The following is a 122,728-nucleotide window of genomic DNA, read 5'->3' as shown; positions in this document are numbered from 1 at the left end:
TGGGCTCACGATAATAAGTTCCATATTTTCCATATTCATTTTATTAATTAATTTTTCTTTGCCACAAGATATTAGAAATACAGTTCATTAAAAAAATTATATCTATATATATATATCAATAGGAGTTCAACACCAGTGGAAACTACATACGCAACTATAATAAACGTTGTTACATCGATTTATACCTCCCACCCTCAATCAAAGCCTAGCATTGAAATGTTTGTCAATGAATACCGTGTTTGTATTGTTCGTAGCCTATGGAGGCGGATCTGATGTTGGGACAGCCGAGTTGATGTAAACGACCAAGTTCTTCGCTGCCTCAAATTTGCCGAGACCGCAAGATTAAGAACTGCGTGACGAGGTGTGTTCTTGCCCCAGGGAAGAGATTTCCCAACCCGCAACCAGATTCAAGTGCCGGGGCGCTGAATATAACATGGAGTCAGAAGATGAAGCGAATGAATATGTCAATAGAAAAACTGCCTAATTTCGTCATGTTCTCAATCCGACGAAACCAAACAATTCGAACAGATAATCACGGGAAGAACTCAACAGTCGTTTTTGGTCTTTTCGGTCCGCGAGCACGCGCTGCATTTACCTCTTGCGCGCGCCTGTTAATGTGACGTCACGGCCACTCCCAATTCCCATATAAGGTATCTGACACGCTAAAGTGGAATTTGTTCGGGGACGAATTTGAATTGACGAGAGGAGACGGCGTCTTAAGGATCGATCGTCTTGTGTTCGCCGTGGGTGAAAGAAAGAAAGAAGACGAGTACGCCGCGCGCTTATTTGAGTCAATCGCGTCGTGCCGCGTTCGCTTGACTTTCTCCAGGAAAAGAGGAAGCAGTTCCGCCCTCACGAGCCGCGGTGAGGCCGAGTTTGAGAGCGGAGGGAAAGCAAGCGAGCAAAGCGACGACGCAACAGGCTCCGAAGCTTGAAACTTCACAGAAACGGCGCTTCGGTCTTTTGTCCCATCGGACAAACATTCCGGGGATTTCCCCTTCCCTTCTCAGGTGGTGGTGTATTTCGACTCTCGTCAAAAAATACATCGACGAGTTTCACGTTACCAAGTGCACTTCGAAGTTCTGGTTGGTCTGTCGTACTAGGATTTTATTTGGACTTTGATCTTGCTTTTTATACATTGCTGCCAGCCGGTTGGCAGAAATTTTGTTTTTAATTCTTGGTTCGGACAAGTTTAAAAAAACGGCGATGAGTGGCGACGAGGAAAGATTCAAACTAGTTGTGGTGGGAGGTGGAGGAGTGGGGAAGAGCGCCCTAACCATCCAGTTCATTCAGGTAAGGTTCTTTTCCAACAACCCCCTTTTACTAACGTAGCACGCGTGGCCCTGGAGCTAAGTTTATACGCGCTGCTGTCTAATTAAGGCGTCGTGTGGATGTGGGTTGGTGTTTATGGCGGATGGGGGTGGGGAATCATTTGGTCGTTGGGGGTGCTCCCTTTGCTCCCCGCACAAGAACATTTTCTCTAAAATTGCTTTTTCCGTCCATGTTGTTGATGGCTCGATGCATTATATTACTCCCCATTGTTACACAGTAAGTACCGCGGGGGTGGGTGGGGGGGGGGGGGGGGAGGGCATTGTTTATGTCGCTGATGTCAAAGAGTTGTGATGTAGTTAAGGTAAGTTAGATACATTTTTCATTTTCATATGGGTGAGTGACCGACCGCCTTGGTGCAATTTGTCCAGAGTTAGTCGTTGGATTTCGTGTGGGTGTACGGTTTTGCTTGAATGCGCATCGGCAGCTAACAAGGATCGTGTCCGTCTCCCAGTCCTACTTTGTGTCGGACTACGACCCGACCATTGAAGACTCCTACACGAAGATCTGCACCGTGGATGGAAAGGAGACCCGCCTGGACAGTAAGATGAACTCAACTCTCAACTCAGCCGTATTTCGGGAGCACTAAAGTGCTGTCCATGGAGCCAAAAGAATTCATATGACAAGCGATAAAACAATAAATGAAAAACAAAGACGGTAGAAAGCGCAAAAACAATCCAATGAAAAAATCGAGTCTCACATGGAGTCAAAGGCCAGAGAATCAAATTAAGTTTTAAAGACGGGCAAGCGTAATAGGCGGCATCCCCTCGGAGCCTCCGCCTGGTATATCCCGCTGCCTTGAATAGTGTCCGGTCCCGTGCGGACGCCCACGCGCAGCGGGCGGGAGCTCGGAGAGGTTTCAAGATTTGAAAACGGCTCAAAGGATCTTCGAAAGAACTCGAAAATGAGCCCGTGAAGGGAGGACAAATGTGGAGTTAGGTGCTCCCTCTCGGAGACGCTCGATGGAGGATTGGCTGACTCCAAAGTCGAGTGCGTGACAGTCATCCGGCAGAGATGTGACAAAGGCGTGAATGAGTGTTCCAAAGCGCTCGCCAGAGAAAGGAGAGGCGCGACTTTAGCCGGAAGAAGCTGCAGTTGACAACGGCACCAATTTGCCCGTCCCATTTCAAATCACCGTTGGGTTTAAAAGACCCAAGTTGGAGACTGTTCAGGAGATCAGGAACCAGGGGGCCCAAATCTGCACAATCGGATGAACAAGGCCACCGGGAACCAAAAACCATCATTACCGTTTTCTTTTCTTGGAAATTCAAGCCACACCGGCCACCATTTGTCATATTAGTCACAGTTCTGAAGGATGTCTGGTGTGCGTGTGGAGGTGGGGGTGGGGGCGGGTTTGTTTAAAAAGCAGAGGGTGTGTTGCAATGCGACGCGAGATGACAAATGCGCCGCGTTTGCTTTGTGGATGTTCCCTTGTTAGGACTTGCACATGGCGGGTGAGTTACTGCGCCCTGGTGAAACTTGTAAGCGTACAGAAACGAGCGCACGCGCGCCGCGGATCAAACTGGATCCAATTCAGAGCCGAAGGGGCGGGGCCGTCATACGACGCGCAAATGCGCCGACCGCCCCGCGGCTGTCGGCCCGACTTCCGACACGCCGCTTTCCTCTCGTGTGCCGCACTGACATCGAAGAACTTGGATTCCAGCCCAAATGTTGACGTCTGGCGCCGTGATAAAACACCACGCGGCCCTTCATCTTTATTAACCCCTTTCATGTTTTCCTAAGTCTTGGATACGGCCGGTCAGGAGGAGTTTGGGGCGATGAGGGAGCAGTACATGCGCTCGGGAGAGGGCTTCTTGCTGGTCTTTGCACTCAACGACAGGGGGAGGTAAGTCTTCATTTGGGCATTTCACGTCGCCAAACGTGCCGTTTGACATCTTTTCAGCATCGGCGACGTCGCGCCGTGTCTTGTGCGCACGCATGCCTCGATGAAAAATCAAAAAAATCGCCCCAATAAAAAATCGCAACAATAATATTAATAATGGAAAACAACTGTAAATAGCACCGCGATTTATCCATTTTGTATTTATATTGCACTTAATTGAACGGTGTTTGGTTGTTTTTTCTTCTTCTTGCTGCCGGAGGCTGTCAATTTCCCCAGTGTGGGACAAATAAAGGATATCTTATCTTATCTTATGAGCGGCAGCCATAACGGCCCCTAGCGTGAACCAAACAGAAAAATAAAGCAAATGCAAGAGTGACTTAGTTGCTGGGAGACCTGATGCCGAGGCGCGAGATGCACTTTTGCGGCGCGTCCGGTGCAGAAACTCTCGGGAATTCTTGGAAACCGCCATGACTGTTTGAGTGCTCGTTGCAAAAATACACATTCTCCTTTCCGTCAAATGCCATCGATTTTCCTTTCCGTGTTCTCATAACGGATGTGAAAATCTGCTTGTTTTGTTTCTTATGTTAAATCCGCCTATGTCCCAATCTCAGCTACCACGAGGTGCAGAAGTTTCACACCCAGATCCTCCGAGTGAAGGACCGGGATGACTTCCCCATGCTGCTCGTCGGAAACAAAGCGGATCTGGAGCAGCAACGAGTGGTGAGTCGGGGCATCTTTTCCGGCGCTCTCGGAGATGCCGGGACGTGCGCGGCCATCGCCGGTCGGAGGTTGAGCCCATTGAAAAAACGTCCTTCCCGAATGGTCGACGACGCCGAAAGTCCGCCCGCGCACCTCCGGGCTGTGGGGGGGGTGGCGCGGGCGGAACGTTAGCCTCGGCTGGTTGTTGTCACCTCCCAGAAACCACAGCAAACGCTTCGAGTGGTTGAAAAATGACACTCAAAAATGGTTGACGTTTATTTTGGCGACGAGACCATTTAGTATCGGCGCTTCCACCCGCGGGTGGGTGCCCGCTAAAGGATGGACCCAGCAAGGTGATGTTTTCTTGCCCTTTGGAATGATGGTAGTTGGCAGCATTAGGGATCAAAACCAAAACAAAACAAGGGGGACGTGTTTTCCACCCAAATGGGCAAAAGCAAATCTTTGCGTTGATCCGAGTATGAAGGTGCAAGCGAGCCATGGCGGCAGCAAGGTGGCGCGCGGCACAACTCCTCCTCTCCGCGGACGTGAACTTGCCCTCTCAACTTTTGCGTCGTCTCCCGTTTTGGCTCAGATCTCCAGGGAGGACGCTCAGGCCTTTGCCAGAGAACACAGGATCCACTACATGGAGGCTTCGGCGAAGAACCGCTACAATGTGGACGAAGCCTTCTTGGAGCTCGTGCGGATCGTCCGGTACCTGGTTTCCTTTGAGCCGCCGGCTCGACGCTCGGTACTTTTCGTTGACGCGAGCTCAACGGACTGACTGACGCGCGTTCATTCTTCCCTCACAGAAGGTTTCAGGAAATGGAGTGTCCTCCCCCTCCGGCTCATCACGCCGGGAAACAGAAGAGCGGCGGCTGCCCCTGCGTCCTCCTCTAAGCGACGTTGCCATGGACACCAAAGCCTCTCCAGCTTGTCCCCCCCCCCCCAAAAAAAAGAAGTGTGAGCGTTGGTGCGAGACAGTGAGCGAGAGACAAGATTAAGGTGCATCATATTCCCATTGAATGGTTTCATTTGCACTTGTACCCCCCCCCCCCCCAGCCTCCCTAAAAAGCAACTTGTAAATCAATGTACAATGAACCCTCATTTATCCCCGGGGGCGGGGGGGGGGGGGTCTGCCGAGGGTTCACTGTCGTGTATTTTCGGATTGTAACAGCAGCAGAAATGCCATCAATTGTGTTTAGCGACAGGGAGGTAATCATGACGGGCCCGGACAGAGTTACGGCCCAGAAATCGAGCCGCGGGCGAAAAATATGTTGTTGCTGTTGTGGCAACGAGGTACTGATGTCAGCAAAGACATCGCCGCAATAGGTACGCCAACTCCCGCCTTCATGACGAGTTTGGATGCGGTAAACAAAGTCGGTCCGCAAGACGGGGAATCAAAATGTCGAGTGAGGGGGGCGCACCCGATCACAAGACGTTCCTTGTGCGGCCGTGTTCCCAGCCGTCCTGCAGGGGGCGGCAGCAAAACATTGGCAGAGAAAAGCGAGCAAATTTGACAGCCGCAGTAGCATGGGCTCATATATAGATCTATATATACATATAGATCTATGCTCGAGATATAGACCTATATATATAGATCTATATATATAGGTATATATCTCAAGCCATTTTGTTTTCCTTTTGTGGTGCCAATAATTTCAGTCGACGTGACTGGCTCGAATATGTAAACGGAGCTAGTGACCATTTCAAAATTAATTCTTGACAGTATTTGAAAGAAAAAAAAACAGTAGTGGGATGGAGGAGGGTTGATGCAGGAGTGCACTGAACCACCAAGTGGCAGAACTATAGAACTCATTTTCTGCATGAATGCATTTGAACATTTGAGTGACGGCAAACCAAATATTAGATTGTAGTTTTTCTGGGTTTATTTAGGTGAAGCGTGATGCAACTTGTATTTTGCACGTGTACGTTTTGACACGATTCAAACCTTCACTGAATTCCATCAATAATCGTAAATGGCTTACATGAACATCTTGACCAAAGGAGTAGATGCGTAACGCTTTTAATCTTGTGAACGGTGTTCTCATGTCTCGCGGCGCGACGGCACCTTTGTGCAGCACACTCGCGCTCTTGCTATGAAGCGTAAACCTCGCTAATACTGACCTCGCAATCCCTGTCCACATTACTGCGCTGCTGACTGATGATCTATGTCAGGGGTGTCCAATGTTTTGAGGGCCGCCAACAGAAAAATGGAAGGATGAAAAAAAGAGCATGGCCAGTGAGAGGCATTTAAAAAAAAAAAGGGATATTCGACTTTACATTTCATGTTTAAAGCTTTGGGCAGTGTAGAACCATGTAATATTTTTAAATGAATTATTTGCATATATATATATATATATATATAGGACAAACAAACTGCAATGGAAATGTTTTCTTTGGACCTAAAAAAAAAATTCACTCTTTTGTACGTCATTAAAATACTCCGTAAATCATTGTGTTGTGTCACTTGCATCACGGCAGGTATGCATCCGGTCTTTTCCAATTTAAAATACGCTGGCAGACGCTTGTTCATGATGGCAACATCCACGACTGGCAAGCAAAATTGTACTGTTGTTTGATAAAGATTTTATTCTTTTTAAGGAATATGGATGACACCGCGGCCGCCGATGGTGTCGTGCAGGGTTAGGGAACTCCCGTTCCTCGAGAGGCGTATCCGGCCTCCCTCCCCTAACACGCCTGATTCAAATGATCGGCTCATCGGCAAGCTCTGTCGAGGCCCGAAACGATCATCAACAATTGAATCGGGTGTGTTGGAGTATCTCCCGATGTCGTCGGTGCCAGAGTGTGGCCCGACAAAGAATGGGGGCCCATCTTAACTCATTCAATACCAGCTAATTCTGAACCCAGTCTGAAAAGACGTTTAAAAACGTCTTTGGGAGTGAATGAGTTAAGCGCCAGTCAAGTCAATTCGGCGCTATAGAAATAAAGCGCAATTGGATTTTGGCATTCCGATGCATCCGTCTTTCCAGGTCGCAGTCGTGGAATTTCATTGACGGTTGAGCGGGGCGTGGCTTCAGCAAAGTCAATGGACACCCCCACGCCTTTTGAATTGTCACGCCTCGCTTTCTATCTTTGTTTATTTTGGTGCGTCAAGAGACGTTCATTATTATTTCTGACGCTGTTACTCGATGCAGAACGTGAAGAAACGATTTCCCTGGTGGTCCCTTACTTTGTGTGAGGAGCGCGGCAGTGAGACAGACGGGTTGGGAGAGGTCCCACCCTCCGGCCGGTATGTTGTCCAACAGGTTTTGGGACGGGAGCTGTCTTCGGGAAGCCGACGCTTTGCGCGCGACACTTAACGCTTCTCGAGGTTTCCGAACGAAAACTCCCGAAAGACGTCCATCCGGCCCGCGCTGGGAAATCCCATGTTTTTCTGAAGAGTGGAGGAACACGCTACGGGGACGTCTTTGGAGGAGCTTACCCGCAGCCCGGTAAGCAGTCGAGCCCGACCGGGTGCTTGTATCGCGTCGGACATGTTGGATTGAGTTTGACGGAGACGTTTCCTCGTCAGGGCCCATGTCATTTGTTGGCCTCCGCGGCAGCTGCGATGATGTGGATTCCCGCGCTGGTCTTTCTGCAGCTGGCTTACTGCTCTGTCGCCTACCGACGCACATCGGGTAAACCGCACCTCTTCTCACTTACTAGTCGCATCGGCGTATTCAAAAGGAGTGCGAGAGAAGGCTTGTTTTCGATCAAGCGGGACGAGAATAATGCGGCCGTGTCCAAACGTTCTCGTTGGAGGGCCGCCTACGGAAAAATGGAGGGGCCGCTTTCCAATCGGTCAACTTTTTGAAGCTAAAGTCGGTCGAGAAAACAATTCGACGTCGTTTGTATCGTCCAGATCGGGAGTGTCCAAACTCCGGCCCGGGGGGGCATTTGCGGCCCGCTATCCATTTTTCAGCGGCCTGACTAAACTGATCCTAAACGGTTTAAGAATAACGGGTTGAATCCTCAAAAAACACTGTCGTGAATTCAATTTTCCAGACGAAATGTGTTTCTTCCCATTTTGTACTCTGTTCCTGAATTATGAAGACATCGCAGATAATGATCCTCAAGTAACTGTTTGAAAATGGTCACCTTACTCTAGGTTTTTTTTTTTTGGGGTGGGGGGGTTCTGAATGTGGAGAGGGCGCCACAGTGACCGGCTGGTTACCCCAATGGCCTCCCAACGCAGAGGTGCAGGGTTCGATTCCGGCTCCGGCCTTGCTGTGTGGAGTTTGCGTGTTCTTGTGCCTGCGGGTTTGCATTTGGGCTCCAATGTAAAGTCTCAAGAAAATACATTCCATTTTTGAATTGTCAAGTCACTGTCGTTTGCAAATAGTATTCAATTGATTGTTTGTGTGTGTGTGTGTGTGTGGGGGGGGGGGGGGGGTGACCAATGACATTGAATGCACGCTCTTTCTGGGTTCCGCAGGGAAACGTTGCCGTTCCGTTATGGCTCCCCTTTGTTGTGTCTTGCAGGGAGTTCCCCATTAGTGGATGAGCAGTCAGCCAATGCCTTCCTGTCTCGCGCGCTGCTTTATAACAGCTGGGACCTGGAACTGGTGGTGCCGGACAACCTTGAGAGGGAATGTCGGGAGGAGATCTGCACTTATGAAGAGGCCAGGGAAGTCTTTGAGGATGACATTCAGACGGTAACGCCACCTATTGTTTGCCGCGGGGCAGCGCTCCCCGACATTGTTCGCTTGGCGTGCGGGTCACCCGTCGGTCTTGATTGGCGACGATTCCCTTTTCTTTTCTTTCCATGTTCAGGAAGTATTTTGGAACGACTACGTCGAGAGCCACGGTAATACTTTCAATGACTCGCGCAAGCATTTTAGTTCTTCCCATTCACATTTCTGTGGAGATTTGCATTTTCATTTTCCTCGGCCGTCCGCCTCAAATCTAATCGCATACGCTGAAGAGTCCCGGGGCGGCGGCGCTCACGTTACTGTGGTGTCTTTGAAGCCTACGCGCCCAGAGTGGACGTGTCGGGCCTGGTGGCGGGGATCCTGGCGATCCTGGTGTGCGCCGTGATCGCCACCGTCCTGGGCCTCTACTTCTACAAGGCCAAGAACAAGGCGGGAAGGAGACCCGTGCAGTAAGTTCACAGCCAACGCACACACGCTCGCTCGCGTTGCTTCAGAAGCCGAATGGTGGAGAACTCCTTTTGAGCCGAGCGCAGGAGCACCGACACTTAACTCATCCGCCGCTGTTCACGAGGTGAAGCGAAACTAATTTGCCCGGCAACAAGCAAGGAAACGATACAATAAGGGCGCTCGGCAAACGTTCGTTGCGAACGGAGGGAGCGGCACCGCTAAAGGCTTCTTCTTGTCGGTACCTTGACAAGTGTCCGGTCCCGTGCGGACCCGAGGCAGCGGGGGAAGGTGGGCTCGTTTTTGCCGTTTCCCGCTCTTTTCCTCTCAATGTTTGTGTGCCACTTGTTGCTAGGCAGAATTCCTCCCGCCTCCATGTAAAATGATCATATATCACTCACTTGTACTGTGCTGTCGCCATAGCAACTTGGGAGAGAGAGGCTTCTTCTGCCCCGCGCGGCAGGGGAAAAAAAAAATACTTATAAAACAGGGATGGATGATGAGAACAAAAAAAGATGCGCGTGATGAAACTTGCTCCCAAAACGAAACCATAAGGAGGAGGAGGACGGGAAAAAGAGCCGCTGAATTTTCCACATCCGTTTCATGCACTGAATAATCGTGACTATTTACTTAGCACGTTTCAAAACAAGTTCCAAAGTCCTTCCGTGAACGAGTTGTCGCCGCATCGATGAAGATGTGGATTCAAGTCGTTTTGTTTTACCCGCGCACATGCTTCACTTGAAGCATTCTCCCAAGAATCTCTGCCTCTTGTCTCCTTTGAGAATGGCGCAAGATGGGCGTCCGGCCCCTGAGATAGTGCCCCTGGCAAGCGCCCCGGGTCTACCGAGTTACAGCGAGGCTCTCAACCGCAGCGGCATGCACGATGCCCCGCCGCCACCTTACTCGGGGTAAGTGGACGCTTCCTCCGCAACCGCTGCTGCGGGGCCAATGCGCGATTCACATCAAGTCCACACAATCCACGTGGTCCAAAGTCCCGCGGCCTTTTATCAAATTCACACGGCGACATTTGCAAATAAAGACACCGCGGCCACGATGTTGGGCGAGGTACAAATATGTACTCCGCTCTTGCAAAAATGAGGACCCGGACGCACCCGCGGCCATTCTTTGCCGACGCCATCGGTGAATCGTACACGAAACAAAACTCTGAAGGAGGATAACGCGAACAATAATCATCATCCTCATCGTAATAAAAATCTATCGCGACAGCTCAGATGGCAAACTGCAATTGCCGACTGCCGAGCGCCGACGGCTTCCGGTGCGCCACCGTTGCTGGAATAGATAAGGTCTTGTCCATCCTCCACATTTGGTCCGGCACCATTGATTGAAGGCCCAATCCCGGGGAGACGATGGTTGCTCTGGAGGAAAAAAAAGAAAGATTCAACAAAACGGTGACTCAGAAATTAAAGAGATGGTCCCCGTTCAATTGTCTTTTCACAAAATTGCCCATATTTCACCAAGTCTCCCAGGACGCGTATACTGTGCATAACTCTCAAGAAAATAAGGACGCCCGCAAATAGCATTTCTTTTCACGTTTCTGTTTACATATTAGAATATTGACAGACGGTACACACGCGGTCATTCTTCCAATGCAATTATTGTGCGCGAAAGGAACGATTTGACTGCGTATATTAGTTAGCAACCAATGTTGTAAACAAGAAATTATATTTATGATGATTATTTCCCAGAAAATAGCAATGATTCCTGTTATCATATACGCATGTACGTGTATCGATAGATGGACAGAGGTCAGATTTTCCGGTTGTTTGACCACAGGGGGGCGCCATCCGAGCCTGCAGACCCGCGAGACAACGAGTGAGCTCCGAGCTCCGAGCCAGCCAGCCGACCGGAGCTGCTTCCAAGTGGTCGATGCTGGCGCTTGACGACGCTTGGAGTCAAGTTGAAATATTGCATGTTGTAGAACGTATTTATGGACCGGGTGGAGAGCCTAACTCAAGAACGGACACTTTTGACAATATGACGTACATTGTACAGATGCGAGGCTCTTAATTCGGTGCAGGTGAGAGTGAGGCTGACCCCCTCCCTTCCCCCCTCCCACCAATGACTGCCCTGTTCTATGTCCAGTTTGTGTGTGATATGGTTGAGTCACAATAAATCCATGAAGTTGCTCAAAAGATGTACATTGCAGCCAACTTGTCCGGCTAGTACAGACAAGTACACGCGCGTGCGCGCGTCGGCAGGAGCACGTCAAGGCGCCATTCTTTTACACGTTCCAGCATGTGTTTGTCGTTAAAACGGCAGACGAGTGACCATAAAAAAGCGCAGCTCGTTCACCGCTGCCAATTTCTTCCCCAAAGCCCCCCCCCCCGCCCCCCAATACTCAGAGAGCGCTGCCGCGCGTGACAAATTGTCTGCGTGAGAGAGAGAAGGGGGGGGGGGGGACTGAAGAGAAGAATCGTCTTAAAAATGGCGCCCTGTGAAGAAAAGGGGCCGAAATAGCTTCGGTACGGAGTGGGCTTGCGTATCGGAGCTGCTGAGGAACGCGGAGCTGTGCGCGGGAGACAATAGACAGTGAAATATATGGGGAGGAGGTGCTCCTGGCTGATGTGACCCCCCCCCCCCCCTCCTGCACTCGCTCCTTCTCCTCCTCCCTCCATTCCTCCCAGTCTACAGGCTCGTCAAGCCGAGAAATAAACAGAAGCGAGGAAGAAGAGCGGACATTCCTCCTCGCTCTACCCCTCCAGTCCCCCCCACCCCCACCCCACCCGCAGTATCTGCTGCCCATCTTCATCCAGGCAGCCTCCTCTCTTTTTTTTTTCTTTTTCATGGAGAGGAATTATCCCGCAGCTGGTTTTGGAGATCTCGGCTCTGGGACGGGATGGAGTTACGACCGATCGGCCAAAGCAAGGTAAGCGAGGGGGTTGGGGCCGGGGGGGGGGGGGCGATCTTGTTCCGCGGTCCTCTGCATTCAACCAGGCGGGCTCGATGCACGGTACTGGTCTGCTCAGGTACAGTCCGTCGTATTGTCATTAACATGGGAGGGGGGTTGGGGGGTTATAGAGGAAGGGTGGGGGGCGTCTCTAAAATGTAAGGAATGCGATGGAAGCTTATAAGTGACAGTACGCTGAAGGGAGGGGGCGATGTCAAAGGGGGGGGGGCTTCACGTCTCGATTGAAGTATGACAGATGACATGCGGCCGGCTGCACGCGCGCGGCTGCATTGTTGTCCGTCACCGCTGCAGCTTTGTCCGCCTGAAGACAACACAAACGCGCGACGGGAGAGCAGACACTTGCGGCTCGACGCGGCCACGCTTGGCCGGCGCTCTCGAGAGTCTGGACCGGGCAACTATTTGCGCGGACGGGAACGGAGAGCGGGGTTTCGATCGATTCCGTGACCGGTATCGCGTCGGGATTGTCGAGGCCAGAAAGAGCGCCGGTGTTCCGGGATGAAATCGGACGTTTCCCTTGTTAGTAAACAGTGCTTTACAATCATGTCACGTGACTGGCGAACGTGCCGCCGCCGTCGCCGGATTGAACGTCAGCTCACGAGATGCCAATTGCCTTCCGCAAATCGCGCCGGCCGCCCGGCGAGTTGTCGTCGAGGTCATTTACGTGGCCGCATGCGCGCGTGACAACGGCTGGACGAGCGCCGCGCGCCGTACGCCGACAGCCTTCGCGGGTCCGAGCCCCGGTCGCCATCGGGCTAATTATCGGGCGCGGAAGCTAACGCCGTCGTGTGTTCTGCTTGCGGCGGTCGACGCCGAACTACGGTCGCACCCGCCCCAACTTTTTCCTCCCGACGATAAATGATTCATCGAGTCGATTTTCCTCCCCCGCGCCGATGCCGCCGTCCCGTGTGGCGAAATGAAGCGCGGCCGGGAGCCTGGCTCAAGTCGGCTAGCCGCCCGCTAGCTTCGCCGCTGCACGTTAGCCGTCGCCTTGACAACCACGTCGATCCTCCGTCGGATTCCTTGGCAGGATTTCCGTGCTGCGTTTACATCTTTATACGTGGCGGCGACGCGGGATGAACGGACAGTAAGAGTGCTAAATGCAATCAAACGGTTTCTGCATTCAGTGGAAAAAAAAAAGAAAGGAAAGTCAGTCGTTTGATTCGAAAGAGATCAGCGCGCCAGAGGGAAGACGTTCCAAAAAGATGCATGGACGGCTTTCCAGGATGGAAGTCTGTCAAATTGTGCGGAGGGCTGTTTGTTCTTTCCGTTGCCCTGTGGCTGACTGGCAACAGGTCGAAGGTGGGCGCCCCACGTGGCGGAAAGCTCGCATCTCCAAAACAGAAACGGCATCTTTGTTGAGCCGCGAAGATGGCATCGTCAAAGAGAGAAGGCCATTTTCAACAGCTGCTGAACAACAGGAACTATTTGGGGTGGAAAAAGATTCAGTTGACCACGATGAGGTTTTGGCCCGATGCCAGCTCGACATAATTGACTCATGACACTTTAGTTTTGTGTCATGGCTGTAATCTGCTTTTTTGGGTTTTGAAACAACTGAGTGAACGTCCTCCAAGACGATTAATCATTCCATAATTGTGACCAGTAGCGAAGCCCGAAAAACGACCCCCACCTTGAAAACATTGTATTGAATTCGAAGCTCTCCGCCACTGTGAGTCTTTCAGCAATGTCATCTGCTGTGTTGACGCTGACGCCTTGTAAATACAGATGCTCTCTCGTTGGCTGTAACATTCCTCTCTCCATTCACATCGCTGTGCATGCGATCCCAGTTATTGTTCCGTTGTTGCGGTTCCTCCTTCTCGTGGGTGAAGTCCTTTCATACCGTCGGGATTGTGTGGTTGTTGGCTCTTACGTCTGCCATTGTTTTACAAATAAGCTCCAATATGAATAGTGTACAGCTATTCCCTGTCAACCTCAGCACAAGACTTACAGCGTCAGCGCATGATGACTCTTGTCTTCATTTACGCTCAAGGTCATCAGCATCGCACCGCATGCCCTTTTGTCACAAGACACCCGAGATAGAGTGCCGTGAAAAACTATTTGCCCCCTTCCTGATTTATCAGATTTTAAATTTTTAATAATTTTTTTTTATATAAGTCATATCGGGGAGTTCAGGAATGCATTTCAAATGTTCCTATAACTACAACTACAGCAGTGATTGCCAACCTGGGTGCTGGCTTGAGATGAGTGTGCTGCGAGAGAACCTATCAAATTTGACTTAACTTAAGTTACAAGTTGTTTCATTGTTTTATCAACTTGTTGTTGTCGGGATGCATTGGCTGAAAAAATGTCATCCAGTACACGGTGATCACCGTGTCAGCTCCGGTCGCGCGCATTGTTGTTCCCCCCACCCCTGAAACTGCTCCAAATCAAAGCCTGTGTACTCCATGTATTTGATAGAATGACTCGCTGATGTTCATATGTGTGTTCAGCCTCATGTATGGGAGCGCCAGGTCGTCCCACCACGACTCGGAGCTGCTCCACCGGCAGGCCTACGGAAGCCCTCACCCGCTTCAGGGTTATGCAACCAACCACCACCCAGGAGGCTCCAGGCAGGGTGGGGCCTGGGGTGGACGCACATTAGGTAAGAACAAAGGTAGCGTTAAACAAAAAAAGTGTTTTGTCCTTATGGCTTTTGGCAGTGTGACTACTTTTCAGCAAATTCATTGCTCTGAATTTGTGTATAAAAAAAGAATGAATCATAGTATTAAAGACACGCTTAGCGTCATAGGTCACTTGTTCCTCAGCAAAAAGTAACATTGATATACAGTACTTAAGCAGTTTATTCGACCCGCTGTCTTAAATTAACAGCGGTGGTCATAATAGAATTGTTTGCGTATCCGTAGCGATAAATACAGTCCAGAAATGATCATGCTAAAATACAAAAACACGCCAAAATTAGCGTCTTTTTCAATAACCTTTGATTTTTTTTTTTGGCAATGATTTCGAATCTCCCTTCATTTTTTTTTCTCTTCAGAACATCAGGTGTGAATAATAATAATAATAGTAAAATGTAATGTAGCAACCTATATTTCGAAATTAAGGATAAGATTCAGCAACAGGTGGATTTTTTTCAGAAACGTCATTTACAGTGGCTATAAATTACAAAGTACAACACGGTAAAATCCATATTGCACAAGGCGGTCAAATTTAAAAACAAAAACAAAAAACGGAGGTGGTAGGAAAAAGGTAAAGACCTTTTTAAAAAAAAAATTACATCAGCAGTAATAATATGTTCAGTTACATATCTGTGGTTGGAATTTGCTGTTGACCACGGTGTCACGATTGTTTCAGTTGAGATAAAGTCAAGCCCGTGATTGTTGTCCAGCGTAATTGTTGTCTCGCGTGAAGTTTCAAAGTGACCGTTTTCCAGACAAGTGTGTAAAGCGTCACGCACGCGCTCCGTTGGCAGGCCTGTCGGGGCTGTTTGACGCCGGCCTCCACCACTCGGGCCCCTCGGGTCCCGATCCATCCGTCATGAATCTGATTTCAGCTTTGGATTCCCGCGGTCCGCAGCCCCCGCCCTCTGCTTCTTCCCTCCTCACGCAGTTTCGCACTCCCTCTTGGCAGACCGGTAAGTGTCAGTACGTTAGGGGAATGCCGGCGCAATGGCAAAACAAGAGCGATAGTCCAACGCGGCAGGCATGGCGTAAGCAATCATTTGATCGAGAGAAAGACTTTGATCTCGGCAAACGGACACCAGGTCTCGAGTTTGACTTGACCCGACGCGCTGAATCTGAACCGCGGCCGTGTGAAGCGAGGCTACCCATTGAATGTCGATCTTGTGTCCCGTAGCGATGCACAGCCCGGCCCCGACGGAGCTCTTTATTTCGGGAGCTCTTCCGGGTTCCGCTTCCTTCTCCTCCTCCTCGGCCCTTTCTGCATACCAGCACCCCGGCTCTTTCTCCGGACGCTCTTTCGCTCCTTCGTTATCCCTGCAGGACACGGCCGCCTTTAGCCCAAATTCCAACGGTTTGTTGTCCCCCCACGATCCCTTGATGCACATTAAGACCCCCTCCCAGTCCAGCTTGGGATTTGATCGCCTGCTGTCTTCTCAGAGCGGCGCCTACCGGAGTTCCCAGGAGCTCGCGGCACCTCCTCCGAGCCACGTCCCGCCCGGCTCCTCGGGTTGCCACCTGGCCCCTCCCCAGTTTAACCTGCTCTCCTCCCAGCTCCACAACCAGTCCTCTCAGCTCTATAACGCCTCCATGTTTTCCTCCACCCCAGCCCTGATAGCCGCGGCCCCCGCGCAGGAGAGGACGATTCCGCGGCAGGATAGCGTGATCAAGCATTACCAGCGTTCATCGCCAGCTCATTGCGCAACACTCCCACCGCAGCAATATCTCAGTTGCGCCGGGTCGGTGGGCTACCAGCAATTGCCGAGCCAACACCATCACGCCGGCGTCTCCTATAGTCCCTCGGGGGAGCAGAGTCCCCCCCCAGATCCCAAACGCTCACCGCAGGCCGAGTCGCGTCCGTATCGCCCTAACGTTAAAACGCCCTACGCTGCTTCTTCCTCCAGCTCGGCCTCCTCCTCCTCCTCCTCCTCAGCCGAGACGAAAGAAGCCGAGAGCTCCACGACCGGCTACTCATCAAATTCGGTCTCGTCCTCGTCGCGCGCCTCACACACACCCCCGCCGCCGCCGGCGTCGTCCGACGGCTCTTCATCACCTTCAAACCCCAAGGGCGGCGCCGCGAGCTCATCCGTTCCCTCGCGTCAGCAGCCCCCACCTCAACCGGCACCGGCGGTGTCATCGGCCCAGTCAGCTCCCAAAGCGTGCCTCTCTACGTACGGTTCTCCACCCGGGGCCAAATCGAGCACAAGCCTATCGGGCCAGACCCCTCCCCAGCAACAAGCCCGCTCGTACTCTCCCGACCAGCTCGCGTCGACTCCCGTCACTCGGTCTTGCTTCAGTTCCCCTCAAACATGTGACATGAGCTCTGGAGCGGGGGGGAACGGAGGCAAGGCTTTCGCTGATTTAGGCGCCGGCGGACGCTCATTCTCAGCCGAAATTGTCTTTGGGGACTCGAGCTTCGGTTCGGCTCCTCGCGGAAGAGCGGAGAGTCCTTCCCTAGGGTACGGGACTGCTGCAGGATCGACAGGAAGCGGGGCATCAGCGATTTCCGCCCTCGAAAGCGAACTTGGATCTGTCGCTTCAGGAAGTGGGGTTGCCGGTGGAGGCAGCGCTTCGTACCACTTGAATGAGTCGAGTCCATCGCCCGCCGTCACTTCGACCGTCCCTCATCCCGGGTTGCACTCTCCTGCTTCCGCTCGACCTGCACAATCGCCCGGAGGTTCGGGGGCCGGCAAATACCTGCCCTCCATGCTCTCACCCACGTTCGCGGCATCGTCGCATAACCCGAGCGAAACGCAACAGCCCTACCGCCCAGCCGCACCCAAAACCAAAACACAGGCCAACATGCTCGGGGTGGAGCGCTCCCAAATGGAGGAAGCAGATGATTTCCTCATCCAGCAATTACTCCGTACACAAAGTTCAACTTCTCATTCTGCCAGGCAGCCTCCGTCTTCTCTGCGGATGCCACAACAGCTCGCGCTGGCGGGAGATACAGAAGCCAAGGGAGTGACTTACGACATGCGCGAGATACCAGACGAGCGTCACCACCTTCACAGTGTGATTCGTGCAAATAGCGCCACTGGCGCCGCGGACCCTGACGCGTCGATGAGTAAAGTCACGGGTGGGTTGAAGAGTCAGTTGGAAATATCACGGAAGGAGCAGCAACAGCCCGAGTCTGAGTTGACAAGATCGAAATCCACTTCGGAAGGGGTGGGAGGAGTCGCCGACCCTCTCTCCCATCCGAACCTCTCCCGCCAGCCGGAACGGGACTCCCTGGTTTCTGTGGGACATTACGGAAGAGGGGACCCCTACGCCCAGCACCCGCATTCTCAACATTCCCACCACATCTCGCACCCGTCACCCCATTCTCAAAAGCAACCGCAATGTCGGCAACCCCAGCTCTCTCAGCACACGCAGCCCTCCTCCCTTCATTCTCACTCGCAACATCCTCACATGGAGCTCAAAAAGACTTTGGATCGGACCGACGACCCCTACTTGTGCAATGCAACAGACGTGCATCACTCTGGACAAAACCAGATGATGAATTCGCAACCGGACTGCCCTCAGCAAACTCAGATGCTGCATTCTCTCATGCCTCGGGCTAAGATGGACCCCCAGCGAGCGCCACAGCACCATCCCTTGAGCCAGCAAGGTATCATGGGACCATCTGGAGGAGCGGGGCTCACTGGGGCGGATTCCCACGCGCACGGTCGCTCCTCGCAGCTCCAACTCCAGCTGCAGAATCAGAATTTGGATCCACGCTATCACCTCGGAGCGCAGAGAGATCAAAGCCGAGTAAGCCAGAACTCGGCGTCCCCGCTGGATATGTTGGACCAGCGTCTTTCACAGCCAAGTAGCAGGGAGAGTGGAGGACCCTTATCTCTGGATCGACACGGCATCAGGACCGGTGCCAATATCACGGATGGCGATGGCGTCGCTGGGGAAAGCCACGGACAACAGCTCGGTCTGTCAGCCCACCACCTTGGTCGACAAACGGGCCCCGAGCTTCATGGCTTTCTCCCTGAACCGGACTTGGCTTTACCCGCCGCCTCTCGCTTGCACCACGTCAACCAGTCTCAGAGCCACGCCCACCACCGTCACCATCAACCTTCCCACTCCCATTTAGCTCATCCGCAGTCACATCAGATGGTGGGAAATATGGGAACCGGCCAACAACTGCAACAGTCCCAAGCCAGAGAGGCCGACCGCCAGCCGTCCCACTCTCAGTTGGACCGTCTTAAGCCCCACCACCACTTTGACACTGTGAGCCCCGGTGCAAAAACAAGGCTGAATCCAAATCAGCAACAGGAGCAGTTTACATCCTTGACGTCCATCTGCTTTTCAGACTCCCTCTTAAATGACGACGACCGGACTTTCTTTCCAGGAGTGGAGGACATGTTTTGCTCGGCAAATTATAAGCCTGGTTGCGCCGGGGATTCTGGGAGTGGACAGGCTTCGCAAGAGAGCATTCCCCAAGGCCGCGGGCAAGACGGCATGGAGGTCTTAAAAACAGGAGATGCCGGACAAGGTTACGGTCTGGTTGCTCACCACGGAGATCAAGGCTACGGACAATATTGTCACTCTCTCTCGGGATTAGGGAATACATCTCTGAATGCAGATCTCGACTCGATGAAGACCCAAGATCTGCCCTCAACCGTCAACACCGATCAACTCGGCCTCATACAGTCCCAGGCCCCCGCGATGGGATTGAATCCCACCGCCGAAGACTCGCTCAACAAAATGACAGGGTCTGCGGGAGTCGTCGGAGGCCCGAGCAATACTGCGATGGCCGCGGCTCTTTTTTGTTCGTCCCGACCCAAAAAACTGCTCAAGACCAGCTCGTTTCATTTGCTTAAACAGCGACGTGAGCCCCAACCTCTGGCAAAGAAAAATTACGCGCAAGAATACGAATTTGAGGACGACGAAGACAAAGCCGACGCTCCGGCCGATATCCGTCTAAACAGCCGGCGCCTTCCCGACCTCCTCCCCGATTTGGTTTCTAGCTGTCGAAAGTCCAGTGGGGCGTCGCCAGTCGGCGGGCTCGGTCCGCTGATGGGCGACGTGGACTTCTGCCACCCGTCCGGCTATTCGTCCCTGGGACAGTCGCAACCACTCCTCGCCCAGGATGGCCCAAAGAAAAGGGGGAGGAAACCAACCAAACCAAAACGCGAAGGCCCTCCTCGCCCCAGAGGTAGACCTCGAATACGCCCTCTCCCGGAGCCTTCCTACTGTCGGGGCCTGATGGGATCGGCCACTGGGGAAAGTCGAAGGGGGCGCGGGAGGGGGCGAGGCCGGGGTAGGAGGGAGGAAGGGCTCATGGAAATGCACCAAGATATGAGCAAAGCGCACGACCCCCCCTATCAGCAGCACCCGCAGCCCCACTTCAGCCAAGAGCGGCATCTCCAACGCGATCCGCATGAGCATCACGGGCAGCGGCTAGATCACCACCAAATGTCACAACAGCAACAAGGACATCTCTTGCATCATCCTGCGACCCCCTCCCACCACCAAATGCATCACCAGCAACAGCGACACGCTTACCAACAACATGTGCAGCCACCGGCTCAACAGCTGCAACAAGATCCGGGCAGCCCCATCAAGGTACGATGAAATGGAAATACTACACTTTTTATGTGTGTGTGTGTGTGTGTGTGTGTGTGTGTATATACCTGTATATATATAAAATTCAGCCCTGAGATCAAAAATGGTCAAAGGCAGTTCTGTGCAACCACTCACGTGAGTTTGCCCATCTACTACGACTACTACTATTATGATTAATAATAACAATAATAAAATGGATGAATGGATGGATATATCCTGCTCAGGAATGATGACATTGATGTGTTAAAGAAGTGATCGCCATTCGACGGCTTCTCTTGGTGTCGATCCATCTTTCAGGTCACGCGCACGCCGGTTTCTGCCGTGCCCCCATCAGAATCGTTGCCGAGGAGCGATTCGCTGTCCGGCACGGATCCAGCCCCGTCTGACGGATCAATGGGGTCGGCGCCATCCCTCGGCCCCAGCCCCGCCGGGCCCGGTTCCAACATGGACATCGGCAGAAAGGAGCTAAACCAGACACAGGACAAAATGCATCATGACGTTTGTGGAGAGGTATCGACTTCAAATGGAATGTATTCTACCGCATGCGTACGGTGCAATATCGAGTCATCTCCGTAGCGCAGCGGTGTCCAAGCGAAAAAGCTTTTGCTCGGCAATCTCCGGCGGGCGACGTCATTTACAGACTGCCGAGTCGCCCGCCGGCCGTCGTACCGCACCGTCGATTGTCCCGTGAACTGCCCTTTGCCAGCGTCATCCGGTTATTGGGCCAAATGCCTCGCCGCCGCGCACGGTTCACATTCGGGCCAACGGTTGTTTGAGTGGCCAAAAGAAAAGACCGGCAACGGACCAGGAAATTGCCGCCATACCCTTTTGGTTCTCTCACAGCCGATGACCTTCGTGACGGATTTGCAAAAAAGGTAGGGGTGCTAATCAATGAATAGCGGGCTGTTGTTAATGAAAACGTTGGATTCAAAGTATCATCATCATTCTAACGATAATACGTGGACCGAGTAGGTCATCCCGTCGCGCGCAATTTACAGCGCGGCACAGCGTCGAATTGCAAACAACAGCGCCAGGCTAATGACCGCAGCCGAACTAGCTTAGCCTTCTTCCCCTCCCGATGGGTCCCGTCTCCGCTCCTCGCCCGGCCGTTTGGGCGGAACATTTCCCGTATCCTGAGCAAATGGCCGCCGGGCCGTCCTCTGGACACGCCCGCTGTCGCGCATACACTGTGAAAGAGTCCCCTCATTGCTTGTACTGACGAACTTGATATCCGTTCCCACCACCCCCTCGGCCTTGCCCTTGCTTTGAAAAAAGGAAGTGCAAACGCATTTGGAGTCCGTTCAGCAGCAAATGTTTGAAAGCGTGACACGAATGACGACAATGCCAGATTTGAATGGACTGGCTGAGTGCAACGTGTGACCAAAGCCGAGACTTTCTCATCTCCTCTGTCAAATTATTCGCAACGGCTTGAGGGCGAACCGAGCGGCTTTCTCACAGGGGAGTGGCAAAATGGCGAACGGATGGGCTGCGGTTGAACGGAGAAAAAAAAAAAGAAAATCCGTGGCCGAGCCGTGATTTATTAATATATTGATTGATTGATCTATTTATTTCTTTTAAAGACACGGAAGACTTGAGAATCAAAAACACTTGATAGTTATGAGAAACAAAAAGCCTACAGGCCTACGACAAAGAGATGGATCCGTTCAAACTGCGTGGCCCCCTTTGACTTTGTCTTTTGACTTGTGTTGCAATTTCATTTAGTTTGCAGGAAGTTATCGACACGGTTCTTTTATGCTCGAGACTCAAACGTCATTTGGGAAATACATTTCCGGCGTGATTATGACGCCACGGGGACTCCGTGACCGAGACAAGGATGAAGGCCTTTTCTCGTTTGAACGTTAAATGTGCGACGGATATTCGTCGGAGTTGTGTTTCCAACTCCTTCACAGTTCGGTGGCTGTCTTTTCAGAGATGTTCTCGTTCGGCCACTCGGTAACCATGGTTATTTTTGCGTACGCGCTGCCGGGAGGGTTGGAGAATCTGTAGTTCTGCAATTTTAGGAGCATACGGCGCAGCCTTAATTGCCTTTTAATGAACCCGGTAGCAACCTTCTCGCCATTTGAAGTCGGTTTGATATGAGGTGACCGTCACGTGTAGCCTTGTCATTTTCAATGTTGAGGAAGTGTATGAAGAATGTCAATTTGCTGTATAATACGGAGACATGTTTTGAGTTCATGCGCATATTTTCCAAAGGATGCCACCAAAACCTTTTTTTGTTGTTGTTGTTCTCAACGCTTTTTATTTTTCTGATTACAACACAGATGATGTGGAAGAAAGAAATGGAAGATCCACTAAGCCCCGAAGCCTGGGGCGCTATGCAGAAAATCTCCACTTCTGTGAGTTGCATTGCATGAAAACAAGCCCAGCCGATCCTGACGCGTAGGGCTTGTCGAACGGCACGCGCGGGGCGTTTTCCGCCGGGGAAATGACTTGAGATCGGAGAAGGGAGAAAAGGAACGGATCGCGCTTTCCATCGTAGCATTTGGGGGGGAAAAGGAAGCTTTGAGCTGACTGACAGCCAGTTGTCTCTGACTGACAAAAGAGAGGAGAGAGATCACTGTTACCAGGGCAGCCGTTGCCTTGGTTACTGTATTTTCTTCAAGTGCGGGATCCTTGCTGCCACCTGCTGTCCGTTAAGACTTCCTACCGATAAGGCAACGACTCGAAGGCTCGGCCTCAATTTGACGTCTTAAATCTATTTTCTTCCCCAACGGCGTGGACAATGATGAGGAGCAATGTGTTGGGGGCAGCATTCTGTTTTGTCTGCTGATGTGCTTTGTTTTTTTTTTTTTTCCCCTCTTCCTCCCCAGGTTGACGAGAAAGCCTTTGATTTCAAAGCCGGTTTCATGTCCTCTTTTTTGGACTTCCTGAAGACGGGCAAAAAACAGCCAGGGCTCGAAGCGGTCGAGGACCCGTGTGACCCCCGCCCCGCTCTGAGAGGTGGCATCAGACCCATCACCCCCACGGCGCCGCTCTCGCCGCCTCAGCCCGCGGGGACATTCGGCGAGGAGAGGGCGGGCCCGGGGGCGGACCTGGCTCTCGGTAGCTGCCCGAGTCCTTGCAAACCTCTGGACGATGAGCTGAAAGGGAACCTGGAGGCCCTGCCCTCCTTCTCCTCCGATGAGGAAGACTCGGTCAGTAAAAACCAGGACTTGCAGAAGAGCATCTCGTCCGCCATCTCGGCCCTCTACGACACTCTGGCCTGCGCCGCGGTCAAAGCGCCGTCGGCTCTCTCTCCCCCGACCCCGCCGGAGCCGACGCTCAGCCCCTCGCCTCCCGCCGCGCCCCCCCTCGTCCCCTCGAGCGCCACGGCTCAAGGCGAAGCGGGGATGCTCGCCTACGGTCGGCTTCACCTTCCCGATGAGAACTTTGTCTCCTCGCTGTCCGACGGAGAAGGGGAAGGGGAGAGCCGAAGTCGGCCGACGGGAGAACGCCGGGAGGAGGGGGGAGGGGGGGGGAGGGGGAGGAGGCGAAACGGCCACCGAGCAGGAAATGAAGAGCGATGAGCGGCAAGAGCGAGAGCTGACCGAAGCGGACGGACCGTGCCGAGGACAGCCGTCGTCGGAGGCTTCTCGAGTTGAAGGTAATCCAAAAGGCTGCCGATCCGTTTGGAGGCTAACGGCCTCTCTGTTCCTCACAAACCACCCGCTCATCTGCGTTTGGGTTGAGCGCCGTTCAAGAAGCTTGGAAATTGAGCTCCCGCCTTGCCGATTAAGATCACGTGCCAAGTGGCCACGCGGCCGTGCTGTTGCACGACGGGACGCGGAAATTGGCTTCACGGGATTCGCTTGTTATTTACAGGGGGGGGGGGGGGGGGGGACGCACATCCTCCGGCAGAACAATGGCGAGCCCCAAGAAAAGACCTTTCTTGCAATGCATTTGAATGATGAGCGCCGCCGATGCGCGGCTTGTCGCCATTTGGGGGCCGCCTCTCCCTGATCCCCCCGCCCCTGTGTTGCAGATTCCCCAGCAGGCGCCGCGCCGGCCCCGGCCCCGCCGTCGGCGTCGCCCTCCGTTTCGCCGACGCCACCCAGCTCCTCTTCGCCGTCGCCGCTCGCCGCCACGCGCGCGTCCGTCTCGGCCAGCCCGATCCGGCGGGACCAAGAGGCGGACCCCCCTTCGCCTGCCCGCAAACGGCAGCGGGTGCCCGAGCGAGCGGCGGGCACCTCCCCGCCCCCCTCCGCCTCCCCTCCCGCCATCCCCTCGCCCCCTCTCTCCAACCTGGCCCAGAGCCACTCGGTGGCCCCTCCTTCCACCACGCCCCCGCCGTCGTGCTCCGACCAGGACCAGGAGCCCGAGGCCGGGCGGGCCTCCCCCTCCTGTTCCCCGTCCCCTTCTTGCTCGCCGCCGCCCTCGCCCCCGACCCCGGAGGAGGCCCCGGCGGCGCAGAGGCTCACCGCCCTGCACCTGGCCAAGAAGCAGGCCGACGCCGCCATCGCGGGGCAGAGCGAGGAGGACGACAGCGAGAGCGGAGGCGAGGGCATCTTCCGCGAACGGGACGAGTTTGTGATCCGGACCGAGGACGTCGGGACACTCAAGGTGAGTTGCGGCGCTCTTGGCCCCCAGCCCATACCTGGAAAATAAAATGAGCGGCGCCCGTTGTTTGTCGGCGCCGTCAGATGGCTTTGCAGACGGGTCGGGAGCCGCCGCCCATCTGGAGAGTGCAGAAAGCCCTGCTCCAGAAATTCAGCCCCGAGATCAAAGACGGCCAACGGCAGTTCTGTGCCACCAGCAATGTGAGTTTGCCCATCGACTACCTCCACTATTTCTTCTTCTTCGTCTTCTTCTTGCGGCACGGCGATCAACTGGTTAGCGCGTCGGCCTCGCGGCGCAGAGGTGCGGGCTTCGGTTCCGGCCTCCGCGTGTGGTCCCCGTGCCTGAGTGGCTTTTCTCCGGGTACTAATCCCAAAACACGCACGGCGGCTTAACGGACCGCCCCAAATGGTCCCGAGGTGTGAGTGGCAGCGCGGACGGCTCTTTGTCCGTGCGATGCCATGGGCTGGCAACCCGTTCAGGGTGCCCCCCCCCCCCCCCCCGCCTACTACTGTCGCTACTTTTCCATTCCCGAATACCGAATGCTTTCCACGGCAAGAAAAGCAATGACACGGGAAGCGTGCGGTCGCTTTGCTGCCCGCTGACGGCGTCCCCCGTCGCTCACTTGCGATATGACCCAAACGGCATGTTTGCTTTTCTTGCGAATGTCTCTTCCCACAGTATCTGGGTTACTTCGGCGATGCCAAAATGCGATACCAGCGTTTGTACGTCAAGTTCCTGGAGAACGTCAACAAGAAAGACTACGTTCGAGTGTGTTCCAGAAAGCCGTGGCGCAGAACCGCTCTGACTCTGCGGTAAGTTTTGCACTTTTTCCGGACAGCGCGGCCGTTTCGCAACGCCGTCGTACCCGCGAGCGCAACATCGGCCGCGTAATTTTGGACGCGGGACAAACCCCGGCGACGCGCGCGACGGTCCGACGGCGGAACGGTCGCCTCACATATGAGGAAACCTCCGTCGTCTGAGTAGAACCGGACAACGCCGCGTTTCTTGTTCAGACTGTTCCGTCTTTGCTTACCGCCAGGCGGCAATCGCTACCAAAACAACTAGCCGCCGCTCACAATCCAACGCCGCCCGGGGTGGAGCGAGACGACGGCGACAAAGAGAGAGCCAAAGAGAAGGAGCCCGAGGAGAAGAAAGAGCGGGATCCACGGGAGGAGGCGGAAAAGGGCCAAAAGGAACGCCAGCGAAAGGAAAAGGTGGAGAGAGAAAGAAGGGAGACGGAGAAACGGGAGAGGGAGCGGAGAGAAAGGGGCGGGGGGGAGCGGGAGAGTGACGAAAAAGGCCAGCAAAACCAGCCAAAGGACGGAGAGAAAGAGCCGGACGAAACGGCGAGCCTCAAACGGAGGGACGACCGGCAGAGAGAAGCCCAGACGGACCCGAACGAGAGCGAGAAGAGGCGCCGAGGGGAACGCGCCGACCGCAGGCCGGCCGACCGAAGGAAGCCGCGGGACAGCCGAGGCGAGAAACGGGAGAGGCCCAAAGCCGGGAAGGACGGCCTCAAGCGGAAAGAGGCGGCGGGGACGCGAGCCTGCGGGGGCCCGCGCCAGGAAAGAGAAAAGGAGGCGGGCCCACGCGCAGGAGCGAGGGACGTCCCGGAGGTCGGGAGAGCCGCCGACGAGAAGATGCGGCCGCACGCCGCAGGCGGGACGTCGCCGGACCGGACGGAGCCTCCGTCCAAGAAGACCAAGAATCGGACCGAGGACTCGCCGTCCTCCTCATCGGAATCGGATTCGTCACTCCCCAGCGAAGACGAAGGTCGGTACCTGGCGGGGGACGGGGGTGGGGTGGGGGGGGGCGTGGGCGGCTGAGCTCGGCGACCTTGCTTTCTCTTTTCAGGACCCCCGCGGCTTGGGCTCAACAGCCGAGCCATGAGAGAGATGTTTCGCAGCTACGTGGAGATGTTGGTCAGCACGGCGCTCGACCCCGACATGATCCAAGCCCTGGAGGACACCGACGGTGAGAACGACCGCCCGTAAGCGGCCCTCCTTTTGACGAGGATGCACCCGATGGGCTAAAATGTCATTTCGGAACGCCGCCTCCTCAGATGAGTTGTACCTGCCGCCCATGAGGAAGATCGACGGTCTGCTGAACGAGCGGAAGAAAAGGTTGTTGAGGAGAGTCGGCATGAGCGCTCAGCACCAGGTACCGTCAACGGTTGCGTTCCCGACAACGGGGGGGGAGCGCCGCTTTTATCTTCTTTCTTTTGCGCGCGCCGCCAGGAGGCTCTTCAGATCTTCCCGAAAATGACGGCGGACGCGCCGGAATCGGGAACCGTCAAAGTTCGACTCGACGGGGAGGGTTACAACCGCAAAACTCTCAACCGCGGCAAGAGGAGCCTTCCTAAGCAACAAGTAAGAGCGACGGCAGCTTTCTTCGAGATGTCCCGAAGGCGGCGTCCGATGAAAATGAGCCGTCTCTTTCCAGGATCTGAAGCTCTCTCGTGAAACGTGCCGCATCTACAGCCTCTATCATTCCCTTCACCACTACAAGTATCACACCTTCCTGCATTGCAAGAAGGAGGTAAGAGCGCCGCCGCCGTCGTTGAGTGCCACCCGATCGCTTCTGCTTTGTCACGAGCTGCGAGCGAACTCGGGTCACACCGTAGGAGGCGGGAGTCGGGGGATGTTACTCTTCTGGCTTTCATCGAAGACAAAGCCTCATTTTTATGGCATTTTGCAGTTTGAAATCATTTTAGCATTCACGGGCACAGAAAGGTCGTGTAGGACACTGAGATGGGGGGGGGGGGGGGGGGGCGGCGTGTGTGGCTTTTTCAAATCTTGCTTACGGTTCCGGCATTTTGAAAGTAACAAGGCGGCGTTGCGTGCAGACGGCCAGCATCGAGCAGGCGGCGGACGACCCGGGCCAGGAGGAGGTGGTGCAGCAGTGCATGGCCAACCGCGGCTGGCTGGAGAGCCTCTTCCATTCCTTCGTGGAGCTGCTCGGCCTCGGCGGCAAAGCCTGAAAAGACAAAATCAAAGCGGGGGGGGGGGGGGGGGGGGCCTCCGTCCGGCCGCTCGACCCGCACGCCAGAGCGAAAATCCCCGGACGCATCGAGGAGGGCGTCGTGGATTGATGTGAGGGACGTTTCACTCCAAATATGTTGATTTCAAGGAAAAGGACACCTTGTGAATTTGCAAGTGAATGTGAAGGACGCGAGGGGAGCGACCGTCGCTTGGTCGGCGCCCCCCCCCAACAGGAATTCAGCAAGTGTGCACACACGCTGTAGGCGATTGGCGGTTGGCATTCATAACCCCCGTTTGGATCATTTATACGACGGCATTTGCGGAAGAAAAAAAAAAAAAAAAAGCTCATCCTAAAGGGATTGATGGCCGTAAATCATTTGGGGACCACGTGGATGTTTTCAAAGGGGCGTCGAAAAAATCGTGTTTGCTTCTCGCGGCTAAAACTCGCTTTCGGGTGACGATGGAATCGTCTCCCTCGTTTCGATTGAGATGGTTTATTTTTGCTCTTCAAAAGACGAAGCGCAGAGAGGATTTTACGCGCGTAGAAACAAGAAGTCCCAAAAAAGCAAACTTTCTTCGAGGAAGCGTGACACGGAACGATCCGAACGCCCAAATGTCCGCGTTTAGCCGTCTGTTGTTGGGATTTGCCGTCGTTTGACCTCCCGGAGGAGATTATTGCAGAGCATATTGTTATGAGGTGTAAATAGTGTACAGCTTCTTCATTCTCAGCTTTCCAGTTCTTCTGTACATGAAATTCCTGTCTTTGACTCAAGTCAATAAAAGCGTTCGAAGGACACTTTGACGATGGTCATTCTCTCTCATTTTACATGCGAGCATAATACAACGGTGCCTTGAGATACGAGTGCCCCCCCTCACAAAACACACACCCATACTCACCGATTTTTCCTGCATCGAGACTATTGTAATTAGTACAGGGATGTAAATTGCATACAAGAGGTAGCGCTCGGTCTTCCCATTTGCTTGAGATCGATGGTTGAGAAGCGCGCTAGCGTCGTGACCCGATTTCCCTCCGTCCCGATCGCAAAATCAGGACAACGCAGCCGATAGGCCTGCGTAAAGCACGCCCCCTGGTGGAGTAATGGGTTAACACCGACGCACAGGATCGTTCGAGTCGCATAGGTGTCAAACTGCGGTCCCGGAGGGCCGCGGTCCCGCATGTTTCCCAAGTCTCCCCGTTGCAACACACCCGATTCGAATGATCAGATCATCGGCGAGCTCTGCGCAAGCCTGACGTCGAACCCCGGATGGCGTTCACATTTTTTCCGGTCATTTGAAGCCGCTGTATCGGCACCGGCGATCAATGACACAAAAAATGACAGAAGGGTGACAAACACGAGTTTACTTGGATACAATAAAAAGGCCGCCAACCGTTTTTGACAAGATCTCGTGAGGAAATAGACAATTTCTGCGTACATCTGAAAAGTCATCAAGTGATCGTGCTTTGCGGGTCGCCGAGGGAACGCGATTTAGCGATCGTCCGACCGGCTCTGCCGTGCTTTATTCATTCCTGTGAAATACCGTTTAGGCCCATGTGTCATTTTCTTTTTTATTCTATATGTCACGTTTAGTCTAGACAGTATGTTACTTTCAAGCTAAATTGTAATGTTGAGGGAACTTGTACTGTCACAATGACTGACTTTTGCTCTTGTACCGGATCAAGTTAGACGAGCGGGTGAAGCAGATGTCGCGGCCCGCAAGGTCTTCTAAGGCAAAAACATTTCAGGCGATACATTTAAGCACTCGGTCAATCAAAGTTATGCGGGCTCCCGGCTTACAGGACAAAAAGGATCAATAAAAACAAAAACAGGGGGGCTGTGAATCAGCATCGTCTCCTCCGACGCGGCCGAGGCCACATACGGCGCGCGGGCGTCCTCTCGAGGTCGGCGCCTCACATGGCCGGTGTCGTGATTCTGTTTGTGACCAACAGGTGGCGCCCCCCCCCCCCCGCAGCTGTACACCTGTTGCTCATCCGGTAATTGGGGCTTTAAAAGGACTCCCAGCCCGAACACTCAGCGTCGGGTCATCGTTTGCTCTTGCTACTGTCATGTTCGTTTGTTTGCTGTTCCTTTACTGCTGTCGAGTTTGTTTCGGTCACGGTTCTGTTTTAGCTTCACTTGTTATTTTTGTTTGTTACTTTGGACCGTTTGTTTTTTGGATTTAGTTTTCTCTGCGTTTTATCAATACACTTCTTCAAGTTCACCCCTGCTCCTCCCTCCCGCCTGCTTTTTGGGGTGCACCACCACCTGGCAACGTGACAGGCGGCGCAGCCGGGCTCAGTCAACGGGACGGACGCGCCAAGAGAGTTCCTCACCGTGCGTTTGGCGGCGGCGCCGGCTACACCTGGAAGACCGCGCCAACGTGTCGGCTCTGGGCTTCGCTCATGGACAGGTAAGTCGTCCTCATAGCGGGCGAGTACTGCGGAGAAAAACGTTGACGATGAGACGCGGCGCCCGACCTGGGGAAATGACTCGAACGTTTCTTGAATGAATTAAAAAACGACAACAACGGCTTTCTCTGGGTTTCAATGAGCCAATTTGACGTGGTATATTACTGTTTCACTCAAAGAACAAAACTCCGCCCCTGCCAAGTCCTGAGCACAACGACAACGGTTCAAAGAAGGAAGCCAGGCGAACACAAATCGGCAAAAACGAGTCGTAAGAAGAACAAAGGAGCTGCTGTAGATTTCAAAGGACGGGGCAAGGATATTAAAGAGCAGACGGGACACACTTTGGATGAGGTCGGACGATACTCACGTTGCTCGCGTGCTGAAGCGTTTGGCGGAGCATGCGTGTCCGGCAAAAAAGCAAGCGCTTGGCAGAGCAACACACGAGCGAAAGGGGGCGAGCTCAGACATAGAAAAAAGAAAAACGACAACATGTGAAACAAACAAACCACCCAAACGGGAAATAACGTAGACTTGAGTTAAATAGCAGGAAATGCGTGCAAACATGACATGCAAACCGGTCGACCATTAAAAAAAAAAAAAAAGGTTTTCGACATCATTTCTATGATGGCGAGGAACCGTATCAAGCGTTCGGCCTTGACAAAGACGAGAATGAGCCGTTCATGGAACGATCTGCTCAGGATTGCGCTTTTGCAGGCAAGGTCCGTAATATTGTGACCCCGAGGAGAGGCAATGATGCAAATGGCATTTTGCGACACTCCCAGCCCCCCCGCATCGATCCTGGCCCATCGGGCCCATTCTTCTTGGATGCGCTGCCTTGAAATGGATCTCGCGCAGACGGAGCGTCTACATTTTTCAACGGCGGCCCACATTGTTCGTCTTTTGCGAGTCGTTTAAATTCCGCGAATGCACCAATGCGGTCCCGCCATCCGACAGAAGCTTCATTCTAAAAGAGCGGGGGGGGGGGGGGGGGGGAATTTACCGGCGTTATCTATTATATAGCTGCCGCTGAGGGGACACGACTCGCTTATCGACTCTCAACTCTGGGATTAACATTTATATTATTACAGATGAGCGAGGCGACAATGCGGTCTTTGGAGGTTGTTTTACACATTTGATGCATTCGTCTTATTTGGAGGAAATTTCATTCAACGGGGAAAATGACAAGCTCAGTCAAACCCCACAAGAGGGCAGTCTTAAACCGTTTGCGCCTTCATCCCGGTTTAGTGTTTTTTTTTTTTTTTTGCTGCCGGCTGATTTTGCTGTGTGTGTGTGTGTGTGTGTGTGAGAGAAGTGAGGAGGGGTCAGGGTGCGGTGGTCACACTTGGGACACCAGGGCGGTGTAGGGCCAACGCACCAATGGCGGCGGGGATCCTCTGCCTATCAACGGCACGTTCTCGTATCGGGGGCTCCCGCCAAACAGCATGGACTGATTCCTGGGAGGAAGATAGTCACAAAGTCAAGAACAAATCATCTGCACTACTGCAGATATGGTATTGTATTGTCTCGCCCTGGACTTTGGAGCACCGCGCCTCCATCTGGGGGGGGGGGGGGGGGGGGGGGGGGTCAGGTGTTGCTCTCACATGTATTCCGGGGCGGGCGGCACACCGGCGGCCGCCTGAGGCGCAGGCGGGTGGACGCCGGCCTGGCTGCCGGCGCTGCCGGTGTAGCTGCAGAAGCTGTGGACGTCGGACCTCCTCGGGTCGGAGGACGGGCGTCGCGCTCCGGGGTTGAACGGGTCCTCCTCGTCCGCGTCGTCGTCGTACTCTTTGTCCCTGCGCAGAGACGGAGCGCTTTGCTGGCGTAGAACGGCGAGGGGATGAGATGGGGGGGGGGGGGGTCGTCGTCGGTCGGTCGCCCCGCACCACTGACCTGCCGCCCATTTGCGTCCACGCTCGGAAAATCGCCCCCAGCATGGCGCAGAGCGCGCACGCCGCCAGCAGGGAGAACAAAGCCAGGTAGAGGAGGCCTTCCACGCCATCGTAGCACACGCCAGTGAGGGCGTCCAGGTAGTCCTGCGCCATCAATCCCGTCAAATCTCACCCACGCAAAACACAGAAGGCCGCGGAAGACGGCTTCCGCACAACGCATCATTCGGCCATTTGCTTCATTGCGGTTCGCGCGCGCCGCCGACGCTTCTCAAACGTTTTGGGGAATACTTCTCCAAGTCCAAATGTCGACTCGCGCGCCCGCCCGCTGCCCGAGACCCTCGTGAGGATAAAGCGGATGGGAAATTGGATGCCTGGGGGCTTGAAGGTGTGCGTTCATATCAGCTTTACCGTAAAAAATGTAGCGCTCTAAAATTATGCATTGCCTGCGATGAGAGCATTCCAATCGGAATGACTCCGTCTCCCGTAGCGCTTGCCCACGTTGGTCTCGGGCGGACGCGGGCGCGCCACCTCTCGCCGACGGCTGCTTTTCCACGACGTCAAGCTGCCACCGACGGGCTCCATCCGAGCTGTGCGTGCGTGCGGCGCGCTCATAGACGATGCGCGGCGGATTTTGAAGGCGCATTTGGAAGAGGCCTGATTCCTATCTGTTGACATATGACTCGATTCCATGCGGATTTTGTATTTCTTGTTGCACTCGTTGGGGGGAAAAAAAATGAAATGTGTCACTTGAAGCGTGAAGTGTAAGTCAGAATGTGAGATAAGACCACCATCAGATACGACACGTAAGAGAGGCTTTATCTGGGGGTGACTCCCCTCCCTCCCAAAAAATAAAAGAACCCCCCCCGCCCAAAACAATCAGTCCTAATGGGCTTCGTGTTTGAAAACGAATAAAATCGGGCCGAATTAGGGCCATCGAGCACACGCCGACGATTTCCGTTCCGTTTGCAGTTTGCTCACCGTCGGGCACAAAATGCGCCAATTCTGAAGATCTGGAGACCAACGGGAGTGACTCCGCAATTTGGACTTTGGCTGCGTTCACGTCGCCGGGCCGGCGCTATTACGGGCGGGAACGAGAGGGACCTGCGCATTCATAAAACAACTCCGGCCAATGTGACGGATTGGAGTTGTCATGGCAACCCATCAAAAGCAATCCGAGCGCCGGCCGGCTACGGCGAGCCCCGCTTTGAGAAGCCAGATCGAAAGGTGGCGTTTGCAGCGCCTTGGAAGGGGAAGGAATAATCATGGCCAGAATGAAAAAAAACAACGCACCTTGTGCAGCCCGCGACAATCGAGCAAGGCCGTCAGCCGGTGCAGATGAAATTCGCTGGTGTTCAACAGGCGCTGGATGCCTAAAAGGTCTCTCTGTGGGAAACAAAGTATGGCAAATGACGCTAGTCAAGTTTTACGAATGCCCCCCCCCAAAATTCATTTGGCGCGTCGGCCTCCGTCGACCTGCGGCGTTGGGCCTTTCTCCCCGACGGCGCGCCATCCCGCAAGGGGGCGGATGCAAGGAGTCACTTTGAAAGTTGACAAATCTGATGCATCGAACCCGGGACAAATTGCTTTTGCGTTTTCCAATACCGTGACTGAAAAGACGGTATCAAGCGAGCCTCGCAGGAATACTGAAGGGCAACTTTGACTCGGCCGGGGCCCGAAACACAAGCCCAGTTGTTGTTGTTGTTGTCGTCATTGTCGTCGTCCTACCTCGGCGGTGGGAAAGACGGGCACGGAGAACTGCAGCAAACCCTGCACTTGGATCTGCATGGTGGTCAGCGAGCGCTGGCAGATGGTCAGCGACTGCGGACACCAGAGAAGAACACGTTGATCGGGAAGCGCCGCGTCGGCCAACAATTTCTCCTGAGGGGGAGCCAAACGAGGCGCTTGATCCCGGCTCCGCCTCCTCATCGTAGCGCCACCCAAACAACGGAGTTGATCGGAAGACTCGATGATCCTTAGCCCTTGGCAAGTCTGCCTTAATCCCTAAATGGATACCCTGAGCGCGTGGCCTTAAATCCTGTCATTATCCGCCAGGGATTTGAAGGCACCCAAAACGAGTGAAAAACCGCTCATCAAAGTGACATTAGCAGATAGAGCTCGGTGGGATAGTCATCGCGGAACATCCGGCTGAGATTTGGAAAGTGCAGCTACGTGCGGACGTCAACCGTTGTGATTGACGAAGCCCCCTTTTAACTCATTCGGTACCAGCCAATTCTAGACCAAGTCTGAAAAGACGTTTAAAAACGTCTTTGGGAGTGAATGAGTTAAGTACGACTGTGTAGAAAACGTCCTCATGACGGCATGTTGTTGTTGACGTTGTGTACGGCGGCCGTCATTATGCCTCCAATGAATAATCCATGTGGCTCTTGAGAATGCCCGCGGGCGGATATGAAGCAATGGGGCGGGGGGGTCAAAGATAAATAATATGGTAGCTTCAAGCTAATTGGATGCGTGAGGGTGCACATTCTCACACCGCGCTCGACAAGGTTCAGACAAAGCTCGTGTTTGTCGACCGGAGTGCTGCATATGGGAGTCCGTACCCGTTGGAAGGGGTTGGCCACGTTCGGACCGCAGAACAAGTAGTAGTGGGCGACATCTACCGGGTGAGAAAGAAAAGCCAGTTTCAGGACGTGCATGTAGAAAACCAGCAATGAAAAATGAAGACGGCAAACGGAACAAAAAAAACCAGCGCAGCATTTTCCAGCCAGTTAGAGAATCAAACAAATCTGTTCATTTCACTCCAAGAGCACAAAAGCGGATGATTTTCCCGTACTTTCTTCACGGCGCCGGCCCCGAGGAGCAATGCCACTCATTCATTCAAGGGATTACCTGCACTGAGGAAATCTGCGGTTTGGTTGACGATGAACTTGTCGGGAGAGACGCAGAAGTCACTGGTGGCCTGCGTGGGTGACAACGCATCGACGCGTGCAAAGGCGGTCAGGGGAATGCCAGCTCAGTTCTCGCCATACTCGCTGCTTTACATTGGATTCCTTCATATTTATGGGCTAGAACGTTTTTCTAAATACAAATATTTGCTGCAAAGGTTCCTTAAGTAGCACACGGTCAGAAGTTAGTGATCGACCAGTAGGCGGATACTGATGGTGTTCCACAAGGCTACATACGCCATCCGCAGATTTAAAAAAAAAAAAAACATGATATCATATACAAATTTGAGAATTACTTGCCGTTAAGAGTTGAAAATAGGTGGCGGTCCGCAAGGCTCATTACTCAGGCCGCAGGTTTGTGAGGTCTCGATACAAATATTTGACCTTCCGGTAGTAAAGCTAGACACGGGCAACGTTTCGGGTTCAGTGGCGACGCCGAGCTTAACTCGCCGCTTCGCCGCATCCGTCCGGATGTCTAATCCGCCGCGATAATCCGCGGATTCCGTGGGAGATTGGCGCAAGAGAGGGGACACCGGGAGTAAAGCGGGGGGGGGGGGGGGGTGCTCTTTGTACCCCTGACTGTGCCCCAAATGCGCCGCGTCCGTGACCACATTAAGCCCACATGCGGTGAACGCCGACTGCACGCTCGGCACGAGACGAGCAGGAGGATTTACGGGGAAGCCAAAGCACTCGACCTAGGCCGATTTTGGAGGCATCATTAACGCCGGGGAGTGTTGTTTACAACTGCGATTATGCCGAAAGGCCGCCGGGTTCGGAATCGGCTTTGCGACGTGACCGAGTGAGGGAAAGGAAGGAAAACAAAAGCCCCCGAAGAAGCCTCACCACAGCCGCAGCCAAGCTGGCTCCCAGCGAGGCCCAGCTCAGGATGACGGACGGCACCGCCGAGGCCATGATCCTGTGGCGAAAAGATTGACACACAAAGTTATGGACCCGGGCGACGGGATGCCCGAGCGCGTCACCGCCGTTGCGTTAACTGTCGCCGGACGACTTTTCGGGGCGCGGTTCGTCAAGCTCGTTAGCGACATGCGAGCCGCCCTTCTAATGGCTCCATAATGGCGGCGGCTCGTCAGACCTCCGCGAAAAAGCAGCAATAAAGAAACCCGAGAGCAGCACTTAATAATTAGTTCAAGGAGCCGCGCGCTCATCCGGCCGCGGGGCCGATCAATAGGCATTAGCCGGCGCCGGCGGCGTGGGAGGAGGAGCGGGAAACGGCGGCCCGAGCGCTACATTGGCCAAATAGAAAGTCGGGGCCGTGGGCCCGCGAATCCATCATCCCCGTCGCGCTGTTTTGCTCCAAGCATCGTCCGAACGCGCAAGTCAGTGAAATAAACATAGAAATCATGGAAAAGAACAAAGCCACGACCGCTCTCGATGTTGTGATGCGCTCACAATTCTTATTCATTAGAAAGATGCGAAATCCTTGAAACTGCCCCGAGTACCGGAGTGACTTGGTTCTCTCTCTCTCTCTCTCTCTCTTCCACTTACATGATGAGCAGCCGGCGAGCCCGCTTGGCCATCGCCAGGCCCGCCGCCAGACAGATGAGCAGATCCAGAATCAGCAGGAGCAGGTAGCTCAGCCACCTACGACACACCCAACGCGCGTCACTTCTCAAGTCCGCAGGTGAAAGGCGCAGTTTTGCGGCACCGCATCCGAGATCCGATTTCTCGCCCGCTAGCTATCGCCCCCATCTGCTTGCTGCCGTCATTTAATTCAACGGCACAAATCGGTAGGCGTTCCGTTTTCAAGCTCCCAAAATGTCCCGAACCTTCGGTTATTTTCCCCTTTGCCGTTCAAGTCGAATAAGAATCGCGCTCGACGCGGGGGGAGCGGCACTCGCGCAAACGGCGGATGCGCCGCTTCATCGTCCGCGGTCGAGTAAGAAGAAGATGCGAAGGAAAGAAAAATAAGGCACGCACCTGTAATAGTCGAGGAAGGCGGCGCGCGTCGCCGCGGCGGTCGGGTTGACGTCGGCTCGGCCCGAGTCGGGCACGGCCGCCAGCTCCCGGATGACGTCGTCGGCCATCAGCCGCATGAAGCGCAGAGCCTGAAGGTAGTCGGGCCGCGGCGCGAAGATCTCGTCCAGACGCTCCAGGTGCCGCCCGAGGCCCCGTTCGGCGTTTCCCACGCAAGCCGCAGACTAGAACCGCAACGAGGATCAACGGGCGGGAAGGCGAACGCTTCCGCCGCCCGTTTCTGAACATTTGCGACGTGTCGTCGAGACGACCGGGAGCCGCTTTGAACTGCGGTCAAAATGCACCGCGTATGGGAACGCAGGCGGCAAAAGGGGGCGGCGGCCCTTCGATGGTCAAACTCGACTCGGCTCGAGTGGATTTCGCCAGCGCGTTCGAACGACCGCCGCCGTCCGCAAAGTGCCCCGCGCCGAGCGAAAAGAATTCCGACGACAAACAAAAAACAACGACGGTAGAAAGCGCAAAAAAAGGCTGAGTCAAAAGCCAAAGAAGGAAGTAGGAAAGATGGCCGGCGAGGGCGCTTGCCAAACGGTCGCTCCAAAGAGAAAAGGCCCCATTCCCATCAGAGCCTCCGCTTGGTTCTCGCTACCTCCAATAGCGTCCGGCCCCCGGGCGGGGAGTTCGGAGAGGTCAGGTGGGGCCGGGCCGTTCCAAGATTGGAAAACAAATGAAAGAACTGGAAAATGGAGAGGGAGGCCAAATATGGAGTTGTGCGCTCCCTCGGCAGCATTTCGGAGCAACCGGAGAGGCGTCACGGAGGACCGGCCCACTCCGAAGTCAAGTTTGGAGTCGGAATTTGTCAAGCCCGCTGAGCTCTGTGAAAACTCAATGATTTGGGATCCCACTTTGGTATCGGATCATCATGACATTTTACAAATGTCCCTCGAGCGTAGAAAGATCGTTTCAAGCCAAATAATTTCCCCAAATCCGCTATCGGTTGAGCACTAAGCTCGCTAGAGTGCACACGCACACGCACACGCACAAAGGCAGCCCCGTCATCGTCTTTAGTCGAAAGCTCCAGTAAATGGGAACAGATGTTGTTTTTCTCATCTACAAGACACCTCCGTGTCTTTTATCTCTCGTACTTTCGCATCCGAGACCCGCGGAAAATAGGCTGCGGCGCGCCCTGCGCGTTCCCACGCCGCAAGAGCCCTCCCCTCAACCGCCCACACCGCCGAGAAGATAAACACTCTCCAACAGTTGATGACGTTCTAGCAGGTGAGAGAGACGAACGAGCTTGGAAAAAGATACCGCTCGCTCCGTCGCCGCTCCTCAAATTGCGAGGACTAGTTGACAATTGTTTTCAAACTTTGCAGACGCCAGAATGGAGCGCTGGGCCGAAACCGAGCCGCTCCTGCGGTCGTGCTTCATTTGAACGGGGTGGAGTGTTCATCCGCCACGGGTGACGAGAAGCACGCGGCGTCTCTTACCAGGCTGCCGATGCTGGCCAAAGTGCGGTTGGCGTTGACGACGGCGTAGGTCAGCCGGTACGTGCCGTCGTTGATCTCGCTGTTTCCATAGAAACCCACTCCCACGGCGCAGCTGCCGACAAGATGAGGGGCGAAGCGTGAGAAGAGCCGTCGGCCGCTCGTTCCGCATCGGAGGACGTTGGGCCGCAGTCCGCCGCCCGCCGACGCACGCGCGCGCGCGCGACTGAGCGGTCCGACCGACCATACGATGAGCCCGGCGACGACGGCCGACCGCGTGGCGCGGCGGGTCCCCCGGGGTCTTTTGGCGTCTCGGCCGGCGTCCCCGCGACAGCAGCGCAGGCAGAGCCGGAAGAGAAGCGGAAGCAGCAGGCTGACGGCCAGGCCCGCCGCTCCCACGCAGGCCACCACCGCCAACGACTGCAAAGTCGATGAATTCATAAGGGCGAGCGCCCCATTAAAAGACCGATTTCGTAACCGCAGCCTATTCATCGATGTTTTGTTTTGGAACGGATTCTCGGCATTTGCCTTCTTTTCCACCGGCCAAGATCATTTGAGAGATGATTGGAGACAAAACGGGGCCAAATGGCTTCCTTTGGCCAGGTTGACTTTTTGCGCACTCGTTCTGCGTCACCGACGTCGAGATCGCGGGGGGGGGGGGGGGGGGGGGGGTGCTCGTTCGCACCCTGCTAGTTTCCCTTTTCGGGGGCTCCATTCAACTCGAGCTCTTTTCGTGCACTTGAGCCACTTTTGCCACTTCCGACAGTTTCCTCCAAGTCGCTTTCCCGACACTGCTTGGATGGAAAGTCCCTTTTGCAAGGAGCACCGTGTCAATCGTGAAACGAACAACTAAAAGGACTCTCAAATAGCCAGCTCGGTCAAAAGACGAGTCTAAAACCGTGGCGGGCGAGGCAGTGGGCTGACTTTTCGGGTGGAGCGATGCAAAGCCAAAGCCTGGTACCCACCTGCCGGTAGTCCCCCTGCTCGGGTCTGAAGGTGGCGTCCACGGGCTTGAAGGACAAGTCCAAGTGAGGGAAATTGTGCAGCCAGTCGGTCCACCACGGAGCCACATAGTCGAGCCTCGCGCCGGCGGCCATCCCTGCGGCGGCTGGGGGGGGCAAAGTGCGCGGCGAGCCGAGCCCCCGCGACGATCCGCGGCCGGGGACTCCGAGAGGGGGCTCAAAGTGGGGGCGAGGAAACGTGCCTCCGCGCGGCGGGTTTTAGTGTCTTGATCCGAGGCACGGGACTTGAGTGAGTGACGGCGTGAACCCGCAAGCCTTCATGGGACGGGGCGGGAGGGGGGGGGGGGGTGGAGGCGTGACGGGCAGGCCACACGTCACGCCGCTTCTCATTTCACATCACAAGCGGCGCATTTCCCGACGTCTTTAACTTCCGACGCATCTTTCGGACATTGCTGTTGATCGTTTGCCCCCCGCCCCCGCCCCCTCGTCTTTTGTGCGTTTGAATTTATGACTCTTGCTGTTTGTGTCTGACCTCTTGTGGACGACGGGGCGCACTGAGGTGAATTCCAAGGAGTGGTGGGGACATTCATTCAATCCGGCAGCAGCCCTGAGCAACAGCTCCCCCGAAAATAAAAAGCGACATGAGAATGCAGCGGCGGACTGGTCATCAAAAACCAGGCGGAGGTTTTATTCCTAAAAAGTAGATTGAGCATTGTTGCGAGACACTGTCAAATTTGGCACAGTAGAAACATTCCCACAGCACTAAAAATATCGCCATATTCAAAACTGTACTTTAATCCCGATTCAACAGCCATGTAGGACACCTTCATAAACTTCGAAGAATTATCCCTCACATTATATATGTAAGCTTTTGTTAAATTGTTAATTATTATCATTTTATGTTACAGTTATCTAAATTACAGTGGCGTTCCGTCAGGGCCGGCAAAGCCTTCTCTGCCGGCCTAAACGTGACAAAATTTAATTTATGTTATTTTATTTTCATAAATATGTAAACAAAACTATTCTCTGTATCCTTTACGTCATGTAATTTCCACTTAGTCGAGTGGCTTTCAATGTTATTTAAAATAACATAGAAAGTTATTTAAAATAACATTGAAAGCCACTTGCTAAATAACTTATTTATTATGGTAGAGTTTTTAACCAATCATATTTCAGATAGCTGCGCTGTCAACGAACGGGCACAGTCAGCTTGCAATAGCCAATCAGATCACGAGTCTGCCCCGGCCTTACGGCGACACTGGACGTGCGCGTTCGGTGATTGGATGAGCGCCTGCTAGTGGGAGCTGTTGCTGCATTTTGACTTTGCGCCTGCTAGAGGGAGCTGTTGCTGCATTTTGACCCAAAATGGCCGAAGGAGAAGACGTTGATCTGCTTGCGGGACTACTTTGCACACAATTTTCAAGACGGACCTTCCACCGGATTTACCCATTTAGCTTGTTTTACCAAGGCAGCAAGGAAACATCAGAGCACGGCTGGCCACTTACAAGCTACGGTGCGTTTCAAAACGTTTGGGGACACTCGCGTCCATCTGCGGCTCAGTGAACAGGCACTACATTGGTGAGTAAACGAATTTTATTTGACATTTCTTCTTGTCCCTTTATTTCGTTAGCATTAAATTAATGGTAACAAGGAGTTACTTGGACTAGCATTAAATTAATGGTAACGAAATAAAATGACAAAGATACAAAAATGTATCAAATAAATCAGCTCACCTGCAATTTAGAATGGCGCATTGTAGTCACCTTCGTGCACTCAAATTCGTTCAATCTCAGCTGCTCAACATTTTCAGTTATTTGCTGCTGTATCGCCGATTTTCAAAATGCAAATGATCTGTTTACTTTATTTTCAAAGAACAGTTTGTTTTGCTATTGTTTGGTTGGTGTCTTATATGAAACTGCGACATTGCGCAATTTATTGGACAGACTTGTTTCAGATCACACTGCGTCATTTGGGTGGCATTTTTTTCGTATTTTTTAAATCTTTTTATTTTTGAAAATATCTGTCAATTTAGTTTCCTGCTCTTAATTGTGAATGCATACTTGATGGTTTGAAATGCTCCTGAAATGAAGTGCTGCCTGACGAGCCGATCTTGTGTTCATGTACGTGACGTCACTGAAGGCCGAAGGTTGAAATGCACGGCCCGCCACTGCTAAATTAGATTCTGTTTAACAATTGCTGAAACTTTCTTATGTTGCTTGCATCTGATTGGCGAAGAAAAGCAGGAAGTGTTTTCGTTACCGGAAAGAGGCGTGTTCGTTCGGGATTTGCGGAGGTGCAGACGTTGAAAAATAAAAGCTACGTTCGAACGAAAACGACCTCTTCCTTTTTGCCGATTCCTAACGTAACATACGAAGCCCTCAACCTACATCTATTTTTATTTTCCAGTACGGTAAAAGCACTCGAGTTTTTCTGCCTGATTTTGGACCAATGAAGAAGCTACCAAGTAACGAATTGCAAAGTGCTCCTGATGTCTTTCCAAGCACAACTGATGTCGTGCGCCGCAGTACTCTCGTCCTCATCCGTGCAATGCCCCCAAGCAAATTGGGAGGTGGGGATGATCACTCCCCGCACCACGTGGGCATGGCTCGCCGCGCTCTTTTGGGGGCACCCGACAATCAGGCCTTCGCTGGCTTTGATTCAAAGAGAGGGGAAAATACTCCAATACGGCACGGTTGTTGCTACTTGTGTCACTCGCTTAAGTTGCATCGGAACTATGCATTTGCATCAATTGACACGGGGCCGCGCAATCAAAAACCGCACACTCTTGCCAAGCACTGAGAGCGGTTGACAGATTAAAAAAAAAAAATCAATCAGGCCGGCGGTATTTCAGATGCGTCTCCCTCCCCTCCGAGGATAGAAGGGGGCTGTCGATGTACGCGGGGCGCGGAGCATCCCCATTAATATCGGGCGAATCCGTGTCATTATTTGGACGTTTTGATGCGCCGCCGCGGCCGGAGGAGGCGCCGAGGCACTATGAATACCAATCGCGGCTTCTTCCGCATTTCTATACGGCCGGATTTGATGCCAAAGAGCTTTCTGGCAATTGCGGTGCCAATCACACTTTGAGTCGGCGGGGGGAATAACAAGAGGGTGAGGAGGGGGGGTGGGGTGCCCGGCTCCAATTTGGACTCGCCTCCGCCGCTCCTTCACTCCCGTGACCTCGGCGCGGGCAACGCGTGACCATTCCGCCTCATCCCATCGAGGCCAGTGTGAGATTCCGTGCCAAACGCGACTGATTTGTTGGAACTGTACATTTTTATTCAATTGATGCCGGGCTTGTCCACTTTTCAGCGCGCGCTACGCGCAAGCATGATGAGAACTATCGGTGCAGCCGGGGACGGTAGTTGGCCCAAAAATCCGTTTCACATCCCGCTAGAGAAGCCCACGTAGCACTCGACGAGCATTTCTTCTCCTTTGTCTGGATGCCCCGCGGCACGCTATCGCCCCCGCAGGTCAGCCTTGGTACGACAACGGACAACTGCTCCGGGGCGGCATCGGAATGCGCGCGGGCTCAAAACGCTCCAAATAATCATCGGAGTGGGGTAGCGCGGTCATCTTCGAGGTCATAATGCTCAAAGTTGAGCGAGGACCCGAGTTAGCCTTTGCTTCCGTTGACGAAAAGGCTTCCTCCTTGGCTAGTGAACCGCCACGGTCTCAAACAGAGCTGTTGAGAATGGCGGCCAAACGAAGGCCGTCGATAATCTCACAGCCGTCGCATCGCTGCTGTTTTCTTTGTTTTCCTCACGCGACGAAGGCACCCGCCGAAACTCCGGTTGGGCAGTCCGAGAGTGTGAAGAGGCCATTAGGTGGCGGCCCGGTACTTGATTCCACATGCGCGGTCTGCCTCTGCGCCAGTGCAACTGATGCGCTTGTGGGGAAGAATATTGGTCTGAAAAGTGAGATCTAATCCAAATGAAATCAGACCGACGGAAGGGATCCATCGCTGTGGCGGCTCTTTCATTACAAGGAGCCTCGGCGGTCAAACGTTTGGGCAGCGGCACGGTGGGGAAAATACATCCCAAAAGAGGCCTTTGAAGAAACTACTTGGGGGGGGGGGGGAAGCGCAAACCATGAAAAGGAATCAAGTCGCACAGCTATTGACAAGTCAAGGTTTGTCATTCTCACCGTAAAGTAGGTGACATTCAAACGGTGGACGAACTGTCGGTTCTTTTTTTTTTTTTTTTTTGGAACGACGGCCTGCTGGACTTGCTTCCCCGAGGCAATAAAAGTTGCGGCTCAAACTAGCGCTCCTCCACTTGAGATGTCAAATTGAAATCCCTTGAAAGCGGCGTATTGTGGAAAATCCACATTTAAATAGCTTGCAAATAGTTTGGAGTCCGCACAGCCTGCATTGAACAACCAAGTCAAAGTTTTGCGAGTTGCCCGATTCCGAGAGGCTACACGCCGCCGGGGCTCTCAAGCTCGGGTCCTCGAGACTCTCTCCCTCGTGCCGCTCAAGTGTCCGCCACGAGCTGGGAACGCACAATCGGCAGGCCGATTGGTTCATTTCAAGCCGTTTCCAAGCATCCTATCTTCCGCTGCTCACCGGCAAGCGCAAAGCACGCCGCCTCGGACCTTCCCCGAGGCGCTTATTGCATTTTTGGGGCGGGGTGGGGTGGAGTGCGACTGAAATCCCCCTTGCTGTATTTGGAGCGATTCATCCATATGAATGGAAGAGCCGAAACGCGCCGCTATCATCCAATCAAAGCGGGCCGCTCGGCGCCTCCTGAGATTGCGTGAAAGTGCCGCATCAATGCAGACTCTCTGCGGTTGCGTAGATATGGTCGAATATAATTGGGGGCCTGAAGTAGCTCAAACTTGGATAAAACGAATCATAACAAAGCCGGCCTTAATACGGGCCGAATTAAAAAAAGAAACCAAAATAAAAAGCCAAACGCAAAAGGAAAATCAAAAACGATTCCAACCCCGATAAGGCGAAGGAGAACGGCGTCTTTGAGCTGATCTGATGTCGTTCTTGTTGCCAAGTCCTTCAACTTTGCATTCAAAATGGCCGAGCGCGGAGCGATTTGCGTTACCCGCCGTCTCCTCGGCTTGTTTGCACGCACCAAGGCCAGACCGCCACTCACCGGGTCGGCGACCCCCCCCCCAAAACAACAAATCAATCATTGCTCTCGTCAAAGGCAAAAGACAAAAGCTTTTGCGTTCGGGGTCGTCCCGGAGAGATATCGGCCCCGGTGGCGCCTTGGCTTTTTCCGCTCGCTTTGCAAGTCTGCGTGCGCCTGGGAGTTCCACATGAGACACTGAGACTTTGTAACCCAGACGCTTGGATGCCAGGATGCCGTTCGCATTTGTATTCATTTCCCGGCGCCGTCGGGCCCGTTTCATGCCGTAATGACTCGGGCTCGGAGGAAAAACTCAACTGACGTTGGCACATTTGTCCTATTTTATTCGCCTTCCCCGACTGCGTGTGCCATTTTTTATTCACCCCCCCCGCTTTCCTTTCTGTCTGTAATTCGTCCAATTACACATTTACGGAACTGCAGAGTTGCCCGGATGACGGCGGCCCACTTTCGGTTTTCGGTCTCGGGAGGAAATGCGATCTTCTTCGACGCTGGCCGCCGATGGCGATTATGGTTGCGGCCTTGTATCGATCTCGTGGGCCCCCGAGGAGGAGCGGCCGGAGCATTTGGGTGCGGCTGGCGCCGAACGAGCAGGAAGCGCCATGAGGTGAAATTGCGCCGCGCGGGGCTTCTCCCATTTTGTCGACATTTTGCTCCCATGCCATTTCGGAACTAATTTGCTCACTCCCAAAGGACGAATTAAGCGTCCCGTTCACCTCCGGGATGGGGCGCGACGCCGAGCGATCCATCGCGTCTTTCCTCCGATCGTAATTAGATCTCCCCCCCCCCCCCCCCCCCCCCCCCCCCCGTACGCACGGAGGTCAAGGACTGCCGGTCGATTGGAGCGAATGTTTGGCCTCGTCTATCTGGATGACGTACTTTTCCCCGATGCCGTCGTTCAAGAGCGCTACAGAGATGAGAGTGGCTCTTTTCTTTCAGTCTTATTTTCGCATTCACAGCACAAAGCTCGTGACGTCACCGTCATGCGTTCTTCTCGTCCGTATAGAGTGAAAGAGTCCTCCTCGTCGGGTCAGAGTTCCCCCGAAGGCTGACTGGAGATTGGGATCTCCCCCTCCTTGTTTGTGGCCAGCGCAGCCAATATCCAGGAGAGGCAATTGTGTCGATTTCTCCCTTCTCTTTTCGACCGGACGCTTTCCACTTTCCAGCCTTTCGGCAGAGTGCCGACACGTTTGTCGTGCGTGCGCAACGCGACGACCGCGAGGAGCTTCGCTGACGTCAAGTCAAGGCGGAGGGGGGGCGGGGGAATCCGACCAACGGCGGCGTACGTGTCGTTCCCCGACGGGCAAAGGCTCGGTCGCGACGTGACGATTTCGGCATCCGAGGCACAGACGTGCCCTCGCGCGGGTCGTCGGAGACTTCGACTAACGCCTTTGCGCAAAAATCCTTCTCTCCCGCATGCCGAACGGGGAGCCCTTTTCAATCCTTGGGAGAAAAGCTTTTTTTTCCATTTCCTTCTTTCTCATTGTATTGTTCTGATTTGACCTTTTGTCTTTTATGCGCAGCGCTTTGTTAGGGTTGTCGCCAAAGTGCTCTCGGTGTGCGCATTCTTGCACTTTTCTTCTATCCTCATTCGACAGCCTTATTCCGGAGTCCGAAAGAAAGGGCGGAGCGACGGGACGCGCGGAGGATTTGCGTGACGGCTTTGGTCCAATTTGTCGCCGTACGACCGTTTGCGGCACTCCAATATGGAGGTACCGTCGCAGCCCCCGTCTCCCGCGGACCATCAATTGTCATGTTCTTTTGCTCCGCCGGTCCGTCGGCCTGACGAAGAGCGACGTAGGACTAAAAGATCAACCGCTACGACCCCGCTGAACATTCATCGGAGGCCGGCAGTCATAATCGGAGCAAAGCAAGCAGCTATTACGCTTCCACGAAAAAAAAAAAAAGAAGAGTCTGACAAGAGTCCATCACGCAGCGAGGCGGACGGATACGAGACTAATCCCGGCGGACACGCCGCACCTTTCCGTGCACTCGCCGAGCTCCGGGAGCCCCGCTCATCATTCAGACGAGCGTCTGGAAGATGAAGCTCGGCCCTTCAATCTGAGCAGTGGAGATGGGCCCGCAAAGATGATTTGGGCATCGCCAGAAGCCCTTTCGCCATGCGCCCGATGACTCTGCGCCGCCATTCAATTTAATATGTCAGGCGGCGCAATTACAAAAACGAAAGCCACCACCGCACTCGCTCATCCCGGCGCAATCACGTGAGCCGCCCCCCCCCCCTCCCCCGCCACCGCCTCGCATTCGTGCAGGGACGAAACTGGATGGGAATGCTCGACGGCATATAAACTGGACCGTGAAATAAGACCGGTACAGCTCGGTGATTGCGTCGGAGGATGAGGAGACGGCGGCAACTGATTTTCACTCGTTGAGCAACTGTGTCATGCGGAGCCATCTAAAAAAAAAACAGCCCAAAACCAAACACCACGGGGCTCCACTGGCTGGCGGGGAGGGCCACCTTCAAGCCGGGAGGGTTGATCACCCTGAAGATGAAAAAGCATCGCTGACAAAAGCTCGGGGAAAATGAAGGGTTCGGGGTGTTGCGGTCACCCCGGACGATTCCAAAGACGACGGCGGATCAACCGCGTGTCACATTGTGCGCCGTCCTGAAGCAGTTCCAGGTCAAATGAAACGGACTCCTCGGATGCAACCATTTCGGCTAGAGCCGCGTCGACGGACGATGTCACTCTCTCGCATGTTTTCTTTATCCTCTACGAAAGGCGACGATGCGTCGAGGTCGCAGGAACGTCTGCGTCGCTGCATTATAGCGCCCACAGGTGGCCGGGACAGGAACGCGACAAAGAGGAGCATCGGATCCCGATTTGCTTTTGAGGCCTTTCTGTGCGAGCGCGCTCTCCCGGCGGGTCGGATGGCGGCACGTCAGGCGAAGGCCTCCGCCGCCGTCCCCGAGGCGGAGGGGCGCTTTGGCTCATTTTGATGAATGGACCTCTCTCTGGCCCTGAGTGAGCAATTATCAGAGGCCAGGCAAAGTCCTTCGTCACTGTCAGCCAACGCCAGCTTCGCTTCCACCGTCCAAAGTCGTACCCGCGGGCCCGCCCCCCCCCACCCCCTACTATGGCAGCGGTCGGCGCTATCATGCCGACCGACGCGGTGGCGAATCATCATCCGCCCCAGAAAGAAAAGTCCGTCGGTCATTGCGTTGCCCATCCGAAGGACTTGGTCTCAGTCGGTGCCCAAAGGGCGGGTCCTCGGATCAGCCTGAAAAGAAATAAGAGCGCACGGTTCGGGGCTCCCCTACCCGCCGGCTGCGCGAACCTCATCCCGAAATACGCCGACGCCTCGTCCGCAGGAGCGCCGCTCCCGTTCGGGTGACTGACAGTTGGCCTCCCGGGTTGCGTTCGTATTCAGCGGACTTCAGTTTATTTCTGGCTGAACAAAGTGACCTTCGCTCTCGCAGAACCGATAACCGCCGCCGGATGCGGGAACAAAGCCACGGCGGCCGGATTCTCATTCGGACCGGCGCCGCGTCGTCTGGAATCATCGAGCATCTGCCGAGAAGACGTATGGGTAGTAAAACAAAACCAAAAAAAAAAAAAAAAATCCCCTGGCCTCCGCCGCCATTCGGAGCGCGACGAACCAAAGTGTTGCGCCTCTCGGGAAAGCAACGTTTGATTTGCACTTCGCCCCAATCGTCGGGGGCAACCAGCGCTTTGTCCTGAGGTGCGATGGCGTCATTTGGAGGAATGTCGGGCTCCGGTTCGCTTTTGGCTTTGCTGCGTTATGGCCGCGCCGCTTTTGTACGACCGCCCGAGGAATTCAGTTTGGCCCCCGATTTCCCCCAGGTTGCTGGCCCGTCACGGGCTGCCAAAGAGGGGCTCCAAAAAATTGCAAGGAACTTTTCGCTCACGACGCCACATCTCCGAAAGGCACAATGTTTGTCATTTCAAATCCCCCCTTCCACGCCCCCGAAAAGAAAAAGAAAACAAGAATGCATCGGCGTGACCTGGAAACGCCGCAGTGGCCGCAGCACGGCCACCTTGTCCGCTCTGCTCGCGCCCTATCTCGGTGTCTGCATCTCTGGCCGTTGCTTTGCCCCCCTTTGCGAGCACCTCTTTACACAGCGCTGCATTTTCCACACAGCCAGATGGAAATTGAGTGGGAGCACAAGATGGAGGTCTGCGATCCGGCCGCAGAAAAACGCGTGCCCTTCTTTACTCGGCGTGCTCTCTTTTCACAGCGCCGGCACTTTCATCTCTCCAAAAGTGGAGGACAAAAATGCAGCGCGACCCACGGTCCGTTATCAAGCCCTCCCGCTTGCTACTTTCAGTTTTAGAACTAAAGTACTCGCCGGACGCGTCTTTGGCAACACTCGCAGCTCGATCCAAATCACATTCTAATATCGAAAGAGATTTGTTTGCAGAGACATTCGAAACAGTTGAGAGACGATTGCCACAAACGCGCAGAGGGCGAGTACGCCATGAAATGCCCAGTGAGACTCTTCAGCTCAGGGAAGAGCCTCGCATCCAAACGTGAGCGCTTTCGGTCATCGGTGGTTATCCGGAGCAATTGCCAGTTACTCAGTTGGAATTCCTTGAACAATTCCTACAACCTCACTGGGCATTTTCCTCGCTAGCTAGCTAGACTAGCTAGCTAGCGAGGAAAATGCCCTAGCTAGCTAGCTGACTAATAATCCCCTGATTTGCTGACTAGCTGTGCTCACAAAATGCACGAAGAGCCGAGTGCTCTTATTTCAATTCCCGGTCGAAGCCATGACACTACGGATGAGGCCGCTGCCTGTCTGCCGGCTGAGAGGAGCCCAGGAATCCTATGAGCGTGTGAGCTAGCTGATGCAAAGCTAATGGAGGCTTTAAGTGGACACGGCACAAACATGTAGGGATGTGTAGCATTAAAAAAAAAATTGCTGGGCAAGCTCGTATCCATTTATTTTCCCACGGGGCGTGGTTTCACACATTCGGGTGACACGCCGACAGCATTTGAGAGCAGATGCAAAGGCTTGATTTGTATTGATTGTGAAGCCCCACATGACATACGTGTTCTTAACAACGTTCCTCGCTGCAGTATGGCAAAGGAACAAGATATTATTTTCACTTCACAGGGACTCGAGAGTAATTCGTTTGTCCATCGATTCAGTGGCAGGGCAGCCGTATTTTTATTCCGACGCGCATCAACAATCCACAAGGAGAACGAAAATTCAGTCGCGCCGTGTCAGTGAAAGAAAACCAAACCGTTTTGTGCGATATGATAAAAGCGCAGCCCACGGCGGGGAACGTTTTGACAAACTCGGAAAAGATCGCACGCATCCCCCTTCTCTTGCGTCCTCCCGAAATAGTCTGTTCCCCAGCTGCGAGAAGGGAAATTGGGTGTTTCTTCCAAAATTCACAAAAGGTATGAAGATAAGGAAGAAAAAAAAAAAGATCTCGAGCGTAGACGGATTGAATCGAGACAGCGAAGAGTATATTTAGGGACGAAAGGCATCTCCGCCATCTTCTTTTTTGTTTAGTTTGTCCTATCACGTTTTGATGCGGGGACACGACGAGCCTCAATCACCGAGCGACTTTCTTGCACGTGATCAACTGTCATCATTTCACCGCAGCAACTCTTACCTCCAGGGGAAACGAACAAACATTGAACGCCAGCCAATGAGATGGTTGCGTCCGTTCATTCATTGTCTTTCTGACCGCAGAAGGAGTGCGCTGAAGCGCCGCCCGCCAGCCAGGACGTCGGCGTCGTTTGGGCACCGTCGAGCAAAAGTGCGCCCTTGAAACCAAGGGCGACAAAGGACCTTCGACAGCCACGGGTATAACCCTTCAGGGCGGGAGAGTGTCGATGCGGAGCTTAAGATGAAGAGATAGAGACGCTTTTGTTCGGCAGCCTTTATTTAGCCGGAATAGCTGCGATGAGACGGGGCCGATTGCAAATGCCGCTCTTCCGGGAATAGCGCCACACACACACACACACACATCCTGCTTGCACCGCCACCGAGAGGCAAAATATGACATGAACGGCGATCTTCTATGGGGGGGGAGTTGTTGGCGTGCGGGGACCTCGCTTGTTCGCCGCGCATTCACGAGCAAATCAAGTGGACGTGGTCTCGGGCCTCGGCCTCGCAGATCCACGCGTGGATCCCAACTCACGGTGGCTCCTTGACGGCGGGCTGCCCGTTGGCTCCTCGGTCAGGCGTCGCTCCAACTGGGGGGGACGGGGGGGGGAGAAAAAAACAAACACCTTCAGCCGTGGCGGAGGGTCTCGCCTTGGCAGAGTTGGAGTGCACGCTCGTGCCACCCGGCACTCCGACAGACAAAAATGCCAAGTAAAGGGAGTATTTGTGGCCATCTCATCATTTGCAGTTCTGCCAGGACGGCAGACCGTCCATGAAAAACCAGGTTCGAAGCCGGCGCGTGACCGCCCTCCCGCCGTCCCGCCAATGAGGCTCGAAGGACGGCCGTGGACGAATAACTCACGCTGACGTTGGGCTCCGCCGGGTGGTCGGAAGCCAGCGGCAGTTCCGCGCCAGGCCAAAGCAGCGGGTGAAGAATTTGTAGCCGCAGTCTCCCCAACACAAGACGGAAGACGCGTTGACGCGGAGCCGGCAGCAGACGTCGCAGCAGCGGTCCGAGCGGAACCCGCGGTCGCGCCGCGCGTGGTCTCCCTCCTCCGGCTGCCGCGAGCCCACGGCGCCGCCGCTTCAACTCGGACGCCGGCAGAGGAGATACCGAACCGAGGAAATCCCTGTCTGGAAGAAGTCCTTCCGAGGAGCTCCGCAAACGCGCGTCGGACCCCCCGAGGCCTCGCCCCCGCTCCGCTTTGACGTCACGGGCCCGCCGCGTGACGGGTCTCGGGATCGGCTCAGAGTACGCCGAGTTGTTCCCCTCGGAAAGGCGCGACGAGCTCAAAAGTTCACGTCCGTTGCGTGACTCCACCAAAAATACGCAGCGAGACAAAGGCTCTTTCAAAAGCGTTGCGGTCGGCCATCGCTCAGCATTTCTTCTTTCAAATGCGAGAAGATGAGAACGAAGCGCTCCGGATGTGGAGAAGTCAAATCAAGTTGCGGTTTGGGTTGGGCGCAACCACGTCTCACTCCCCGCAGACGGTATGACCGGAGGAGCCCCCCCCGCGTCTCCTTTTGCTTCTCCTCGACCGCTGGAGCCGAAAGGCCCGCATTGAATCCTCTTGCTCCCGCGTGGCCGCGCTTCGGGCGTTTTCAAAACATTTTCCAGAGCTCTATTGGCTATCGGCGATGTGTCCAAGCGCTTGACGTGCGGCAGGAGCGGAAAGCTGCTCGCCGAGTGTCCCCCCCCCCTCAAAATGGTGCCCAACCCACTTGCGCACCGGCTCGGCCCATTGGAAACAAAGAGCCGATCGAGGATCGGCTCTCTCGGCACGTCGTGAGACTTTCTCCCCCTCCGATGGATTCTTCCAAAACCCCGTGACGACGGGAGACGGTGAACGCGGCGTTAAATAAGATAAGATAAGTAAGATAAGATATCCTTTATTTGTCCCCCACTGGGGAAATTTACAGATGCGGCCATAGATTTGTGGCGGCGTGTTCTTTGTTCGCTTCGCATCGCATTCTGTTGTGAACCTGACCCGAGTTGACCCCACCTTTCCGTCCGACACCTCGCCAAGGTCCCGTTATTGATTAGCCGTTGCTACGAGGTTGTGCGCATTCTTCTTGTCGTTTTTTTTTTCCGTTTGGCCACTCCATCTCATCACGGACGATGTCGTCCTTGAGAATTGCAATTCCACCTCAACTTGTTTCCCTGGAATGAAAAACTTCCTTCAGAAACAAAAAAAGGCGCCGAAACCAAGAGCGCATTTGCGCAGCCTTCCGGTGTCAGCGCGCCGTGACCGGCGTCTGCGTCTTGACGTACGGCGCCGTCAGAGGTCTTGAAAAGCGCCAAATACATGGCATGAAAGATACCGTCGTGATTCTGCTTGTGACCACCGGGTGGCACTGTAGGGCTCCCCCCGCAGCTGCACACCTGTTGGTCGTTATGTCATTATTAGTTGTATAAAAGGACTCGCACCCGAACACTCGGCGTCGGGTCATTGTTTGCTCTTGGCCACTGTCATGTCCTGTCAGGTTTGTTTGGCTCATGTTTCTGTTATTGAGGTTTTAGCTTCTGCCACGGTTTTGTTTGTTACTTTGGATTCGTTTTGTTCTTGGGACTTTGTTTTGGATTTACTTTTCTCTTTTCAGACAATTCATCAAGTGCAACCCGCTCCTCCCTCCCGCCTGCTCTTTGGGGTCCGCCACCACCTTGCATACGTGACGGCCAATCGAACGCCGCCGAAAGGGTTTTTGTTTTCCTTTTTTTTAAGGGGGAAGACCTGCCCGACTGCGGCTCGCTCGGCATCCGGTCCGTGCCCTCGCCCGTTCGTCAGAAGGACCGGCGCTCCGGCGAAGGAGGAGATGTTATACGTCACGGGAAACCGCCTCGCGTCACGTATCCCAATTGTGGAAAGCTCCGCATCCGCGGTGGCGACCGGGACGGCTGGGCTCGCCTTTGATGGATTGCGGGGCGCGCGATTGCTTCTTGCTTCTTGGCTCCGCATCGAATCAGGGTGGCCGGGTAAAAAGTCTGAGCGCGCGCCGCATGCGACCGAAGGACTGAAGTCGCCGCAGCCGCCGCCATTCCAAAGCCCTCCGTGTCCGCCTGACGTCACAATGACGCTAATTACGTTTTTTTTGGGGGGTGGGGGGCATAATCACTTCACCGGAGCTCTCCGTGATGAACTCGAGTGGCTCCTCCTAATGAAAATGACGTCTGGCTTTGTTAACCTTGTGCGGCTTTGCCACTCGGGTGTTAAATGGCGGCGGACGTGAGGCGCCTGCCAAAGACCAAAGATTTCGCTTTCTCTGGCCGCCGAGTGCGGGGCGGACGTGCTTGGCGGCTGACTTTCGTGCGGCCCGATGAAAATCAATAGGCCGCCTCGCGAGGACGACTGGCCCAGAAGCAAAGAAGACTGTCAAGCCGAAGCGCTCCCGACAACTGCGCCGAGCAAGTCGAGTCAACTCGATCCAACGGGCTCGCGTATGATTTGAAGTTCCGTTCGCTTTTGAAATCTTGCGCCCAGAGGGTCGCCCTGCCATCAAGAACAAACGGCAGGAGGTTCACTGAGATCCCCCCCCCCCCCCACACCCCTGAATGAGATTCCAGCATCTTTTCTGCCCCCCCCCCGCAGCAGCATCTTCCACAAAGGTGACTTCCACCGGGAAGGAATGCGCAAGTTGAGACCGGCGTGAAATCGTAAGAGAGGGCTGGCATTTCTATAAATACATCGATCTGCTTTTGATCCCACCTAATCTTGAGCGTCTTTTTTTTATAATGCCATCCTATTCCGTTTTGCGCAGGGGGGGGGGGGGGCGCGGGTGGGTTAATGACCTCAACATTTCCAAAGGCCGCCAAGTGGCAAACCAAGGAGGCAAAATGACTTGCGGTCGGTCGATCGCGGAAGATCAGATTAAAGTTGAACTCGGGAAAACGTCCAGAGTGACTGAAAAGAGATGGACGGATGCGATTCATTTGAGTCGTGGCGGCGTTCCGTTTGTGACCATCGGAGGGTTTCTCCGACATCGGACGTTTTTGTTTGTTGTCCTCCGGTCGCCGCTTGCTGCCAGCCGCTGACCGGCAATCCTGTGAAAACGATAAGAACGCAGCCAGGAAAACGCAAAGGAAGAACGCAAATGGCAACGAGAGGCGGACGGGATTTATTTTGGGACTTTGTCACCCTCGGGTGGGAATTAAGCAGCGTGAAAAGCCAACAAGTCAAAATAGGCCGCTCATCTTGCGGATGTGTGCGTTTGCTTTGGTTGTTGTTTGTCAACGCCTCGTTCGCGCACCCGTTTCCTATCGGCGCTTGTCCTCAAAAGGTTGCGGTCGGGCCTCGGCCCAGCCCGGCCGAGTCGGCCCGACGGCCCGGCCACTCAAACGAAGCTAAAACCGAAACGACGAGGCCGTCGTGCTCGCCTCGCTCCGGCATTTTTTTTCCAAGTGCAAGCTTTCCTTCCTTCGCCCTCTTGGCGGATTCTGACGGGCTCCTTTTGAATTCGGCTGCTTTCTGACGCTTTGGCGGTTCCGGCCATTACTCCCGTAGCATCTCTGCAAATACAGCGGAGCTTTCGCCGCTGCGCGCAATCATTGTTTGATCATCGAAGGCTTTAAAAATGTTTGCAAAGAGTCTCCGTTTTTTTTTTCCCTCTCTCCTCGTATTCCAAACTCAACCGCGACAGTCCGTGTCAGAGGAAGGAGGATTAATACCCGCGTCTTCCGCTTGGGGGCAGTAGCGGCTGTCCTATGCGACCGTCATGAAACGCACCTGGCTCCAGCCCATCCGAGTGCACGATGACGTATTGTCGGCCCAGAGAAATGGAAGGAAACTCGTCGATCTTCACCTCAAGTTGGAAGCGGACACTTACGAGCACAATCGAACGACTACGTTTCAGTTCACGTGATGGCGACTCCCGCGTCGCCCCGCCTTCAGCAGCCAAGTTTGAACGTTACAAGACGTCACAGAAAGTACGACGAGCGGGATGGCGCAGATCCGGTCTTCAAGTGAAACGTTGTCAAATGCGGGCCGTTTGAATTGAACGCGAGGAGGATGTTTTTGCGGGCGGCGGCGACTTGCGCTGGCGTCGGGTGGATGTCCGTGTTGATTGTACCTCTCGGAACCGCATTTGTGCCGCCCGTCACGATACGTCGCACCTGGCTCTGAAATTACCTTGAGCGCGGACGCGTGCGCGTGCGCCTGCGCGCGCAAGCCGGTTCCGTCTCCCTCATCGCCAGTCTGACGCACACAACGCGAGCAACAGCGGCGGCTGCGACGGCGACGGCGCAGCGGCATCAAGCGACAGAAACAGAAGCACCAACCGGGACGCTTGTCTCTCTCTCTCTCTCTCTCCCCGGCGAGCGCGTGCGTGCCCCGGAGCAACATGTTTCCCGAGTGGGGACGCGGAAGCGAGCGCGCCGGGGGCTGGACGGCGGCGGCGGCGGCGGCAGTGGAGTCGCGGCGGCGTCGGACCATGGCGGCGTCTGGACGGGTCAGGAAGGTGCGGATCTCCTGTTGGATTCTGCTCTCGGCGATGTGCTCCTGCGCCCGGGCTCAAGGTAAAATCTGCCATTTTTTTCTTTTTCGTTTTGCTTTTTTAAAATGAAAGTGCTTCGCCGGATACAATGAAGTTTGGAATGCCGCTCGTGCCAGGCAAGACTGCACCGAATTGCTCGCACAGCTGCCCGATGTAATGAGCTGCGATTGAATGCAAAAAGGGCACAAATCCCAAAGAGCTTTCGAAAGACGAGTGCGCCGCATCACTCCCTGAGGTCTCCCTAATATTTCGCCCCTCCCGCGTCACCAACCAGATGAGCCAAAACCAACGCCGCTCTCGCTATTAAATGTCGTTGAGCCCCGAATTTGAGGGGAGCTGGACCAAATGAAGCGGCCACTGAGCGCGCTCATTCATCGGTGGAAGAAGATTTCCCCCCCCCCTTCCTAAAATCAAATTCACAGCCTGTTTTACAATGCCGACATTCGATTCCTTGATCGCTTCAAAGAATGTTTTGCTTTTTTGCTCACGTGAGATGTATAAAGGCCACAAAGCCGTTTCTCAGCGAGAAAGCTCAATAAAGCGTCGCTCCGATGGTAGATGCGGCCTCGCTTTCTGCCCAGAGGCCACCTTAATGGCCTCGCGCAAGCGGCCGGAATATTGCGCGCGTACAACTGCGGGCGAGCGAAGCGGGGGCTATTATTTGAAAACGATATTGGCTTTTGCCCGACGAGCAATCTCGAAGCAAGGCGCCGCGGAATCAACGACGACGTTACGCACGGGCAGTGGATGGGAATGTGCGAGACCAACCGCGAGAGGTCATGAAATGGCCTTTGGGGCAGCACGCGAGAAGAGAAGAAGCGCCCCGTATTCCAAATAGAATCGGGAGTTTGCGGCACCGAAGCGCCGGCGCCTGTTCTACGCGATGCCTTGAACGGGAAGGGCAATTGTGCCAGACCTACGAGACGGCCGCGCATTTCTTTTATGAGCCGGCCGCGGCATATATTAGTCCGTTCGGACAAGAGCTGGCTTGTCTGTGCCCTCCCCTGGTTTTCTTTGCCGCCGCTAAAAGCAGCATAATCCCTTTGCTTGTTTGTCTTTGAGCAGGTCGCACGGCTCCAAAGCGCTCCCAACCTTCTCCGAAAGGAGTCTCGGGCGTCTCTTTTATATTCAGGGCACAGTTCCTCTCGCCGTTATTACCATCCTTTCCTCCTCCCCCCCTTTTTTTATTTTCAAAGGTAACACGCCAGTGAGGAACTGTTGCGTGCCTCTGAGCTACTTGACAGGGTTTTGCCTTCTTCCCCATAAAACGCATCGGTTTCGCATCCTTTCGGTTGGCTCGCATGCCCCCCCCCCCCCCTTTGCCGTTCGGCTCTCCGTCTGGTCCTTCCCGGCAGAAGGATTCCCTCCGTGCTCACGCTGTCACGACTTCCGCCGAGAGACCTTCACTATTCCGCTTCAGTCGCAAAGATCTTATCTGCTTCAGAGGTGCGCAGATCTCTTCCTCGGTCGGGGGCGATGCAAAATGGCGACGCGTCGAGTCAGCGAGACCTCCTTCCTTGGGAGCGGGGATGGCAAAAATGAGGCACCCCAGGGGCGGCGCGCTCCCCCCCCCCAAGAGCCTGAGGTGGCACGCGCTCGTTTTCCTGCAGCTTGCGGCCGTGTCTGCCGCCATGTTTGTCTTGTCTTAAGCGCCTCGCGGCGGGCCATTGTGAGACTCCTCAAGTCCCCCTCCCTCGTCCACGTGCCGGCGATGAGACGTGAGGGCAGGCGGGTGGGTCGCCTGACTCGTTGTGGGAAACGCAGAATAACTTGATCACTCCATCATCCGTCACGGGTCTGGGTTGGCGACCGAGTTCCATCCGTACGCGGGCGGCCTCACCAGAATTTGGGACCGACATACGCGACGCGGTCGCCGAGTCCTCATTTGAGGAGATATTTGGGTGAAAAACACTCGCAGGCCATAAATGTTTTCCCTTCGGGACGAAGGGCCGTGACCATCTCCGTCCATAGCCGCGATTGTTGACACGAGGACGGCGAAGCGGCGTCGCTCACCCGAACAGCAGCGCTGATGCAATTCAAGTTGCCTTTGGCTTTGAAAGCTGCCTCACGTGAAGTTGACTACACTGAGCAGTCCGGTGGGTTCCTGACGAGCTCTGCAAGTGTGTTTTCTAGTTGGAGTTCAGTTCTTGCCCTTTTGCTGCATTCCTCCATGATGGTTGCTAGCATAAAACGGGACCGTCACAACTCGTGCCAGTGACTCAGTCGGCCGTCGGAGTATTGGGCCTTTTTCTCCGAACGTAAAACATATCCGGCGTATGCCCGCTTGTATGCTTGTTGTCGCGTGCCGTCTGCCGCTCCACGTGTTCAAATATCCGGCGTAACACCGCGGCTATCGATGCTTTTCAGAATTAAGCTCGCAGAAGACAAAGTTGTGCGTTTCCCTCGAAATACACACAGAACCGTCTTAGTTTGATGTTTGCTTTGACGGTAAACTTCAACTGGGAGTGGCAACAAAGCCCCTTTTGGAGAATTCTTCGTCATCCGCTTTGAGTTGAGTTCGCTACCGCCATACCATGCTTGTATGTTGAATTTTTGCTCACGGGGCAAAAAAATCTCTCCTCGAACCTCCAATCATCCCTTTGCCAAGCGGCGAGTGCGCGCGCGCATGTTCGGCGGCGCTTATGTTCCCGTCTATTGAGCTTTAATCTCGATAGCCGCATCGACGTGCTGCCAAGCGGCTGCCGCCATCATTTTCTGGACCGGCGTTATTATGCCGCCTGACGGCTGTCGGCCATTTCCAAATCTGTAAATCTTATGATAATCCACCGTGCTTACACACCAAAAAAGCTTTTGTTTAAAACACTCGCAATCCGCCCGTGATTAAAACTGCCCCCCTCTAATGCAGGCAGCGGATCATCATTCTTGTACACGATGACGCACGCCGACGGGCTGGCGAACGCACCCGCGGCCAGATGGGGGAGGGGGGAGGGGGGGGGGGTGGATCAATGGGTGCAAAAATTATACCGCTCCATCAAGAGAAATGGAATCCAGTTTGAATGGAATGAGAGGCACCCCCCCCCCCCCCCCGTTCCAACAAAGACTGATGACAAACGCGCCCACGCCCGCAGGAACCCGAGCCCGAGTCATAGAACGCGCTTGCACGCCTACAAATAGACCACCCCAGCCTGATTTCAGACATGACGCTGGAGCTTCCAGACTTGCTGGCAACTCGCCGTTCTATAATGTACCGCGGTTACACCGCCTCACGATGTTGCTGTACGGTAGCCATTGATGACTGCGGGCAAACGCCACCGATCTCTTGATGATGGCTTACGGCGGTGTGGCAGATTTATCCACATTTGGAGTTGAATGGGATTTCTCATCATTGCATGTCACCGCTACAGAGCGCCAAAAGTCACAAATGAATGAATGAAAAGAAAGGGGGCGGGGGGGGTGGCTGGAATGCATCCGAAAAGGAAGCGGTGCTCCCGACTTGTTTAAGGGTGACAAATGATTGCCATCCCCCTAATTGCGGAGGAACAATACGGCCGCTGCGCCGTCAACACTTCTTAGCCTTTGGGAGGCCCTTTAATTGGCTTAGCCGAGCAGCAAAACTCTCGACGTAGTTCATCGTGGAAATGTCATCAAATGAAGTGCAAGCGGGGGCTTTTGGCATTCGCCCTTTGCCCAACAATGGCCTGACGGGTTCTGATAATGGCGGCGGCTCGTACCGAGCGTCTGTCATTCTGCCACATTAGGGATGCCGACTGCTGAATTTGTTGCTCACCGCGGAGGGGTTTGCTCGCGCCGCCTTATTATTTGCTTGTCACTTGGCACGGCTCAAAGCCCGCCGAGGAAAAAGCAAACATTGCGCGAGCGGCGCTCTGTGGCTACGCTCGATCCCGCTACCGACGTGCCTCGAGGCACAGAACGAATGCGGACCTTCCGACGGTAGTTCCTTGTCACCCTTTCCGATAAAATGGCCGCCTGCTACGGTCGACAATACAGTCGGAGCGTTTATAGAAAACGTGAACATGGAATTTAGGATAAAAGAAGAGGTTCGACTGTAAAATCGCCGTCCACCGCTTCGTTTGTTTCTGCATGAGTGTATAATCGAGACTTGTGGTGGCCAAGGCGGGCAAACCAGCATTAGCGACCCCGCGAAGCCTTCAATCGGGATGCGCAAACGCTCTCATTCTTAGCGCTCGACGTTTGTAGCAAGTGCAAACATCTCCAGGGCTATTTCTTCCCTTATTAACTCACTCACTGCCATTGACAAGCATTCTCGTTCATGGGGAGGGGGCGTTTCCATTCATTTCAAAATGCAGAATATGATTTGAGACGGGGAGGGGGGGGGGTCAGCATGGGGTTTCAGCTCCCATATCAAGGCCTATCGCTCTCAAACCAAATAAGTTTGTAACTCTCCCGCGATCAGGAACAAAAGTCTCAGAGAAGCAGTGACAGAGAGAGGAAATTACCTCCAACATTGTGGAGAAGGGACTGGGGGGCACGATGCAAACCGTCTCCGCTCATTTGATTTGTCTAATAACATCTCGACAAGGGGGTAAAGACGTTGCGCTGCCTCATCAATGCGTCACTCGAAAAAGCACTCTGAAAACGGTGTCATTACTCTCATCCTAGGAGAGGAGGAATTGTTTTCCAAGGCAGCGTTTTTGGACCGTGCGTCTGTCTGCAAAACCCCCTCGGGCTGTTCCATGCAAACATTTAGACAACGCAAAGACAACTTGAGCAAAAAAGAACCTGAAGGAATATTCCGACGGTCATTGTGAGCAGGTAGAGGGGAGGGCGGCGGCGGCGGCGGCAAAAAGGAGAGTGATGAACAGTAGCCTGAATCCTAAATTCTTTGGGGATCCGACGGTAGCTAGGAAACAGCTGACACTCAAACGGGGGGATCAACGGGATTAGTGCACCCATATTGAGCACAAACACGGACTGGCGGCCTCCCTCCGCTCCACTTGGCCCACCGCCACACTTAACCCTTGAAACGGACACTTTTGGTGAAAATACAAAGCGAAATGCTCTTGCCGGACCTGACGATCGACAACCCACACATTTGACCCGTTCCAATCGCGCCCCCCCTCCTCCCCCACTCAAAGCGTTTCTATCGGGGCCCAAATATGAAACCCCCGATATTCAAATGGCTCACGCCGGATGGTCCGGGCCCCCCCATGTTTCTGCATTTCAACAAATCCGAGTTCAGCAAGCATGACAAAAGGGATTCCATTTGACCTGAGCGGGTACACGGCCTTCCGCTGGCGTGCTCCGCCTGTTCAAGGCAATCGGCCGGGGTTTTACATGCTCTGAAGGACATGTCGAAAACGCCACGAGTCGCATTTCGAGAGGAGAAACGAGCGGAAGGCCATTCAAACGCACAAGGCAGGCAGAAATAAATGCAAGGCGAAAGACAAAACCCCCAACAATACACCAAACATTGCAACAGAGTGAGGGGGATTTAAATGTCAGTGGCAATCGGCGCCGCCGTGGGTGATCCGAGTGAGATTTGCTGTCACTGGCCGTCCAGACGCAGCCTGTTCAATTCTGCGGGGGGCTGCCATGTCCCGAGTACGGCCGCCTCTGTCCTCTCTCGTCTTGGTGAAACTAAACTAACACGAGTCTTCGCTTCCCCCCGTTGGCGTGTATGTGTGTGTGTGCGTATCTGCTCCGGGAGGGCCTCTGACAATGGTTCAGTCCCACACGCCGCCACCCCGCCCCCACCGCGGCCGCTGGCTCCCTCCGCCGGAGAGGAGGCGGACATGTGAAGGCACTCTGGACTGACACGATGTCTCCCCCCTCCCGCCCCCCGTGAGAGAGGCCAGCCCGATCAGATTTCTGTCACATCCATATGATGGCTTTACCCTGATTTATGATGCTTGACTTTGGAGCACGACGGCGACGTGACCGTCACCGTAGCTGGAAGCTCAAAGTTCACTCGGTGGAAGTTCAAAGTCCGAAGCGATGCATGTTGTAAAGTGGACGCCGCATTTCTTTTCCGCATTAGCGAGGAATAGCCACGAGAACGGCAGCCGCGCACGCGTGTGCGCACGTGCGCGGCACTGCTGACATGCAATGGCAAAAGCCGGCGGTGTTTAAAAGCTTTAATCACACCGCTGCTCCGAGCCTCGACGTGGCAGTGCACTCTGCATCATTGAAGGCTTGTTTTATTAATGTTGTCCAGAGTGAAGTACGCTGGGATGGCGGGGTTGCTGTGGGGTGTGGCGGTGACGGCGATGCATTGTGCTCTTGATTTAAAGTGGTGGTGGGGGGGGGGGGGAGAAACAATGGCCATGAAAAAAAGATGCAAAGCCTCGTGTGACGCAGCCCGCATGCTTTATTTCAGCAGGCGCTGAGGCCAAAGCGATGTGGGGATGCAAAGTGGATGCTCGGAGCGGAAAACATGCGGGAGCTCTCGACGATTGGCAGCAAAGGCGTCGGCTTTAGCAGAACGCTCGCAACATTCCAAACACGCTCCAGAAGCGGGATTGGAATCTTGGCAAACGGCAGTTGCTTCACCTTGTTGTGAAAAGTCAGGACAGTGGAACGTGAGAATCTATTGGGGGGGAAAAAAAAAAAAAAACCTTCCGGAAGGATTTGTTCGGATTTTGAATGGGACTGAACGCTGAAATAGGCACGCATTTCAGATTTGTTAAAACTGTTTAACCGGACCGAAACTCGAGGCACAGTCTTTATCCTTGACCGCTTTTGAGTTCAAATGGGCGTTTTAACAAATCCGACAAAGAAAATCACAAAATCGTCAGATCTGAGCCCCGCCCCCGTCGCATAAGCGCTCCAGCGCGAATTCTTCCTGGCGTTCGTCCTAACCGGCGAATCGAAGTGGCGAGTTGCATCTTATGTACGTGCGATGAGTAATCGCGCTCATTAGCGACCCGCGTTCACGCCGCGCGGCCAACCGGATGACGGGAGGTGTTAGGAGGCAGGATATTGCGGCCGGCCGGGGGACGAAAAGGGACTCGCTGGCATTTTCACATGTCAAATTTATTGCGCGCGTTCCCGTGGGGAAAGCGCGCGGGGGGGGGGGGCTCGAGGCCTTCTTTTCTTTGCGCGATGTGGCCAAATGAGGATGCGCGTGCAGTCGATCATCAGAGGCCATTGTTGTTTGACACCAGCCACCTTTGGCTGTGATTGCCTGCGGTGGTAATTGGGGAGATGAGAGGAGGCGGATTGCCCCAGCCTCCCCGCATAAAAATCGAATCAAATCAAAACGCCGTCGCCAATGTCGCAGAGGGCTAACGAGTATGAATTCATGCATCAAAATTCAAATCGGGGGGGGGGGGGCTGTCGTTGCAGTTGGCCGCTGATGAGGGAGAGCGCAAATGGTGGTCCCCGGAGATGGAACGCGTCGCACCGTCGGACACAACAACGTCTCGCCCCCGGGGCCACTCTCACACACGCGCGCACACAAACGCAAACACGCGGTCTCCCAAAATAGCCTCCACCATTTACGTTGCCGATTTACACGGGTGGCAAAAGTCCTCGCACTCGGCACTTAAGTAGACGCGGAGATCATGATAGAAAAGTAACCCTTTTTCATGTCTGACAAACTACAATCGCAATGGCCGAGTGATCGGCCAATGAATGACAAAAATATACGTGGAATAGAATCTCACCAAACTCGAAAGTGTGACCTCGCTAAAAGGACAACCCGTCAGAAAAATGTGTGAGAGGTAAACAGGAATACGCCAACGCGCTCCTCCGCTTCCCTCGGCGCTCGCCGATTTTAATTGATTCATTGAAGTTGTTTATTTGATTGGTTGCGGCTCAACGATCCAAGATGTTGTTTGTCAGGCGGTTGAGTTTGGGTGTCACACTTCTCCCCCCCCCCCCCCAGGCCCGCTTGGGTATTTTTCCTTCCCCCCGACTTATTTATTCAAATTTGAATCGCGGGCAGCAGCATTGGATCAAAGATTTGCGCGAGGCTTTTAATGAGTGACGCGCAGACGCACGTAACCTTGGCGAGCGTTCCCCGCCGAGGGTCCGTGACGGACGCAGCGGCGCCAACCTTGAGCCGGGCGCCGGCGGGGCGTTTAAGGGCGCTGAGAAAAACGGCCGGCGCGTCTGACCGAACCGGATTAGGCGGTGCCTAACCCATCAAAGTGAGCTCATTAGCGGGCCCAACAACCTTGAGAGCTGAAGACGGCAGCGGCAATAGCGGCGGGACTAAATCATCACTCTTTTCTTGGAATCCTTTTGTTTCTTCCGTGAAATGATGACTCCGCCCACTCAATTGCCTTTGGAGGGGATCTTTTTTGCACTGTGTTTTCACCAACGAAAACAAAGCTCCCAGTGACACGCTTTGGTGAAGCTTCAATTAACTCATTCAGTACCAGCCAATTCTAGACCAAGTATGAAAAGACGTTTGAAAACGTCTTTGGGAGTGAATGAGTTAAGGACGGAACATTGCGGCCCAAATCCCCAAAAAGCCCAACCGGTGACCGTGGCCGGAATTCTTGGTGCCGGCAACGCGCCGTCTCCCGGCTGCGTTTCTCGCTCTATCCATGAGCGTCACGCAGCAGTAATTTGCCGGGACTTGCGGGGGGGACGCGGGGAGGCGTTCCCGTCGTCCACATGGGTGACCTTAAATCTTCCGAGCTAACCTTTTGAAAGCTCTCGGATCCTCACGGCCGGATGGATGATTGATTGTCTTCGGTCTAATGGGATTAAGAGGCGGCGGCGGCCTTGAGCCGGACGCCGCGGCAGGAGCGGCGCGACTGGACCCGGCGTGGCCGATGGGAATCGTTGGCGTGACTTGAAGCTGCGTGAGAGTGAGAAAGTGAGCTGGGTTTACAAGTCAAAGCGGGATGAAAAAAAAAATGGAAAAGAAGAAAGCCAGAGAGAGAGCTGCGGGTCCGTTGCTCGCTCCGTCCCTAATTAGCTGGATGAGAAAAGGAGGGAGCGCATGAGATCCCCAAGTGAAAAGCTTGTTAGCGTAAGAGATGCGATCTGGCGGCTATTGCTTTTGGCCGCTCGCTCCGTGTGTCACGACGCCAGATGAAAGTGGCGCAGAAATTAGAGCCAAGGTGCGGGGGGGGGGGGGGGCTTTCGCCCTCTTATCACCTGGGACACAGTCCGTCGAAAATGCCGCTTGGCTTGGCTGGCTTTCTTCTCGGAATTATTTCGGGATCAAAGGGTAGTGCTGGTTTGCTTTAATGCGAGAGGATTTTATTTGATTTATTTTGGGGTGGGGGGGGGGTTGTGAGTCAACTTCTCTCGCGTTCCTTCAGAGTCATGAGTCATGGGAACTACGCTGGGATTCCACAGTCTGACATTTGGCTTGAACGCATCGATGGCCTTTCGCAAGACCACACGCCGCATTCTAAATGAGGCAATATCAGCGGAAGGTGCCTTCGAGACTTGCCCGCCTTCGCCCCCAAACGCCGAGACTTTTTCTCTGTACGCAGGAGGCCGGATGCCTCTCGGTCGATGCTCCACCATGTTTTCAGCGGCCCGAAGCGGACCGCGTACGTGCAAACGGCACAGCATGGGAGCTCGCTGCCAGGCTTTTGGAGGAGCACGCTCGCCAACGTCGTTCGCTTTGCAAGTGGAACCAATCTATCGATGTTTCGCTCTGGACAAAGTGGACTCCGCAGCCTCCAATAAGGCGTGATGAAAATGACCTCCTCGTCTGTCCGGCGGCTCTTGTGCGACGAAGCGCCATCGAAGACGAAATCCAACTGAGCGCAGATCCCGACCCGGAACCTTCTGACCGCGAAGCCGACGCGCCAGCCGGCGAGTCGCCGCGCCGCTCGCGATGACAAAACGCCAGCAGCCGATGTCGGTAAGACGCCGTCCGATTTGGTCTCTCGGCAAACGACGGGCTCTTGACGGCGTCGATCGAAACGACAGTCGCCAGGATGACCGGCGTGCGATATTTGGATCTGCGGCGTACGAATCGGCGGGCTCGCGGGAGTATGACGGCACAATGGGGATTTGCGGCGCGCTTCGCAAATCCTCCCGACGGAGCAACATGTCACCGCGACCTGGCCGTCTGCCTTCTCCTTTCAAGGAGACGACGGGTTGAGGGGTTGCTCTCGTTACCCGGGCAACGGTTGGAGGCTTGAGATTTGTATTCCTCTTTTTGCTCCGTCCCTCCCTCCCTCCCGCCGCGCACGCAGATTTTCAAGATGGCCCGACTCGGTAATGCCGTTTCGGCGTTGGGCGGCGGCGACGTACGGATGCGGCAGGTGTCACGGCGACGAGCCCGCACCTCCCCCCGCCCCGGAGAGCCGCCGGATGCCGCCCGGGGTTGCCTCCGCCTCCCTTCCCTAACACTTTCTCTGGCCGGCCAGTTTCCGCCTGCCGAGGTGAGAGAGGGGCTCCGTCTTTGGTCGGGGCGAGCGTGATTGGCAGGTCTTAATCAGCAGGGTGCCCTCACTCGCTCCTGCCGCTGAGCTTCGGGCTCGCTCCTGCCCTCTCCGATCCCTGCCGGAGAGACCCGAGGAGCAAAGCGCAATTGCCGCGGTCTTACCGAGACTTACTGCGAAATCGTGTCACCGCCACCGCTTGAGAGATCAGTGCCAAGCGTCGCCGGAAGCAACGGCGTTGAGTTGCGAAGATGAGAAGATGAGAAGATGGGCTTCATCATCAAACATGAAGGGAATCATTGCTTTGTCCCCGGCACTGAGTGACTCATTCCCTTTTGGACTGTTGTAAGTAGGGCGTTTTTTTTTTGTTTTTTTTTGCGGGTGGGGGGGACATGGCGTTCTTATCACCTTCCTTTGAGTACTTTGGATTCAGAACACATGATTCCCACCGGACCATGGCAAAAGTTTGATGAGATGATTGGTAAATATTCCCCCCTGGACTTATTTACTCTGCTAGCTCATTGGCAGCAGCCAGTTCACAGCTGAGACTGTATGTGGACAAATACAAACAGCGGTGTGACTTGCTGGTCAACATCAGCGCCGGAGCAAACAAGAGCAGGAAACAATGATGCAGCGCAGGTTAGCAGACCGAAGCCGGCGGGGCGACGGCCGCCTCTTTAGCCCTTTTTTCGCTCCGAGGGCAGCTTGCCGAGCGGCAGCCGTCCGTCCGCATGCCGGCAGCCCCTAAGCCAAAGCCGGCCAACGCCTTTCACGCTTTGAAAGCAACGGCTCGCCCCCCCCCCCCCCCCCCCCCTCACTCAAACTCATGCCGGACTCTTTTGCGGGCCTCCCGTTTTCATGATGGTGAGCCAGCGGCGCCGCACGACCTTTCTGCCTACCTCTTAATCGCCGCGCGAGTCATCCCGGCGCTGTCGCTCTGGATATGTCCCCGGAACTAAGCCGCACTTGAAAGAGCGCGCTAGACGACCGTTACGGACGTCGAGTCGGAGCCGCCGACTTTGCCTCCTTTCTCGCGCCGCCGCTTTGAGGCCGCGATTCCTTTTCAACACCGAGCCATGTCCTTTGCAACATAGGAAGGAGCGCGCCGGGCCGCGCCGGCCTCGTGTTCGATGAGGTCTGCACGCGCGGAACAAAGTACGCGCGGCCCGGGAATCGGCAAGTGCAAATAATTCCCTGGTGTGGAAAGGCCGCAATTAACTGGGGGACGTCAGCCTCTGAAAGACGCAATTGAGTTCACGGCGAAAGCCGCGTCTGTAATCCGGCCGACGGAGCGCCGTCAGTCAGAATTGCTCGCGTGCGCCCTCTGCGCAAGCCCGCCCCCGCCCCCGTACTTGTTTGCATCCGGGCCTCCGCTGAACTTTGTGGACACGAATGCTCTGGCAGCTCTTTGCATGCTCAACGAGGCGTCGCGCGCGCCGCCAGAGATGCCGGACATCTGTTGGCTGCGGTCGGCGCGGAAACGGGCCGGTTGCGCCTCGTCAAACGCCCGCGTGACGACACGACATCGCGGCCGGGAGCCGCGACCGCCCGCTGCGACGGCAATCTCGCCGGTATCCGCTTGCGGCGGAGGAAGTGCAGGCCGCAGCGATCGCTTTTCATTGCCCCAACCGAGCTTGGGCTCTGCTCCCGGGGAAGCGGGGTTGCAAAAAGTCAAGGAGAAAACAAGATTAAGCGGGACGCCCGCTGACCGCGTGGATGATTTGAAAGGAGGAGAATTAATCCCTGGATCAAAGTTAACGCCACATCATCCGTTTATTTCAAAACGCTTCAATCTCCTCCTTCCGCTCGTCCTCCACTTTTCAGGAGATGCGGTCCAATGGGATGAGGAGGCACCGACCCCCCCCCCCCCCTCCGCGGCCTCGTCCCAGTCGGGCCGTCACGCCGCCGCCGGCGACGCTTCTCCTTTGACTCGCGACAAGCGCGAAATGCCGCTCGACGGCACCGTCGACGCCCTTCCGTCGGGCCGGACCCGAGCGGCGGGCTCCCTTTGTCTCTCGCCCCCTGGATTTGCTGCAGCGGAGGTGGGGTGGGGGGACGCCGTGGACTTGTGAGGAGATTACAGCGACGGAAGTAGATGGGCAACAATGTAGGGATTACAGGCGGGATTTGTGTGAGGAACACACGACGTCCTCTCGCATCCCGTTATCAGATTGGCCGCGATGGAGAGACGGCGCCGGCCGCCACCGGGACGGCGGGAAAGGGGGCCGCGCGCCCGCTTTGGATTCATTTCCACGCCTCTCGGCCGCGAGTGACAAATGCGCCTCGCGACTCGCAGAGGCGAGCGACGTTGCCTCAAGAGCTCACGCCTTGGCTCTAAAAGCAAGTAAAAGAAGCGTTTAGAAAGGCCATTTCCATGACTAGAATTGCCGTGGAGCTCCATCCGCAATTTGCCGTAATGAAGTCACAGCGACGTAGCATTGCCCGGCCATTTTACCGCGGGGCTTTCCCCGCGCCGTTTATCCTCATCGCAACATTGATTTGTTCATTTGCGGCACGCCGCCACGTGTGCGGCCGGAGGCGATTTTGATAGGAAACCGGTCACCGTTTAAAATTCCTAATTAGCATACCGGCGTCAAAAGAAAAATAGCCGAGCGTTATCTTTAAAAAGTACGGGAACAATTTGAACTTCGGTGACGGATTTGCCCGCGTCATGCTAATTTGGCCTCAAGGTGGACTCGGGTTGGGCTCCGAGGTCTGCACTCTCGGGTCACTTGGTGGCGCCCGAGCCGGAAATGGGAGCGCGAACGCGAGTCGGCACGCCCCCCTGGCCCGGAGTCACCGAGCAACCCTAATGAGGACGGGCGCCGCAGAAAAGGGACGGACGGATAAAAGCGCGTCGAGTCGCTCTCCTATAAATAGCCGGCACTTAGTGGCGGTAAACAGCCAAACGCGGCGATCCCCCGGCCGCGGCGGGCGAGCCATTAGAGACCTTTTGATCACCGCCCTCCCGAGATGTCGGTCAGGTAAACCGTGCCGCACCCCCGCCGCTCTGTCGCACGGATAAAGGTCAGCGGCCGGTGGCGTCGTCTCCTCTTTTGGCGCTCCCCGGGAAGGCCGCGCACGGCGGAAGAAAAGTTCAAGAAAGTCCCTCGGCGGCCTCACGCCGAGCCGTGCCCGCGTTCACCCCGGGGTGGCGTGTTACCGAGTCTCCAAACAAGCGCCAAGCCAAGGGGGGGCGGGCCATGTTTGTACAAGAAGAATGCGCCTTCCACGAACCCCTGCGAGCACACCAGCAAAGTTAGAACTATCTGAAATATTGGGATGAAAAACATGTTTCGGCCCCTCGAAAACGTGCACTCCCAGAAGCGATTGACCGACCAAGTGACTGAACTTAACTGACCGAGTTCTCCATTTCGCCATCGATCTGCGTTCCACCCCTCGCCGACGTGCTGTGGCTTGTGACCAAAAGAGCGAGATCCCGAAATGGGTTTCCTCCGCAGGGTGTCTCCCTGACAGTTGACTCATTCAGTACCGGCCAATTCTAGACCAAGTCTGAAAAGACGTTTAAAAACGTCTTTGGGAGTGAATGAGTTAAGGTGAGAAGCTCAGAGTCGAGCCGCTTCGAGAGGAGCCAGATGAGGTGGCTCGGCCATCTGAGAATGTCAAATCTCGAGAATGGTTGGATGGACGGATGGATGGACGGGATGGCGTTCTATTGCAGTGATGGCAAGGTGTGCCTAATTATGTGTCCGGGTGAATGTCAGATTCGAGTGAGCTGATTCGGATCTTTCACTTCGTTGAGCCGCGACGACAGGACGACGCGGCGGGGGGGGGGGGGGGGGGGTTCCGCCGCGCCGCACCGCGCCGCGCCGCGCCGTGTGTCACCGCACCGCGTGTCACCGTAAATGGCGGCTCACGCTGATCATAATTCCTCTGTTGCTTACGCTTGATGCGTGCCAAGCATTTCATTGAGAGGGGATGCATGCACGGGGGGGTGGGGGGGGGGGGCGAAGGCGAAACATGCGGCAAGACTTCTTGGCAACTGGCTTTCAAGTGTGAATGCACTTTTTCATGTTTTTATTTATATTTTCCTGGCTTGGCTCTTTGAAAAGCCTTCAAGTGGTGACTCGTTCAATCCATTGAAAATGTTGTTCTAAATCAATGTCAGTGTTGAATGTATTCATTCGTGTACAAGGGAATTAAAATAAATGAGTGGAGTGAACAGTTGATGATGGAATATTTTCCAATTTTAGCCATGTAGCATGCATAGCTTTGTGGAGGGAGGGGGGGCTGCATTTTTGGGGTGGAAAGACACCAAACATGACAACCTGCGGCGGATTAGAGGAACGTCGGTGAGAAGATCTCGATCACCTCGATGGAGGAGGGCTTGCTCACACGTCGAAATGAGATAAGGAGCCACGTGTGCGTGCGTTCTATTGTTCTGCGGGTTTAGCCGGTGATTAAGAAGATGCTGTGAATCACGGCGGCAAAGTCAGCCGGCGGCCCCCGCTTGCGCTCCGCCGCTCGGTCGGCCCGCCTGATCCCCATTCTGTCCTTTCATGTTTTGCAGCCAGCCTGGGGGACTTGAGGCTCCTCTCGTCTTCCGTGCCGGGGCCCAACCTTGACAAAGAACACCGTCGTTTGCTTCATCCCAACACCAAAGGGCGTTTTAATGAGCTTTTGCGCGTTTCTCTTCCCGCCTCCTCCTCGTTCGGCTTCCGTGCGCGTGCGTGCGATTGGAACACGGGCACTTAGGCCAAAGCCGGCGGACCGCTATCGATCGCCGAAACCCGGCCCGAAAGGCCTGGAGAAGAAGGAGGCTTTGGCCGCCGTCTCCTGTGGTTCACTAATGAAAGGGAGGCGAAGCTCGGCTGCTCGCTTTGATCCGAGCGGGATTCAAACGGCGCCGCTTACGGCAGACGAAAGATCCGGGCTGTCTGTTTCTCCGTCTGATATCGTGATGGGAAAGAGTTCTGCTCTCGGAGCCCGCGACCGGGTCCCTTCGCAGCGATTCTCCTTCACCGCTTCTTCAAATAGTGTCTCGCTCCTTCGGTCGCTCTGGAGAGGATTTTTGGACCTTTTCTCTCTGCTTGACCAAGGATAAAATATACCGTACGTAGACCCAAGTGTACCCTCACCGTCTGGAACCTTGCGGGAAACGGTCACCTCGAAAGCCACCCGCACCATCCTTGCGGCGAGTGCGCGCTTTTGTTTCCGGCCTCCCGATGAACTCAAACGTCATTGTTTTTCGATCCCATTAGCCGTAGTATCGGCCGGCTTCCCTCAGCCGTCGTCGATTTAACGTTCCGCCCGTTAAGACTTGAGCGGAAGCTTATCCGGCAGGCTTTTCGGCGGCCTGTCGCAGCTCCGCCGTTGTTCACGAAAAGCCGTCTCCCCGCTCGCTTCCCGCGCCCGCCGGGAGTCTGCGGGCGCCGTCAAAGCCGGACAAGCGTGCGGAGGCAAAAGCAAGGGCGGGAGCGCAAGGGTCGGCCGGATGGGATGGAAGGCAAGGGAAGGGCGAGCGCTCGCTTTGGGAGTGAAAGACAAAAACCGTTCCTTCTTCTTTTCTTCTGTTCGCCGAAACTGATTTGATCCGTTTGCCAAAGTTGACACGCACCTTCCACCGTCCGACGGATTGAAAGGGCTCGCCTGGCGGCTCCCGGCTCTTCTAAATATTTGCAAGGCGCTCTGGATTCCATTAGTGGCCGGCGACGCTCGATGCTCGGTGGCGACGCCGCGGCCGCCCGCCGCTCTTCACGCCGAACGAATCCTCGGCGGTACTGCGGCTCTCGCTTCCCAGCGCGTCCTCTCATTGCACGCGCGGGCAGCCGCCCGCCAGTAATTACCGTCCGTTTTTGGCGGGGGCTGGGGGGTCGGGGCCAGGATAAAGCCCCTCCTTGCCATCGGAATTAGGAACTTCATTGATCTTCAAAGAAGGCCTCGTTCCTCGACCGCCGTTTCTCACTTGTCGCCGTCGAAAGACTGCACGCAGGACAGAAATTCCCGAAGCTCTTTTGGATCTTTATCAACTTTGAATGTGCGTGACTCCTCCTTTTGCAATGATCCATCGGGTAGGACCAAAGTGGGGGCGGGAGGCAGCATTGCAATTATTTTTTGAAACGGTTGCCATTTGAGAAGTCAAAACTCAGCTCCTCCTCCAATAGGAAAGGCTCCGTCGGCCCACCGCCCTCAACATAGCGAGGAGGTCGAGGATTTCCACGAGAACGTCCAACCTTGGGTTGCGCTCAGCTGCTCCCTTTGGAGTGGGACCCTGGCAATGAATGGCTCTGGAATCACAAGCGGTGCCCGCCACTCCTCGCGCGGCCGAGCGCCACGCGAGCAGTGCGCAGTGGAAGTCCGTCCTCCAAACTCGCAGTCTCATGAATATTCTAGAGGGAAAAACAAAGGCTATTTCATGCAGCGTAGTGGGACCCCAACACACACACACAGCCCTCCCATGGCCCCTCTAAAAGCCTTCATGACTTTTTAATCGGTGGCTGGGGGTTTTCCGGCCGGCGGTTGCAGAGCGGACCCCGCTGCCAGAGCGCGGCACCGCGGGGGGAATCAAACTCGCCGCGCTCAAATCTGCGGCCTGTCAAAGCGGTCAGGCATGGAGGCACCCGATGGCTGGCATCAAAAGCTGAGGCGGGAAAAAAAGACTTGGCAGAGGAAGATAGTAGTTTGCCACAGAGGAGAGTGAATGATGGCAGCCGGCCCCTGCGGAGGGTGGGGGGTTGGGGGGGGGGGTCGATGTTTGTAAAAGGAAAACGAAACGAATTGAGAAGAATGCAGCCCTGCACCCAAATGTCAATTTCCGGAGTTGCTCCCATGTACCGGATGTGTCCGTTTACGTGCGTGGGAGTTTCAGGGAGAGGAAAACGTGGCTCTTCCCTTGCTTCCCCGCTCAGCTGCTCATTTCAGGCCAGATTCATTCCCCCAAAGTGGAAGTTTAGCGCTGGGGATGCAAATAACAGGCTATCATGCAACTTGTTTTGCGGAGGGCTGCATTAAGCCTCCAGAAGCGGCTGCCCCCGCTTCGTGGCTCCACCACAGCTCGTATTTTAGCCGCTGATTGCAGGCAGCGACGCTCAAATTCCTCCGCTTTGGAGGTCCTCGAATTGCGGGGAAAGTTGACAGAATTGCCAACGATTGACTCCCCCCGAGCCCCCTTTATATATATATATATATATATATTTTTTTTTTTTGGAGTTCTTTGTTGCACTTAAGAGGAGCTGCAGAGGCGGCGGGGACATTTCAATAACAAAACGCTGAATACATTAACGGAAGATGGCAGATGGAGTTGCAGTGTTTCAATTGATGCAATGTCTGACGATAACCTCCCGGATGCGCCTGACACGAAAACTGCCCGCGCTTGTCATTTCTTTCATATATGCTGTATACAGACCTTGTGCATTTGGATAGGAGGGATTTCAAAAATAGAGCTAACCTTGCCTCGGTTTTTTGTTTTTTTTTAAACGCACTTATAAAACGGACGCTTCTTAATCTTCCTCCCCTTGACTCGAATGGAAACGCTGCCAACGTCGTGGCGGAAAACAGTCGACGTTAGCTGGAGTGCAGGCTTAAGAAGTTAATTAGAAAAACATCACGTTAGATGGCTTTGTTGGCACCAGCATGACTCGGTGCCAGTATTTCAAGTCTCAAACAAGGTGCGCTCTTTAGTTTTATTTTTGTTTTAGTATTTTGGGGGGTGGGCTGGGGGAGGGGCGCGCGCTGGACAGAAAAATTGCTTTTCTTCCTTCGATTGAATTGAAGGGGACTTGAATCATTTGGCCTGCAGCAGTAGGCGGTACAAAGGCATCGAATGAATGATCTGTTTGGGGCCTGAGCATTCGGAAAAAGTCACCGATTTTTGCAAGCACACTTCATTGTGACCCCGTCCTGGACTTGTTGGAGAAGGGCTCCTTTTTCCTCTCTTTGCGCGCTCGCGCTCCAGAGGCGGCCTTTTGGCAACAAGCAAAATAAAGCCGTTCGCATAAAAGCCCCATCGCCTCCTCCGCTTTAGCAGGTGATGCACTTCACAGGAAACGCCTGTCCCGTGCGCTGTCGGTTGGCACCTGGGCCCAGCCGGCAGGCAGGCAGTCAGTGGGCTTGTGGAAATGTAATAAAAAGCAGATAATACGTCTCCTCGCTGTCAGCGGCTTTCCGCTATTAGCATTTACTGCCTGCGTTTGCCACTCGCCGCTCGGGCGCCGGTGCACTCTGCCACGCCGATAAGAATCGCAATCGGCGGCGCATATATTACAACGCCGGGCTCCCTGATACCTTGCGTGCGCGCGCAGCCACACGCATTTAAAAAAAGAAATTGTATAGCACAACGTACAGCATTTGCAAATATTGTAAAACCCGTAAATTACGTTGGTTTTTTTTTTCAAGGACCCAAGGGTTAAACAAACGGGGGAAAAAAATGCCCTTAGCATGCCAGCAGTGGTACTCCGATCGGGAGATTCAAAGGGATTGGGCCGAGGAGAAAAAGGAGTGGGCCGCGGCACTCGGTCCTTAACGCCGCAGCCAGACGGCCGCAAGACGCGTTTGCGCAGGCGGCATATGCGGCGGGCGGCGGAGAACGCGGCCGCCGGCTCCCTCTTCTCGCTCGACTCGGCAACGTTGCGGGTGATGGTCTCCGTCCCGGCGCGTGTGAAAGAACGTTTCCCCGTCTATACGTCGACTAATTAGGATCTCATTATCCCGCCTAGTGTAAACAACCCCGGCAGATGGCATAGCACGCGGTATTAACTCTAATGACCCGGGGCCCCGTGGAATTAACATTTCGGTGCGTTTGTTTATTTTCCTCCATTAGTCTTTGCCCTACTTTCTAAATTCAGCCAGGCCCGCTTCCAACCTTCGGGTGCCTTGAAGAAAAGCATGCAAACACTTATTCCCCAGCGCTACTTTCACCCCCCCCCTTTTTTTTTTTTAAATCGCTCTTCCTTGCTTGCGGTCGTTTAGCGACTGCTTTCATTTATTCATCGACGCCGGTCCCGGCGCTAATTGCGCTGCCGCTCCTGTGGCCGAGACGTCCCTCGGTGCTTCCGAGACTGTCGGCGACTCACGCGACGGCTTGGACGGAGGAGATGAGATGAGATGAGCGGATGGAAGCCTACTGTCGGGGAAAATGACCAAAGCAGATTCCAAGTCGATCCAAATTGCCAGTCTCGGGATCCTTTTCCAAGGGGCAATGGAAGAGAATTCCAGAACAGGGAAGCCGCCGGCTGTGGAGCGCGCCGCTGGGTGAAATTTGTGTCCGGATAATTGAATCTGCTGCCCGTTGAGTGGCCTCGCGCTCCCGTCTTCACTTCTAATTAAATCTCCGTTTGTCTGCCTCTAATTGTGCTGCCGCCGCATCACATCGGCGCACCTAAGCGCACGCAAACACTCTCACGCGCGCACGCAGACCTCACAGTGAGAATCACAGAGCTGTACGCCACACTTCAATTCATCGCATCGGTTAGATGTCGCTAAACCCAGCTTGGAGCCGGGCGGGGGTTTCGGGCACGAGACATCGGAAATAGGGCGTTCGCTGAACACGTGACGAGGCAAGGAACCATTTATGCGGGCGGCGGGCCTTCTAAGTGGACCCCGGACACCTCACTGTTAGGAAGGACGACCACGGCGCGTTTTTTTTTTGGAACCATAATGAAGGAGGGTTGCCGGTGAGTTGAGGCCTATCCCGCTGCCCATTGGTGTCGCTGACCGCACCCCGTCTTAACTAGCTTTGTGAATGAACTGATGAGAGCCGTTCCGATGAGGGGTGAACATGCAACTCGGACGGGGCGGCGGCCTTTCATTTGGGCGAGTTAAATGAATAAATCCCGGCCCGACTCTCACACCGCCGAATGTAGTGCGTGTCATGTCCGCGTTTTGCGAGCGGTGCGTTTGTGCTGGACGCAAATGCAGTTTCCCGTTGGGGAGTCTTCGGGGCCATTTGTGTGCATGACTGACTGCCTGTGTGACACACAGAGGTGCACATTCATTCTTATTTACAGTTGCAATCGGCTTCAATTTGCCACACCGGCGTTACGGCTCAGCGAGGCCCCCCCCCCCCCCCCCGTATCCCCAATTCCACCGCACCGTCCTCTGCTTTCACCACCATAAATCTGAAGGTGCTCACTTATTTGTGGAGACAGCGCTTCCGGCAATCAGCAACGGATCGCCCCATGCGTGCTCGCAACCGGGCTTGCCGTGGGCCTTGGTGGCTTACTCTTTGTTCAAGTTCCAATTAGCCTCGCGCGCGCACACACACACACACACACACACAGCGACTAAACACCAGCGCGATCAGCTCGTTGTCGCCCACGGCTGGCCAAGCAGACGGATCAATATGTCTGATCAGGCCTTTTTCATCAAGTGAAATGAAAGCGCTTCGTCTTCACCTTCAAGGCTGTTTGTGCGTGTGTGCGTGTGGAAGGGAGCCTATATAACGTGGCTGCATTAGGGAACTATAAAGATAAATAACGGCAGGCACAAAGCATAAGTCATCCTGTCAGAGAAAGAGGTTTTAAGACCGGGAAAACGTTGTGTTTTTGTTAAGCAGGCCTACCGTTCCAATCCCTTACAGACACCTCTTCACTTGCCTGATCCTTTTGCCCCATGCACGGGATATTTTTAGCATTCTTCAATCGGGCCGAGCTCTATCTATCCATCTCTGCATCTATCTAATACAGTTAGCTAGCGAGCTAGCTAGCCATCTAATCTAGCTAGCTATTGGCCCATCTCTGTAGCCATCTAATTAATGACTGTATCTTGTTAGCTGGCTAAGAGAATTTAAAGCTGGCTAGTTCACAGATAGATCATCTTTTATCGTCATCGTCAGTGGAGATTGTGTGGCGCTTCCTTGGACCACAGTGGACAATTTCACATTTTTTGGAAAGCGCGAAGGAGCGAGACTGCGGGCAATTGGCACAATTTGGATGACAGATTGTTCCGACAGTCACCGATTCCCGAGTGTCTTCAGCGCAGAGTGTGAGCGTCTTTGTCACCCGTGCCCCCGAGCGGGATAAAAGCTGTCGAAAATGGCTCCGTGATAGGATGGACCGTTCTCGCCCGAAAGCGCATGTTGTAACTTTGAATACAAGCTTCCGAAGGGGTGTCATTTTTCTCATGGCATTACAGCGACATGCATGCGCACGCGGGAGGTGGGTGTCAAAATGACGGTGTGGAATTTGGAGCTAATCCAAATGAGAGTTGCCGGGCCTCGGCGATGGTCTTGCGCTCTCCTGAGAGCCATTCTACTTTTTCCATTATTTCCTCAGCTTTGCGGCTCCCTCTTGCCAAAACCCCCTCGTGCGCGTCCGTGTCCGTCCATGCGTGCGCATCGTTGACACTCTCCCCTGCTCTGGCCAAATTGGGCCTCGCCGCCTCTTTGGCCCAAACATATCCGTGAGAAATAAAAGAATAAGCCGCCTTTCCCCGCCACTATTCCGGGCGCATTTTGGCAGCGTGCGCCTCCGCTGACCTTGGATGTCTCACTCTCAATCGGTGCAGCCGACAGAGGGGGGGGGGGGGGGTGGAAATGGCTCACCCGGAGACCTGATTTGCTGATCATTGCCGCAATCGCGTTGGGCTAAACGTCCTTAGCTCGCGTCCACTCTGTGTCCAATAGATGACGTGCCGCCTTATTTCAAGATGGAGCCCCCTCAAATCCAGGTTCACCTGGAGGGCAACCGCCTGGTCCTCACCTGCATGGCGGAGGGCAGCTGGCCTCTGGAGTTCAAGTGGATCTACAACGGCACAGAGCTCACGCGCTTTTCCTTGGAGTACAGGTGAGCAACGGCTCCGCGCCCGGCGAGAAACTTTCATTCTCCGCCTGCCGTCGTTCGCTTCCCGCTTTGAAATCGTAATCGTCTCAACTGAGCTCGAGTACGAGAAGCAAGATGTGTTGACGAGGGTCGAGGTCGCAATTTGACAAGGAAAAAAAAAAGATTTGTAACGAGTATTTTTATTTGCAACTACGCATCCTTTTACCTTCAAACAACAACGGAGCGGAATTTGGAACACGGGGACGCGGAAGTCGGAAAGTAAAAGTCTCGATCTTCGAAAATTCCACTCCAGAGAGCAAGGCTGCGGAAGACACGGACGAGAGCCGACGCAGAGCTCGACGTGCCGACCGTGTGTCACCGAGTTCTGCGAGTGTCTAGAATTGGAGAGAATCGAAGCCTTTGCGGCGGAATAAAGCAGCCGAGCATCGCAAAGGCCCGCGGCGACCGCGCGGTCGGTCGCAACAAGCGGCGGGGTTCATTTGTAGCGGTCCGAGAATTTGTAGTTTCGGCAGTCAAAACGGTCTACTGGCGAAAGCCTCCCCCATCGATCCATCCGTCCATTCCACCGCGCCGGCGGCGCCGCTCCAAATTGCTGCTCTGCATTCGCGGTAAACGCTGCCCAAAGCCAGCGACTTTGAACGCGGGGCATCCCGCGACAAATGCGGCCGACGGTGGCGGACGAGCGTATCGTGCGATGCTCTGATATGTGCCGCGCCGCGCCGCGCCGTCGCCTGGAGGTACCTGATCCCCTCGCTGGACCGAGCCCACGCCGGCCACTACCGCTGCATCGTCAGGAACCGAGTGGGGGCCATCATGCAGTGCAGCACCGAAGTCAGGGTGGCCCGTAAGTGCGCCGCTTCTCTCCCCTGCATTCGTACTTGTGCTTTTTCTCCCATTCATACTACACAATGCGTACTGACGATGACTGCTTACATGCGCTGCAACAGTGGAAGGCCGTAATATACTATGGGCTGAACATACGTGATATCGGTACAATATACAGACACTAATATGCACTCTATGCGTGTACGGTACAAATGCTAACATACATGCAGACTCATGAGACATAGATGCATGCGCAGCACACGGCGCGTATGTCAACAAGGTATATACCACACGCTACTGCAATGTCCACACCGCGCGCGCGCACGCACACTGTGACGTATGTAGATTAGCATGACAAAGGCCGCACAGAGGCGCAATAACGCGCGCACGCCTTTGGTGCCCCCGCGCCCGCCCGCAGACATGAGCGGCTTCGCGGAAGGCCGGCGCTCTCAGACGGTGTCGCAGGGCGACGGCGCCCTCATCCCAGCGCCGCGCATCCACAGCTTCCCCAAGCCTCAGATCACGTGGTTCCGCGACGGACGCAAGATCCCCTCCGGCAGCCGCATGTAAGCGACCCTCAACTTTTCTGCTTGCCTTTGTTCCTTTGCCGGAAAGTGACCGAACCCCCTCCCGGGGATAGGGCGGCTTATTCCGGCGCACCCGTCGGCCGCGCGAGCGAATCGGTTGAAGGCTCGGCGCGCGTATCCGGCAGCGGGGGAACCAATTGGACAAAAGGGTCTCCGCCGACGCTGCGTTTGACTGGCGGGCTCGCAGTCTCCGCCGGGTCGGGGTGCCGATGTGTCCACGCGCGTCTTTCCGAGTGGCTGAATTTTGGCCTTTGTTCAAAATAAGCATATGAGAGGACGGACAAGGATGCTCGTCGCGCAACGGGATGGGAGAGGACCGACGTGGATGCGGTTCGCGTAGAAGAGCCTTCTCCCGGCCGAGCGTGGAACGGCCACAAGAGGGCGCCGCAAGAGTGCTCCACACGCTCGCCCGTACCGAGTAGGATGGATTTGGAAATTTCCCTTTTGGAAAGCTTTTGTGGACTCTTTTGGCCAATTAGTCGTCATCACACTGGCGTGCATCTTGTATGCTACTTGGTAGAATCGTGCAATACTTTGAAAGGCCGCTTTTCAATTTTACTTGAGCCATATTGTTCCCGTCTTCAAAGCGCTCTCGCTTGAGCGCATTTCTCTTTTTTTCGGCAACTCCGCCCGCGCAGCCCGACTTGACTGTCGCGACCGAGGCTGCCGACGAGACGCGTTCCGCCGCCTGTTTTCTCGCTGGGCGTTAAGCCGCATTGATATGCGCGAGCGTAGACGTCAACGTTGGCGCACGCGCGTGTTTGTGTTTGTTTATCCAGCAGCGATCGGGCAGATGCCGGCAGTTTTGTCGAGCCTAATCTGGCTGTGCGCTTAGCGTCGGCTCCCATTTAATGGGCTCCTCTGGCATGAGACCGTCAACCCCAAACGGCATCCCGCCGTCCTCGTGTAGGCGGTCGCGAAAGGCAATGGAATGGCGACGACTGCAATCGTTGTTTCTTCTCCCGCTCTTCAAGATTTGCAATGGAATGTGAAGGAAAAGAAAAAAAAAAAGCACGTTTGGGCAGGCCGCTCATGTGATCCATCAGAGCGGTTTGGAAAATATCTCCAGTATGTTTGTGTGCCTTTGCTTGATTGGGAACTGCATCTGCTTGGCCAATTAGCGGCCATCTGTTGCAAGGCATCGATTTATGTGGACCCATGTGCGTGTATTAACTCTCCAAAGCAAATAATTGCTCCGAGCGCGATGTTGGACTGTAAGAATGAAGTCTGTTTACAAGGGGGTGGGGGGGGGGGGGGATTAGCTGCTCGTGGGAGAAGAAGAAGCTTTGCTTGTTAAGATGGAACATTTTGGCAGGGGAATAACAAGACAGGAGTGCAACTCATAAAGTTGTCATTTTACCACATCCAATTGGTAGACCAAAAAAAAGCGGTGGCGTTTTTTTTTGTTTGTTTTTTTTAACAAGACCCAAGTCACAAAAAAATGTGCTCTTCTTCTTGCCTTCATTTTCACACAAAGCAACGGCACTGCATTTTTTTGGGTTATTTGTTGTGGTTCGATGTGTCAAGGATGAGCCAAAAGATGCTCCCGGACCACCCGCCTATGTTAATTGCCCGTTCCTGTCATCTTGATTTCTCAGCGCCATCACCCTGGACAACACCCTGGTCATCCTGTCCACGGTGGCGCCCGACGCCGGACGCTACTACGCGCAGGCCGTCAACGACAAGAACGGCGAGAACAAAACCAGTCAGCCCGTCACGCTCGCCGTGGAGAGTGAGTACCCGCGGCTCGCGGCCGACGCACATCTTGGTGCCTCGCTTGACGGCCGCGGCGACGGGGAAGCGCGCCCTTCGCTGCCGACGTCACGCCGCGGCCCTCGTCCAAATAAAGGCGAAACGCTGAGCTTTGCCGTTTTTGCAGACGGTCGCCTGGGTATAGGGCAGAGGTGGGCAAACTACGGCCCGCGGGCCGAATCCGACCCGTTGGTCCTTTTAATCCGGCCCGCCGAAGGTCGGTCCACAATTAAGGTTCGATGTGAATGATTGCATTCATTTCAATTGAACTTGTAATGACCGGCATTTCACCGCCAGGTGGCGCATTGACTTGAAGTTGCAGAACACGGGGAGGGGGGGGGGGGCGCGGGATCTTTTCGACCACCTAGTACCTAGATATGGACTGTCAACAAATGCAGTTTGTTTGTTTTTAATGTACCATAGCTCGTGCTGACCTGGCCCTTCTGTCAAATTTTAAAAGTCAATGCGGCCCCCCAGCCAAAAAGTTTGCCCACCCCTGGTATAGGGACTGCGCCAAGCCGCGAGGCGCAACGGTGGCGCGGCGCCGGATGCATTACACCTTTGAAATGCGTACAAATGGTTTTATGACTTTACTGTTAAAATATAGGCAATTGTCAAAGCTTATCGTGGTAGCTTTCACCCTTTCATGCGCCGATAATGCTAACCTGTCACTAGCAGCACATCCGACAGCACATTTTATTCATTTCGGTTTTCTCTGCGCGGCAGATTGTCATTCCTGTCGCTTGGAAAGGCAAAATCTGTTTCTGGACGGCATCAAACGAGACACGTCGACACAGTCGCCTCAAATACATCCTTGGATTTGGGAGAGGCGCGGTGGCAAATGAGACGAGATCAGGAGAGGGATCGCTGATTGAGGGCGGCCAATCCACGCTTTGAATGCTTGTGTCAACGAGGCCGCATCATGGCTTCTCACGCATGGCCCGGCAAACGGGGTTTGCGCCGAGGGGAACGCGAGCGAGACCGGGAGGAAGGAGTGGGGAGTGGGGGGGTGCAAAGACAGGCCACGTTCATAGCAGCTGGGAATAGTGACAAGATGTCAGGCCGCTTGACTGTAGCCACGCCCCCTTCATTTCACCCGATGACTGTTTGATGGATTTTATTTTGTGTGCGTGCGCTAGATGTGGGTGGACCCGCAGACCCCATCGCCCCCTCTATCATCGTCCCCCCGAAGAACACCAGCGTGACCGCGGGGAGGAACGAAGCCATCTTGGAGTGCGTTGCCAACGCCAGGTGGGGCACGCGCACACACACGCACGCATTTGAAACAAATTCAGGAGCTACAGGGAGCCGCATTTTCAAAGAACCGCTCTTGCACAAAACCTGTCGAAAGACCTAGAAACAACCTACCGCAACAGCTGAGCTTTATTCGGTTTTCATTTGCTACGTCCGCGTGCGTGCGTGTGGATCTGTTTTCCATGTCTGTAGATGCGCGGATGTGTTTCGATCGGTTTTCTGCATTCAAGGCCGCGTCGGTGACTTTATTTCCGTCGCCCGGCAGACCGCTGGTCAAGATGAGCATCACGTGGAGGAAAGACGGCGCGGCGATCCACGCGGGCGTCCGAGATTTCGGCCGCCGCGTGGTCATCGGCCAGCCGACGGCGAGCGACGGCGGCTACTACGAGTGCGAGGCGGCGCTGCGCGGCAGCGGCGCGCCCACGGCCGTCGCCGGCGCCTTTCTGCACGTGCTCGGTACGCACCGTCGTCTTGCGGCGCCGCTCCGTCCCGCGCCTCGGGACGTAGACGGACGGACGCGCCACATGTAGATTTGCTGCGGAAATACGGAAGGCCGTCACTTTTAAGTTGCGGTCATCTTGATCGGTTTTTGGCATTTGCTGATTTGATTAGTCCCTCGTTCCAGAATACCCCTTGTTTGTGAAAGAGCCTCCGAGCCACATCACCGCCGAGATGGAGAAGGTGGTGGACATCCCCTGTCAGGCTGGAGGTCCGTTCTCTTTGCGTCTCGTCTGGCCGTCAATTCCAATCAGAACCAGAAAAAAAAAATATATATATATATATATATTGTTTCTGGGGCGGGCGCAGGCGCGCCTCAGCCAGACATGGTGTGGTACAAGGACGCGGCGGCCATCAGCCCCTCGAAGATTCCTCGGTACAAAATCCTGCCGGGAGGCAGCCTGCAGATCAACGGCCTCCTGCCCGACGACACGGGAATGTTCCAATGCTTCGCCCGCAACCTGGCCGGAGAGATCCAGACCAGCACCTACCTCGCTGTCACCAGTCAGTCCTTTTTCTTTACTTTTCATGAGCGGCGGGCCCAATGCAGGCCAGCATTCGCATGGCTTTATTTCCCCGCGATCAAGGTGTGGACTCGACTTCGCCGTGGCCCTCGTGCGGTTCAAAGGGACGAGCTCAAATTGCCGTGTTGAAACGAGGCCGTTTTATTCCATGGGGCGGTCGCTTGCCCAAAATCAAACCGTCCGGGCCCGGAGACATTTTTTGGACGCCGACGTTTAGTCTTCTTTTTCAAAAAGTGGCTCTGGATCCAGATGCGTACCCGTTGTGCGACAACTTGCCAACAAGCCATGTCATTCCGCTGAACAAAAGTCCGCCGTGGTGCTAACGGCAATTAGCATGGACGTCGCGTAATCGTCCCCCTTCAAACAAGTTCTACTTGAAGACACCCGCAGCGGCGCCGGTGCGGAAGGGGCACCCCGAGAGACGAGAGACGGCATTCTGTTATCTTTCTTGCCCGCCACCTGCTTTGTCGGGGAGGCCGCTCCTTTTAGGTGCGTCGCCTCCCTCCTCCCTCATTCTCTCTCTGCGCGTGCGCGCGTATGTCAGGCATCGCTCCCAACATCACCGCCGGGCCGGCCGACAGCGCCGTGATTGACAGCACCTCGGTCATCCTTCACTGCGAGACGTCCGGAGCGCCGCGGCCGGCCATCACCTGGCAGAAAGGTGCGCAGCTCAAATGTCCGCTCCTTGACGTTCTCTCTTATTCCCCCTGCCCCCGAGTCCCATCGCTTGTACCTGCCACGTGATGGCTCATCATTTGAAGAACTTGTACGGTGGTGGGGGGGGGGCTGGCGAGTCACGTTCCAAGCGCTCACCGCCTTTTCCAGGCGAGCGCGTCCTGGCCAGCGGCTCGGTGCAGCTGCCCAGGTTCACCCTGCTGGAGTCGGGCAGCCTGCTCATCAGTCCGTCCCACCTGTCCGACGCCGGCACGTACACCTGCATGGCCAGCAACTCCAGAGGCATCGACGAAGCCTCCGCCGACCTGGTGGTGTGGGGTGAGCGGGAAAACGTCAATTTGTGCGCGCGGATGTCCGAAGCGTTGTGTTTTAAACGGCTAAACGTGCCGAAGCCCCTTGTCGGCTGCCGCGATACGCTGCCGTCGACGCCGACGTCTTCCCTCTTTCTACGAGGCCGGTTCGTCGGTCGCTCGGCGAGTGTGACGTATTACTCCGCAGCTTCACTTGCCGGGCGTCGGCCGGCACCGGAAACTGGCGTAGCGGACTCGAATCTTAAATTCACGGCTCCTTTGACAAAGCTAGCCGGTCCTCAGCTAGCCGTAGAAGCTAAGAGCGCATCTCCATCTTCATTTCCGGGAAGCTCGTGGGCTCAGGTCTTCCCTCGGTGCACCTTCAAAACCAAATTGGGGTGCGACTCTCCAAAAGCAGATGTTGCGGGAAGTGTGACCGTGTTGCGCGGCGCGGTTTTGACTTCTCGGGCTTCAACTTGGACCGTCATTGAAGAAGGGAACGTAAAATAGGCCACTCGTTTGAACCAAGGCACGCTTTTGAACCAGAATGCCATACGGTCCGATCAATCGACTCTGCCTTCTCTCTTCTTCTTCTCAGCCCGCACCCGCATCACCAGGCCGCCGCAGGACCAGAGCGTCATTAAGGGGACCAAGGCGGTCATGGCCTGCGGCGTCACCCACGACCCCAGCGTCGGCATCAGGTAACCCAGAAAAAAGAAGTTTGCCTGGCGCTTCGTCGCCGTCGTCGTCGTCTTCTTCTTTTTTTTTTTTTTCCGTTGAACGAGTTTGTGAAATCGGCAGCCGATCTCATCGGCGTCGATCCACCCTCTGATGACCCGTGGGACGATGCAACTCTTTCACTCGCGTCGCATACGATGCCCGGCGACGAGAGCGTCTGTCACCTGCGGGCCCGGCGCCATCGATCGTGCGGCGCTGGTAAACGGAGGAATAACTTCAGACGGCGCCTTTAATTAAACGCAACTGCGAGGAGATTAGCCGCGGAGCCCCGACGGTCCCAATTAATCACCGGCACGTCCCCGCTTGCTGCGCTTCCGAGGGGAGCGCCGCGCTGGTCGCGTGCGGATGCGACAGTGGAAACGTATCAAGACGCCTCTTTGCCGCCAGCACCGCTTGCGGCTTCAAATGCTCAATTCGTGCGCTCGCATTAGCTGATTGTAATCCGTCGCCGTGGCTTTGTTACAGCTCAAGCGCAATACGCATATGCGGTCGGCGGATCGGATGACTTGTGCTTTGATGTCTTTTTTGAATCAATAAGACAATTTTGGGGCATCGTTAAATAAGCCTTTGCTCGATTAGTTTGTCAAACGATGGCTGACTCGGGTTAAAAAGCCCGTTTTCATTGCCGCGCTTTTCTTCAAAGACGTGACCTGATTTCAAATTGACGCGAATTACGATTCGGTCATCGGGTCGGTTCGCACCGTGTCCGAAAATGTGCAAATTGTCGATCGTTGTCTTTCCCAAATGTTTTCTTTTGATTGAAACTAAAGATCATCCGCTCCCTGTCGGCGAGGGCCAAATGTCCTCTCAACGAGGTAGCCAAATGATTCGTCGCCGATCAAAAGTAATGATCGTGAGGATAAGGCCGCTCCCAAAATGGACGGATGGATGGCGATCGGTTTTAGTGTCGCGCGTGTCGTCGCTTTATCGAAAGGCACGCGTTTTTCTTTTTGCCGCAGCTACGCGTGGGAGAAGAGCGGCTCCGCGCTGGACGTGAAGGCGTCGCCCCGCCTGCGACTGGACGCCGAGGGCACCCTCCACATCTCGCAGACGTGGTCCGGCGACATCGGGACTTACACCTGCCGCGTCGCCTCCGTGGGCGGGAACGACTCCCGCAGCGCCCACCTCCGAGTCAGGTGTGCGGCCTTTTTGCTTTTTTTTTTTTGAAACGCCTCATCGATAAGATTTGATTTGACCTTATTAGTATCTCCTTCTTGTGCGGATCAGGCAACTCCCCCACGCGCCCGAAAACCCCGTGGCGGTGCTGAGCAGGACGGAGAAGCGCGCCATCAACCTGACGTGGGCTCAAGCCTTTGACGGCAACAGCCCGCTCATCCGCTACATCCTGGAAGTGTCCGAGAACAGTGAGCGGATCCGCTTCGAAGCCGGCGGGGGGGGGGGAGCAAAGTCGGCGGATGACTTTTTTTTTCTTTCTTTTTTTCGTTTCTTTGCCAGACGCTCCGTGGACGGCGCTCCTCGCCGACATCCACCCGGAGTCCAACGGGGTGGCGGTCGGCGGCCTCGTCCCCGCGCGCTCCTATCAATTCCGACTGTGCGCCGTCAACGACGTCGGCCGGGGGCAGTTCAGCAAAGAGAGCGAGCGGTAAGTTTCCATCGACGCGACAGGGAGGAAATGACTCAAATAGAAATGCGCACCCTTTCAAGATAAAAGCGTGAATGAAGCGCAGAATCGGTCCTTTGCGAATCCTGACCCAGCTCCATGCGGCCGCCTTCCATGAACTGGCCAGTCGTCCTCCCGCGCGCCGTCCTCGAAAAGGAGGCGGAGCGTCACGCCGACTGGAACGTGGAGCCGATCCTCCCGCCCGTCCGCATGAAAGCAACTCGCACGCCAACCCGTCACAGCGACCTATTTAGTAGCGGCGCGCGCACGCACACTCCGAGCGACAAACGCCCTCTGGCCTTCACTAGCGGCCCGCGGTGAACGGCACCTTTCACCGCGGGCATCGGCGCACCCCGCGCAAGGGCGAAAAGCCAGACGTGACCCGGCTTTTATTTCTTTTTTTTTTCCTTTTTGCTTCCAAACGCTTTGACTCATCTGCTCCAGAAGCGCGCAGAGGAGGGAAGCGATCAAGATGTCATCCTTTAATTGACTGGAGGGAGCTTGGGGGCAGCGCAGATGGCTGCCTTCCCTCTCAGCTGACATCTCCATTGTGTTGCTCCATTTTGACCGACACCGCTTTGATTGTCTCACCTTCCGCAGAAAGGAGAAAAAAAAAAAAAAGCCCCGCAGGCTTCAGGTGCCGTCTATGATGAAACGTGATAAAAATAGCCACGGCGTCAGCGGTTAATTCACTCGCTTGCCCATAGAGATCCATTATCAGTCAAATAATCCAATCCGTCCACCGCTAATAACTGTGCGGACCAATTTTTTGAAGCGGCTCGATTGAAACGTCAAATGAAATCGGCGACAATTAAAGAAAAAGAAGTCGCCCCGCTACGCTAGCGCTCGGCGCGTCCGTCTCACATTTGAGCTGCGCTTTTGCGGCGGTCGGGCTTCGTCCGCATCCTCCGACTTGTAGCGCCGTCTGTTGTGTTTGACAGCGAATCATTTCAATCGTTACTTTTCAAATTCTATTTCCGGTACTGTATTTACAATCAATCGGCCATTCGGTTATTGACTAAAAAGACATGAAACGAGCCTTGAACAATTACAGGACTCTGGACAACGCAAAGGGCCGTCGGTCCGGATGGAAGAGCGCGGCAGGCCCTCCTTTGCTTTCCTTGCCGGCCCGTCTCACGTCGGGCATCCTTTCTCCGTTTTTTTTTTTCTCCAGCCTGACCCTTCCGGAGGAGCCCCCCAGCGCGCCCCCCCAGACGGTGATCGCCAGCGGCCGCACCAATCAGTCCATCCTGATCCAGTGGCAGCCGCCCCCCGAGAGCCACCAGAACGGCCCGCTGCAGGGCTACGTCATCAGGTGGGGGGAGGAACCGCGGCGACCGCCTTCCGTTTCAACGGCGGGCGTAATAAGCCGCGCGCCGGCGCTTCTCCACCGCCAATTAGAGGCCTGCGGCTCCTCTCGCCAGCTGTCACCTTTCCGCTTTTGCGCCTTTCTTTGTCCTCCGCCGTGACGGCGCCGCCCTGAGCCTCTCGCTCAAAAAACACTCGTATTGCAAATCGCCGTTCACCCTTGAAATGAATGGAAATGCTATAAATGTGTTTTTAATGAGATAAATAGCACTCCATTCCAGTAATAACCTCATGAAATCCAATCTCAAGGATTTGTGCGTCGTGATGATTCAGTGGCCATTGTCCCACTCTTCTGTTGAGTGTGTTTTGGCCACCAGGAGGCAGTATAATACACGCGCCTTAGCCGCAGGTTGTTTTTGTTTTTCGACCGGACTCCTGCTTTTCGCAGCGGACAGGCCCGACCGCCGATCGCTAAAATCCAAATCATTTCACCTCATTGTAACTGACATGCGCAAATACGTTTCCAAGCGCCGAACTGTTCAGGTCGGTAGCATAGCTCCGGGCCTAGAAAGATGCACCGCAGCCAACCCTTGTCTTAAAATGTATCCAGAATTTCGATCTTGAGACCGCATGATGCTGGAGTGAGTAGTGTTGGATGCTCCGCGCGCATGCGTTGCTCCCGCTTGTATAAGATTTCTCCTTACGACGACACGGATGCTCGTCGGGTTAGCCTGCCTGCCGTGTTTTGCGCTCTGTGTTCGCAAGAAGCTCGGAGACGATCGCCACGATCTTTGTTTTAGGTTTAGTTTGACAATCGACTTCAACCGGGAGTGGCAATAAAAAGCTTGAAGCAAATAACCCCCCCCCCCCCGCCGGCCAGGTACTGTCTGTCCGGGCTTCCCGTGGACTGCCAGCTTAAGAACATCACCAGCCCGGAGCAGAGCAGCCTGATGCTGGAGGACCTCATCATATGGACCAACTACGAGATCGAGGTGGCGGCCTACAACGGGGCGGGCAGGGGCGTCTACAGCCACAAGGTGACCGAGTGGACGCTGCAAGGAGGTGAGCGCCACGCGGTTGCAAAAACGCACGCCGACGAGGTACAATTCGCACTGGGTGGCCAGCCGATCACAAGGCCAGGAAGACTCGGGCCAAGATTCGCACCGCGGGATCGCTGATTTACTGAGCCGCGAAGGAAACGCCCCCCCGAATCGGGACCTCTGTCGACCTACCCTCAAATGACGAGTATTTTTCCTCGACGGTTGCAAACGAGAGATGCTTTTGAAAGCGTACGGTCGCCCGTTCCCGCCGCCGTCGCGCTGCTTTGATTTGAAATTCCTCCGACGCGCACGCTAGCGTTCGGCAAGGCTTCAAACGCTCTCCCGTCCCCCGATTTGCTCGTCGCGTTCAATCCACACGACCGGCGCCGCCCCCTCCCCGCATCCTCCGGAGCCCTCCCGATAGCAAACGGAGAGCGATTCCGTTTGCCGTCCCGTTCCGCACCTCGCTCGGGTTCGCTCATCGGCGGCAGACGGCGAGCGGGCGGCGCGGAGCGCGCGACGGTGCCGTTTGCAAAGCGGACGCGTATGCCGACGGACGGCAATGTTTGCGCTTTCAGACTTTCAATGGCCTACTTCAACCAAAAATGGGCTCAACAAACCATGGCCACGTGAGGCGCTCCCTGAAAGTTGAAAACGCCGTTTAAAAAATGGTTTTCGGGCATTTAATAGTGCATAAAAAGTTGAGGAAAAGAAAACTGTACTATACTGGGATGCTATCTTCCAAACGAGGACATTATTTATGATTCATCTCGACATTTTTAAAAATGTGACTGAACATTCCATCGACGTGAACACAATTTCAGCAGATGTCAAATCATACTTTGATATCTGAGGTTCCATTTTGTAGGCAATCCTTTAAAAATAAAAAAATAAAAAGTTCTGGTCAAAACAGATTTTGTGTACTGGCTAACGTGTGGGTTTTTTCCTCATTCCCAAAATGGTTTTAATGACACAACACACACACGTGAAATGCAGATCATTCTATGACTGTCACCGATTCTGTGGTGTGTGCCACCATGAAAAGCATCACGTTTGTTGTTGCGTTTTATGAACAAAAGTCAACAGTTGGATTGCAGGGAGGTACAAAAGCCATCGACGTCCGGTTCCCCGTTCGTTCCCTTGCCAAGGGGAAATATTCATTTCATCGCCCCGGTTGTCCAGACGCATTTGGCAGCTGTCCTCCCACTCATTCCTTCGTCGGCAGTCGCCATCAAAAATGCAGAAAGGCGAGCCGCTCGGCGCATTTCGAATCTCAAAGAGAATCCGGGCCGGGGCGGCGCCGAGCGGTCGCTCGGCCTCATTAATACTCGGCTTTCTTTGCGGCCTCGCGTCGGAAGCGACGCGTCGGCTTGAAAGAAAGGCGCCGCGGGGTTGGCGCCCGAGGCGACCCCAAATGGGGAGTTTGGCCGCTCTCCGCCTCGTCCTAAACTCCATCTTCCTTCTTCAGTGCCCACGGTGCCGCCGGGAAACGTGCGAGCCGAGCCGGTCAACTCCACCGCCGTGCGCTTCACCTGGAGCGCCCCCAGCCCGCAGTTCGTCAATGGAATCAATCAGGGATACAAGGTGAGCGGGCCCCTCCTTGGCCACCAGAGGGCGCGCTCGCGGCCCGGCAACCTGAATTGCCGCCCCGTCAAAAGAATTCCTTTTTGGAAAATCAAGGGAGTCATTGCATCCATCCATGATTTCAACCGCTTCTCCCGGCGAGAGTGTTTGTTTTCATCTTGCAAGGGTAAAATCCCCCCCCCCCCCCCAACCATTTTTTTTCAGAATCATTTGTTATTTTTCTTTTCGTTGTGTCCCTGATACTCCTTACAATGAAATAATCATTCTGGGTTTTTTTTTTTCTGTGAGGTTTATCACCCCCGGTAAAATGTAGCTTTGGAAAATAAAAACCCCCCCATGCAGCGTGTCCCTCCGCCTTGGTCTAGCTGTTGGCGTGGGAACCCGGGCGGGCCGGCGAGGCGACGGTGGTGACGGCGCGTCCCAACTTCCAAGACAGCCTCCACGTGGGCTACATCACGGGCCTGAAGAAGTTTGCCGAGTACTACACGTCGGCGCTCTGCTTCACGGCGCCGGGGGACGGCCCGCGCAGCCCGCCTCAGCGCCTGCGCACCCACGAGGACAGTAAGTGGCCCCGCCCGCCGCTATCGTGGGACGGCGGCTCATCTTGCCCGATTGCGCGTCAGCTCCCGCCGCTGTGGGACACCTCAGCTTCACCGATATCTTGGATACCTCCCTGAAAGTCAGCTGGAAGGAACCTCTGGAGAAAAACGGTCTCATCACAGGTGATTGAATTCTCTTTTTTTTTTTGAAGACAAAGAATTCCTTCCTTAGCGCGCCGTGCGTTTGTTTTGGGAGGCTATCGCATCTCGTGGGAGGAGTTCAACAGGACCAACACGCGAGTGACCCACTACCTGCCCAACCTGACTCAGGAGTACAAGGTGACGGGCCTCACGGCGCTCACCACCTACACCATCCAGGTGGCGGCCATGACCGCCAAGGGACAGGGCCAGCTCTCCGCCTCCACCATTTCCTCGGGCGTCCCGCCAGGTCAGCGCCGACCGCCGTTTCCATTTCAACACCTTGCCGGGAAGCCGACCCGCCTGTCTACTCTTGGGCCAAAAGGGGCTCTGGCGGAGGCTTGCCAAGAGATCTGTTGTCTTTTTTTTTTTTTAAATGAGAACATTTGCAGTTCAGTACTGTGGGTTTTTTTCTTCCCGCCCGAAAAATATTGCTTCGGCGCCACCCCCAGAGTTGCCCGGCCCGCCGACCGACTTGGCCGTCTCCGACGTGGGCGCTCGCTCCGTCAGGCTGCAGTTCAAGCCGGGCTACGACGGCAAGACGTCCATTTCCCGCTGGCAGGTGGAAGCCCAGGTGGGCCCGCGGCGTCCCGCGCGAACCGCCCGGGTCGGGCGCGCGGCACCCAACCGCCCGCTTGAGCGAGTGTGTCCCCGCGCATCGCAGATCGGCGTCGTCGGGGAGGACGAAGAGTGGCTGGCGCTTCGGCAGCTCCCGAACGAGCCGGACGCCCGCGCAATGGAGGTGCTGGATCTCAACCCTTACACCACCTACAGGTGAACACCCTCGCGCCTTCTTAGCTCCGCAGTCCAAACTTTAATTTCATTTTTTTGGGGACTTTTGAGTAGAAATGTCCCGATCTGATCATGCGATTGGAAATCGGAGCCCCCGATTTGCAGCCGATCCGCTATCGGGTGACTGAAAGGTCGCAAAACTACAAAAGAATCCAAATGTGCAACTATCTGGCCAAATAGCAGAGGAGCGGCTGCGTTTTAGATTTCACAATGTTACATTTGTTTTTTTTAATCCGAGTAGCGATGCGGTTCGCGTGACTCGCGCATAGCCGTGGAAACGTCTCCTCGGCTGCGCGCGGATCGCCCGCGCGCACGGGGTTCCTCTTCCCAGCTCGTTCGGAGGCAGAAGCCGGCCGAAAGGAGTCGGCCTCGCCGGGGCTTTTTATTTTTGGAGTTGATCCCTTTGCGGCTCCTGCTCCCACCTCGGTGGACGGAAGAGCCCGGCCGGTGGCTCAGCCTCCGCTTTGGTCGCGCGACCACAGACGCGGCTTCTCCGGCGCAGGTTCAGAATGCGGCAGGCGAACATCGTGGGTACCAGTCCCCCCAGCCAACCTTCCGGAAAGATTCGGACCCTGCGGGCCCCCCCGGACGTCTCCCCCGCCAACGTCTCCTTGCGCACGGCCAGCGAGACCAGCCTGTGGCTCCGCTGGGTGGTACGTTTGCGCCGCCGGTCTTCGTCGTCGCCGTCGTGGTTGATCGCGTGCGCCGGCTTCTCGTCTCAGCCGCTTCCCGAGCGGGAGTACAACGGCGATCCCGATCTGGTGGGCTACCGCATCCGGTACTCCAAATCGGGCTCCGAAGGAGGCGTCCTCTCGCACGTCATCGCGGACCGGCTGGAGAGGGAGTTCACCGTCGAGGACCTGGAGGAGTGGACCGAGTACGAGGTCCGAGTGCAGGCCGTCAACGGCATCGGGTCGGGACCCTGGAGCCGGCCGGTCCGCGGCAGAACCAGAGAGTCCGGTGAGGAAGACGGAGCGCCGGCCGAGCTTTTGGCCCCGGGTCGTCAAGTCCCCGTTTGTCGCCGCAGTGCCTTCCGGCGGTCCGGCCAACGTGTCGGCCTTCGCCACCGCCTCCAGCAGGATCCTGGTGCGCTGGGGCCGGGTCCCCGAGACCGAGCGCAACGGACTCATCCTCGGATACAAGGTGGGCTCGCAGCAAGGGCGCCCCCCCCCCCCCGGTGAACGGCATTGCGGCAAATTTGGACATTTCAACAATCGGCGATTTTGCATGAAATCCGATCCCGTCCGGCCGATGGGATCTGCGGCAAGTGGGCTTCAAAAAGGGCTTGCGCTGTTGATTGGCAGGTCATTTACAAGGAGAAGGACTCGGACGCGGCCGCGAGCTCGTGGGCGGTGGAGGGCAACGGCAGCCGCAGCGTCCTCCTGACGGGTCTGGGCAAGTACGTCCTCTACGAGATCCGGGTGCTCGCCTTCACCCGCGTCGGCGACGGGAGGAGCAGCGCGCCGTCCGTCTTGGAAAGGACCCTGGATGATGGTCATTTGAAAATCCTCCACTCCCTCTTTTGATTAGAAAACAAAAAACCCCACCGGTGGTGTCGGCGGAATGCGATATGTCGTTGAACGTGCCGATGAAAACGTGCGCTGAGCCGATTTCTCGAGGCCCCTTTACTTTCCTCATCGGAGTACAGCTCGCGGTTGCCGAAGACACTAAGGAGCCACTTTGCGGCGTTGCGTTACAGTGCCGGGCCCTCCGGTCGGCATCCTGTTCCCCGAAGTGAGGACCACCTCCGTCAGGCTCATCTGGCAACCCCCGGCCCGACCCAACGGCATCATCCTGGGTGAGTTTTGGCGCTCGAGCTTGCGCGGCAGCATAAGACGCGTCGTCAGAAAAATCCGCTGCCTCCGCGACCCCGGATAAGCGCTCCAGAACGGACGGATCCACCGGGAAAATACGAGACGACGTAATTCGTCGCGAATGAATTTGCGGAGCCTCGCCGTCACGTGAATCGCGGCTGGATTCTCCATGCTTGACTCGCGTGCCGTCCCCGCAGCCTATCAGGTCACGTACAGGAGAAACTCGTCCGGCGGCGGCGCCGCCACCGTGGACGTCCTGAGCCCCAGCGCCCGGCAGTACGTGGCGGCGGCCCTCGAGCCCCAAACGGTGTACGTCTTTGGCCTGAGCGCGCAAACGCGCAAGGGCTGGGGCGAGGCCGCCGAGGCCTTGGTGGTCACGACGGAAAAACGAGGTCGGTGCCCCGGCCGTGAGTTTGGAGGTGGAAACGGGACGCGCGCCTAAGCTCACGCCCGCTTTTGCGCGTCCCCGCTCAGTCCGGCCTCAGCCCGCCGGCCGGCCCGTGGCGCCTCAGCGCCACGTGCGGGCCCGCCGAGTGCTGCTGTCCTGGGAGCCGGGCAGCGACGGCCTGTCGCCGGTGCGCTACTACACGGTGCAGTACCGGGAGCTGCCCCTGCGCAACTGGACGCTCCACTCCGCCTCGGTCGGCCGCGAGATGGACTCCTACACGCTGGACGGGTACGCCGGCCGTCGCCTCCGTGAGGACCGCCTTGGCGCCGGCGCCGTTGTAGATGCCAAAGCGCCGCTTGTCGTGACGTGAGCCGAGTTGAGTGCGCGCTGGAAAAACAAATGTTTCCATTTTTTTTTCGCAAAGGTTGAAGCCCTTCACGTCGTACCGCTTCCGCGTGAAGGCCACCAACGACATCGGCGACAGCGAATACAGTCAGGAGAGCGAGGCCGTCACCACGCTGCAAGACGGTGAGAACGCCGCGACCGCCCACGGCCCTCCGTTTTTTTACTATTTTTTATTTGCGGAAACATCGGCCAGCCCCGGACGCGGCGCCCACCGTTGTTTCCGTAACGCCGCACACCACCACGTCCGTGCTGGTCCGCTGGCAGGTGACGAGAGTCCTACGAATAAATCCGCGGCCCGTCGGTGTCAAAGGCCGACCCCGACGATGGCGCCTTTACTTTGCAGCCTCCCCCCGAGGATCACGTCAATGGCGTCCTGCTGGGATTCAGGGTCCGCTACAGAGAGCTGTCCTACGAGCGACCGCGGAGCTTCGCCGTCCGCGCGGCCCGCGAGCCGCCCCCCGGCTGGGCCCGTCTCACCGGTGAGAGCCCTTTGTCCGCCGACCTTGAAAGTCGTCCGTTCGGCGAGCGAAAAGAAAACCGGAGAAAAGCGCGCTACCCGAGGGAGTCGCGCCAAATCTGTCATCCGAGATAAGCTCGCGGTTGCGACGTCGGCCGCGATCGTTGTCCGAGCGGGAAAAATCACTCTGAACGCACCGGAGGATCATCGCCGTTGATCATCCTTTCGTGACAGCCAAGAATCACGTCGTTGCTGAATTTTACCATCGACGATAGTTTTCCGGGCCGATTTGGGTAGGTGAGCGCGGCCCACGCCGGACGATATTTGAGGCGATGATCGTTTCTACTCGGCTTCCCGAAAATGCTCAAAGGTGGCCCGATTGTTGGGATCTGCAATGGTAAATGTTGAACGTTTTGGGCAGTCGGGCAGAACGCTGTTGGAGAAATCGCGCTACCGCCAGCAGACCGCGAGCCACGGGGTCGTCTTTTCGAGGCACCCCGCCGATGGCCGAATTCAATCGCAAGGGCAGTCAAAATGCTCCAAATGGCCGACTTGTTTTCCTCCTCTGTATGCAGAAAGAAGTCTGACATTTTTTCCATGCGCATCATCCTTTCATGTGTGCGTTGATCGCCTAATGCCTCGGCCACAACTTTTTCTCCCCCCCCCCCCCCGCAGCTGCTTACAGCATCAGGAACTTGAGCGAATCCTCGCTCACCCAGTATGAACTTGACAGTAAGTTTGAACTCTCCTTTTATGGGTGCGCCATCTACTCCATTTGGTTGCCCCCACACGATTGTCGATTCTCGTGATTTCCGTCTCCACATTCTGCCCGAGTTTTCAGTCTTTTTGCCCCCCCCCCCCAAAACACAAAAGCCGTCCCCGCAACAATCCCATCCTTTCATCGGCTCCCCACCGCCGGCGCGCGATGTCGCGACACCACGGGCGCTCCCGCCGCGGCGCCTCGCTAAGGCTCCTTTGATCTCGGCTCCTTTGCGCAGATCTGAGTAAACACAAGCGCTACGAGATCCGAGTGAGCGCGTACAACGCCGCGGGGGAGGGGCCCAGCAGCGCGCCGCAGGAGGTCTTTGTGGGTGAGGCAGGTGTGTCTTCTCTCGCGATGCCGGACAAGCTCGAACAAAAAATCGATTGCCGTCTCTCCGTACGGTATTTGTTGTGATTTCATTGCGACGTTGCAGTCCCGACGGCGCCGCCCCGGAACGTGGCGGTCCGGTCGTCCACCGCCACCCAGCTGGACGTGACGTGGGACCCCCCGCCGCCGGATGCCCAGAATGGCGACGTACAAGGTTACAAGGTATCATCTCGTCACCTTGCTCCAAAAGCGGGCCCGACTTGCGGGGGGCTTTGCGGTTGGCGCGGGCACTTCGCGGTTCTGCGACTGGGGGGGGGGGGAATAACTTGTTTCCAAAATTGAAGGTGGGCTCTCAGTGGAAATGAATGGCATTTGTTCATTTGTAACAGGTCTGTTGAGGGCGACGGAATAATCATTGTCGTGAGCAATGATTATTCATTCGCCCTGAGTTCCAGAAAGTTAGAAATGTTCCTGAAGTCACGACAAACTTTCCAAGAAGTTAGAAATGTTCCGTGGAACCTTTGGAAATGATTTGGAATAAATAGCGAATGGGAATAAAACTTGAACCCTTCCTAGTTACTGACTGTCATGCAAGTGCAACTGAGCAAGAAGGGCTTGACCGGGTTTTCCAAAAACGCAGAGGCTTGAGGGAAGAGGATTTTTATTTTTATTATTATTATTATTTTTGTTGTCGAGGAAGGCGCTCTTTTTGTCCGACCTTTTCATTGGGACTTGCTTGGGGGCGAGGGACTGGAAACGTAAGAGAAAATGCGGCGGACGCGTTTTTTTGCAAGCGTATTCCTGACGCCTTGCCTAAAATGCCCTCCGATTTTTTTGTTTGCAGATTTACTTTTGGGAGTTTCAGCTGCAGAACGAGACGGAGCGCCTGCGCACGCTGTTTCTGCCCGAGCTGGGCGTGAAGCTGAAGAACCTGACGGGCTACACCACCTTCATGATCAGCGTGGCCGCCTTCAACGCGGCCGGCGACGGGCCGCGGTCGCTACCCGCCAGGGGGCGCACTCAGCAAGCAGGTGGCTCCCGGGGGCAATACCCTTCGCGCGGGCATCGCGATCGAAAGCCGTTTCCAAAGGTTTTAATCACGGACAATTGCATGTCACGCATTTCAAACAACCGCAGAGCTTTGCAAAATGTGCTTGCGGCGCAAAATGCCACAGACGGGCTAACGGAGCGCTTCGGCGTCGCCGTGTTTCAACTAAATCGGATAATACGACACCACAGGCGGGTAGATGTTCTTTATCCTCCGCAAAGGAGGACGAATAGGGCGCCGTTGCGTAAAGCGCGCCGTTCGGACTTCTCGGCCGAAGGTTTGGCTACTATCATTTCGCGGCGTGTGGCTAGGAAAACGAATGAATGAAACAGAACGACGGCCATGAGCCCGAACAAAATGTAAAGCGCTCTTCTTGACTGGAGATCTTCTCACCGGTCTCGATCGCCGTCCTGCCAAAATAAGCCGCAGAGCACCGAGGTCGGACGCCCCGTGTTGATTCGCGCTATTTTGCACAAAGGCGTCTTTCTTCATCGGCTGACACACACACACACACGAGAACTATTTAGCGAACGGGGCCATGTCACAATCAAGCGTTTTTGGCTGGTCGCACCACCGCAGGGCCTCTGGGAAGAGAGCCAGTGCAAAGACACAAAAGCTTTTGTTACCTGTCATGCATCCAAATCCCCACACTTAGCTGGATCCGGAAGCTCGAGTGTCGTTGAAGGTCAACGAAAAAAAAAAAAATCTCGCTTTGTTCTTCAAACTCACGTTGCGCTGAATGAAAGGCTTGGACCTAAAGTCGCCGTCGAGTCAAAAGAAACGTCCTGTCAATTTGACGCAGCGCGCAGCAGAACTCTGCCAAATTTGAATGATGAGTTGAAGAAAAAAAAAATCACTCCGTCCATGAAATGAGGCTGAAAAGTCTGAAAAACATAGCTCTTCTCTCCGCTCTCCATCCCCCACCGTGCCTTCGCTTGACAGGGTCTTGAAGGACAGCGATTGAATGGCTACTTTGTAGAAGGCGGGAGCACTCGGGCCACCTCCGCCGCGCGGCCCCCCCCCCCCCCCCCCCGATCCTAACGTCTCTCTCTGAAAGCCCCCAGCGCGCCCGGCTTCATCCGCTTCGGCGAGCTGACCACCACTTCCGTCAACGTGTCGTGGGGCGAGCCCAAGCGGGCCAACGGCATCGTGGAGGGCTACCGCCTGGTTTACGAGCCGCGCACCCCGGTGGACGGTGAGCGAGCCGTGAGCCGGGTTTTGCACCGGTCCTGGATTTCGAGCGGAATGCGGCATCGAGGGTCTCTCTTCCGTACCGACTCCTGCGCTCGCGCCGCAGGTGTCAGTAAGATGGTGACGGTGGACGTGAAAGGCGGCGCCCCCCTGTGGATGAAGATCAAGGACCTGGCCGACGGCGTCACCTACAACTTCCGCATCCGCGCCAAAACGCTCACCTACGGGCCCGAGGTGGAGGCCAACATCACCACGGGGCCCGGAGAAGGTAAGAGCCCTTTTTGGGGGCCGCTTTGCCAGTTTGCCGCACTTTCTGGGCTCATTCTTACCCTTCCGAAAGGAGTGCCGGGTCCTCCGGGAGAACCCTTGATTTCCCGCTACGGCTCCGCCCTGACGCTGCACTGGACCGGCGGCGATCAAGGCCGAGCGCCCATCACGCGATACGTCATCGAAGCGAGGCCGTCCGGTAAGCGACGACTTTTTGGAAAATGCACCTAAAGTCAAACCTTCAACGTTAAAGTGCCGCAAGATGGCACCGGGCTGTGCCATGGAAAAGCGGTCCCGCTTTTGCTGCCATCCGGTGGCAATTCGGGGCGTCGCAGATTGAGAAGAACCGAAGGAAAATGTCTGCCGATGGGAGGAAAAAAAAAATACCATCCCGGCGGCGGACCTGAAGGCGGAGGTAGCGCCTCTGATTCGCGTGTTGCGTTGCAGACGAAGGCTTGTGGGACATCTTCATCAAAGACATCCCCAAAGAAGTCACGTCCTACACGCTCAACCTCCACATGCTGCGGGAGGGCGTCACGTACGATTTCCGCATCATCGCCGTCAACGATTACGGCTACGGTTCGCCCAGCCTGCCCTCGCCCTCCATATCAGGCAAGCCCCCCCCCCCCCCCCCCCCCCAAAAAAAAAAACAACCCCACCGCGCGTCAGTCGTCAATGGACGTTGTTGGCCGTTTGCAGCCCAGAAAGCGTCGCCCTTCTACGAAGAATGGTGGTTCCTGGTGGTCGTCGCGCTGGTGGGCCTCATCTTCATCTTGCTGCTGGTTTTTGTCCTCATCATCCGCGGACAGAGTAAAAATTACAGCAAGAAGACGGAGGCAGGTAGGAATTTGTCCCCCGCGCTGACCTGTTTTCGTTCGGCGGCCCGCAAAGTGGCCATTTTTCAAACGCTTCCTTGTAGATCATTGCCCGCGATGTCTTCATCCATCGGCCGTCCAGCACAAAGTGGAAGAAAGCGGTTTTTTTCCCCTTCTATTATTCTGTGACTCCTTTGTTTGTACCTGTAGAACAGTTTGAGGAGTCGTCCCTTCACCTTCAACCCTTTTTTCAACTCACCTCGCAGCCCTCAAACAAACGACATCACAATCTGCGCCGGCTTTCGCTCGTTCGGATACCGAGCGGCGCTTTGGGAGCGGTGGCGTTAGAGGTGCGCTTCGCGTGACCGCGCTCAGGCCCCGCTGCCGAAATTGTAAAAAAAAAATAATAATTCATCACCGTAATAATAAAAGGAGAGTCGTTTCCGATGTGTGACGTAGACTCTATTCGACGTGGCTTAGTCCTGTGGATAAGAAGCTCCTCCTGCGACGTCAACATAGTTCTTTGGGATCGGAATGCCGCAAGATTGTGCCAAAGCACTACTTTTCTTTTTGACAGGACTTTGGCGTAATGTGAATCTTGCCAAGAGTGTCTTTTCCTTCAGCCCACCAACCCCGGCGCCCTCCCTGCCTCTCTCTCTGCCCCCCCCCCCTTCCCCAGGCAACCATTCCAACTGCACAGCTCTGCCGCTGAGCCACGGTGAGATGGTGCGCCTGGACGAGGGCCGCTTCCCCTCGCTGGAGCTCAACAACCGACGCCTGTCGGCCAAAAATTCCTTTTGTCGCAAGAACGGCGTCTACACGCGGTCAGTGGCCGCGGCGTCTCCGACCTTCTTGTTTTCTTTCCCAATGACACGCCGCGAATACTGGCTGGGTGCGGAGAGGCCAAACGGAGCCTCGGGGACCCCGGCCGCCGCCTCTTGCGCTCCCATCGTTGACGTTCGCCGTCTGAGCGGAGCGAGCGCAAAGGCCGCTGATTAGCGTTCGTGAGATTGGCCGTGGCAGCTTTGGACAAAGAGCGCTCCTCGGGTCCTGAGCGGGGCCTTTATTTGTGGGCTCCGTGCCGGAATGCCGCTTTCAACTAAAACGCCTTCCTTTTCATCGGCCCGCCGAACGGCGAGCCCCGCGTGACGAGAAAAGAGCCTTCGGTTTGCCGAGTCTCGTCTCCGGCTGACGCAAAGCGGCCAGAAGATGACGAGACTTTGCCGCGTCTCGTCCTTGATCAAGGAGGCGATGAAAGCCGGCCCTCGCGCTCCTTTGAAGCAAGAGACGGGCGCTGCTGCGGGGGCGGGGCCGTTATCCCCGCGGGATAACGGAAAGGGGCGAGGGACCCGGGCGCCGGTCGGAGACGGACCAAAAGTTTCAAAGAATTCAAAGCTCGCCGGCAGGGTTTGCCCGCTCCCTTTGAAACATCCGACTCCCCCGACGTCTTTTCTTCCTTCCGTCCGCCCGCCCCGCCCCGCTCATCCCCGTTCAGCGAAAGGGAGATGCCCCCCCCCCCCCTTTGTTGTGTCAAAGCGCATCTCCGGAAGCTTTTCATTGAGTCGTTTTGCGTTACGCCGAAGCTCCTCCGCTTCGTGAGTATAATTTCAGACTTGACATTGCTGGTCTGCTCCGGGCCTAATCAGGCAAGCCTCTGCCGGTGCTCCTTTGGGTCGCTCCTCCAAAGCGCAAGCGCCCCCATCCAGACGGGCGCGGTGAAGTTGCGCTTTCCCCCCCACCCCCAAAGTTAGCAAAAATCCGATTCGGCAGATTCTTCCCTGATGTGAGACGAGGTGAGGTCACCGGGAAGTGTAGGCCGATGTCGCCCGCGTGCGCGTCGACCGACCTTGAGCGCCTCGTCGTCGTCGTCATCTCAGCGCCGCGACAAGAGAAAGAATGGCTCCTCCTCTCATCTTCACACGAATGACTGCGGCTTTTCCTTTTTGACTTGAGAAGGACTTGACGCGAATCTGATGCCGTGTTCAAAAGTCACTCGCGCAGCTTCTCCGCCGAAGGAAGTGGGGAAAGATTTGCGGAGTTGGCGTGGCATGTTTTTTATTTTGGGCGTTTAAGAGCAGAGCTTCCGCCGCCGCTTTGAACATGGATGCAAGTGGCCGATTTTGATCCCGAGCGCCGTTTCTGCTGAACGCGACGGTTTCGGACTTGATTGAAATCAACTCTTTTTGCCGTGGCGCCAAAGAAACTCCAAAAAGAAAGCGGCTAACCTCGACCGATCCTTTTGCCGAATGAGCCGTAGGCTGCATTTTACAGCGCGCATCCAAGAGCCCAATTTTTTAATTTTTTTAATGTGATTACTTTAACTGTTGATTTCACGGATTGAATATGGTTGTGCCGTAAATCAAACTTTTCTTTGCGAGAAGTCTTTCCCAGACAACTGGCATTTGAACCCAAGCGGGCGCGGCGCACGCAGACCGAGCGTACGATACTCACAGACATCGATTCTTTATCTTCGGCCAACAACGACCACGCCTTCTTCCTTATGGTGACGATAATTGCGGCTGCCCCCTAATGGTCAATGCGTGCGCTGCCGCGGGACAAGCGCATGATGAACCGGTCCTTTTGTCCCGGTCATGTCCGCTTTGGTCATCCGTCTCCTGCGCCAGGTCGCCGCCGAGGCCCAGCCCCGGAAGCCTGCACTATTCCGACGAGGACGTGAGCGCCAAATACAACGACCCGATTGCGGCAGAGAGCGGCAGCCTGACGGAGAAGCCCTCCGAGATCTCCGATTCTCAGGTAATTCGTCCGGCAGCCGCGCATCGGTGCCTGTCGCCGCCCCCGGCGGAGAAGCCGCCTCAGTCCGGTGCGGACGTTGCGCGCTGTCGACTCGAGGGCCGGCCGATTCTCCGAAACAAAACGATACAATCGTCACCTTAAATAAAGGCAATTCGATTCCGATTCAGAAAACGCGGGGCGAGAGCAGCTCATATGTCGTTCATTCATTTGAAAACTCGGTCTCGATTCAACTCGCAAAACAATGGAGCGACCGCATCATACGGTCCATCAAGAAAAACAAAGGCGGCGACGCGGAACAATCGACAAGGAACTCAAATAGCCGCGCACGTGCTCGTGGTGTCGGGAAGTCGCGGGCGGGGGGGGACGCGAGAGCGCCGAAGGCTTTGGACGGATGAAGCTGCGATTTCCGGCGGTGTTTGTGACTCGGCAGGGCAGCGACAGCGAGTACGAGACGGACCAGAGCCGGCCCAAGACGCACTCCTTCGTCAGCCACTACATCAGCGACCCCACCTACTTCAACTCGTGGCGGCGCCAGCCCAAGGGCGCGTCCCGGCCGCCGGCGTACGGCTACTCGCAGCCCGAGCCCCTGGCCGAGCAGGAGTCGCGACGGCAGCCGCCGCCCGTGCCCCCGCTGCCCCCGCAGCCGCAGGGCCAGGCCACCCTGTTCAGGCCCAAAGGAAGCCGGACTCCCGCCCCGTCCCCGCTGTCCTCCGAAGCTCCCGGCCAGCGCGCCGCCCTCTACCGGCCCCCCGGCGGCGCCGCCGCCGCCCCGCCGCCCACCGCGGGCTTCTCCTCTTTTGTCTGACGCCCCGAGAAGGATGCCTCCGCTCCGATCTTCCGCATCGGGGGCGTCTCCCCCCGCCGCGCATCATCGACGTGATGTTTATTTCGTGAAAAAGACAATCATTCCCGGGTTTTTATTGGTGGCGCCAGAAGCTCCGAAATCGAAATGCCCCGTTCACGAGAGCGCTTGATTGAGTTATTCCAAGAAAAAGACTCGGTGACGGTCGCCGTGACTCGCCGCACCGCCTTCTTCCCCTTTTTCGTCGTGTCGACCTTTGTGAACTCGTCTCAGATTGTTTCACGGCTATTTCGAGGAACGCTCGTCACATTCAAGCATCCCGGCACCTTTGGCACCGGGGGCGATGGGGGGGGGTCTATTTGCGCAGTAGATAGCTTGACAAACTGTAACTTTTTTTTCCATCAAGTGTATTCTTCATCGCAAATCGCAAAGCGAAAGCACACGTCCCGGCAGATCAGGCCACCTCACACACCTCCTGATGCAGGAATTGAGTCGGAAATGGTGCAAAAGCTCGCGCGGTTGACCTGAGTAAACTTGTTTTCACATTTTGATGGCAATCAAGAGTCGAACGGAACTTTCTGGAGTGACTGCCAGAGAAATGAAGAATCGCTCCACCCATTCGCTGTTTTGAAGGAGTCCCCGAATGTTCCAAGCTTGCATTGCTCAATTGCTCAAGGCGGCGTCTTGTACAAATGACACCGGCCAACGGGTCTGTCTTGGATTTTTGAAGTCAACTTTTCGAGCTTTTTGGGGGGGGATCTGATTCCAAACGTGCCCTTTTTTTTTTCGTCGTAATACGATCACATCAGAAAGACATTGTGTAGTATATACTGTACTCATATTTAAGAATGGAGGCTTAGGTTCAGGCGGCCCGGTAGTCCAGCGGTTAGCACGTCGGCTTCACAGTGCAGAGGTACCGGGTTCGATTCCAGCTGCGGCCTCCCTGTGTGGAGTTTGCATGTTCTCCCCGGGCCTGCGTGGGTTTTCTCCGGGTGCTCCGGTTTCCTCCCACATTCCAAAAAAACATGCATGGCAGGCTGATTGGACGCTCTAAATTGTCCCTAGGTGTGAGTGTGGGCGTGGATGGTTGTTCGTCTCTGTGTGCCCTGCGATTGGCTGGCAACTGATTCAGGGTGTCCCCCGCCTACTGCCCGGAGACGGCTGGGATAGGCTCCAGCACCCCCCGCGACCCTAGTGAGGATCAAGCGGTTCGGAAAATGGATGGATGGATGGCTTAGGTTCAGCAACAAGTGGAGTTTTTTTTCTGAAACATCATGGCTATGAATTTCAGCGCATAGTAAAATCTCTATTGCGCAAGCTCTTAAAGGTCAAACTGAAACTATGAAAAACCTGATGCGCAAAAATTTTATATATATATATATATATATATACAGGTATATACATTTTAAAAATTGTGGTCAGAAATAGGGAAGTCGATGAAATTTGCTGTTATTGGAGATGGGCTCGACGGGTAGTGCACTCAGCACGATCGATTGATGAAGAGATTTCTTTCCCCGTACTTGTAGAAAATGTCAAAAAGTGACATGAAGCATTGCCCGTGCAAAGAGTTGTGTGAGTTTTTTTTTTTTTTTTTGTACAAAAGCCCGCTAAATCCCCGTGAGGACAGTCGAGGCAGATTTCAAGCTGCGTTTGTGAAAACAAGAGGTCACAAAAGACGTTGGACGTCTGCCGGGACATTTTCTACGCAGCCTCGCCGAGGACCCGACAGTCCCGCTGTACAGTGTTCGTTTTCCCACCGCGTGTTATCGACAAAGTCCTTCTTGCCGTGTACGCCATCAGACATGATGCATTGATTGATGAGAGCTCTCTGAAAATAAATCCTTTTATTTATTCGTGCGCGTCGCCGTGCGATGGGGCACAGTTCTGGTCCATGGTTTCGGTGTGGCGGTGCCACCGCTGGCCAATTGAACCGTTTGGGATGTCCTCGTCTAAACTGGACATTTACTGTTGATGCGACACGTTCCGGAATGCACTGCGGTAGCTTCTCTTGTCTTTTCCTCTACGGTCCGTCATTTTCGCTCGCAACGCCAAGCATGCCGAATGTATATCGGGTAGTTAGCGGAGGCCTTGAAGTGGTAAAAGTCCAAACTCCTTCCATGCCTTTTCTTAGTCACGCAGTGTGTGGCATTCACGCCAATAGGGTCGGCGCAGTCAGTTGTGAATAAAACGTGTCGCGTGCTATTTTGAAGGCTGACACGGCGATGACATGTTAATTCATGTTTTGCGTTGAGGTTAATGATACGCTTACTTTGGGAACACTCCGGGTGCATGTTTAAACCTGATTCACCGTTGGAGAGAAATGTTTGCGCTACAGTAAATCTTCGCCGAGTCTGAAAGCACCACTTGTAAATTTGCTGAATTCTAGTTAATCAGATTATGAGGTTCTCCTTTAAATTAAAAACAAAAAAAGCTAGGACGTGCATTTGTTTCAGGCTAAAAACAGAACCGCTTTATGAACTCATGCAAAGCATTTTTCACCTTAAAGAGGTCAAGCGGAGCGGCGCCATGAGAAGCGACGGCGAGAGCCCACACGCGAACACGACAGTGTGTGTATGACTTTCCAAAAAAGCGCCGTAATGGCCTCGGTTCCGAACCTCGTTGTTGGTGAGGTTTCATTCGCTGTATTCTAGTCACCTTCGTTCGTGATCAACGTGTGACATTGAGGAGTGTGAATTCAGTGAATAATACATTGCAAGCAGTGTGCCCGCCAGTGCTGCGGGCAGGTAATGGGTTTCCATTGACGCATTCCTTTTGTCCTCATTTGTATTCCAATTCTCTTCGCTGTCAGGAAGGTCCTCCCTCCTAATGAGCACGATGACGCTGCCACAAACAAATGGTTCACTTTCACATCCCATAGGCGTGAATGCAGATTTATGACCTCCTTTCCTTCGGACGAGCTGTTTAGACGATAGGTAAAAATGGAGAGAGAGAGCTATTACGAGTTTATTGCGTTTAGACAACAAAATATGCTTCAACGTCGGGTTAATACTTTACAAGTGTCAATTGTCCGCTAAATATGACGTCATTTCCCTTCCGGTGCCGCTGTGCCTTTAAAGCGCCCTGCGAGGGGAGGAGGGCGCGGCCCAGCGAGCTCCTTCCGATCGAACACGCGCACGCGCGACTCGATCTGGTCCCGCTTGCGCGGCGGTGCAGATGATGTGAGACGTGACAGCAGCTCCACCGACAAAGACACTCCCGAATTCCACACGGCCGTCTCGGCTTCCACTTGCACAGTGGCCATTTTGTCGTTTAGTGCTTCTTTCTTTCTTTTTTCCTTCTTTTTCTAACGTCTCAGTTCATCGGAGGCGTGCTTCCCTTCTTCCGCTCCATTGTCAAGCTGCCGGGGGCCTCAACGTGGGGCCGGCTTTTTATGAATGGGATGCCAAGGTAAGCATGCTCATCGTTTCGCATTGAACCTTTGACCTGTTTTTTTTTTTTAACCGTGTTGTTTATCCTGGGCACGGCGCGTAGGGTCGTGTGCGCGCGTGGTCGACAGCAGCTGATCTTTTGTGTCAGAGCTACTTATTGTTCTCGTCCCGTGCACACACCCCTCGAAGCGTCGCTTTGTGCATGCCGTGATACATTTAACCTCACCCTGTCGGCTAATAGTGCACACGCAAATGTGCACAAGTGACAATTATTCATGCATCCCCTATTAATGGAATGCACTTTCATGGGATCCTTTTACAGCCTCACCTATATGTGTGTGTGTGTTTCTATCTATATTTTTAGGTGAGTCGGTTTGTGATTAATGTTGATGGAAAGATACAACAGGTAACTTTGGTACCTACAGTATATATAGCCACCAAGCTAAAGATGGAGCGATGATTTGTAGTTCAAATCTAGCGAGCCTGCTTCTATTTTTACCGCTCGCATTGTCCCTCCGCTTGCCTTAGCAAAATAGAAAGGAAGCTTTGATAGACATGTCGGGGTGCAACAGTGAAATACACTGCTGAGGTGATTTTGATTTTCGATAGCAAGTTGCCGCGGGTAAATTTAACGGCGTAACCGGCTAAGAAACGGAATATATCTCGGGAGCCATTTTTAATTGATTTCACAAGTCAAATGCCTCAGCCGGCTTTTGGGACCGCAGCTAACGAGCAAGGCTGCGGCTCGGTGCGTGTCGATGGACTTCACCCCTGTCCGCCTCTTCGCCCGGAGACAATGTAATCGGGCATCTTCGTGTGAGGCCTCTTTTTGTTTTGGCAACTTCCAAGTGTCTTACCTTTGACCCCTCTTATCCAAGCCACACATGGGGACGGGGTCCTTTTGTGACGTGTCAGCGGAGGCCGTCACCGATCGAAATGGATGAGCGGGCCTCCTGGTGTGTCATGTGCTCAGCCCGTTTACTTGGCCACCTCTGGATTTAGCCTGCAAACTAGCCCGCGCAGGTTTCCGGCGCGGTGCTCCGAGGTAAAAGTTGCAGCGGGGTTGGTCCCCATTTCATGGGCTGTAATTGCCTGCTCGCAGATTACAATTTGCAGAAAAGCATGTGAAAAGGACCCTCGGCGTGTTATTTGTGGCATCCTGCGTGCGCGCGCGCACGCGTGTGTGTGTGTGTGTGTCTACGTGTGCGTCCGCTTCCTTCACATTCCAGGAAATGCCAACATAACTGTTAGTTGTTATCCAAAAACTCCTCCCAGGATGTGAAATTGCTCTTGAGGAATTTTGCCTCATTGGCCTTAAAGTTGAAAAACCAGGAGCTCAGTTTAATGACCAGACATGTTTTTTTTTTTCCTTTCTCTTTTAACAAACTGGCTCGTTTTGGTCATTTGTGACAACAACATCGCTTTGGGGCCTGAAAGTCCATTCGTATGAAAACGGGCCCCGACATGACACGGCGCTTGATATAAAACGAACGGAAAAAGCCGTCCCGCCGAGGCATTGGGCCTTGCGTGTTAGCATTAAGCGAGCCAACGTTCATCAGACCGCATGATTTGGTTCAACGCTGATGATTCGTTTGAAAGTGAAAGCGGCAAAACTGCAGCGAGCGCTCCCAACTCCAACGGGAGCTAAAACTTCGTATCTGGAAGTCCGGGTACCGCTGTTCAAACAAATGAAAAGCCGCCCGCTCTTAGGAGACTGAAAAGGGTAACCTTTGGAAAAACAGGACAGGATGTCAGCGGCGCATGTTTTGGCAACATAGTGTGACTATGTTGCCTTGCAAAGAACAAAGCTGTCCAGTTTTTACCAGATCGTTGTGGAGGAAACGCAGCTTGAGCTTCCCTTGAGTCTGCCTGTAAAATTCCTTTTAGGTTTTCTTTTTTGTTGTCTTCCTGATCTGCTGTGTGAAAGGCTTTTGTTCGGCGCCGTTGTTTTGGTCTTTGCCGTTGTCTTTGTGAGCCGGCGTTCGCCGGCCGAAAGGCAACGGCGATTCCGCCCGCGTTCTTTCCATTGCGGACGGGAACGCAAGAAGAGGTTTTCCGCAGCGGTCTTCAAGGTTCTCCCGAGACTCCTTTTGATCCCGTCCCGTGTTCGCGGTCGGCCGGCGGCTCCCGTTTAGCATCGCGGCCGAAGAAGCCGCCGCGCATGTCCGCGAGCTAACGACTGAGCTCACTGAGCCCGCGCGGGCAGTTGAAGTGGGCCTTTGTTGCAAACGGCCATCGGATGCTTGCGTTCTGCCTGCGCGGCACTTCCCCGCCTCCCTGACATAATGCGATCAGCCCCTCCCAGGCATCTTCAGGCCAGCTAACCGAGTTTGGTGGCCGATATCCGTCTATCCAAGACGTGGCCGTTTTGTCCGCTTAACGAGCGGATCTTGCGTGTGCCACGGTTGTCCGGGGAGCGTGTCGCCGCCTCTGCGTTTTCATGGGTTGATTTTTACGGTTTCGGGCCCCTCAACGTCCCGCGCCAAAGTGTGCCGAGATGGCACAAATTACTTGGGTGCGCATCTGCGGAGTCAAATGTTCAACGCGGGAAGTCGCTCGTTTTCCTGCCAGTGCTCGTAAATTCAAGCTGTTGCTTGGATGCTTTATGAAGCGGATTCATTACGGCTGATTTGAGCCTTGGGCTTCCGGCCAGTGTGTGTGTTTACAAAGGCTTCCTCATCAGATGTGACCTGAAGATTCAGATGTGAAATTAATGCCCCCCCCCCCCCCCCCCCTCCCTGTTGACTTGTCTCGGTCTTGCTCTGCTCATCTCTCAGGCCTCCCACCAAGTTAACCAGACGCCATTTCAAGCCGTTGTCTCCCCATCCATAAGTTAGCAGTGTCGGGATTTTATGGAGGGTTAAGTTGTATGGAAAAGCGTGTTCCCGTGGCGCGCGTCGTCAAGAAACTGCCCTCAAGTCAAGTCAACCTAGATGTGTTCTTTCCACGGCCGTTTGGCGTGTCCACGTGTCGCTTGGGAATCGGATTTCGGCAGAGATGCTGGAGGGAAAAAGTCGCAAGTAAAGTTGCGGCATTCGTATTCCAGCATTTTCATTATTTTTAAACTGGATCTTGAAAGTGAAATTCCGATGCGATTTTTGCCCAACAAATATGCGCGGGGGCGTCTGCGTCACGTCGTCCATGTTCGCAGTGTCGCAAAAGAATGTTGATAAAGTCAAGCCTCCCGTGCCGTGACCTCGCCTTTCCCACGCCAAATGCGGCCTTCTCGGGCTCACCGCCCCCTCCCCCCCCTTCTTCCACATCCAGACCAGCGTATGTATGCACGTTCGCATGGGGGGGGAGGGGACGAGAAAGGCTCGAAATACAACGGCGTGCAAATGTAGCCGGCCTCACATTTGCTTCTGCTGCTTTGGATTCGGCTGAGCATGAGCACGTCATGTCTAGCGTGCCCACGAAAGGATCTTGCGTCACACTTTGCGTTGTATTTTCAGGAGCCCGCGCTGACTGACGATTGTTCATCCAGGCTTTTCTCCGGCAAGATTTTGACCTCGCTAAAGTGAAATCGTCCGCCATGCCCATCCTGAAGCAGCTGGTGTCCGGCCCCGCTCACAAGGACCGGCGGTCCCGCAGCGACCTGACCCGGGAGATGATCAGCGCGCCGCTGGGCGACTTCCGCCACACCATGCACGTGGGCCGCAGCGGCGACGCCTTTGGCGACACCTCCTTCCTCAGCTCGCGCTCGGGGGAACCCCCCGCCGATCCCGCCTCCTTCCCCGGCTCCCCCCGTCCGGGCTTGCTGTCGCGCGCCTTCCGCAGCGGCAAGCGCTCCCGGTCCACCACCCGAGCGGACCGGCATGGGGAGCTCCCCTCGGAAGGATCGCCCGCTTACGTCAAGAACGCCATGTCTTTGCCCTTCCTCAACGACGAGGACGCGGGAGACGACGCGCCGGCCGGGAGCCTGTCCCCCAGCCCCATAAGCCGGCACCGCGCCGGCGCTACGGGAAGGCGTTTCCCGGAGCTGGAGGAACCGCGTTTCGGGGAAGCCGGCGAGCTCCCCGAGAGGCGGAGCCCCGCCGGCGCCGGCGGAATGAAGCACGCCGAGTCGCTCGTGTCCTTCCACGTCGACCTGGGCCCGTCCATGCTGGGGGACATCCTGGGCGTGATGCGGAAGGAGGACGACGACCTCGGCTACGAGGAAGGCAAGAGCAGCGAGGGCCGCGCCTCGCCGCCGCTCAGCGCCCGCGGAAGCGACGACGGGAGGGGGACGGTGGCCGTAGCCGAGGAGGAGGAAGAAGCGAGCCCGAGGGCCGATCCCGAGGTGCCCCGCACCCCCCAGTATACCCCCGACGCCCTCCCCAAACGCTTGCGGCAGCCGGATAGCTGCTCCGTGTCCAGCTCGGGCTCGGCGGCCCCGGACGACGAGGCCCGCGTGTACGCGGCCGACACGGACAGCGCCACCTTCAGCGCTCCGCCGGGAGAGGAGAGCCGCTTCTCGTCCTTCCTGGACGACGACGAAGATGACGAGATCCGCGTGTGAGGAAAGCCTGGAATGTTGCCGACGTCAGCCGGCATCCCTCGAGAGGGGAGTCGGACAGCGGCAATCGCGAGCGAGCGCTTTGGCCGCTCTCGCCCCCGTGCCGCGTTTCCTCAAAGAGACGCCGCGGACTTGACAGCCAATCGGGATGTGAGGGACGGCGCTCTGCTTTTGCTTGGCGTCGGCGTGCTCGCCGACTCCTTCGCGTCCTCGTGTGAATAGCGGCATCGGTGGCGTCGCCCGTACTCGCGGTCAACGGGTTTCGGGTTACAACTTCATTCATGTTCAAACCCGCGCTCGTCTGCATTTTCCACCAATGAGAAGTCAAATGTCACCTCCTCCCCAATGAAGACTCGTGCAACATCATTCCAAAAGCATGCCTGCAGTGTATTCCGCCACTCGTTCAAAATGGAGGAATGGCTGCTAAAAGGGAGGCGTGGCGTCTCTTTGAGGGAGCATTTTTATTTTTGCCAAGTGGGTGGTGGTATGCAAGTTTCGGGGCACCCCAAATCCTGTCACTTGTCAATTAAAAAAAAAAAAAAAAAAAAAAACTTGAACTGTACTCTGCTCACACACTGACAATCTGTTGCTGACCAAAACAGCAGCACATACCAAAGCATGTCCCAAGCGAGTCTTGTTGTCAAGGAAATCGGCTATTCACCATCTTCTTAAATATTGACAACGATGAGGCGTCCCTCTTGGTTTTGCTTAATTTCGCCATAATTGTCACTTTGGGAAAGACCAAAACCAGTCCCGCCCCCATTCCCCCCCGGTACGATTTTCAACGAGACGCTGTGAGTTATAACTTGCTGTCATGATGATTACGTTTGAGTGTCACCGACGGGCCCAATTACATTTGAATCCGTCTGTATCTGTTCTTCTCTTTGTTAGTTTTGTGTTGGCCGGCGTGTATGCAAAGGCGGCGGCGGCAATCGAAAACATTTGTCGGCAACTTGTGCCGCCGCCGCCGCTTGGTGATGAAACGGTGCCACAAAGTCGTTATTGTTGTTCTTGTTGCGCCCCGGCTAATTGGGAGACTGTGCCTTCCAAGCACGTTTCAACGAGAGAATCGCAAAGTAACTCCAACGCTAGAGTATATCATTCCGGTTGTTGGATAAGTTGGTGCGGGTGAAAGGGACGCGTTTGTCTTTTGCCTTTCTGTCTTTGTCTTGACTGTATATTGACGGCTTTTTTGTTGTTGTCGATTGCTGTATTAGCCAGAATAACGTATATATTTTTCAATAAAAGAATTTGTGCTCTTTCATCGCTTGATCCGTTACCGTTTTTAGCACGCGAGGAGGTGTTTTAGTCCTTGTCTGATGGCCATGGTCAAAAGTCATTTTCTGCAGGTGGCACCCTTGAAGAAGGAAGGAAGGAAGGAAGGAAGTCATCGCGCTGTGGCCGGACGTGCCCGGTAAGTATGAGCTCACGTCTGCTCCGAGTTGAGGGAGCGTGAGGGAAGAGAGTGGTTGAAGGTTTTACCATCGGACCTAATGAAAAGGTTGAACCTTGACGCTTATCGCCCGGACTGTTTTTCAAGGAAAGAAATTACTCTGGACGCACCCCATACCACATGATCATCACTCACGATCATTTTTGGGGATGACAATCGAGCCTTTGCTTACTTGGATTGTAAGGAGGGGAGGCTCTCATTTGGCTCAAGTATCTACGTCTATGTGTACCCCACTCAAGGTTCCATGTGGCCAAATCAAATGAAACGAGTGCGGAAACCGTCAGCCAGGTAAGAGTTTTTCACCCAAAAAAAGACCATTGTCTGGAAAAAGGAAACCTGAAATCAAATTTAATCATAAGCGGACAAGATAACCGTCATAGCGCTATTTCAAGTGGAAACTCCTGCTTCGAGTAACCAAATCAAAGCAGGTATCCTAAACAGAAAAGTCAGTGTGAAAAAATTCCTTTGTAGTGTAATGTATCTGCCCAAAATTGGGCGGACGGATATGCCAAAGGTACTGCATTCTAAAACGATGCATGGGAAAGTCATTCCTGAATAGGAGGAAGTGGGCCATTTGGATTTGATGCAGCCATTTTGGACAAACTGGTATCGAAGGACTCCTCAGGCCACAGCGGAGGTTCCCAAGTTAGCCCCATTTGGAAGCAAGCAGTCATGACCATAAAGACCATTCTGACGCAATGAATCTGTGAGTACCACTCAGTGGTGTGCCGTCCGCTGGCATGAACCATTTCTCAAGCAGTTGCTCAACTTTACAATTTACTTTCAATGGAATTGTACTCATTTCTTTCCAACGTTACTTTGCTTTATTTTCAAATCTTGTGGATGTTACATTTTTTTTGTCCAAGTAGATCTCATGTCAATGCGATCTACCCAGATTACAATCCTGTTGAAATGAAGGTGGCTTTTGTTTTTTAACCAATCAGATTTCACATTGACCACGCTCCACCTTCGCGAAGGCTGCGAGTGACGTTTACGTTTGTCATTCCTCTGATTGGTTGATCACAGAAATTCAACTGGGGTTCTCACTAACTCGCCGGTGACGACTGGATAAAATAAATGTCGGACAGGATTAAAAAAATACATCGATCAACATACAAAAATGGTCATTGTAAGAATAAATTGTCTGGATGGCTTCCCCCTGCCCCCAATCTGGAAATATATCTCTAATAGTCTTTTTTGTTGACTATTTTAGCACTCCAGCTGCAACAATTAGTTAGCTTTGATTTCCCTAACTCGGCAAGCGAGCTAGCTCCGAGGAGTGAAAGACGATGGATATTTTCTTCATATAATAAGCATCTGTGGTGAGTACGAAGTGTTCAGGTGATTTTTAAAATATCTTTATTTCTTAGAATGTTTCATGTTATAAGATAAATACCGATTGTCAACTGCTCTATTGTGATGTCGAGGTTTGGAGTTGATGAAATGGAAGGTTTAACTAGTTTTTTTATTAATGGTGATATTCATCCTCGAATCCACAAAATGGCTGCGTTGCTCTCTACGCTTTGCTTTGTGAAAATATACATGGTTTTGTGTACATGTATTTTAAAAAACGACCGCGGCGATGGTATTAAAAGGTGGATTAGGTCAATTTAAGGGCAACTCGAGGCACTTCACCCAGTTAAAAATTCCCCCACGGCCCGGAGTTTGGCGAACACTGACATCTCAGATGTACTCCCCATTCAGTCGTTCAAGCCCATTTTACTGGGCCTTGCTTTTCATAATGTCACATTACACCAGCCTCCAAATTGTCAATAGGAGCTAAAAATGTCATTTTTTCTCAGCTTGGTGAGAGCAGCAGCCTGTTTCAATTGATTTCCGGCGGTCAATACGCACCAGCTGCGCTATTCGCCGTTCCGTTTGTCGCCGTTATTCTTCTTTTATGCATGGCTCGTTTTTTGTTTTATTGTCTTGTTTGCTCATCTAATTTAGTGTCGGTTGGATTGTTTTGCCCCCCTCCCCTTCCAACTTCTTGTTTCAGGACAGCTTGTCTACTGCCATCTAGTGGCCACAGGGAACTCGTTTCTGGTGGTTTTGGTGGCTTCAAACGAGGGAGGGGTGCGGAGATTTGGAGGAGCTCACAAATGTCATATGCGCGGGGGTGGTTTATCATAAATGTTGCATCATTTACTGTAAAATATTGTACTGACAAGTGACGCCGTCGGCTTGAAGTATGAGGCAGCGATTTCTTCTTCAGGTTTACAACTTAAAAAAAAAAAATGGAGCCATCGTAAGCTGAGTCCAGCCACCATGCAGTTGTTTCTTGTCCCACCCCAAGTCAATGTTCACTTTAGGCTGTAGTTTCCCAGCGCCACCAACGGGTGGCGCGCTCTGCCTTTTTGTTTTTAAACGTTAGGAGCCGGCCTGGACACTGGCAAAGCCCCCTTTTGCTGCTAAATTCCATCAGCAGACTGGCGGAATCTGGAAAGAATTAAACAACCTGCCTGGTGTGCTGTGCAAGCTTTAGAGTGGGGGTGGAATATGAAGGAGAGAAAAAGAGACAGGAAGTGAAAAAGTTCGGGGGGGGGGCACAATACAAGATTGTTCATATACTCCCTTTTTTTTTTTTGCCTGGGTTTGCTCTCTATTTACCCCCCCCCCCACACACACACACACACAATCCAGACGGCTCCCCTGGCAACTCCAGCATTTTATTTCTTTTTGAGTGTGCAACAGCATGCTTGCAAGGCCTTTATTGTAATAGGTCGTAAACAAACAGCAAAAAAAATGTGTGTGTGTGTTTTCTGGATTTCATCTCTTTTGAGGGAGAAAAAAAAAGCTGTGTACTCAAGCTTGTCTTCAGGACTTCTTGTAGCGTGGGCATCACAAATCAGGTCCCCGTAACGAGTTCAGATGTGTGCACGCGTGTGTGTATGATGATCTTCATCGCTCTTGTGGTCACACGAGCATATTTTGGGGCCCACAAATCAGGTCCTCATTTCTGGTGTGTCTGTGTGTGTTGTCCATCATTCTTCGGGAACAAAAAATGTGTTCACATGAAAACATTTTGGGAAAGTACAACTCAAGTCCCCATAATATGATGTAGATATGTACGTTTGTGTGGGTTTGAGAACTCACCACTCAAAGGGACAACAATGATTTGACACAAGCACATCTTTGGGGCTTCTTGTGCTGTGGGGACCATAAATCAGGTTCCTGTAACATGAGTGCAGGTTTATGGGCTAGTCGGTCCGTGGGTGCATTCTTGTAAACCTCGCTCTATGGGACAAACGTCTGCTCTCAGAAGCACATTTTGGGACCACAAAACGGTTCCTTGTCTGTGCGCCTTATCCATCACTCTTTGGGAGCTAAATTCTATTTGCATAACCTCCTTTTGGCGACCACAAATCAGATCCCTGAATTTGGATGCGGGCATCTGTGAAGTTATTTTTTCTCATCCTTTTGGTTGTTGTGCTTGCTTTGACTCTGTGCGTCGTGCGCCGTTTTCTGCAGGAGACGAGTCGGAAGGTTCCTGTGCCGCCAGTGCCAAAGCGCCGAGTGTGTGTTTGTGGTCTCTATGCGAGAGTGACGCAACTTGGGGCCGCCCAAGCATTTTCCCCCCCCGTGTGAGCGTGTCCATGACGTCATGCGCCACTAGGTGAGTGCACCATCGAACAGCAAACGTCAAGAATGTGTTGTACAGCCACCAATGAATGGAATCTTCCGGCGTATTGGACTTGCTCATGTTTTATTCAGAACCGACCCCCCCCCCCCCCCCGTATCCTGTCGCGCTCTTTTCCAATCCTCTTGGTTAGCTTTGACTGTATTTCAAACGACGATGGCGGCGGCGATTCGAGCTACTCCGCTGACGTTTGCCTTTGTCAAAATTCCGCAACGTGCCCAACTTTCGTCACCAGATAAAGTTGATCTTTCGGCAGCACTTTGCCGCCGCCCCTGCTTTTTTTTTTTTTTGCTTGCTGGTATTGGCATCCTTCACGAGTATCGATACCTTGAAATAAGGCCAGACCTGACACATACTCTGAGTAGTGCCTCTTGCCCATCCCATCAATTGATTTCGATTCCCCTTATTACATTTCATTCCTGCCGTCCCGATGGTGTTGCGTCTTTTTTTCCCCACATGGTGAAAAATTCACCTATCCCAAGAAAAGAAACTCGAGCCAGTGCAGCGCCCGTGTTGTCCTCTTCACCTCGGGAAGCCCGCAGACCACACGCGCGCACACGAAAGGGGGAGGGGGGATGATGCCGCTGGCAAACGCAAGTTGAAAAATGAAGTTGACCGGAGCCCGGTTGCGCGTTCCACTCCGTACGTCTTCATAGCGACAACGTGCCGTGGTGACGGCTCATATCTCGTCAGCGCTTCCGGTATGACTTCAACATTTGGGTCGGGAGTGTGTCGTGGCGGTTCCGCCTCGGGGCCCACCCGAGTGTTGAAATGTCTTTTTCCGTGTAGCAAAAGTGCAGCTGCGAAGCGGCTAAAAATAGCGCCGACAGCGACGGAATGAGCGCACGCTCACACGTACGCCACGACCGCTCGGTAAGCCGCAGCAATACGTGATCGATATTGTTTTTTGCCGAGGATAAAGAAAAGATGTCTGTGGCTATTGCGTTGCTGTCTGTGTCGCTCGTTTCATTCGCCTTCCCGTGGCATTTTCCGCTTGAGGTTAGCATTAAGCTAGCGGGCCAATCCAAGATGATAAATGTCAAAAATCGAATAAGACGTTTGTCAAACGAGCTCGTGGGAACTGCGGACTTGCCCAAAAAAAATCCCCAAGAAGAAGAAGAAGAAGAAGTGAGTCCCACAATGCCGCGAGGCTCCAAGCAGGCCAACGGGGGATGTTGGCGCCACCCCAAGAGCGCGCACAATGCCTTCCTTGTTTTCCGGCGACACGGCATGCCCGCCGCGCAGCGCCTCGTTGGGACGCTTGCCAGGAAGTGAGAGATCGCCGGGGGTCGCGTCCCATCGGACTTGCGTTGACCTTTCAACCTTCAGGCCCTCTTCCTCTTTTTCTTCCTTCGGAGCTGAGTGAGCTCATGACGCATAGCAGGCGGGGGAGAATATACAGCGGGCGGATTTTGAATATCCCGCGATCGCTTTCTGAATGATTGAAGTCTTTTTTTTTTTTTTTTTTTTTTTTTCCCACAAACGATCTGTCAGAGACCTTTGCTGGCTGTGATTGGAAGCAGGGATGCTCGTTTTTGCCGATTTTGCGATTGATGTCGCGGACCCAACCGCCAACCGAATCATCACCAACGTGCGCACTTCCCGCGCTGGAATCAATGTCCCGTTTTTCCATGGAGGGGTGGGAATTAAAAGATGTTATTCAATCGGATTTATCGATTCAGTGGGGGGGAGGGAAAAAAAGAATCAAGCGATGAATTAGTTCACTATTTGTTGCCGCCCTAGAAATGACTTTATTCACTCCCAACGATCCAAATTTTGCCGCTGGAGTCACAGTCCACTTTGGGGCCCATGTGGTTCAAAAGCAAATCCGAGTCATTGCTCCTTTCGCGAGACTTTCACTTTTGTGGTCTCAGACCTGCAAAGCCTGCAAACACATCGCGGCCACAAGAAAAACAGCCAGCGTCACCCACCGCTTTGAAGCCGGCCAAGGAGCAGACAAACAAAAGCCTGAATGACAAACACATGGCATCGATTTATGGAGGGATCAGCCGAAACCCACCCCGCCACCCTACAAACCCCACCCCCGGCCCTCTCGACGGCGTCTGGCTCAGCCCCGCTCCGAGTGCGGACGACGGGGCCCTTCGAAAAGCGGGCCGACGCCCACTCCGCTCCAGCCTTGTTTTCAAGTCCGCTCTTCACGCCGTCACCCGCCGCTTGTTTTCTCTCTCCGCAGCCACACCCTCAGTGTGTGATTTAGAACGCAGCTGGACCGTTTCACAAAGTAGTTCATCACTTTTCCTAGCCTCCCTAGTTGACTTTTACAAGCGTCGCGAATGCGGGAGAAGGTACAAACTGTTACCTTCAAGGAGGGGAGGCCAAACGTTTGCCTACAGAAAAATGGAAGGATAAAAGGGCCGCACACGCGCAAAGTTTAGGTCAAGAAAGCAATTCGAGCTGGTTTGCGTTGATCGTTCGCTTTCTGTTCAAGAAATTTTTCCAAGTGGCCAACAGCCCTCGATCTCACGAGATAGATCGAGCTGTGCCCTTAAGAGCGGCCGAACGCCATGTCCACATTCAGAACCCCACAAACCAAAAACTGAAGTGAGGTGACCATTTTCAAACGGTTACTTGAGGATCGTTCATACGATGTCGAATTGGAGGCTAAAGCTACAAGCTGCGGGCGGCGGCCAGCACATCTGCCTCGCGATTCTGAGGTTGAAAATTTGAATCTTGACCTTCCCGCGCGCAGTTTGGACGAACATTCTTGTCATGTGGATTCTCACCGGGCAAAATGGCGGTCCGTGGATTGACGATACGATTCAGTGGAATTGCCGCCACTCCTTGTGCGCCCGCTTTGATATGCTGTACTCATATCAAGCCTTCTATGCGGAGGATAAATAATCCATGACTGCCATTGCTGGTATAAGCGCCGTTTGCCTTTGCGGGTTAACGCATCGATGATATCGAGCAGGAACGTGAAGCTAGCGGACCGAAAGACGAAGCTACGTCGTCCTTTTCAAAGCGCAACGTCTAAATTCTCTTTGTCTGATGAACTATCGTGTCGAAAGTCAAACCTGAGCGCCGCCGTCCGGAACGTACGCTCTGGCGGAAGTGCGCAACCAAACTCATTTCTGCCTTTTTAGGGTTCGTGGTGGTGGTGGTGGCCGACCGCAAAAAGCCACCAGAGGAAAATGGCGAGAGACCGGACGTTGCTCGGGCGCACGCGCTCCACGTGAGGAACGGGCGTTTGAGGAGGATGCGTCCAATGGATAAATCGGAGCCGGCGGGAGGAGCGGAACAAAAGGAGGCATGCTTAGGTAATCATCCCGCGCCTTCTCCAGCTGGGCCACTGCTGCGGGGGCCCCCGCCGGGAAGCGAGGAAAGGCGGGAGAGGAGGGCCTTGGTGTTCACCGCTCTCGCTACGTAGATCTTCCTCTCCCCGCCCCCAGCGGCGTTTACAACCGGCGACGCGCAAGTTGGCCGCTTTGCGCCCTCACTGCACGGTAGCGTACGACGGAACGCCGTGCGGCGCGTGCCAAATGTTGCTCCGGTTGGAGGAGTACCTCCAAAACACGTTTGTCATCAATGAGACGCAACTTTCACTCGCCGAACGAATGGATGGAAAGGCTCCCGCGTCCCGCCCTCAGTCATCGGATTACGTTTTGGCCACACGCGGCGCCGTCGAATAACTCCCAAATACAAAGTACGGCAGACACCGGAAACGGCGGCGCCGGATTTAAAAAAACAAAAAAACGGAGCCGAGTCACTGCTCAGATTTTCAGCCGAATGAAAGCGCCCGACTTGCGTGTCCACTTCTGCTAAAAGTCCAGCCATGTACTTGGAATGTCCTTGTGGTCTGATGATTCCCCAACAAGAAGCAGAACAGCTTCTTCATTCATTTTTCACATTTCGGAGAGATTCAACATGAATCCAACGCACGACCGCAAGAATCAACACGCGTCCTTGGAAACCTCCCAGAGCCGACGACCTCCCCCGACCCCCCTTTACACAAGTCTTTGCCGGCTGCATCGTGATCAAGCGTGAGTGGAAAAAGGCTTTGTGTGCGCGTCTCCCCGACTTGTGCATTTCCAACCAAAGTTGATGATGATGTCGCCTATTCAGCCCAACATTTGAAGATGACAAAAACAACGTCTCCTCAGAGAGGATAAAAGAGATCACAACGTCCTTTTTCGCTGAATGAGAAAAGAAAAGAAAATCTCGGCCGGACATTTCTGGATTTCGACAAAGCCGGGAGATTGTGAATTTTGCCCATCCCCGCCCCTCCCTCGGGAAGCGCAGCTTTCTCCCATTGAAACGTTCCGTACAACCCGGGCAAAATGCCATCAAAATAGTTTTGGGATGTTGAATCACAAAAAAATGCGACTTTTCTCTCCCTTTGAAGGCTCAATTGAAGTTCATTTCCATTCGTGTTCCAGATGAGCTCAGGACAGACGTTGGCAAATTTGAATCCCTCCATTTTTCCGTCGGCGGCCCTCCGACGCAAAACTTTGGCCGCCCCCGTGTCAGGAGTTTGTACTTGGATTATTACACTCTCCGCTTCTTCATCTTTATTCACAACGAATGATGACACCTGGGTGAACGTTTCGGAATCAAAATATTGTCTTGGAGTTGCTTTGTACCTCCGAACTTGGAATAGCCCACACAAAAAGGACAAGCTTGAAAACCGGAACCGGTAATGAATCAAGTAAAACTCGATTCACTCGATTGATACGATGACATCTGCAGTTGTACTCAACGCGTATTTGCAGGGAAATAGCGAAGCAAATAAATCTTTTCTCCGGACATTTCTGCATTTCGACATAAAATTGGACATTTTGTGCTTGATTTGATCAATGTCCTAAGTCATGGTTAACCTCAACACGGAGGAATATCCTGAAAACAACAACGGCTGCCTTTGATTAAGGGTCCCCATCCCCCACACGTGTGCCAACAGGGCTGCTCCACGCCTGATTTCTCCGTTTATATACACTACGTATACTGTATCCTGTAATGTGCGTGGATATAATGTATATATATATATACAGTATGCGGCTGCATTCCATTGCTTTCATTCTCTGCGTTCTTGGGCGCTCAAATGGCCACACCCTTTCCCTCGGAGGAGCCGAAGCGGGACACATGTTGGGTGGAGGTGGGAAAGGGGGAATGGCGATAGAGTAGGGGTGGGGGGCGCCGGTCAGGTCTCTCATCTGGAAGACATCAAGCGTCCCAAAGCATCCCAACATCCCTCGTCAGGCCGGGATGGGAGTGGCGAGCCGTCCCGAAGGCCGCGCGGGCGTCCGTCCAGCTGTTGCTTCTTCACTCGCGCGCACGGACGTGCATACGCTGGAGACATTGGACATGTCAACCGCTGGGCACCCATCCCGCATGCCCCCGGGCCCCCCTCCTTCATTGGAGGTGATGATGGGCGACATCTGCTCTTTTATGGGCCTCTCGGACACATCTTGAATGATGAACGTCGACAGCTGCTTGGTTGATACTTAAACATGGAACGAGCGTTTTCCCATCCTTTTGCGGCGTGAGCATGTAGCTTTCGTGTTTACAGTCACAACACGCGAGCATTCAGTCGCAGACGCAGACACCTTCTTCAAACTTGACCTGGCCGTGCAGCTTTTTGGTGAAACATGCCATCGTCTTCTCAAGGCGCATTGACGGTAAAGTGCAATGCTCAGCCGCGACGTTGCCACCAAATGTTTCTTGAAAAGAACGTTTTGCCCGGCACATTTCTATTTGGACAAAAAAGGTTTGTTTATCATGTCATATATTTTGGTGCAAAAACACCATTTTTGTTTTTGGGGCAAAATGACAATTTTCCGATTGAAACGTGACATATTATCTCTTTTTTTTGTCTTTCCCGTGCAGATTCCACCTTCTCAAGACTCGAGTGCGTGACCAGTGCAGCGTATTTGAAGGCCGTGTCCACTCCCGCAATGGTGCAGCCCTCCCTCTCGCAGGTCCGCCGCCCGTCTGCGCATTTCGACAAAATATGCCGACGTGGGATCTGAGGTTGTATTTTGTCTCCAACAACTTGAAGGAAAGAGCAATGTTTTGAAATCCAGGCATTAGGTCTTGAGGAAAATGCTTTCAATAGTGAGGAGCGTGTTACATTTTGCCAAGAAAGTAGGAACACAGCATTGCTATTTGATAGGGCTTAAAAAAAAATCCACTGTATATTTTACTTCATGCTGTGTTTCGCTGGAACAACACCAAATTTTGCCACAAAAAACCCCAAACATTTTTTAAACAAAAAAAAAAAAGTGTATTATTTAAAAAAAAAAGGGGGGTAGAAATTGCAATTGAATTCTTCTGGGAAAGCACCTTGTTTTCCCCTCGCGAATTCGGAAAAGAGTCAAGAATGGTGTGCGCTGTCATGTAAAGCGAGAGAGAAGCCAGATGAGGAGGGAGTAAAAGCGCTGTATCGATGTGGCGGCCCATTGAAAAACACTGATGCCGTTGTTGCACCCCCACCATGGAATGCAGAAATGCACTTGGGTGGGGGGGGGGGGCATTGTGTGGATGGAGGCCGGATGCCCTGCCAAATACTGTCTAGTCTCAGCTTCAACTTCACAGCACTAAATGCGTCCTAGCGTCTGTACTTTTTGACTTAAGCGCGAGAGTAGAAGCAGTCTCTGTACTTGCGCTTGGCCAGTCGAAAGTAGCGCCTGTGAGGACTTTTGCCAACCTCTGAGCAGTAACGTACGACCTCTGTGCGAAAGAGGCGCCAGTGCCCATTGTGGGCAGATGCTCGCTGTCAAAAAGAAGACGTGCACACAACTGGGAGAGGCCGCCAGCCTGCCTGGAATTAAACAAAAAAAAACGAGCACCTTCTGATAACGAGCTGACAAGAGTTGATTTTTCTTCCCTGGGAGTTGTAGTTGGGTTTAAGGTGTCGATTTCAAAACAATTTGGAGGAGGAGGAGGAGGAGGAGGAATTCCAAACAGCCCGGAATGTATCGAAGGAGAGGGGAGCGCTGCCTGAATTCCATCGCAACGCCTTTGCAGCCACTCGGACCGTGAGGTCATGGGCTGGCCGGCCGTGGCGGGATGACGCCGCCTCAAACGGGAAGCCAGCGGCTAATGGCG

The 122,728-nt window shown here is 54.5% G+C and overlaps 6 protein-coding genes and 2 long non-coding RNA genes across 13 annotated transcripts; 7 read left to right on the top strand and 1 right to left on the bottom strand.

Annotated features, from left to right (window-relative positions):
- The first annotated feature begins 642 nt into the window (after positions 1-642).
- Positions 643-6,324, top strand: rras (RAS related). Of its 2 annotated transcripts, none has more exons than XM_086133273.1 (6): positions 643-1,293; positions 1,784-1,871; positions 3,073-3,175; positions 3,784-3,892; positions 4,464-4,582; positions 4,681-6,324. In XM_086133273.1, the coding sequence occupies exons 1-6, from the start codon at positions 1,207-1,209 to the stop codon at positions 4,766-4,768; spliced, it is 594 nt and encodes a 197-aa protein (XP_085989399.1). In that variant the 5' UTR covers positions 643-1,206; the 3' UTR covers positions 4,769-6,324. The 2 variants fall into 2 exon arrangements, with proteins under 2 accessions (XP_085989399.1, XP_085989398.1); XM_086133272.1 differs by lacking the exon at positions 643-1,293 and adding an exon at positions 1,325-1,548.
- Positions 6,325-6,764: 440 nt separating this feature from the next.
- Positions 6,765-11,122, top strand: prrg2 (proline rich Gla (G-carboxyglutamic acid) 2). Its single transcript, XM_086133274.1, has 7 exons — positions 6,765-7,323; positions 7,404-7,509; positions 8,354-8,526; positions 8,645-8,678; positions 8,840-8,972; positions 9,750-9,875; positions 10,762-11,122. Exons 2-7 carry the CDS (start codon positions 7,440-7,442, stop codon positions 10,802-10,804), a joined length of 579 nt encoding a protein of 192 aa, XP_085989400.1. The 5' UTR covers positions 6,765-7,323; positions 7,404-7,439; the 3' UTR covers positions 10,805-11,122.
- Positions 11,123-11,355: 233 nt separating this feature from the next.
- On the top strand, positions 11,356-28,422 carry LOC147192253 (proline-rich protein 12-like). Its single transcript, XM_086133267.1, is given in 17 exon segments — positions 11,356-11,854; positions 14,344-14,495; positions 15,324-15,485; positions 15,707-20,088; positions 20,386-20,598; positions 22,371-22,445; positions 22,920-23,564; positions 23,566-23,692; positions 24,071-24,648; positions 24,729-24,845; positions 25,324-25,457; positions 25,685-26,418; positions 26,500-26,619; positions 26,708-26,805; positions 26,883-27,014; positions 27,088-27,183; positions 27,491-28,422. Coding segments are annotated over 17 exon segments (7,983 nt in total). The 5' UTR covers positions 11,356-11,771; the 3' UTR covers positions 27,626-28,422.
- A 549-nt stretch (positions 28,423-28,971) lies between these two features.
- On the bottom strand, positions 28,972-39,534 carry LOC147192251 (protein tweety homolog 2-like). 4 transcript variants are annotated; one of them, XM_086133270.1, is made up of 15 exons: positions 39,210-39,534; positions 38,489-38,664; positions 38,248-38,359; positions 36,764-36,984; positions 36,332-36,427; positions 35,669-35,741; positions 34,770-34,839; positions 34,481-34,536; positions 33,648-33,740; positions 33,213-33,305; positions 31,924-32,066; positions 31,635-31,826; positions 31,409-31,487; positions 30,401-30,457; positions 28,972-30,062 (listed from the first exon to the last, which is right to left on the bottom strand). In XM_086133270.1, exons 1-15 carry the CDS (start codon positions 39,339-39,341, stop codon positions 29,982-29,984), a joined length of 1,674 nt encoding a protein of 557 aa, XP_085989396.1. In that variant the 5' UTR covers positions 39,342-39,534; the 3' UTR covers positions 28,972-29,981. The 4 variants fall into 4 exon arrangements, with proteins under 4 accessions (XP_085989396.1, XP_085989394.1, XP_085989397.1 ...); XM_086133268.1 differs by having other exon boundaries at positions 38,248-38,664; XM_086133271.1 differs by lacking the exon at positions 30,401-30,457.
- LOC147192252 (uncharacterized) lies at positions 37,021-38,726 on the top strand. Its single transcript, XR_015103229.1, has 2 exons — positions 37,021-38,035; positions 38,134-38,726. It is a non-coding gene; the product is annotated as an uncharacterized LOC147192252 (long non-coding RNA).
- Positions 39,535-53,690: 14,156 nt separating the features above from the next.
- LOC147192250 (protein sidekick-2-like) lies at positions 53,691-104,542 on the top strand. 2 transcript variants are annotated; one of them, XM_086133972.1, is made up of 45 exons: positions 53,693-55,416; positions 77,277-77,436; positions 78,171-78,277; positions 78,677-78,824; positions 80,444-80,577; positions 81,737-81,848; positions 82,117-82,307; positions 82,477-82,560; positions 82,659-82,853; positions 83,418-83,534; positions 83,699-83,866; positions 84,437-84,539; positions 85,536-85,712; positions 85,804-85,940; positions 86,032-86,179; positions 87,372-87,512; positions 88,386-88,567; positions 90,014-90,129; positions 90,495-90,690; positions 90,753-90,851; positions 90,925-91,116; positions 91,319-91,440; positions 91,531-91,640; positions 92,161-92,311; positions 92,381-92,618; positions 92,686-92,801; positions 92,963-93,152; positions 93,358-93,456; positions 93,670-93,864; positions 93,947-94,148; positions 94,285-94,388; positions 94,459-94,529; positions 94,609-94,744; positions 95,398-95,454; positions 95,721-95,822; positions 95,919-96,034; positions 96,657-96,843; positions 97,918-98,055; positions 98,158-98,319; positions 98,392-98,517; positions 98,766-98,930; positions 99,018-99,158; positions 99,813-99,957; positions 101,758-101,887; positions 102,318-104,542. In XM_086133972.1, the coding sequence occupies exons 1-45, from the start codon at positions 55,242-55,244 to the stop codon at positions 102,690-102,692; spliced, it is 6,660 nt and encodes a 2,219-aa protein (XP_085990098.1). In that variant the 5' UTR covers positions 53,693-55,241; the 3' UTR covers positions 102,693-104,542. The 2 variants fall into 2 exon arrangements, with proteins under 2 accessions (XP_085990097.1, XP_085990098.1); XM_086133971.1 differs by having other exon boundaries at positions 53,691-55,416; positions 97,918-98,319.
- A 161-nt stretch (positions 104,543-104,703) lies between these two features.
- On the top strand, positions 104,704-111,837 carry LOC147192249 (cdc42 effector protein 4-like). The gene is made up of 2 exons (XM_086133973.1): positions 104,704-106,097; positions 109,531-111,837. The coding sequence occupies exon 2, from the start codon at positions 109,611-109,613 to the stop codon at positions 110,574-110,576; it is 966 nt and encodes a 321-aa protein (XP_085990099.1). The 5' UTR covers positions 104,704-106,097; positions 109,531-109,610; the 3' UTR covers positions 110,577-111,837.
- A 1,247-nt stretch (positions 111,838-113,084) lies between these two features.
- LOC147192248 (uncharacterized) lies at positions 113,085-122,499 on the top strand. The gene is made up of 4 exons (XR_015103230.1): positions 113,085-113,348; positions 115,498-115,642; positions 118,771-118,944; positions 121,508-122,499. It is a non-coding gene; the product is annotated as an uncharacterized LOC147192248 (long non-coding RNA).
- The last annotated feature ends 229 nt before the right edge of the window (positions 122,500-122,728 follow it).

This window comes from Hippocampus guttulatus, chromosome 16, assembly GCF_054856545.1.
Source record: "Hippocampus guttulatus isolate MCC_2025c chromosome 16, RoL_Hgut_1.0, whole genome shotgun sequence".
Classification (NCBI taxonomy): domain Eukaryota; kingdom Metazoa; phylum Chordata; class Actinopteri; order Syngnathiformes; family Syngnathidae; genus Hippocampus; species Hippocampus guttulatus.
The sequence above is the reverse complement of the archived record's forward strand: the minus strand, read 5'-3'. Positions and strand labels throughout refer to the sequence as shown.

What these genes read in the sequence shown, in the direction of transcription:
- rras (XM_086133272.1), top strand. Translation starts at nt 1,408, where the DNA reads ATGGCGGATGGGGGTGGGGAATCATTTGGTCGTTGGGGGTGCTCCCTT. An exon ending in TTACTCCCCATTGTTACACA is followed by an intron (nt 1,549 to 1,783) that starts GTAAGTACCGCG and finishes TCCGTCTCCCAG; the next exon opens with TCCTACTTTGTGTCGGACTA. An exon ending in ATCTGGAGCAGCAACGAGTG is followed by an intron (nt 3,893 to 4,463) that starts GTGAGTCGGGGC and finishes GTTTTGGCTCAG; the next exon opens with ATCTCCAGGGAGGACGCTCA.
- prrg2 (XM_086133274.1), top strand. Translation starts at nt 7,440, where the DNA reads ATGATGTGGATTCCCGCGCTGGTCTTTCTGCAGCTGGCTTACTGCTCT. An exon ending in TTGAGGATGACATTCAGACG is followed by an intron (nt 8,527 to 8,644) that starts GTAACGCCACCT and finishes TTCCATGTTCAG; the next exon opens with GAAGTATTTTGGAACGACTA. An exon ending in CGACTACGTCGAGAGCCACG is followed by an intron (nt 8,679 to 8,839) that starts GTAATACTTTCA and finishes GTGTCTTTGAAG; the next exon opens with CCTACGCGCCCAGAGTGGAC.
- LOC147192251 (XM_086133268.1), bottom strand. Translation starts at nt 39,341, where the DNA reads ATGGCCGCCGGCGCGAGGCTCGACTATGTGGCTCCGTGGTGGACCGAC. An exon ending in GCTCGCCGGCTGCTCATCAT is followed by an intron (nt 35,742 to 36,331) that starts GTAAGTGGAAGA and finishes TTTTCGCCACAG; the next exon opens with GATCATGGCCTCGGCGGTGC. An exon ending in CGCAGATTTCCTCAGTGCAG is followed by an intron (nt 34,537 to 34,769) that starts GTAATCCCTTGA and finishes CTCACCCGGTAG; the next exon opens with ATGTCGCCCACTACTACTTG.
- LOC147192250 (XM_086133971.1), top strand. Translation starts at nt 55,242, where the DNA reads ATGTTTCCCGAGTGGGGACGCGGAAGCGAGCGCGCCGGGGGCTGGACG. An exon ending in GACTCCTACACGCTGGACGG is followed by an intron (nt 94,149 to 94,284) that starts GTACGCCGGCCG and finishes TTTTTCGCAAAG; the next exon opens with GTTGAAGCCCTTCACGTCGT. An exon ending in CGGCTGGGCCCGTCTCACCG is followed by an intron (nt 94,745 to 95,397) that starts GTGAGAGCCCTT and finishes CCCCCCCCGCAG; the next exon opens with CTGCTTACAGCATCAGGAAC.
- LOC147192249 (XM_086133973.1), top strand. Translation starts at nt 109,611, where the DNA reads ATGCCCATCCTGAAGCAGCTGGTGTCCGGCCCCGCTCACAAGGACCGG.